The following is a 144,179-nucleotide window of genomic DNA, read 5'->3' as shown; positions in this document are numbered from 1 at the left end:
TCAAAAGAAAATAACTGTTAGTGTTCAGGAGTGCTTGGTTCTACAGCTTTTGTTTATTCACTTGAGAAATAGAACATGCCTATATTCTCTTTTCCCAAATTCCCATCGGTCCCCTCTGCTACATCAGCTCATGCCACACTTTTAAAAATCCCGTTTAAATCTCGTAAGTTGTTTTTCGGAGCGAGGTCGGGAGGCGCAGGCATGGCTGGGCGCCGCTGCCACTGCCTGACGGACGGCTCCCCCTCGTGCCTTTCCCACACAGGCAATCCCTGCCTTGCACCCAGCCGTACGCGCACGCTGTGCGGGCGCTGATACCGTCTTCAAAGCCTCTGACGTACAAGGAGGACATTTAACAGAGGATGCTTAAATCTCAGCTCCTTATGAAAATAACTGCAATCATATTAAGTGTAGTTTTATCAAGGTGATCCGGTCAAGGTGAGGCCTTGCATGGCAGTGTTTTTCTTTTACTGGACACACTAAAGGCTTCCTCATGTGAAAGAACCAAAACAAGTTTCAAAATATTAATGGCCACCGCCTAAGGAAGCAGAATTTTTTCTGCTGGCAGTTCTTGGGTAAGCAGGGTTAGGTGATGTGATGAAGTGAACTCAGTCAGTCCAGCTGGGCAGCCTTCTTCTGAGACAAATGCAAAACATCACCCTTTGCTTATTCCTGCATCTTATTCTGTGTCTAAGCATCTAACCAACGGGAAACTGTTTGCCCTCAAGATTTCAGGGGTCCATGAATGTGAAATAAATGCAGTAAATCAAAGGGAATAGGTGTATGTTCAATCTGGGTATCCCCTTAGTGGAGCTATTTGTGCATAACGCTGCAACAATTGCATGCTGAGATTAGACGCTGTGCTTCTTTCCACAGAAAATCCCTAAAAAAGTGGTCTGTTTTAAACCAGGGACCTATGCAGTTTTCTGAACAGAAAAAGTTGGCCCAGGTCATGTTTGGATTATTCCAAAAATGACCTATCCCAGCAGGACTTCGCTAAGCTTAGCTGGGCACTTTCTATTTAGATCCCACTGTCAAGGTCCAAAAAAAGATCTGCACTTAATAAACCTCCTTTATACTAAGGATTCAGACCCTGGGACTTCACTTTCCTTCTCCTCATGCATGTACCATTTTGACCCACAGGACAATTTTTGTGCAGCTTGAATGTCTTCAACTGCAATAGAGCACACACTTTTCAATACGCTTGACAAAGCCAAAGGCATTTTTTGCATAACCCATTTTCTTCTCAAGTCACAAATCCCACCTGGAAACCCTGTGAATTGGACACATAATAATTAAGAGCCACCCAACAATTTGAATAAAAACCACACCTGAAGCTCTGCAAAACTAAAGCATCTAAAATGAAATGCAAAAAGCCCAGTCTCAGAAAGACCCTCAATCTCTAGATCCAGTTTTATTGCCAAAATCTGCTACAGGCTTCAGAAAACAGTTGTCATAAGGGAAGAAATAAGGATATTGCAGCCTAATTCAATTTTTAAGCATTGTCATTGGTATTATTTCATCAGGTTATGTGGAGGATTTAACTTCTCCCTAGGTCTCTATCAGCACTTAGTCAAGTAATGACAAATCTGATTTGTTACAGGAAAAAGCTGTGTGTACCTTAACGCCGTAAGTATGTCTTAGGACTGAAGAACATCTACTACCAAGCATACAGATCTCTCTATAAAAATTGAATACGTTGCATGTGGCTTTTTCGTTCCCACTGTATATAGCCTGTCCAGCCTGAAATGGGCTCCGTGGGATTTGTGATGAAATCCTGAGTGCTCCAAAGTGAGAGAGACTTCTGTTGGGGGCTTCGGGGAGCCGTATTTCGCCTCGGGAATTTACCTTGTCTTCAGGTACACACGCAAGGCACTTACAATATGCTCGCATGCAATCTACCTATCTAGCTGTCAATAGCAATGTTTTTAAAAGGTTTTGTTGTAATTGGTATTTTATGATACATCTTACACCACTTAGCCACAATTTTTCATTTTACATGCTACTTTGTAGATTTAGCAGAAGCAAACCAGTGCAAGTGATTTGGATATTATGTTATAGCTGCCCTTATTCCAAATGATTTGCCATCGCACACAGGCTCCAGAAGGTATCGATTGCATCCTATGCATCTTAACACAGTGCTGTACCCAAGGGAAATTCAAAGTTTAAGGAATGCAGACTCATCCTCTGCACCAGTCACCAGTCCACAGCCTGTAAACACATGCGGCCCGGCAAAAGAGTCGTGGCTGCTGCCCACCACTTCTCTGAGATCAGTCTGCTAGTTCGTCTTCTACATCTGCTCAAACAATGCAGGACAGAGTCTCAGGGGGATCTCATCCAGCCAAAAAACTCTGTAACCTTGATCACAAAAAGTGCAAGTGCAATTTAAAGAAAAGGCTTCTGCACAGTTCAGGAGAAAATCCAAATTGTGCTAAGGAAAGATCTAAAGACACATGGGACTCCTCATGATGGTGCCAACGCAAGCGTCTTTACCCCCAGAACCTGCACAGGGACTTAAAGGTGAATCTAATGGGAAAGGCAAAACACCTGTTTCCATTGAATTTTCCAAGGGGACCTAACTTTTCCATTTTAACCCCACTTAAGTTGCTCAACTGCTGCAGAGGGAAATTATCTCCTTTGCTATGCTTAGGACACCAGCATCGAAGTGAGAATTTGACTTTCTGGATCGAAACAGAACAGTGTCACCAACCATGCTCAGACCCAGAGTGTTCATCAAGGACTGTAGGTGGAGCATATTTCCTCTTTCCACACTCCGCAGTGGTTCCTGTAGTTATGTTTGTTCTCCCAGGGAGGTGGGGAATTTTCTCAGCAGAAAAGAGAGTTTTTCTCACAGGGGAAAACACCACGCAATTAAGCTCTGGTGGCTTTAAGTTGCCCAGTGACATGAGCCTGCAAACTAATATCTGAAACGGAACTGCTACCAGTCTGCATCCTTCTTTCTCCAGGCTGTTGCCCCTTTCTTCCGCAACGCATTGACACTTCTTCCCGTAAAGATGCAGTCTCAGCTGGTGTAGAGGGCAACCAGATGGACCCCTGGAGACACAGATGACTGCATGACCATCAACAACTCTTCAGGACAAAAACTGACTTTCACTTATTGTATGGTACATAAGGTAGCCCAGAACTTAACCAGGGATTTTAGGCGATACCCGAGTGTAAATGACAACACATGACAATAACGGCCATCAGCATTTTTCCCATGTGCAGAGCCTACATTCCCGTTTCCTTGAACTAGGTGAGGTTTTACGGACATAAGCCTGCAAAGGGCCTTTTGCCATAACTATTCTATGTTTCTTCACTCTCGGTCAGATGGCGGGAGAATTTTTTTTTTGGGTGCCCCTAGTGTAAAATTGCCAAGAATAACTGTTGCCTCTCCTAAAATGGCAGCTGTAGCCCTGTGAAAACAGCCCCGGCGGGTTCCTTTCTGAAGTGACAGCAGGTCTTACCGACATCAAAGGGGATGTGAGGTTTTTAGTGAGGGCTGTTTGTTGATTTTTTCTCCAGTGAAGTGATATTACATGGCATTTCCAACCCTCAATCCTATTAAGTGACAGAACTACCTAATAGCACTCATTAAATAACATAACTTGGTGTCAGAAATTCACTGACAGGCTCATGCAATTGAAGTGGTAGATTTATGCCCTAAAACAATGTGGTTTTGGTGTTATTGTTACTGGTTTTTTAATAAATGTCATTTATTTTAACAGGTGAAAGCGTAAGACCCAGGACAGTTCATTAAAAGGTTATCACTGATCAGCACATAACCGAGTAGAAAAGTGGGTGCCTGAATTTTACATTTAGAGGGAAGAAAGCATTAAAAGCACGTTCATCGCTGCACTTCTGAACCCCTTCATTTCTTGGAGATCGTTTCTTCTGTGACACCAACCTACCCTGCAGTGTTGTCACAAGGCAGTCATATGTTGCAGCAGTATTCAGGAACTTTCCATCTTTCTGTCCAAGGAGATATCCAGAATTATGCATAAATAAAAATATTAATTCCTTTTTTTTTTTTCCTTTTTTTAAGTTATCTGTTGCTTACGGGCCCAAAGCAAGCACAGATAATAAAAACATTAAAGTCTCAAATATTAACTCCGCATTTTAAACCTTTAACCCAATGTATTTATCTTGCGGAGTGAATGACAAAGTTTGTCAGTGTTCACAGAAATAAGTTCATCAATGATTTCTTGCTTCTTTGTTTCTACAGCTCGCATCCTACTGAGACACAAGTGATATACAAGTGATAACTGCAGCTTTCCTGAAGCGGAGAGCTGGCAGTGGTTTACATCAGGATGCAAAGGTGAGGTGTAAGACAGGGAACAGCCAACTGTCTGCCTGAAATTCACCTTAACTCTCAACAGGCAAAGCTCGAATTCAGAAAATACGCTATTACCAACAACATTACAGCCCCCAAAATGATGTTGGGGTCTCTTAACTCACATCTAATTTCTGAATTGTTATATACATGCAAAAAGTACTAGAAACCAGAATTTCTGTAGAACATTTGTAAGAGTAAACTCTATTTCTTCCTTACAAGAGAAGTCTACTTTGCAAGTTGCCAGTAAACTACCACATTCAAAAACAAAGCAGAAAATGCGCACTCTCCATAGTGAGCAATTAAGTTTTACTGGTAAGTGGCTACCCTCATGAGAGATCCCACTGGAATTAATTGAGTGCTCATGTGAGCCACTGCTCACCAAAATGAAAAGTAATTCGCAATCTGGGCTAAAGGTCTGTAACTTGTACACACAAATCCTCCCAAGGTCTGCCCCCCCCCCCCAAATTCATGTTTTTCATTATTTCTCCACTTGCCCTTTCTTACCACCCACACAGAAAAATCTCCCTAGGTTATTCTATCACCTTAGGTTATGAGAGTCGGTCCATCTCTGGGAAGACAGAAGGACACTATGGGGCTGTTTTCAGCCATGAGTAGCATAGATCAAATTTTCATTTTCTTGATGCTGTAATTTTTCATTTTTAGCCACTGGAGAATGGTCAAGCCTATAGGCAATGGTTTAGAAAAATCCTCTCTTGCATTCTTATAGTCTCTTCTATTTTACAGATACAGAAAGAAGCAGTATCATCACCGGCAAATGCAGAGGCAGACCGGATCAGTTCAATGGCAGAGTCCTAAAACGCACTGCTTCCAGAAATTCCCAGCCCTTGGCTGCCTTTCCACTACATTGATGCAAAGATGTAAAAGAGTGCACTGCAAATGAGATCAATTTCTCAGTTTAAAACAACTAATCCAAAGAGAGCGGGGAGTTATTTTTAGCAAAGAGCATATAGTGATCTACTCTACCCGACAGTCTCGCAAGTAATGGCAGCGAACCACCTGACGGTGCAGTTAAACCGGAGAGGCTGAACCAGCAGCCGGTTGCCGCCTCAGCCATGGCCTCATCCTTCCCCCCAGTGCTCTGGCTCCAGTACTTGTCTGACCCTGCAGCGAACTGATTCAACTCACTACATTGGTTGAAAACCAACCAGGAGGGGAGAAGTTAATCAGCTCACGGGGTCATATGAGCACCAGCGCTGATGAGAGGGAGGGGGTAAGCTGCAGCCCGAGGAAGCAGCAAATTGCAGTGTTTCCAAGGATGGAAATGAGTAGCCACGAACTTCTTAAACCACCTTCACCACTGAAACCGCAGAACGGCACCTCGCACAGCTGCTTGCTTCCTTGGGCCAGGTCGAGCCAATCTAGTGAAGTTCACGTTTTCTGTTGTCGGGATAACAAGGTCATATACGGGTATGTTCACATCAGGTTAAAACTGAGTAACGAAATCAAGGAGGAGACCGTGACCTGGAAAAGGACTGTCTACATACATGCCTGCGCGGGAGCAGTAAGAGATGCAAACTGCCACTGATATAACCAAACCCATTTGGAGGTAAGGACAGTAACACAGCTGAGCTGATCTAACAGCTCAATGCTGCCAAAAGGTCTGGCCCACAACCTTCTCTCCCTTCTCTTTTCCAACACCACTCCCCATCACACAGTCCTGCCCCCTCCTTTATCCTGGTTTCAACATTTACCGGACCTTCACTGAGCACACTCGACCTGCTAGCTGCACAGCAAACCCTCGGGGTTTTTTTCCAGGTTAGTTTTCTGCAGGGGTAGTGAGTTGAATCTGCTCAGAGAGGAGTTCCAGTGCCAGAACAGCGCAAGGGAAGCGGCGGGGGTGCGCAGTCAGACACGAGGAGGAAAGTGAGGGGAACCTTCCAATTTCATGGGATCAGAAAATAATTTAGGTGTAATGGGACCTCTGGAGGTCATCAAGTCCAGTGACAGCGAATCACTGTCTTGGCTCTGCTGTATCATTGAACCGAGCAGGCAAACCAGCCTGCAGCCTTCTGGCTCTGTCGTCAAAAACCCAACTCTCACCATTTTCCAATGACATTCTTAATTTTTTTAATGCAACATCAATGTTGTTGCAAAAATGACTTCTTTTTGTACCCTAAAGGAATAAAATAAAATATTCTTCCTGGAAATAACAATTAACAGTTAAATCCCTGGCCATAACACTCCGAGTAAAGGCAGAATGCTCTAAGGAATAACAAAACAATGCAGTGAATATTTGTGCAGCAGGAAGAGTTTGGAGATGTTTGTTTACCATACAGTTTGTTCCGACTTGACAGATTCCTAAAGAACACATATAAAGAGCTCTGATTATTAATAGAGTCAGATGGCATGGAACGGTATTTCTAACCTGTTTATAAATGGTTTAAAGGAAATTACAAATACATAAAAAACAAAACCGAGTTTACAGTAAAAGGGCAGAGAGCTAAATTTGTTCTTCCCGTAAGCAATACGTTATATAAAACTGAGCTGAGTACATCTGCCATCATTTTACCTGGAAAAAAAGTGAGGAGGGGAGGAAAGCTTTTTAGTTTGCCAGTTTTTTGCAAAAGCAAAACAAAAGGAAAAAGCCCATATATTGTATTAACCTATTGTACATATGGATAAGTAGTTTAAGTAACACACACAATGATTTCACAACATGCTTTGAAAAGATTCGTTAATGTCTTTGGAAATATGGGAAAGTCATTTATAACACCACATAAAAAAGTAATAGAGGGCCCAATCCTGTCACCACTAACTTAAACTGGGCAGAGTTGAGCTTTCAGGACCTTCCGACAGCTTTAGAACATTTTTCAACAGCCTAGTTCAGATAGTAGCAAACCCCAGCTTGGCTGGCTCCCACCACATCCCCACTTGCTAAATTACTCCCTTTTCCTCTTCCCTGCCCCCCCCCCCCCTTAATTATAATTTAAAACAAAAATATTTTTTATGTGTTGAGCATTTGTATATTTGGAAACAGTACCTGCCTTTTCTCCGTTCTGACAGCTCTGAGCACTGCTAGCCATTAGCAGCCTGCGAGTCAAGAGATGCAGACCAGCCAGATACCCCAAGTCAGAGCAGCCCACCCTCGACAGCATCCCTGAAACCACCAGAGTTTTGTGAACTTCTGATTTTCTGCATAATATTGCCATGAAAACCAACGTCTCCTACACAATCAGAGAGAAATTCTTGAAATGCAAAGGGAGTTAATTTTCCAGAGCCCTTTATGATCTGAAAGAAACATTTGCCCTTTGTCTACTCAGTAAGAGAAGTGACAAGGATGAACGTATGGCCTGAGAGGCTGTGTTAGGGGTCTGGCCGTTCTCCCCAACAGTAACATCTGAATATGGCACGTTTTGCAACGCAAGCCTGCACCAAAGAAAGAGCCCTTCTCTTTCTCACCCCTTGTCAGCACTGCAGTTCAAAGTGGCTGCTGGAAACCCCAAACCTCTGTATGTGGCACATGAGATTTCCATCATTATCCTGCAAACCTGTTGCACTTCACGAGATGCTGCTCATCAGACCAAAATTCTGATGCAATTTATTTTAAAAGGGAAAAAACAAACAAACAAACAAACCAATAAGAAGTTATTCTTTATCATGCAATCCCCCTGGCCAAGTCTGCATTACAGGGCACATCCATTGCTATCTTCTCCGGCTTCCATCTAGAACAGACCCAGCACGCTCAGATCCAAAAGCACCACATCATGCATTAGGTAGTTAAATGCAGCAAATACAAGGGCAATGCTCTAGAGTTCTCATTTACCCTCTGCTTGTCTTGAGGCATTCATTTGTCCAGGAGAATTTCTTCATTGTCTAAAACCTTTCAGTTTCTGTCAACTGATGCCACTCGTGAACTGAAGCTGAAAACCTGAAGCCATACAAACATAGCAGGACTCTGCCCACAACGTGCACCCCAACTCAGGAGTCCTCTACGCTGCCTCCTTTAAAGCCATCTTTCCCTTCACCACCGATGTATTAAACTCCACAAGTCAGCCGAAATGAACCACAGCCTCTAAAAGATCTAGTGGTTTCTTCTGATAACCTGAACCAGGAGGAAGAGCCAGCCAGAGGCTGGTACACCTAGGTGTACCACAGCATCTCACAGTGTCCGCTCCAGCCCCGACTCCCTCTCCTGTCTCTAGATACCAACGCAGGACCAGGCTTCAGCCCTTCTTGGCGAAGAATCCCAGGACCTCTAGTTAAGCTTCAGTTGAGATAATCTGGACACCTGCCCATTGTAGGACACAGATCAGAGCCTCTCCCACAGGGTGCTGAACCAGCTTTCTGGTTCATTAACTTTTGCTCCTCTACTGCATGGTTTGGTTCAGATTTAAATGCAGTGCCAGCTTCTAAGTTCGGCTCTATTGCAAAAGCCTCCATTGGTGCCTGGCAGTTCTTTACACTTCCAAGACCGCTCACCAAGTTAATCCAGGCTGCTATGTCTCTTCCTTCCAGTCTGACATTACCCACGAACAGTAAAACCTCTCCTATTCAATTCTCTTGCTACTCTTGAAAGGCTGAAACAATGTGGTAACAAAGCTCCACCATAGTACAGTTGGACTTCAGTAGGAAAGTTTATGTCTTGTGCTTTTTATTACCTTGCTGCCATTTCCTAGCCATAAGCTGGAAATGTTAAATTATAAAAAATACAATATTAATCAACCAATTGAGTTGCCAGTTCTAATTTTGGATAGAGAAATGGACAAAGAAATAAGCAAAGAGTTACCAAAAAAGCAGATGGCTGGAGAGCGCTTCTGGCAGTCATGCTGCTCGCACACAGGACCACTTGAGTTTAACAAATTGGACAACAGAGAGAGTACTGAAATGGAAATTGGGGCTCTACTCCATTCAAATTCTTCAACATGTTTGTTTTGGATTTGTACCTCTGCTGCAACTTACAACCCTAGATTAGATATAGCAAGAGTAATATTCTTGACTAGAAGAAAAACAGAGTGACTAAACCATTTGCCAAATCACACAGATTGTCTCCCTGTATACAAATAATACCAACGTATAAATGGTTTCCTAAATAAAACCTAGTACTAAATGTGTCTTTTACTAACACAGCAATGAAGTTCTACCAGCACAAGACACTTCTCTGACTGAAGCTGCAAAACTTCTTCAAGCAAGGCCCTTATCCACATGTAAACATGTGTAAGTTATATCAGCATGAAAAAGAAACCCACAGCAACTTGAGATTTCGCAGCCAGCTCCAGGCAGCACAGAGACCTCCCATTGCAAGTGAGACTACAGCCCAAAGCTGCTTGATCTAAAAGTATACCCTTCACTGCTGATGAGCTAAAGGGCAGTTGTTTCTAACTTTGGCCAGTTTTGAGACCGTAAGGCATAGTGCAATACTTCCAATTCAATCAGGGAGAGCAAATCGCTAAAACAATGTTAGTTATATCAATACAAAGGCATATCGGTAGTAGATCGCACCAAAAAAGGAAGAAAAAAGTCTCGCTCCATCAGTCTTGCTGTAAGAAATCAGTTGCCTAAGTGTTTAACAGTAAAAACATGAAGGCCTTTGTCAGTGAGATGCCAGTTGCAGCTTAAAGTAAATGTATGGCCAAATATGACGTCACCCACCACAACCAAAAATTAAGACGAAAGTTCTGCCGGTCTCAGGGACCAGTCACTCACCAGGGAACCGGTGGTTTTATATGCACGCCTTCCTGAAGAATCCAAAAATAACATTTTTCCATAGAGCAGAAATTCCTGTAGCGTTCACACTTTTCGTTTCAGTAATGTTGCAATCCAAAGTGCCAGCCCTCTGTAATGAGGTAATCCGACAATGTAATTTGTAGTATTTTATTCTGTCAAAATTGATCTTAGTATTTCTATAGCAACTAGATCAAAACAAAAGATGGACCAGACAGAATAAGTCTCTCCCTGCCACCACCCAGATTTTTATATAAATATATATGTATATATATAGGGCATTACACATACATAAAGTTAATGTTCATGATTCATCGTTAAACAACGCTAGAAAAACAGCACTGGAGAAATAGCAGCACAGTAGGGCAACATTTAAAAAAAGAAATGCTAGAAAATGTGTAAACTGACATCAAGAAAATATAAAAAAAAGTAATTGTTCAATTATCAAACACCTGTGAACAGAGTATGTCTTTCCCATTAAATCCATTCAGGAAAAGGTATTATCCATTTCTGGTTGGGATAGATGGACGTGAATACTGGCTTTGTTGACATGAGGTGAAGAATACAATATCTTCCCCCCCGCCCGAGAAAATCACACTTTAACCATTACCGTTAACACGTTAATGCTTAAGAAAGCTTGGCTGCCATTTAGGTACCTAAGCTTAGTTTTGGAAGCGCTGTATGCAAGTCTCGCAAATGTCTGTCAGTTTATTTCAGTGCCCTTGTAGGGGCTGAGCTGAGCTCAGACGCTGCGATCACAAAACACTTAGGAAAACTCTGGATGCGGAACCCAACGCCATTTCCAATCAACTAATATGATTAATAGCAACACCACCCAGCCCCTTCCTTTTGAAACAAAGATTGATCCACTACAACAGTGGGATAAAAAGCTTGGTTTTCCTACAGACCACTTCTCCTTAACATCAGAGTAGCTTCTGAACATTCCTTAGAAGATTTCAGTTAGATCCTGACCAGAGATTGCCAAACACATGCTGCGTGCACACGTACACCTGCAAGCTTCACATACAAGCATGCGAATCTCAAAACAGCCACACGGTTCCTGACGTTGCGTGTCCAAAGAAGGGCAACGAAGTTGGTGAAGGGTCTGGAGCACAAGTCTTAGGAGGAGCAGCTGAGGGAGCTGGGGGTGTTTAGTCTGGAGAAGAGGAGGCTGAGGGGAGCCCTCATCGCTCTCTGCAACTGCCTGAAAGGAGGCTGGAGCGAGGTGGGGGTCGGTCTCTTCTCCCCAGGAACAAGCGATGGGATGAGAGGAAACAGCCTCAAGCTGCGCCAGGGCAGGTTTAGGTTGGATATTAGGAAAAACTTCACCGAAAGGGCTGTCAGGCGCTGGCACAGGCTGCCCAGGGCAGTGGTTGAGTCTCCATCCCTGGAGGTATTTAAAAGCCTGGTAGATGTGGTGCTTAGGGACATGGTTTAGTGGTGGACTTGGCATTGATAGGTTAATGGTTGGACTCGATGATCTTAAGGATCTTTTCCAGCCTTAACGATTCTGATTCTATGATTCTATAACTTGGGGTTTAAGGAGAAGATGAACCTCTCCCAACATGTGACAGGCACCTGCTTCTACAAATCTGTGCAGTGTCGAAGAACAATTTTCTGACTACCACGTGGTGTCATTTACAGCCTCTAGTATAAAAAACACGTGATAAGTTTTAGACAGATCCCTAGAATGGTTGTGAGGGAATTTCCGAGAATGGCATGTCAGCTGAGAAGAGGATGATACACTCACTTTTGTTGTGCTGTATCGCTGCAGGTCCAACCATGGTTTTGCTGCTGGCTGCCGTCTATGGAGGTCACCATGTACCTGCTTCCCAAGGGCACTGTATCAGCCATGGTAAGGGATTGTGGCTGGCAGGCAAGTCGTCTTCTAGGCCAACTGCTACTGTGTGTTAAGAAAAAGAGAGAATGTTAAGTTAGAGAAATACTGGTCATTTAAAGGAAACAAACACTCTCAAAAGCAAGATATTCCTTTGATCCCAAGCTCTCCTGCTAGAAAACAGAACTTCCCCATCAGTTTAAGAAGGGGGGTATGATGGACAAAAAATTCTTGGTGAATACAGGAATAAAATTGTGTGCACGCATAATTTGAAGCCTAGGAATGTTTCCACAGATTAATCACCCTCCTAAAATGAACCACGCTCAAGTCTTTCACCTGAGTAAAGACCCTGACCCTGCAAATCACTCTTCCACTTGATGGCGATTCCCTTGAGTAATGACAGTGAAGAATTCAATACTGGCAGAGGCTGAACTATATATTCATACTGAATTCATAGATGCTTCTGTAATAGCTTCTGTCCATACATATTGGCATTTCAAAGCTTAGAACTGACACAGACTGCGGCATGTCTTCAGATGAATATACTTATAAAAATGTATGCAACAAGCTGTTACGTTTTTTTAACTTCAAAAATCATTGAGCTGCTGCTAGAGCAGGAGATGAAAAATGCTTATTTAGGCAAGAGTGTTTAAGAAGTATAAAAATAAATTAAACTGCAGATTTCTTCCTAATTATCACCAGTTTCTGACTGTCAGAGAAGATGTACCTTTTCCATGTGAAACCCCTCATTACCCCCTCCTTCCAATAAAGGCAATCAACATTGAACTTAAAAGTTCCCGTCTGCATCCAGTTTACAGGCTTTACCATCCTGCCCTTTGAAATGGAGTCTTGTACAAGGAAATTGGAGATAAAAAAGATTTAAAAATAAAAACAGTATTTATGTCTCCCAAATGGGAAGTTTGGAGCAGCGAGAGCAGGAAACGGACTGGTATTTAAGCTGATTACCCAAGGAAAGTCCTCTGCCTTTTCAGCAGTGCCATGGTCCCTCAGTAAAACCATTTAAACTAATTGGAGTTTGGGGCAGGGGGAGTTGGGGGGAAGATGTCAAATTTTATCTGGAGTGTTAGTGATGGCTGGCTGGAGAGGAGCTTTCAGGCCTGTTAATTGGGCCTGTTTGCTCCAACGCCACAAACACTTTGACATGAAATGTTCTAATAACCCGGCGGCGCAGGTGGCCGCCGGTGTCAGCCGGCCCCTGACAGCCCGGCCAGGCCTGTCGCCTCCACTCAGGGCCCGCTCGGCTGAGCAGGCGGCTTTGGGCCCGGCGGTCATTAACCCAAATATTCTCCGTGTGTAGCTTAGCAACCAATTAAGTAGCCGGGATCTTTAACATTTGTACCAGAAATTCACACAAATAAAAGTCTTTTGGGCCACGCTGGCCTTATAGACATGGATCTTATTATGCTTTTTACCTAATTATCAACTTAGCTTTTTTTTCTTTATGCGTCTGAAAAAGGACGGAGGGCGGTTAAAGGCAAGCTCTGCTGAGCACAACCGGAGCACGATTTCCTTGGGCAATACTTCATGGGTGTTTGCATACGTACAAAAATTACATCTTCTCATTCACACTTGCACATAACTGACTAGATAAATAATATTATCATAATGGGAAGAGCCAGAATTAGAAAGGAAATACTGCAACATTTAGATTTAATCTGGTGAGCATTAGATCATGATTCACTTTGACATAAAAGCTCAAGAGCACATTTAGCTGGGGCAAAACACATTACAATGTTTTAAACAAGAAGGAAATAAGTCTAATGTTTCATGGGCTGCATTATTTGCTGTTGAAATCCTAATAATTGCCTACGCTCTACACTTACGTTGTACCTAATGAATTGGTTTTGAATTTCAGAAAGCTTCAGCAACGAATTGGAAGACTTTGTTTGCTTCTGACTCTCCAACAAAGAGGAGTTTTTTAGTAAAATAGAACAGAAAATTGACAACAAAAAACCAGGTCTCAAACACCACACTCCATTTGTCTTCACTGTATTTCACAGCCGTAGTTTTAAAATAAGTATCTTTTTTGATAAAATATTTTTAAAAACAGGTAAATATTCAAACACCGTAAGCAGGACTGGTATCACCATTTTTAAATATCCACAGTTAAATATCCGCAGGCAAATACAGAGCGATGCTTCTCAAAGGCTAGCGCCTGCTCCAGCCTCAGGAAGTTTTGCTTTATCAAATAAAGCACTGAATTAATGCTCCCTATGAAACAGCGGCTGACTCAACACAAGTTGAGCCACTTTACAAATGGCTTAACCCAATCTTCTGCTTTCTTCTCGCCCATATCCACAAGATCCCATTGCTTCCCTCCCATCACCTCCTGCTTTTTGGCGGCCACAGGAAAAAATAAATCCCTGCAGCCTCCTCCCTGCTCATTCTCTGTCACATCAGCTGACGAAGCAGTGGATCATTTCAGGTGGTAGTACAGTCCTGCACTGGCTTAATACGAACCTGAAACGGCAGGCTCCAGATATACTTTTTTCATGGTACATAACCAGGCCCAGCTGCATTTTCCAACCATGCCTCTCCATCAACAGGCCCCAGTGCCCTCTCAACAAGACAGAATATACTCCATTTCACCTCTGCGATTCCTACGAGGAAGTTAGAAAAGTCTTTATAGTTGAGATGTGAGCCACAATGTGTGAAACCGGGTCCGTCAAGCTGGGCTGACTTTCTGCTAATATGTCTGTGCCTTCCTCAGTCCCAGGCATACCAAGAGAGCTCCCACGTCTGGGTTTCCAGCGTAATGTGGGCTTTCACTTATGACTTGTGTTCATCTAAACACATTTCCTTCATGCAGCAACTGGAATGAACGTATCTAGAAAGAAACCAGATCGCATAAAACAAGCTGCTAACCCTTTCTCACATGTGCAAATACGATGCCAGTTCCCAGAAGCTGCTGTGATTGTAGGAATATGGTTCTCTTACAAACCCAACTGACTGTTGCAGGGTTCTGTAAGGATCTGCAATTTCAAGGCAGATAAATGTTATGTAAACTCAAATTTTGCAACTTTATTGTTGTGTATTATTTCATGCCAGGTCACTCTTTACATAGAAGGCAAACATCATTGGATTTATTTCAAAAAAGCAAAATAAAGTTTACAGTTCTGCTTGGCCTGAAGTTTGTTTATAAACACAGGAGCAGACTGGCCTTATTACAATGGGAATGGCAGAAAAAAAGCCTTATCTTCAAGCTGAATATGAGCCAAGAGCGCGCTCTCAGCAAGTAAGGCAAAGCGTATACTGGGCTTCATCTGAAGCGTGGCCCTGGCCTGTTCGGTCTGATGAAGAGGCGGTGATGTAGTAACAGGCTATCTAATGGCAGCCTGCAAGTAAGCAGCCTACACTGAATTCCCTTACTTGAAGGGAAATTATAGTGAGAACAGAGCCAAACTTCTCCTGTGAGACAGATGATGGAACAAGGGGCAACATCAAGAACGGCATCTTGGCAGGTTCGGATCGGAGATTAGGAAAAACCTTTTCAGGAGAAAGGTGGTGCAGCCCTAGAGCAGGTCACCAGAGAGGCAGAGGATCTCAGTTCTTGGAGATGTTTCATGCTAAACACGTACCTTTTAACACATTGGCTTTTTCGGTGATAAAGTATCCTGTTAAGAAATTCTTCACAAGGTAGTGGAGGAACCACGGATGTTTGGCACTTAACCAAGCAGTAAAATTCTCAAAAGCACCTGTCCATATTTTTTGAATACCCAAATGCCTTTAAAAGCCTTATCATAAACTGCCTAACAACTATGGCTCCATGCTCCGCACCCCCAGAATACTGAAAAATACATCCCCAGAAAACCTCTTTTGGGGTTTCATTCACATGCAAACCCTCGCACTTTATTCCGGTGGACTATGCCCTATGAATACAGACTTACGAGTGCAGGATCTGGCCATGTAACTTGCATCACAAGAGCAAACTCCACATATTTGAAAAGATTATCAGTCAACTACAGTTCTTTCCACTGTAGAAACAGTTACTCAGCTAAGATAAACAAAGAAATTCCCATGCACTGAAAAGGAAAACCTATTAACTGATTAAACATGTGAATCAGTTGATAAACTGGTTATCAAAGTTCTGAAAACATTTTTAACAATGACCCTTCCTGCCATTTTTAACAGTGACCCATAAAAGCTAGAATAATTCAGCATTTTACAGGAAACCAGCTGGATAGAAAACAGAACGTATTTCTGATCTAAGAAGTTGCAGCTACGCCATATGAGCTGACAAATTTAGACACTAATTATCAGTAAAGTAGTGATAAACATTTTAAATACCAATTAAAAGCTTTGGACAAAATTTTTCAAAGGTTTCTTACTCTTTTCAGCACACAGAAAAAATTATCAGTCTTATCCCATCTGATGTATGCTTGTAATGCATTCCTTGTTTCAGGCTTTTCAAATAACTATAAAAATACTTATTCAAAAAACCCCCAAACTCCTTAATTTTCAGGACAAGTTGAAGATCTGGAAGCAGAATAGGAATGCAAATACCTGTGTTTTTGTTACAACTGATCATGCAAATCCCATCTCAGAAAAAACTCCACCTCAAAAATATTTGCAGGCACGCAAAAGCAGAATGCAGCATATACTAATAACTAGAGTTCACTTCATGGAGAGTCTGATTTTACTCCTTAGTTCGGTTCAAAAAAAGGTAAGTTGAAAAAACTGTTAGACCAGCCCTTGTGATAGATGAAAAGTTCCTGTTAGACAACTCCAGATCCATAGAAGAGCTCAGAGCAATTTTTTAGTGGAGAGAAAATTCCGGTGCCAGATTAGGGTCCCGGTGAACCAACAACATTACAATTGCTCACATGCAAAGCATGGACAGAACCTGCTGTATTTAAAGAAAGAGCCAGCCATGAACTTCAGGTGGAGATTTACATTTTCCCCAAATTCAGAGAACTATTCAGATCTAAGGCGCTTTTCAGACCATTCTATACAAATGTTTGACATCTATTCCCCTTCCTCATATCCTTTGTATTAGCCATGTAAACCAGCTGTTAACCGAAATATAGCCAAATCCTGAATCCTACTTCTGCATGCCTTCATGGCAAGTAAATTGTCTAGAGCTTTCTTTTTCATTTCATTATCAGAAAATTCAGTCTCGCCAAAAAGCAACATCACGAGTCAGAGAAGACCCAGAATGCAAGATATTTCCACCAGGGTCTTGTACACTGTTCTAATAGTTAGCCAAGATTTTGACATAAAACTTTTCCATCAACTAAGGACTTTTTAAGAAGTCGGAGAAAAAGATTCAAGCTTTCTACCAATTACTGCAGAGCATTAGAAGTAAGTTAAAACGGTCAGTATTTAAACATTTGGCTTTACAATGATCTTAAAACAATCCAGTCTTTGTAAAAAAAAAAAAACAAAAAAAACCAAAAAAACACAACAACCTCTCAGCCTTCTCATAAGCTGAAATAATAAGGCATACAGAATTAAAAGCCAGAGTTAAAAGCCAGTATTCTATTTTCGTTCCAGAAACACAACATTTAGAAGTAATCAAACAAGGCATTTGTTAACAGAGGAGCATAAATAAAAAGAAAATGACCAGAGGTTTTTAATTTTGAAAAGTCTGCTACCATTTCTGGGAACATCATATCTCAAAAGCATGGCTTGCTCATGGTATAGAAAGACTGTATTTATTTGGCTACAACCCTGGTCTCAGTAAGTACTGATGCCTCTGCTTTTGGAAGAGGAAGAAAACAAGACGTTCAGGGAGTTATTTTTAAAATATTTAAATGTATTCCAAGGCTACGATGGATTTGGAATATAGCTGACACCCATGCAGACCCTGGATTTGGAAGGAGACGATGCACTCAGCACCTCTCTGTAAAGAGCTCTTCAGTTCACCAAATCTAAAAAGAGATGAATACACAAAGGATTTGATACTTTCATTTCTGTAATTTGCAAAAGATGTAGAAACTGCCCAGTTCGTATACTTAAGGTCACGTTGCACTTTTTTGGTCTACAGAAACAAAGCCCTAGTAGAACAGTATGTTCTCCCACCATCTTCCTCCCGCCGCCCCCCTCTCCACAGCGTGGAGCTCCCAGCGGGAGCCCCTGCCTTACAGAGGGTTTTAACCGTGTGTGAACAGAAATTCAGAAAAAGTTGCTCTACAGTTCCTGACTCAAACAGTTCCTCCTTCTCTGCCTATGAGCTGGACTCCCTATGTTTTTTGTGTAAAGCAGAAATGCGTTTTTCCCCATTGACGTTACAATAATCTAAAATATTCCTTGAAACTAGATTAAGCATAAAAATTTACAGTCAGTTTTGCAACCTTTCATTTCTCCTGCTTATCCCATGCTGTTGAGCAACCACTCTGAGATCAGCACAGCCATTCTGTAAAACCAAACCCTACATTTTTACAGAAACTGCTTGATTTCAGATGTTTCAGTTACCAGCTGCTCAGCTTGGATACCTTAAAGAATTTTAAAATTTCAGATGGCGAGAAGACAAAACTTTCAAGTCACCTTTTTCCAGACAGCCCAGAACCAAGGTGCCCATAGTGATCTCCAAACATTTCCAGTGTCTGTTAACAGAAACTTGGTTACCTATAAATACATTTACAGCTATAGCTTCTTCATATATCCCAGTTGTATCAGTATTCAATTAAATGGTTTTCCTATTCTACTTAGATATTTTTGCAGTTATACATAACATACGCTCCGTGTTCTTCTTCTAGGGATGAAATCTGAGTAGAGCTGTAAAAGCATAAAAAAGCAATGCCGAGATTCATGATACAGTTCAAGAGCAGAACAGTGCTGCAAGTAATTGATAACATATACATAACATCGATGCTTCGGTGTGGTTATAGCTGCGGCCATAGAACGGGGACGAGTAGTCCTAATATTGCAGCAAGGGCAAATATACCTTACATTTTAAAAGCTTGTGTGCGTACAATGAGCTGTTACATCTAACGTAGATTGCTCCCTCTAGCAGTTGCCCTGTCTTGTGAGTGAAAAAGTCGCTGGGATGGAGAAATGTCGGAGCACGGCCTGTTGATGTGACTCATTCGGTGAGCCCCACTAGGACCTGTGCTGAGTGGCAGCGGCAGGACCCCGCGGTGGGGACACGTGGCATGGGGCTGCCGATCTGCCCGTTAGGCATCACTGTGCACTAACCATACGTGCTAGAGATTGAGGGGTAAAACTGAAGAGGACAAAAAGGGAGGGGAAAAAAGATAAATTCAAGTGAAAAGCTAAGCACTTTAATTTTTTGGGAAAAAAAAAAAAGAGGGAAGCTTTCAAAAAAATGTAGAGATCAAACATCCCCTTTGCAACACATGATCACTTTTTGTAACAGCGGCATCGTTTTCAAAAACAGGTTTCAAGCTTTGCAGATGAAGGCAAAGGTATTAGACAAATAACACGCAGGTCTAGTCCTTGCTATAGCTCAGGCCAGATCAAAGACAGTGGGTCTGGCATGCCAGACTTTCCTGCAGCTCCTCTTTGCTACTGGGAATTCGTGACAACTCCTGTGCACCAGGGAAGGGTGTTTTCTTGCTCACACACACAGCCTGACTCATCATGTGCAGCCTGATGCTGCATCAGGCATCCCTTTGATTGTCCACGAGGCCGCAGACAGTTTGTTCTCGAAATGGCAATTGAAACGTGCGTTGCCGTGGAGCGCTTAGATGCGCGGTCACGTTACCATGTCCTAACAAGTGAGCTGAACAGATGCTTAAGTTGGTGGCTATTCAGAGGACAGAGTAAAATATGGGCATATGCCTAAGTCCCACTGAGTTCAGTCCAGGTCGTGCCTTTCCTAAGTGGGCGGTTTAAGGAAAGGGAAGGCCTTTGGGCAGGGGTCATTCCTTTGCTTCCAGACAGACAGCATCCTCCACAGCAGAGTCCCATCCCTGACGTGGGTTCTCCCTCCCATCACAGGAGTACAAATGTGTCCCATTTATTTCCAGCTCCAGATGGGAGCATGATGGAAGCAGGTTGGACAGTCAGACTGGAAGAGGATGAGAAATTAAAATGAAGTGTTTCATGATGCAAACTGTTACTGCAAATCCTCAGTTAGAACTAGCAAATTACAGAAGTAACAATAAAAGGTGACTGAGCAAACATCAGATTAATGCAGTGCTGGCCAGCTAGGAACTGTGCTTGGCGGAGGGAATGACAGTAAAACTCCTTCAGCTCTCCCTCAGCCCTCCCAAAGGGAGCACTGAAATCTCAGCGATGCCTTTCGCCTTCACCTAGCCGATCGCTAATGTAGATCACGTGCCACCGGCTTGAACAGACTTATGACAATTTACGTCAGCTGAGGATCTGTCAGCTGTACTTAGAGCTCAGCACACGGCTGCTGCCCGCAGTGAATCTGCAGCTCAAAGGCGAACGCGCGTCCTGGCGAGTCTGCGCGAGCCGGGATAAAGCCCCGTAGGTGACCACAAGCCTGGGGGCCAGGCCACGCTGCAGACAGATCCGCCCCGGCTGCCTCAGACCCACAGCCCAGCAGCAGTGCTGGGTGACCAACAGATTTTTCTTATTAATTGGTCATTCTGGATTAGAAAAACATAGTAAGTTTGGATAAAAGTAATTTTTTTTTTTTTTTTAATTCACGGTAAAGTAAAACTTGAAGGAAAAAAAGCAGTCTTCGTTATACTGGTTTTTGTTTGGGTCCTTCTGAAGCATTTCATTTTGTTTTTGAAATTATGTAAAAAATTCAAAACAAATTGCTACCACAAGCTGCAGTTTCATTTTAGAATTTTCACAATGAAATATTTCAACTCTTTGCACTCTTGAGGCAATTTTTCAACGTGAATAATTCAATGAAATTGCCATAGACTGACAAAACAAAGCAACTGTGTCAAATCTGCAGTTTCCCTAGAAGAGCTTAGGAGGAAAAAAAGAGTTAACAATGACCCTGTTCTGTCTCAGAATGCCTTTATTTAAAAATAAACCATGTGTTAAAAAAAAGAAAGAAAAAAAAAGTCCGTCTGTAACATTATAGTTTTCAAAGATTGTGCAGCCAGGAATTACAGATAAGCCCTCTTAAGACCATAAAGAAAAATCTTTTGATAGTGTTCAGCATATTGAACTGGCTTCTCCCAGCATTTGCAGTAATAAAGCTGTCAAGCAACACAGAAAAGGAGAGCTAAGCATTTCAAGACTCAGACACATGAACTTCTATTAACCTACATTAACATGTAATTGTTGCTGTAAGCACACTGTTCTCGGTGTCAAGTGCTTGTAAAGGACACAAGGAAAATCTTTCCATGTGAGACAGGGCAGGGTAATTGCTGCACCGTCCTACGAATTTCTGAAACAGACAGTCTTCCTGGCAAGCACTAAATTGATATGTATGAGTTATTCCTGGAAACTTCCCATATGGTTAGTAAATTTCAGAATGGAAAGATATGTTATTTCACTTTAATAACTTCCATGTTTTACATCACACCAAGTAGTTGCTAGTTTGCCGAAGTCTAAGAGCTGAATGAACAATTTCAATATGATCGTATATGACTGCTTCACGTCGCTGAACAGCCCGCCGTCTCAGAAGGGCAGCAGGGGGTTGGTGACCATTTGCTTCAAAGCTTTGAGACACCCTGGCCAAATCAAAGAGGTAACATGGCAGGAGGAGACTCGGGATACAACTTCAACGTTTTCATCTCCCGTTCATGCAAGCTGGCCGTGTCGGAGACGGACGGGAACACACCTGTAATCCTTCTGGACACCAACCCAAGCGACGGAGCACCACAGCAGGGACAGTTTTTTGGACCTGGCTGCAAAGCCCACACAAATCCCGTTCCACATCACCTGGAATCAGTAGCTCACAAGTCTCTGCGCTGCTCCCTTGGACACTGCAAAGAAGGGCCTTTTAAGATGCAACAGAAGTGAGGTGGAGAGGAGGTACACAAGGCGCTCTGTAAATAAATCAGAAGGGCAAACAGCAGGAAGAAGAGCCATCTAATCTGAAGGAAAACATTTTCACAACAAGCAGTGGATATAAGCCAGCCATTAATAAATTTCTGCTAGAAATTAGAAAAAGGTGCAGAAAGATTCTGGCACAGCCTTCCAACAGGATGGGAGAAACACAAACCACACAAAAATGTTACTGTGTTTTAAAGCAGTTGTTTATAAATTTACAGAGAAGATGAGAGGACGTAGTGACCTGTGACTGCAGGGACTGGACTTTCTCAGTTCTTACCCTGGACTTGGGCTTCGTGTTCCCCCGAATACCCTTCCCTTCCAGCCAGGGCGATGTTCTGGCGTTTGTTTAACACTCATGAGCTACAAGGGTATCACTAAAAAGATGATGTAGGAGGATTCTCAGAGAGCAGGATATGCTTGCATAGAGTTGGATGTGTTTACATGGGACTGATCGTTTGTTCTGTTGTGGATGTTGCTGATGCAGGTGAACAGGTCACCGTGTCTATTAGGCTGCTCATCAAGTCCTCTGCCCATCTTCCAGGCCTTGCCAGCCAGATTTACAAGCAAAGCTGCGCATGTAATGACGCCCTAACTGCAGGTCACAGTGACAGAGGTTAAGAAGTGCTCCGAGCTTAGCAGTTTCCCCTCAGCTGAGCTGGTATGAGACTACGGATGCCCCGGCACGTCGTAACGAGTGACAGGACGAGAGGGAACGGCCTCAAGCTGCGCCAGGGCAGGTTTAGGTTAGACATTAGGAAAAACTTCTTCACCGAAAGGGTGGTCAAGCATTGGAACAGGCTGCCCAGGGAAGCGGTTGAGTCTCCATCCCTGGAGGTATTTAAAGAACGGATAGATGTGGTGCTCGAGGACATGGTATAGATGGACCTGGCAGTGATAGGTTAACGGTTGGACTCGATGATCTTAAGGGTCTTTTCCAACCTTGACGATTCTCTGATTCTATGACACCGGTGGATCAAAGGGATGATGCTCTCCTGCAAAGCATGGCAGCTGTGAGAAGGAAGCTGCGATAACCCTCACCCAGTGCAGGGGCTGCCAGAATAGGGGCAGTTTACAGGGATGACAGACCAGTACTGCCCTAGGTTGTGTTTTCTGGAATTGCTTCTGTAAGTCCTGCCGTGCTTCCTTGAAGAGATTGCTCCTGGACAGGTAGCTCTCCTTAAACTTCCACTGACTGGAAGTAAAGGCCAGTGTATCAACACACATTGCTGAGCAGGTAATGATGAAGTCGACTCTCTAGGTTTCGTAAAAGCACAGCGGAAATTTAAGGTGCATTTATTCCTTTGGGTTTCATTCCACGCATTGTAATCTGCCTCCCTCACCTTTCACCATCTTGCTTTAACAAATATAGCCCGGGGGGATTTCAGAGCCTGTGTCCTCACCTCAGGTTAAAGTGGTTGCTGATGACAGACAGAGCTAAGCACGCGTGTTCAGAATCTGAGCTCTCAGGCAAAGAAGCACGTAGCTAAATTTTGCCAAATTACTTTCAGAAAAGCCCTGATTGAAAGGGATCTTCATTGTAAAATGCTGAAAGACACACGCACGGAGACCCCTGAAACGGCTGAATTGCACAGACAAAAAGCAGGAAACAGCCTGGGTTTTCTGACTCTTATGGAACTGCTCATTTTCAGCTGATGACTTGGTTTAATGTGTTCCAGAGCAAATGCCCTTCACACAGGACCCCCACACAATCTGACCCAAAGGCCAGCCTAATTTCCACTGTAGCTAGATAGGCCGTAGAGTCCTTTAGAGCTGGAGGAAGCTTAGGCCTGCTGAAATTTATGCAAGCAGTGAAAATGTCTCTTTCCACGGAATTGCATCAAATCACTTTTGCTCTCTTGGTTTTTTCTCCTGTTTAAACACAACTGCTGCTCAAAGATTCAGTCATCAGACTTGCAACTGTGGCTGTCTAATGATCTTCCACTTCCTGCGCTGCTTCAGTACCATCCTCATCATGGGAGACTTCTGCTGGAGATGCTCTGGGGATGAGGCTAATGAACAAAGAAATAAAACACATACATATTCCCAATTCAGCTACTTCTGTGGCATCCCAAACAGTGGAGATGCCTAGAGGCTGTATTAGGACTGCTTGTGCACAACCTACTTAAATCCATCTGAGGAAGATTCACCAGAAGATGACACGTAAAGCTACAGGTTTGGTACAGAGGAGCTTTCTTGATCAGCACAAGCTTCCACTTCTCAGAATACAAGAACAGAAAAAGGGAAGGATTAAACACTGTTAATGCATGCCATTCTCCTTCACTTTCCTGGCACTGGCATCCTTTCATGTGGTAGTTTGTTTTCCTACAACACGATTTCAGAAATACATCTCTCCAAACATCTGGAAAACATCCACTTGCTCTGCCCACCATAGCAGGAACCAGAGAAAATTAGATTGTCTGTGTACTCCACCAGGGCCACGTTTGCGGATTACCTCTGCCCTCGTTTAAAGGCTGGCTTCAGAGCTCATTTTGTGGTTACCTGAAAGCCTGCCATTGCCTCAAGAGACCTTTTCACAACACAACTCCTGACGTGTTGAAGGCTTTGGTGCCTCTGTCCCTGACAGCCATGCCTCCTTTTAACCCTCCCCAGTTGCCATAGATCATCCTGGGATGAAAGAACTCATGATATACACTACCATATGTTTAAATCTGGAAACAAAGAACAAGCAGCAGCTCACCTCTGATGACTGAACGCTAATTCTCATGCGGAACAAGGTCTTTTCTTAGCCCTGGGTCAAAGCCCATTTACATACTGGGTAGAAGGGGGAGTAGGGAAGGCCTAGGGCTCTCCTTAAGGCACTGGCAAGTAAGGGGCTGTGGCACCTTCCTGCTCTTTCAGTATCCACAGCACCACCAAACATTTTGTAAGAGATCCACACTCCTACCTCTGTCAAATGCAGATCTAGGTGCCTTTTCCATTCTGATCCAGCATCCCTGTGGACTGACAGCCGCAGGAAGCTCGCTGCCTATGCACACAGGACGTGGACCGTCTTGAGCGATGTACGCCCATCTTCCTTCCCAAGACGTATATCAGCCTGAGTGACCTACTTCTTGAAACCTTCTATGAGAAAGGTCAGGACAGTGTTCCACACAGGGACCGCAGGATTCACCATCCAACAGTTCTCTTTTGTAACGCAAGAGTTATAACAACTGACAGTAACCAAGATTTAGGATACGATGGCATTCGCTAACCATTTCATTGAATTGAATGTGTACGAGCAGCAAAAGGAAACATCAACAAATTCCAGATGCAGAATGTAATTATGTTTGGATGGCAGAATGTTTCATATTGTTTTCTATAGGAAAAAAAAAGTCATCATTAAAGCAGTGGAATTTCAGTAAACTATATTTTGGGTTACAGCCCAGAATAGTTACACTTGGCAGTTCAGAGGCATGGGTAAAATATTCCAAGGTTCATAAATCCTTGACTTTAATTTGTAGATATAGGTTACAGCTTTAGTATCACTGCAAGGGGGTAAATCATGCTCCCACCTAAACAGTTGCCAAAGGGCCCTGTACCAAGCTTTTCAGCTCTATTGGGCAGCTTTTAGGAAAACCATACATCAATGCCTTTCAGGTTCCCATGCCACTCAGATACTATACACTCACAGCAGAAAGCTTCCTTGGCTGGAACAGGCTCTGCAGCACCTATTTTTAACTCACACCCTTAGAAGGTGGTGACCCGTGAAGGAAAAGATACCTGGAGGTGGACCGGACATGAACAAAATGATTCCTCTCTCACATCAGGTTACATCAACTATCCCAATCCTGCAGGCTCAGTATGAGAAGGCAGCTTGAAACTCTTAGGAATTAATTTGTAAAACAAAAAATCCAGCAGCATTCAGTGGCCTATAAAGAATTTCATTTAATTTGCATTCTCTGGAACAAGTTAAAGGGTTCCAGCAGCACATGCCTATGAAAAAACAGCTAATAATGTCTGGGAAGAGTTACTTGTTAGATCTCATTAGATATTAGACACATCATCTGCATGCTTCTTTCAGAGCTTGGGTTCCTTGCTGTGTCAAATTAAGGGTTTAAGAAACTGGTACACAAGACTTATTTGTAAGAAAGATGCTGGTTTGTACAACAAAGACCTTACAATTAACATCTGTCAACATGGGCAATGTATCATGCCTCGACAGGATAATAAAGTTGTAGGATGAAGCATGAGCCTGTCTCAAGAGACTGGACTCTACAGATAGCACCCAATTTCCCCCATTTGGTTAAAATCCTTTGCTACAACAAAGCCTTGACACAGCTAAAAGAAAATTAATTTAGAGGTTATAACTTAAACTAGTGAACAATCAAAAGCTGAGTACCATGGGCCACAGTCTGAAAATTTAAGCATATGCTGAAGAAACACCTGAAGAAATTCAGTGAAGTCAGTGGGACTTCCAAAGTGTTTAAAAGTAGATCCTCAATCTAAGAAATGACAGAGTCAGGACTGGGAGAGCCAGCAAATCACTTGTAACAGTGTGAAGTGTGAGTTTAGGAAAAAATCATTCCTCTTTTTACCAGGCCTCAGTCACTGCTTGGTTGATTTCAGTTCACTTTTGTATCAGCTGCACAATTATTCCATTCATGTTCCCTCTTGGAAGTCTTTCCTGGAATCTATTCCTTGGAAATTATGCAATTTTCCTAGCATCAGACCCTATTCTGAAGTCCTGCGCTCTGCATGTAAACCCTGTTTCCCCCAAAGGCACATCAGAATTTGGTACGTACAACTCTTCCCATTTTCACATGGTGACAAGAAGAGCAATCCTTCACTCTAGGCCAGAGTCTTTGCTTTTCGGTCAGTTATAATAAGGTTACGAGAAAGGCTTTCTTTAAAGAGCAAAAAAACCCAAACAAACTAAACAGGAGTCTACTTAACTTGTGTGTCCTACCACACCTTTATAGTAGACTAGGCAGTATTGGTTTCTTCAAAACATTCAAATTGACACCAGTGTTAACCCAGCTCTCTCAAACAGTTCCAGATTCTGGAGAAAGGGAGTCCCTTATAATCTAGCCAGACCTCCTTTGTTCTTTGAATTCCTGCTTACCCACGCCGGCTCTACAAATGGCAGTCAGAGGTTGAGCCAGACTCCTCCAAGCCACCGGTCCTACCATTGTCCCATAACAGCGCCAGGCATTTGGGTGGTTCACCCTGAGACATTGTTTTCTTGCTGCTTGTTTTTACTGACAGCCTCCTATTAAACTAAAGCAACATGTCCACACAGTAAACATCCAATAACCAAGTCACCATCTAACATTCAGAAATTAGAGAGCAGCTCCACTTCCACTACTGAGCCAAACCCCAAAATGAAGTGCTGGCCCAGATTAAAAATTCTCCCAGAGAGGGAGAAAATTGTGGCCTTGTGTATTATGGTCTCACAGTGCCTCCATCTCGGAGGGTTTGCAGGCTTGTACCGAGCTGTGCCAAACAGACAGTAAATCTTTACTGGAGACAACCGTGCTTCTCTAGAGAAATCTACGCTCTGGAAAACAGGGCTAGATAAAACACAGTTGTACTGCATCACAGCCTATCATGCCAAACGTATCTTCTCCAATAAATGTTCCGAAAGAAGTTGAAAAATAAGTAAAGACATTTCCAATAAATCCAGATTTATATATAATATATATTAGACTGCAGATGTCAGAGGAATGTAAAATGCTTTTCTAATGGAAGAATTCAAGGAAAAAGCCAGAGCTTTAACATGTAAAGAATGCAAATATCTTGCAAAGTCTGCAGAGGCATGGCCTATGAGTAAGTGTACAAATCAAATGATTGGGTGGGCAGAAGGCTGTGTAGAAACCCAAGTGCCATTTGTAGTTTTATGTTACTAACTGACACCCTCAATGACTATGATGTCTCACTGTTTGGGTTCTCATAGACCCAGATCCTCAAACATATTCAAATCTGTGAGGCTTGGGACTCATTATTATGATACATAGTACCTCTGGTCATAAACCAGGCATTGAAAATGCGCTTTACAAAATGACAGGTCTGGCTACAAAGCCCGCGTTTGGAACAGGAAAAGAGATGGATACAAACAGGCAGGAGAACGCAGGGAAATGCTTCCAACCCAGGAGGACAGGCAATATTGGCAACCCAACTTTATTCCCCCAAGCCAACCAAACCCACAATTCAGCAGAAGGCTGAGCCAGGTACCTCAAAGCCATCGGTTCTAAGATTACCCCGTAGCAACCATCCATTGCGTAGGCGGCTCACCTTCAGACGCTGTGAAGATATTCAACCACCGTGAAGAGCCAAGCATAAATTGCACGCAATGCAACGAGGGAGTTTTAAGTGACCGTGCCTGCAAATACAGGCAGTCATTTGCACAAGCGAGGGTCAAAACCAGGACACAAAGCATTGTATTGGAAAAGGTCTACGCATCTCGGTTCACATCCGGCCCGTAACAATTTCTTTTTTATATCTTATTTACATCTTTATCTGAATAGAAACACAGTAAATGAGGTGAAGTTAAAATGGTAAACAAGAATTTCAGCTTTAAGCTTTGATTTAGATGATCTGTTTTCTGATAGTGCCTATGTGAATTGTGCCTTTCAGTTATTTCTGGAATAACAGTAGGCAGAGTTTATAAACAGGTAACCTACAACAATGTTTCTTATTCCCCCCACCCGCATAATAAAGTGAAGGATCACCTAAATTTAAAACAATATATTTAAAACATTAAGAATCATTTCCTGGAGTGTTGCCTAGTTTGTTTTAAACTTTTTTTTAAACAACAACAAAAAAAAGAAGCCCAAACTATGAATGTTTGTTTATTGCTTTTATATTTCAATTGTACTTATTTCTGTGCTTGTACAAGTGGAAGCACATAACTTTTCTTTATTTTTACAACAGCCCTTTCAAAAAAGGAAGTCAGTTGTGCTCCTAATTGTGTATGTTTTTCAACTAAGGACCATAAGATAGGAGAAAGTGGACCACAAAATAACAACAAAGATTAATTTTAAAGGTTTCCCTATATACACTAATAAGTAACTTGCAAGCACGTTTAGATATGCCTACTTACAAGAAGTACATGATGCCCGTTTCAATTTTTTTTTTTAATTTCAGACTTCCCTAAATTCTTAAATTCCCTAATCTAAATGTCTGGAGACTTTAAAGTCTCCCTCCCACAGCTTCCCCAGGGATATTTCCTAATGCACTGAGAATTAAAAGATAAGCGTTCCTTGATGGTGTTCACACTGTTTGCTACATTGTTTTGTTTTCCCCCAATTTTCAAAGAAATATATACGATAATGAAAATGCCACTCTCTCAGCGAGAACACTTGTTCCCATTGACATAGATGGCAAAACAAGCAAGGAAAAAAAACCCCAGTGCTCCACAACTTTGTTCACATTGCAGTCATAAGCATTATGATTTTCAAGGTATTTACAGTTTACTACCTAAAATGGAACCCCAAAAAACTAAAGTGAGTTTCTGCCATGCCTTTACCTAATACAGAAATTATTTAAAAGTTTGAGTTTTTTAGGATTTGAATGTAACAGATGCATAGGTACACCTATGGAATAAGGCTAAAGGTACATCGCACAGCGATGACAGGAGGAGAGCAACAAGGATTGTCTCTCCCTTATGATTCCTTCAGCATATGTTTCTTCCCTGGCACGGAGGACTTTGTGCTAAGCCCCGTGAAGATACTCCTTCCTTTTAAAAGCGTGCCTTCGGTACGCAGCTGTGGTCGGGCCACCTATATCATGAGATTGACCCCCGACCCTGCACTGCCTGCTGTACTACAGGCTTGCTTTCTCCAGGGACAGGCAGGGGAGGGTAGTATTTCACGGCTGCCATTCCAAAGCAAAAGCTAGAAATCCAAGAGTCTTTACTTAATAAATAACATTCCAGCACTATTCACAGCAGTGATGTCTCACTTTACATGGAGAGTTGACAGAGTTTTCTTCTAGCTAAGGGGCTCAAGTGAGTTACGGCGATGAAGGAAGACCCAAGAATGCTGATTAATCGATATTGTAATCTACAAAAAGGAGGACCAAAACTCACATCCATTCCAGCCGTCAGGAAAAGCAAGACGGCGAGGCTGAAGCGGCAACCAGAGATGCAGCAATGCGCGGTATCAGTGACACTCTGCCCAGATCAAGTAACGCTTTGTTCTTTGTAAATCCAGGGACAACTCATGTCAGAAAAATTCCCAGTGTCAGCACTTCCAACTGCACGGAGACAAGGCTGTGAGGACACTGCAGGGCATGTGGCAGATCTGAGGTACCAACCAGAAGCATAGACAGAAATACCTGAGTGCTCCATATTTTTTTTCTTGAACCCGTTTGCAGAAGTACTAGTTAGGCTTCTCATTTTTTTTGGTTCTGCAGTTTAAGGGCTAAACTATCAAAAAAAAAAAAACCCAAAAACCCAACTGCCTGTTAATGATATGGCACTCTGCAAGTCCGTACAGCACATTTTACTTGCAAACCTGCCTATCTCAGTTCCTACAGAAAAAGGGGACCTCTTGTCTGCAGCCAGCAAATCACAGCTCTGGCGGCCGCCGAGGAGCTGCTGGAGCCCTTCAGACACTTGGTAAAAGCCTTACGTGGTTCAGCTGGGGAGGCCGTGAGCTGCCATCGTGGGAGGTTTGAGAATGGCTTGGAGGAACAACTGTCAGGAGTGATGTTGGTGTAGGTGATCACGGGAACGGACCGGGAGATCTTCTGAGAAACTTCCCAACCCCCTCTTCCAATTCAACGAGCAGTTTCACATGAACAGCTATGTTAATTTGATCCTTACGCCTACCTAACTAATTTTACAATAACAAATACATATCTGACATCCTCAGTTTCACTGATTACCAACAGCCTTGCTACTGCATCATCTATAAAACCGGTATCTTTCAGTTTACACTGCCAGTGAAGAAAGAAAGTGGACAAACGTCTAACCCTAACAGAAACGACCTGTCAGCCTCAGACATCCCAGCAGAGCATCTCGCTCACGGTTAGTACAGAGCACTCTCCAGAAACTCAGACGATTATGAGGAGCAGTTTTTACAAATTTCAGACGAACGGCTCGTTCTGGCATGATGACAATGCAATAAACGCACATTTCAAAGCCACTTTCGTCAGGTTCCTCCATTGTTCGCTGGACGGTTGCCAGAAAGAATAAAAACGTTACCCAGGGGTGAGCTCTCTGAAGGCATTAGGTGCTGGAGCCGAACTTCTGTGCTGATGGATCTTACAGAACCTCAGGTATGAGGATACCAGTAATTCCGAATTCAATGTTAGATTTATGCAAAACAAGGTGATACCTTTTTTTTTTTTAATTAGACAAAGCCAAAACCAATCGGGTGCTCCAATACTGTGACTGAAGATTTCTCAAAAGGAAAAAAATAAAAGAAACCAGAACAAAACCCAAACCCCACACTCATGGGGAAGCTAGTAACCACCAGTCATCTGTTAAATGAAACCTGTTCTTTCTTTCAGATTAGCTACTGTCTAGTGGTACATAATTAATATTGATTTGAAAGGCAGTCTGCCCAGGGGATCCAGAACAAGTGACTGTAGTACATGCTGACAAATGAAATATCATAATGGCCAGTTTACAGCACGACTTGAATGAATATCTATCAGTAGGAAGGGATTTTCCCCCTCAGACTTCCAAAAGGCTAAATTCTAATTTGACCAGATTTCAGACACTAGAAAATGGAAATGATATTTGAGGAAACTAGAAAGTACTGTTCTATTTTTTCAAATACTTTAATCAGTTTTTCATGTGAAGCCCAGACTGCGTGTCTCAGCAAAGGAATTCCTCGGTGAAAGTCAATGGACTAAACGATGGCATTAAAACCTGCATTCCTGCGTGGGTTTTTTGTGCATGTTCCCTTAGCCAGAGACCTCCCAGTGCAATTAGGGGAAGGAGGGCTCGAGGTCAGTGCTGTAACCTAGGATTTTAGCAACCTGAATTTCATTTCTCGCCCTGCCACAGACTTCCTATGACACACGGGGCAAGGCTCCACCTTTTTGTGGCTTACTTTCATACCTGTGAAATGGGGATAACAGGATCACCTCGCTGAGACGTGGAAAGGATAGGAAGTGAAGAGCTTAGGAAAATTAGGCCTCTAATAGAAAAGCGATTGACCAAAGGGTTAGAAGACCCTAACCTTCTGCAGACAGTGTTGGCTGACATGCTTGCTTTCACAAATGCAGTGGAGGGACCAAAATTCAAAATACTGAGTGCTTTTAAGTAGCATTTTGCTTCATAAATACAAACAGTCATTTCCTTGGAGGAAAAAACAGAGGGACCCCCCCCAGGTTATCATTTCCCCCTGTCAAACCTCCTCCCTCACATGTCAATTCAGCATTTGGCTCGGCGAGGCTGGTGAGAGGGAGGAGGGAGCCCTTTTGCTGCCTCCTGTCCCTCCTCCCCTCACCCGGCTGGAGGGTTCAGGGAAAGGGTAGGAACATGCTTGGGTTGAGAACATCCTAAAGTGATAATTAAAAGGATAAACCAAAAATGGTTTGCACAAGTAAACAAGCTGCTGTGTAAGAGACCTATTTACACCTTGCATTGAGCTTTCTTTCATCTCTCTAATGACTCGTGCAAGAAGCATTTTCAGAGCTACACAGACTTCTTACCCTGGCAGCTTTGCCACGCTAGAATGTCAGCTCCTGAAATGCAATTACTCTGAGAATGCAAGAGAGACTACTAAAGCAGACAGTAACATGGCATAATTTAGTAGAAGCTGTGTTCATGACCAGGACAGGAGCTGGAAAGATTTCCTACGTTTCCATAAAACATCCCATTTCCCTCTATACAATCCTATCTCAGGAAACAAACAAACCAAAACAAAACAAAATCTATTAATTCTACGTTCCAAGACTAAAGAAGGAAATGACAAATCTTATTAAGAAAAACAGGGTGGCACTTTAAAAAAGAAAAAACCAAGATGTCCCCATTTACTAGAAGCAGATACCTGCGTCCCCTTTGGTGCTGAAGCAAAACTGAAACAATTCTAGAACTACTCCTTTTTCTTCAGCTTACTTTTAAACAAGAATACTGAATTATAGATTTGTCTGAATAAAAAAATTCAGGATTAATCCCAGAATTTATTCACATATTTCAATAAGATTATTTAATCTCCTTAAACTGTTCGTTTTCAAGTCCAAAGCAGTTTAAAGCTTACTACGTAAATACTGGGCTTCCGAGCATCCTGCTGAATTCAACAGAACAGAAAGTCTAAGGCATCATTAAAAATAACACATTGTTTGCATTTTTCATAAAGACATCAAGAGTATTTCATCTCTCTGAAACAGGATCTCCCCCAGGGAATTATGGATGAGCAAAACCAGAACAAGTGGAAGTTAAATAATTTTTTTTTAAATGTCAAGAAGGCAATGGGTTAAGCTCTCAATTTATCTTTGTTTCTCCAAAGATACAACACTATTTCAGAGACATTAAGAGCGAGACCACACCTGTGTTTCTTTAGCGGTGGCCTGCTGAAAATATTTGTCAGGCATTGTGTCAGAATCCAGAGCACATTCTTTCATTTTATGATTAACCTTTAAAGAGATTACGTTGGGAAAACGCTCAAAGTGACATTCATACTAAATTAACTGCGTTCATGCTGGAACGGGTTTACCCTTGAAGTTGGCGGTGTTTTTCAAACAAAGCGTAACTCAGCCGTAGAGTACGTGTCCATAGGAAACAATACGCAACCAAACGCTGAATACAAGCCAGGAATGTTTTGATATTTAGACAGTAGTAAATTAAATACTCCATAGGAAAAAAAAAAAAAAAGGCAGATGAGAGAAACTGACCCTTCTCTTAATAAGATCTGGTCGTAGGGATGAGCAAATCGGCCTCAATTGAATAAAACCTGACCAGAACCTGGACTCGCATTGCAAACAGATCCCTTCTTCCCCTCATCCCACAAATACCCCAAAACATCTATAAAAAGTTCTGCCATCTCTGCCGGGCTTGGCATTGCTCCGAACTGTTCCTCCTGACAGGGTTTGCTCCCTGGATCCATGTCAGCTGGGGCAACTCCAGCGTTGTTTCATTGAGAGTTTATCTCGGAGACTAACGCAAAAGTCAGAGGCTGCCTGAATCTGGGCCCCTGGCCAAATCTCCAAAGACAAAGAACTTTGTCCAGCACAATGCTAATAAATGATTACACCCTCCCTTCACAAAACATTAATTCACTTGACTTGGGGCACAGGATTCCTTTTTCAAGTATACAGTAGGGGTTTAAAGAAAAAACATGCTCATTTGCAAAGCAACTGCAACAAGACCTGATCAAACATATCTTCCCACTAACAGACTCTCTCATCCCACACCAGCGTGATTTGTACCATAAATGAAGTGGTAGGAATGATACAAAAGTAAATGTAATCTGCGTGTTTTGGAAGAAATGTGTCAGTAGCACAACGCCAAGGCTCCGCTGCGTTCCCCGCTGCTCTGCATGCCTATGGCCACTTATGGTGGCAACCGGGAGAAGAACGATCCCTGAACACCCAATTTCTCATATTCTTCTGTTTAAGCACCGGTTGTGGGCTGCTGTCCTGTCTCAGCACTCTGACTTGGACCTTTACCCAATCGACGTTTTTTTTTTCTTAAATCCTTGTTGCAAAATAATGCAGAATGCTTCCAGAATAGCCAAGTGTGCAACTCCACTCCTCTGGAGGGGAGGATGACAAAGCTGCTGAGTGACAGCGCTGTACGCTAGCAGCCATTTGGAGTGGAAAACCTCAAAAGCTCAACCGCCCTCAAAGCCTTGGGAGAACATTTCATGTTGTTGAGCACCATCTGCTGGTACCTTGGCCACTGACACACGTACAGCCACCTCCACCTGCGCTTCAGGGCCTGAGACTCCTCTGTCGGGGAGAAGGACAAGGGCTACCTTCTTCCCAACAACTGCTGATCTGCTTCCTGACGTATCTCTTAGCAGCTCTCAGGTAGCTCATTTTATAAATGAGAACAGCAAACTGATGAAGCCAGAGCCTTTCCTCAGGGGTAACATCCATAATAAGGTAACTCTGGGTGTATCTGTAAGAGCATTTTTAATTCAGATTAGAAGTGTGATGTTGTGAAGTGAATCTACCAGTCATCCCCGCTTGCTGCGCTTTACTTCTCAGTGGGGCAGCCCTGAGCAGCGATCCCACCTCGCCCACCCCTCCGTCCCGCTCCCCTCGCGCTCTGCTCTCCCCTTTGCTCACGGGTTTTCCAGCACCGAGGGAAGCTGCCCGGGATGCCCGCGCCTGGAGCTGCTCTCTTCCACGCTGCCAGAGGAGCAGGAGGAAGCTGCAGAGCACCTCTGGCTTATCCCCTTTACCTTTCCCAAAGAGTACAAGCGTGCCCCAGCCCTGCAGCTTGCAGGAGGGCTTGCAAAGCCTCACCTCCCCCTCCTACCAGTGGGAGCCCTCTGAGCAGCCTGCGGTTTACGCTCACACGTGCCCCCAGATCAGCCCAATAACACAAGTGCTTGTAACACTGCGCAGTTTTGCCTCCGCCATCACAACCTATTTCCTTGCTTCTTCTCAGTCTCCTCTAAGCACCCGGGCAGAGGGAGGGAGAGAAAGCAGGAGTTAACTCTTTGTTCATCTCTGCCCAGATAGTGCTTTTATTCCTTGCTTCAAAGATGCCTGTTGGAGAGTCTGAGGCTGGAGAGGAACGACCCCGCCGTACGCCGAGCGCAGTTAGGAGTTTTAACAGGTAGCACGCAGCTGTACAGGTCCCTGCACTCACGGTTATGGCAACAGCCTTGTTGTGTTTGATATTGCCTTCAGTCTCATCAGAACCTCAGCATTTACTTTATTGAAAAGGAAGAAAAAATCTGGTTCTCAAAGTTACAAAGAAAAACTTAAAAACATGGCTAGGATGCAAGATTTCAATGCCAGAAATCAAAACTGACAAAACCCAAGATTATTTTCCCTTTTAAGTTTTTGTTATTCTTAAAACAGTACTGCAATGTCCGAGAGTCTGACTCGGTTTTTCAGGGCTGGTGGTGTTGATAACGGTGCTTCTGCATTGTTCAACACCAGCTTCACGTTTATTTGAAATGTATTTCATCAGCTAAAAGGCCGTAATTTGAGGATGAACAAACGTTTAGCAGTCCGATCTCACACAGAAAATGGATAATGCCCCTCCCGAGAACAAGGACTTTCCCAAAAAGTCCTGGGAAAGGACTTCAGGTCTCTCAGGACAACCTGCTTACAGGTTGTATGGTTTCATCTCCAGCCCAGTGTGTAATTTCTGTTGCTTCTTGATGAAGGGCATGAAGAGGACAAGAAAAATGATAAAGTGTACTACAATAAATTTTAAATACTATTTTCATACAAGTTGTTTTGTTAAAGGCCATGGGTATTTCTTGTGTGATTCAGAAGGATTCCCTGTCTTAAGTCATTAAGATAAAAGACCGGTGATCACAAATTAACAGTTGTTGACCAGTTACCATATAGAAGGTTTACACTTCTGTAATAAAGACAATGTTCAGGTTAAAAGTGAAAACACTGTGAACTCATATAATGGGGATTTTCTTGAACGCTCTAGCCTCTGCAGACTCCCAGTTCCTCTTAATGGGCTTCCGTTTTCTATACCGCTCTACAGCAGTTTGCCTCTGCCCTGGGAACGCGGCGAGCTGGCAGCTACTGTTAATGCATTCGTCAGGAGTCTGTAAACTCCAGATGGGAGCACAGGATTAATCCGTGTATGTGGCTCCTACAGCATCTGATATTCACGAACATCTGGGAGTTTTGCAGTGTCCCGCAGTGCAGACCCTTTCTACCACCAAACGATAAAACTCCGCTTTCTCAGGTAGAAGAAAAATAGCAGGGGCACGAGGTCTGTCTCAGACTTACTCTTGGGTTTTGGGGAGTTGTGGGGTTTTGTTAATTAGAAAGACTTTATATCGAGTAACTATTTGGAGCTTACCGATGATCTTTCTTTGTTGCGTGACTTCTCAATACATGGACTTTCTGTGGTTGTTTCTGTCAACCTCAAGGATTTCTGCTTTTTCTTTTTTTAATAAATTCCAAAAATCCTTGAAAAACACTAGGACAAAGGCGTGACTCACATTCAGAATTTCCTGTTGAATTTTTTTTTGAATGACCAGGATGTCATTGGATAGCTTGTCCTAAAATAGACAGATTACAGTAATTTTAAGAAGACCAGGGATGTAGAAGGTTTAAAGCAGCAATTCTGCTTTATGAGCCCCTTTTGCCAGCAGTGCTGTGAGCAGAGGCCCCAGGGCAATCACTGGGACTTTCACAGGTACAAGATTCTCAGAAATGAGCTTTAAAGAGCCAGTTCTTGCTGAAGACTGACAAAGCTGTTTGTGTAAACCAAGAATCAACAGAAACACAAACCAAAAGCCATCTCCAAAATCAGAAATCCGCTTTCAGTTTGTCCTCCTGTGAGACCGCGAGATGTCTAGGCAGCCTTACAGGGTGGGAGGTTGATACGAACACCAAGGGCTGATAACCTCTTCTCCTCCCCTGGAACAGGAGTGCTGGGGATGGTGAGAAATGGCCAGTCTTGATCACATCCCCCCCTGCGCCAGGCCAGAGAGATACTGAGAGACACAGCTCTGCCACCCAATGTCCCCTCCCAGTCACTGTTAGCAGCATAAACTGTTTTCTCTTCTGGGCTGCCAGTGGCAGAGAAGATGAAGATAAATGAGAAGGAAGCACACTGGCAAACTATTGAACAGAAAGGCAGCGGTTTGGGATGGCACTTGGAAGCGCCCCAGGAGCATGTGCCCGACGGCGGGTTTCTCTAGAGCCCTAGAGATGGGAAGTGAAGGCAATTATGCTCCTTACAGGCACGTTAACTGGAGAAGTGAATTTTTGGTTTTTCTCGAGCTCTCGCATTTGTCCAAAGCATTTCTCTCTTCAAAAAACATGCTATTTTTTCATTAGACATGGGGGATTTCTGCTGACCAGAAAGACTGAATTTGAATGCCATATGCTCCATAAATCCACTTTGATAATTTTGATGATCTGTTAGTTATTTCATTATGCAACTACAAAGGGTGAGAGGCCATGTTAAACTCCATAAAACTTTTAGAATCCTGTGGAGGAGGGGTGGTGAGCAGAGAAGGAGGGAACGAATCAGCCTTAGAAAAGTCTTGGGGAAAATAATACAAATGACATATTATGAAACCTAGTTTTGGTCAGGCTGACAGGGTTAGCAGGTGGGCAATGCTTTCGCATGCCTTTCAGATACACACAGATATTTTGCAACTGCAGAGGAAAGCATTAGTACAAAATTACGAAAGGTTGAAAGACAAGAGAGCCTGTTCCTTGATCCATTTTGAACTGCTGTTGATCCCAGAGCATGAATCACAGAACCAGCTGAACACAGGATGCTTGCTAGTATAAAGGCAGGAGCAGACTCTCACTTTGCACCGCTATTGATCTGAAAGCAACAACAGAACAGGGCGGGAGGTGGCCAAGCGGGGACTTGGGAGCACAGTCTGTATGACTCACGCCCCAAAAAGAGATCTTTAAAAGTCTCACAGCTGAGAAGCAGCCAGCCAAGAGACTCTTACCATTCAGAAATTTAGTATACAAGGAATAAAAATTTGCTCTGTAGTTACATATGGCACTACATCTGCAAATATTTTACATTTTCAAATGTTTAGAGAATTATAGAAATACTAAGTCCTGCAGCCCCCCTGTACATGTTCTGAACACATTTTATAGAAGAAGCAGAGGCAGAAAAGTAGCTTGCTCCAAAGCCAGACAGTCAGTAGCAGTTTTGAAGAGATCCAGAGCTAAAAAATACTGCAGAAGATTAATAATGCTCATTTCATGGCACATGCAGATTTACTTCAACAGCATTCACTGGGCTTTTTGACCCGGGACAGCAGGTTTCCATTCAAGCCATTATTTGGTTCAATACAGAGAAGTAGAAGTCTCAAATACTCACGTTTTTGCATCTCTGCTTACAGCTTTTACCATGTAATGCACATTTCACAAAATGTGCATGCTTTTAAAGCCTCAGCTTATGGAATGAAACCTCTATTTTTATTCTTATGGTTTGGGGATTTTTTTTTTTTTTTTTTTAATTAAAATTCTACCACATATTTGTGGAAAAGAGATTGGCACCACCACCACCTTTACACCAGCTATGATAAAGCAAATAGAAGAGAAACCTGTAGTTATTTTTAGATACTCATTATTTCTGTGTACATCTCATGACATTAATGAATGTTGACAATGAATGTTATGTTGACAAAACCAGGGACTATGCGGAGGATTGATAATGAAACATCCAAAGCAAAGAGTCCTTTTGAAATCCTGATTTAACTCTTCCTACCTACAAATTCCCAGTCAGTCATTCAGGAAACAGGATCGTCATCCTGCAGTTTAGTTGCCCAATCAAGTACTGCAAATATGAAATGATGAAAGAAATAGGAAGCAAAAAAGTTTAAGAACATCTTATGGGCTCTAATCTGTTCCCAGGAAGTGATTCCTGCATAGTATACATGAGTGAACCAACAAAAATGACATTCTGTTAAAAAATAATCTATAAAGAGGAGAAAAATTCAGTAAATTACTAAGTGCAGGCTCTGGTCAGGAGTTCCTGGCTCCCATTCCCCAGCTCTGTCTTCTAAACCACATTGGTTTCTACCACACAAACTCCAGATGGAAAAGGCGCAGCTTTGGGTCTCCTGGTTAAACAAAAGAGCAGGCAGGGCTGCAGCCTAGGGGCTGTAAACATTCTGGTTTGGGTTTTTGGCATCTGTAGTATACAGCTCTCTCATACGTGTGCTTATGCATGTGCACACACACCCATTAATAAATACGGACTGTTACCCTGAGGGAATAGCCAAAAAACTCTAAAGTGGTGACCTACTATTATTGCAACGATATCACGTTGAAGCTGTAATGAACCCGTCCTCCCTCCTCCCTTTCACTTTCCTCATGCACTCTGAGCACAGATGGCCAAACCCAGGCCTGGTATTAGGAACTTCCACTCTTCTGAGCTGCGTATCAATGTAAACGAATGCTCAGTTTGGTCCGCAGTATTGTGTATGTTTGTAAAAAACACAGGAACTGTACAACGCATCTGCTCCCACTGCTTCCACAACACTATTTCTTTCATCTTCATGTTTGAGTTTTGGCTTCTCTGAGAGGAAGTAATTGGCTGTTAATTATGGGGGCTGAGAACCGGTCACATCACAGAACTGTGTTTGCAAGCGTGATTCATGACAGCATCATTTCTCAGCAGCTGTCAGCAGTAAAGGCTCAGCGCTTACAAGAAACTATTATAATATTATACCAGCAAAGGATGAAGACAAATGCTGTGCACAGCTGAGAAAGCAGCAAACAAAATATTTTTTTAAAACCTTTATTTGATAGAGAATCAACTTGAAACATGCTGTTTCTCAGGAGAGATAAACAACAATCCTGCCAGCATGGCTTCCCAGACTGTGAAGCTGAAATCCAAACTCTTCAGATGTCCTCCCCAGAGCGGGATGAAAAATGAAAGACCTTTTCTCATTAATAGCTGGAAATTTTAAACTTGTTCTTAATACTCCCCAGACTGTCTCTGTTCCCATGTCTTTCTTGTCTTATGCTTAAATTGTTTGCTCCTTGGGGAAGACATTTTGATTTGTTATCTTCATATAGGCCCTAGGAGATCTGGCCAAAATCCACTACTACAGTATTTAAAACCAGGAACACAGTCAACCTGCATCAGATCAGAAGTCCATATAGAACAGCATCCTGTCTCCAGTGACTCCCAGTAGCAAATGCTTTGGGGGAGAAAACGCAAACATCAGAACACGTGTGGACTGAACTTCTGCCTGACTATATTTTCCCTGCAGCCAGCAGCTTAGTAAGAAACAAAGAATAAGAAATAAAAATTGACAGTATGGCACGGGTGCGTAACAGAGAGATCTAAATACCATTTAGTGTCTCAGTCCCTAACGTTTGTGCTGCCACGCTGTCGTGGTTGCATCTTGCAGAGGGAGCTTTGGCAAGCAAGGGAAAGTTTGTCCTGTAAAGCGCTAACTCATCGTTGCAGCTATCATCACCTGAGGTAGCTCAAGCTCTGCTGCCAGACTCTGGCGGAGATAGCTCATGGGTTATACCCATCCCATTTTACAACCTCGTGTAATAACAACCTGAAATCAGTGGCAGTTCAGGTTAAAATCTTGGGCTGTAAACTGGGGCAATTAAGGAGTGCCTCCCACAGCTGTCCCTGCTATTGGGACAGAAGCTAGTGTCCCCGTCAGCCATCCCAGCTAAATCTCCCCAGACACGTCAGACAAACACTTCTATCACTCTAAACAAAGCCTGTTCTTGGAGAAATTTTCTCCCTAGAAACCAAGCATTAGTGCACTGGTCATTGGACGAGAGGAGTGCATGCAAATACTCTTTCATAACCTCAGTTCTAGATTGGGTTTCCATGGCCTGAATAAAAATGAGCAGCTCTACACAAGCTCTAGGCAGCTTTTTTCTCCTCAGTGGCAACCGCTAAATCTCCTACTGTTTGCCAGAGTGACCACCACAAGGAAGAATATGGTATAATGGACATCACCTCTGCCCCAACGTAGTCATCAGCGATTGTGAAAAACAAGGTGACCCAAAGACAACACACACAGAACAACGCAGTCTTTTTATAAGAAATGAAAATACATTTATATGGGCTTCAGACTTTTTGGTGTGGTTTTACATACGCAGTTCCTTTCAGGATAATTGATGCTGGGGAAAAGTCTGGTTTGCAGTAGGCAGGAAAAATTAAGGCATTCAAAGCAGCTCCATGTTGTTTGTGGGCTAAACCAAAATACCAGGACTTGTATGTAAAACACAAATGAGAAGAAAGGAAAAACAATGTTATAAAAATCCCAGCAATAGAGCTTAAAGAGAGTTGATAGATAACAATGTCTCCAGCCTACCCCCTCAAAACAGGGCCTGAGCCTTTTTTCCACTGACTTCCTTAGACTTTGGAGGAGAAACCGAGCAAAATGTTTCTTTGTCAATACTCAGGAAACTTTCAACTCAAGACTACTTATTTCAGGAAAACGGGAGCTTTAGGAACTTGAAGATTATGATATACTGCCCTGGGTAGCCTGATTTTCACATCATAGATAAGAGCAAGACATTTCCTCATTTTCATGAGAACTGTCTCTCCCTGGTATTAGAAACAAAATACTACAGTTTTATTAATGGGGAAGTGACTGCCAGGGAGAATAAAACCTTTGCCCAAGAACCAGAAAGTGAATCTTGATCTCTCGAGGTATAGTTCAGTGCCTTAACCCCAAGACTATTCTTTCACTCACAGTCACGTACCAAAGTCCATTCTCTACCGACTCCACCAACAAGCCTCTCAGTCTTCTGCCCTTTGAACATCCAAATTGAATCTTTACCAGGGTCTTGGTTGTACTGGTTGAATGGTAAGAAGTTACTAACACAACTCTTATTGTAGTGCTTGACCAGTACAGCATGCCGATCTCACAAATCATAACACTGTCTGCCCTGACTGGCAGTAAATTGCCACTTTTCGAATATAAATGATAATATCTTTTAAGGCTACACAGAGGCAGACGTGTGGCGTCACGATACCGTGTAATGGATGTATGGACAACACATATGAACATGTTTAGGTCTCTAGTTCAGATTTTGTCTCTTTCCTTCCTTGGTGAGCATGAGCTGGAAAAACTGGAGGTGCAGGGCTTTCAGCCCCAAAGAATCATGGCTTATGATCTAACACCATTTGACTAAGCTTAATTGTATGGTGACCAGTTCCTGATTCATAAGTTTTTATGGTACTTTTCAGGTCGAGTAACAATCATCTCCAAAACCAGTCCCAGTTCCTCAGCACTGAGAGTCACGTCCTTCCGCCTGGCCAAGACACTCTCAGCAGAGATGCAGAGAGCAAAAGAAAAGCCACCTCAGAAACCCCATGTTTTCAGACCTGTTCAACACTCCCAATCCCAACATAAATTCATGCTGGCCCTGTTGCCAACATTACCAGAAGCTATTTAAAGACAAACAGTAGATAAGTCCTGAATCTGAAAGTCTGGAGGGCACCAGCCTCTATTTCTGCAAATCTTGCATAGAAGACATATAGTTCTGATGACAGGTGTGACCCAGATCAAGTTGAGAATTTAGTCTATAATAAATGTGCCACAGACCATACTGCAGAAGCACCACGAGAGTTAAAGACGGTGTTACCTTACTGATCAAAAGCTGACCTTGTGAAGGGTTTCAAAATCCACGTACTTATTGAGGTTGTCTTCATAATTGCTGGACCTTACAGGCATCCAGAATAGGGTGAGCTACCCAAAATTTAAGTCATCCATATAAGGATTTCCAAGATACACCTGTCCTACGGAAGCCCCCTGATAAAAGCTCATCAGCTCTTTTAACGTTTTCAGGTTGTGCCTATACAATACTAACTGACAATTCTGCCCAGATTGGCATCACCTGTGAGGATTTGATTGCCAGCCTGCTAGCTCATTGGTGAAACTGTGCTTAAAAACATGCTCAGGGGGAATTGAGTGAAGTTGCTCAGCCAAGAAAATACATATTTTGTATTATTTTGCATATAGCTGCTGTCTCTGGGTCATATACTGCTGAAGGCCTTCTCACAAGGTCCCTCCAAAACACTGAGAGAGTCGGTGGGGCTTTGGTTCCAAGACCACAATCAGAGGCATTCAACCTCATATGCCTAGGATCACACAGCCAAAAACCTGCTTGAGAACGGCCGCGTCTTACAGAGTACGCAATACCGCACAAAATCCGACGCCGACCATCGCTGCCAGTACATTTCTTCTTAGCCGGTGTGAAGCGTGGAAACATGCACCAGCCACCACCACTCGCCTAACACGGCAAGAGCGTGCTGCACCGGGGCGGGGGGGACGCAACGGGCAAAAGAGCTTATTCTCTAAGTCGCTCCTTAGATTTTCTCATTGGAAAGCGGCCCTGGTTGGAACACCCCTGGCGCAGCCCTCGCTGGCTTTTGCCACCTCCAGGCAGCAGAGTTAGGGTGTAAAGCACAAATGTCGGCTGTATTAACTCTTCCCTGTTGAATGGGATTTCAGTCAGAAGGGTGCACTTGGTGTCCTAGAAAGGCTCGGAGGCACTGCCTGTCTACCTAATCCCGATTTTTAATGAACTTTTGGGGCAATGAGTAGTAATGTTGAAGATCTAGCTAAAACCCAGACATCTCAGCTGGATAATCTTTAACCAATTCATCACGAAGAAAAACAGTATCTTTTGCAGAACTTGGAGGAAACGTGGACAGTTCCTTTCTGCACAGATTTATTGGAAAGGTTTTAATAAACACAGATGTTGGGAACGGATGGCTACTGTGTAATCATGTGTAGAAAAAGCCAAAGGACAAAATATCCATTAATGAAGACCTGCATACCATGCAATATTCCAAAACAAGTGAGGAAGAAACATGGTCAGTGTTACAAACAGACAAATCACAAGAATCCAGATGCCAAGATTTTTTTTTTCTTTTAAACATTGTTTCTTCTCCCACCCCTCATTTGTACGCTAAAGAAGAGCCCTGAACAGGCCTTGCTCTGAGCAACATACAAGACAGCTCAAGAGTTCGAGAGATCTACGTGGCAGTTGAGTCAGTTTTGTAGAGAATTATATCCAGTTTTAAACAATGACATTTAGATATGAGAAGACTCTCGCTATTTCTGATATCCTTATTTTACACTTACTGGTCTTGCAAGGAGTGCACCCACATTTTAATGTCAACGGGGACACAGATGCTTATAGGAAGAGCTTTTACTAGATTTTAGTCTCTGTTCTGTTTTGGTTTTGAGAGATATAAAAAATACAAAAAGTCTCCATTAAAATATTTCTGAGGCAATGAACCCATTACTGGCCTGTGCAATTCCCAGTAACAACACTGTGATTCTGCTGTGACCAGAAATAATCCCAGATTAGCACAAATGTGTTCACTTTTTCCAAAGAATAGAAGAAAAAAAAATTGGACACTGAAGCAAATAAAATGTCTGAATTCCTGGCTTTTAACAGTTTTCAGTACAAAAAATACAAATTTCAATTTTTCCTGAACTGACTATATAATATGCTGGCAGAATATCAGAATAGCATTTTTACTGAATTTCCCCCTCCCTCTTTTTTTTTTTTTTCTCCTTCATTTGGGATTTCCATTCACTAATCACAGCTAAATAATTCCCAAGGAGAAAAAGTTATTTTTGCAAGTCCAATATCCTTGTTATGCCAGTGAACTTTGCTGAAGAATCCAAAACTCAGGCAACTTAAGAATATATTTATGATATTCAACAAAATAATAAATTCAGCACATGACACAGGAAATAATAATCAGATGATCTCAGCCCCAGAAGTATTTCACTGCTGTGGAAATGCCAGGTTGGAGAGTTCATGTGGAAAAGGAAAAGCCTTGTAACTTCTCCAAACATCAGTCATCACTTCCAGATACCTCTAAATACAGCCATTCATTTCACACTGCAGGATATTGTATTGAAAAGCAAGGCAGGGCCAACACAGCACCTTCTACCACTAAATATGCACTGCACAAACCTTAGCTAAGTGTGTTTTTCCTATTTGGAATAGGGCTCTTTCATTTCCAGAAAAGAGGTTCATACTTCTCGCAGAGCAAAATATTTATAGCCGCATGCAAAAAAACATAAAAGAGCTTGAAAAGGCAAACCCAGAGGTATTCCAAGATAGCTCCATGTCAAATATAGAATGACTCATCTACCTCTTTCAATGAAAATGTTCATCCTAGATAGATCAAAGGCACTAAGTACACCAAGCCCTTTTTGCTAAACCTGGCAAGAAAGTAAAAAGGTTTTCAATCAGCAGTCACTTAGTGGGAGGTCTGTGAACAAATGAAAGCCATAAGACGCTGGCATATGAAAGAGACCATCGCCTACAACGCACAATAGGGACAATGTATAGAATGTAAGCACAGTTTGCAAGGAATAGAAAGCCTAGATGAATATTTTTGTGCAGCTATACGAGATGCCATATGGATCTGATATTAGCAGTTATGCATTATTTTTGCCGTAGACTTTCAAAGACCTTCCGTGCTGCCTGTCATTCACATGCTTTCACAGGCACAGCTTGGAAGGCTGGGGCAAATGCAGCCCGTCTCCTCGTTGCATATTTACTTTTGAGCCTCACGCAGTCTCTGCATGGATTCCTACCAGCTTGCAATCGGTCTGAATATGCCTTGCAGTAAATGAGTCTCTGCAAACTGTTATGTTCTCATTAGGTCATATTTTACCGCTTGGGCTTCCACCTCTTCCACCACCCCCACAAAGGTTGGGCTGTGGGGGAAGGGACACAAGAAACCACAAAACACAGGAAAGTAAAATGTCAAAGTCTAATTTAAAATAACCCTGACCTGCCGGAGCGGCTGCTCGCAGCAGAAGAACACAAGGCTAAAGATTATCTTGCACAGTGGTGTTTTGTGCTGTGCTGTGGCTGCAGCCTCCCCCCGCCCCGCAGCCCCGGGAAGGCGCGGTTCCCCCGGCCGCTCCCGCGCAGCCAGCGTGGCCCCCGGCACCGCCGAGCGACGGCCGCCTCGCCAAGCGGGCTTCGGACTTGGCTCCAAAGGAGGATCGGGGAGACCCCGCCGCTCGCCTCGCTCCTCAGAGCCACCCACGATCCCCTTAAAACTTTTGCATTTCTGGAGAAAAACTTTGCGTTTCTGGAGAGAAACTTTTGGACCTCACAGAAATCATCTTTGCTCTGGCCATGACTGGGTTATAATTCGTCCTGCCCATTTCTACACCTCTGTCGGTCCTTTACGGTACCTCTGTTACCTTAAAGCGACCGGTTGATGGGAGCAGGAGGGGTCAGGTCAGGAGAGCTGGCTGGCAAAGCTCGTCAGTCACTAATTCGATCAGGCTGTGCTGCGGCAGCAGTTTTGCTGTTTGACTGCTGTCATTCAAGCGAGGCTACCTCGGCAGGGCTGGAGACAGCGTAAGTTACCTCGGCAGAGGAGATGTAGCTATCGGACCTCCAGAAAGCAATATGCAGGAGCTCCCCGCAGTTTCCAGAGAAGCTGGAATTGCGTCTGGCACTTCAGAGCAACTGATAAATTAATTAGCCCTACACCAGTAGTTCAGTGCAAAGGCAATAAAGCCACTGTGAAAGATGAACACAACCACCCAGCCTACACGCCCGAGCGTAGATGTTGAACCCCTCCACCAAGCACTGGGTGGGCTTGGGCAAACCCTGCTTCCTCAGGACTAATTTCCTAGAGCGTGAGCTCTTCGAGGCAGGCAGGACGGGAGCGGGCCCTCCTGCCATGATTAAGTAAGAAGGAACATCTCTGGGCAGAGCATATTCCATCCCCAAAGGTTCAGCGCTTCTCTGTAGTAAAGCCAACAACTCGTGTTCCTCTCGCTGAATGCTTTACCTCACTGTTTGAGAGAACGGTATTCTGTAAAGCTTCCCTAACCCCTTCCCAATTTTCTTTGTCCTCCCGCTTTACTAGCTGTTGTTTACCACTTTCAGCAGCAGAGACAGCAGGCCAGGAGACCTATTTACATCCTACAGTGTGGCTAATCCATGGCCAACAAATAGCCAGAGGGACCAGTAATACACGGGCTGGCCAAATCATTCCCGGTGAGGAAAGCGCTGCCAGACCACAACGCGCAGCCTCCAACTCGCTCCACGCTGTGATGCGATGAATACAAGTAACGGGGATGACGCAGACTTGTGTTAACACCAGCCTGACCAAAGCGTGGTTTTGCTCCAACTGCCTCAACGATTACTTTCCGTCCACGCACATCGTCTGGGCCAGGACGCTGAAACCCCACCAGCGCAGCACTGCTAGCTCCTGCCGTTGAACAGAAAGTTTTTAGGAACTTTACACTTCATCGTGACAACGCTACGGTGAGCAAAGCTGAGTTGGAAGTTTCTTGGGTTTGGCGGGTTTTTTGCTAAGTTCTTGTAACCCTTTTTAAATATTAACTGTGCAGAATTGATGACTACTCCAGAAGAGAAAATCCTGACACTAATACACTTCTCAGTCATAAAGAATTCATGCATTTTACCCTGTTTTGAAACTCATTAACCAAGCTTCTGGAAGCAATTTTTCCACGACCCTTACACTTCACCAGTAACAAACAGTTTGAAAATTTCTCTGGGTAACAGTTGCCTGCAAAGCACTTAAAATTTATAAACTTCTCTTACAGTTTCTGACATTTATCATTGCTAAAGTAAATGGAAGCAATGGAATCGACTATGCATCATGAGTAATATAATGCAATATTAAAGGACACCCAGTGGAGTACTTGGGAGGCTAAGGAATCTAAATCATACACTCAGTGCTGGGAAACCGCATAGGAAAATGTGCGGCACCATTTGTTGGTTGACTGTAGCTGTCACTGCTCAGCGTCAGGCGAGAGCTCGGCCGCACCGCCGATGCGCAGGGTTACATAATTGACAGCAGTGTTTTACTGTTTATGTGAATTAGAAGAGAAAGGAACTGTGGAAAGAATTCCTAATGAGTGATCACAAGCGTTTCCACACCGCCCGCCACAGCCTAAGCTAAACAAAAACTTGGAGCAAGCCAGGGAGATGGGCTCAGACAAACGGAGAGGCCAACGCATGCTGCCACTCCTGGGGCTCCCAGGCGGGCAGCCTGGAGCATCCCAGCTCTTTTGGGGGTGTCCATCTAAACTGCTTAATAGAGAAGTGGCACTGATGAGATCTGAAGGAGATTCCCACCTTCACCTCTTCTAACTTCTCGTTATCCTCTGCTGTCCTGGTACAGGTAGAAGATGCACAGGCATTGAGTAGATGCGCCGAGTAGAAGAACGAACTACTTTGAACACACATTTACGACTGCTACAACAGCCGCCATGATCTCTGCGTGTCACTAGGCAGCAATCCTGACATGACTTTGGCAGGTGTGTGGCTTCCACGCGTCTTGAAAAATACGGAGGCCTCCTCCTTTGTGGCTGCAGATTTTGTCCGGTCAGAATCTGCAAGTTGTAGCCAATTGCCAGGGACTTCCAAATACCCAACAGCCTGGTTACAGCAAGTACTCTGCACAAATGACCACGGACATTCACGGATGAACCATGCAGCCTGTGTAGATGCGTGTAGATGTCTGACACAGATCAGTTGTACAGCGCACGCCCCGGCTAGCGACTCTGTGCCGATGGTACGCTCAGGGCAGATTTCCATCTGGGAAGGCCCAGACAAAGGAGAAGCAAATACAGTAGATACGGGAGTTTTGTACATACCTTCCTCCCCACTCATTTACTGCTTCTTACATATATCCCAGGAAAATACATAGATTTTTAAGCAATAATAATCACTTGGGAATTATTTTCTTTTATCCTCCTTTTTTTTTTTAATTTTGTTTTTTTAATCTTGCCTGTCATTCCTTTTCTTTCCCTCTTTTTGTTTCTTCCTTCAGTCCCACTGAAGATACACAGGATCATGATGTAAGAAATAAGTCACTCTTCCCATTCCTCTATTCCTCCTCCAATAATCTGCAAATTCTATTAGCTGAAACGATGTGGGACACTGGGATGGATTGGGGCAGACGGAGAGGCGCAGACAGAAATACTGCCTAGGAGCGTCTGGTAGCCTGGCACTCGCTGCTTGGTGCAGAGCTGCGCTGTTACTGTGGAAGAGTTTTGTCAGAAGGATCAGTACAAGCCCTAATCGTATTACAGAAATTGTAAGATGAAAAGGAAAGTTTAAATTACCTAAGTGTTTATCTACATTTGTATATATTTCGCTGTTAACAAGATGGATGCATACACAATGCCACCCCCAGCCGAATTATGAGTGAATTTATGAAAGACGAAGCAATATGAACTGAAAGTAAAGAACAGCCAGCTGACACCTCCGAGTCCTGTCCGCAGAGTTTCAGCAGGCATTTTGGGGGGCGATGGAAGCACCATCAACTGCACTGCTGAAGCTCAGCGCCCCGTCGTTTGTGCTGATCCAACAGGCTGTGGGACCACACCGTAAACCAGACCTCCGGAAAGGGGCGTGAGGGTGTTCCAGAAAAAATACTTTTGGAGGACTCTCTACACTGCATCATGAGACCTTGGGATCTAGACGTGCTGTAGAAAAGCTATATAAATGATACATGAAGTATCAGTCGAATAAAAGTCTCAAAATACTATTTAATTCATGTTTGTGTCTTTAATATCAAAATATATATTATTTTTCTGGTATGGTGGTCAAACAGTTATATTGCTCTTCTGGGATAATTATATGTTATTATTAGCAAATGAGCAGCTTCTGAAGTCATGAAATTGATTTTCAGAGTGCTCTGTTTTCAAGTTCTTTAATAAGAAGCTTCTAACCATCACAATTACAGAATAAAAGTTTGGAAGGAAATAGGTAAAAACAGTCTAATGGCTCAAAACCACAAGGCAAACAACAAATTTGAAGGCATACTTATCCGCTTTAAGCTTACGGCCTTTAAGACAATCTCATGACTTTGGAGAGCATTTTTGACTTTTGAAAGCTAGCACTTGGATACGTAACGTTGCTCTTCACAGCCATTTCCTTAAAATCTTTGCAGAAAACATCTGCAACTGACACAGAAAGCGAACAAGGAAGCAAGATTCACATACAGCGTGACTGCCTCGTGTTTCCCTGTTTTGATGTTCTTATGGCATAAGCACATTTCTATGTAAAACCAGCAATGCTTCATTAGTTAACCAATAACACGGATCACGCAGTGCAGCCAGTAAGCGTATCTGCCCCAAGAAAACATGGAGATACAACTTGGCTGGCATCATTATTTACACACAAGACTGCATGAAATCTTTGCTTCTAATTACAGCTGTGCCTAGCTGGGGCGGGCGGGTCAGATGTGAAGCTCCTGGGCAGGATGAATGTGCCAGCAGGACATCATCCCTTTCAGGCAATTTTCAGGTCAGTCTCCCACCTATCCAGCCTGATGCTACCAAGAGTAAACTTGAGATGGGTGCATGTTGCACCCTCGCCAATATCCCCAATTCTGTCTGGTGGGAAGGAAAGACCAGAGGATCATTGGTTTCGCATTCCCAGCTCCACCTGGTCATTTCGTCTCCCCCTCCAGATTCAACAAAGCACCATTGCATGGTCCTCCCACCCGCCAGAGGGAGGCAAAAGGAAAAACCTTATGGAGTCCTTGGCCACTGAGGACTGAAATATGGAAGAGGACTTCAAATCTCTTGCTTTCTTCTGAAAGTCAGAGATCTGTAATCAGCTGACATCTTCGTAGGGACTGTGACAACAACTCTTTCACCGAGCCACTCAATACTGCCGCTTCCCCTCTGGTAATGATCATGTCACATGCAACACATTTGGCACACAGAATCACAGGAGAGGGCAAGGGACCATATTGGGACATCTGTCGTGAAAGGGACAACTAACCTTTACAGCTGCTGAGGAACATGTTTTCTGATCGGGCTTGTCTGAACACAGGACTCACGTCGCCAGAACTAGAAGCCATGGAGAGGGGAGGCACTGGTGTATGGTCCTGGAGGCAGCATAGCGAGAGGCAGGAATTAGACGTGCCTCACATCAGCGTAGGGTTTGTTTCCACATACACGTGTATTCGTACTTGCAGACACAAAACCATGCACACCCACCCTGTCCTATATGGCAAGCTCATGGAATGGTAAATTAGACTCTGAGCTTATGAAGATGTTTTGGGAAAGCATTAAAAGGAGGCCATGTTCTAAAAGTGTAATGTAAAAGTCTAGTCTCTATTGCTCTCATTTCCAAAACGCCAAGGCCCTGCAAGACACACGCACTTTAAAAAACAAAACACCATAAAAAGATCAAAGATGCCTCTGGGAATACATTCTCTGCACTCTTCAAAGCCAAATGTCCCCTCACTTGCCCCCTTGTAAACTGATTAATTTCAGCGGGAAGAATCTGCTCACAAAATCAGCAAATTCATGCAGTGAAAATAAGTATTTGTACAAGTTAACTCAGGGACTGCAAGCAAGACCAAGACAAACCTCTGTATTTTTCTCTGCTCAATAGAAACAACAGGATTGATACTAATTCTCATTTTCAAGCTGCAATTGGTATTTAATCTGTTACCAGGCAGTTTTTTCTTGAGTCATTCTGCACATGGATCAGATGCAACCCCCTTTCCCTGAATTAAAGAGTAAACGAGTGCACCATCTGGCCAGCCCCTGGTCTGATTCAGCCCCAGCGCCTGCGGTGGTATTCCAAAATGTGAGGAATGCTCACCCAGTAGACTCGGTTCACATCCTCCCTCCTATTGACTAAAGCTGCTCTGTCCCCTTCTGGGCCGCTTTATATAAGAATTTGGTGGGAAGACTGGGTCTCTGAAATCTTAACCATCTTCAAATGTGCCTGTGTGTGGTCTGAGCAGGCAGCTTATGCAATGAGAAATGGGAAGCCACTAAAATGATTCTGCTTCTAAATATTTTGACCTTTATTGACATTTATAAGTAGCAGGCAGCTTAATTACCAATTAAAGGAAGTTATTAGCTACAAAAGGAGCCTGTTCTTTTTTTCCTTTATGGCTCCTTTCCCAAACCAGTGCTGTTAGATGAGATTTCTGTGGCAGGACAAGGCAAAGGAGCCCAGGAGACCGAGGCTACTTTACAGCTAACCTCTACAGAAATCCTTATAGAAGTCAAAGAACTTTCATGAAGTGGATACTCCAGAGACAGCCCACTCAGAACAGCAGGCTCTCCTTTTCTCTTGGTGTCAAAGCCTTGTATGACAGCACTGTCACTTTTTTCTACATGGAATTGCTTGGTGGGCATTATTGCCGGCTGGTTTTCTTTCAAGCAGACCCATAAACAAGGCCTATCCAAATTGTTTTGTTTTTCATGATATGCATTTAGGGGCTGGCATGAGGAGCTGAGAATATACAAGATTTGGCTACTAACCTTGATACATACTGTTAAAACAACGGGAAGTTCTGCCCCAGAGATGGATGAATTCCTACGGCAAACAAAGCAGCTCCTTTAAAATCACCTAGACTCCAACTCTGCCTACAGAATTGCACGGGCTGGTAGCTCGACACACATTTGTGGTCCCGCTAGAGCGTTAGGATTGTTTGCTGGGTGATGGCACTCACGAGAACATCTTAATTAGAAAATATTTATTAGAATGAGCAATGCTCTCCCATAATTTTAGAGTATCTTTTTTCAATAATAGCAGACTAGAACAGTATCCCAAAACTGCAGTATGAGCAGAGCTCTGATACCTGATATATAGATACATATATATATATATATATATAGGCTTTTTTAACTAAACTAGTGCTAATATGAATTAAAAATAGCCTCACGGAAGAACTACCTGACTCTGTACATCCATATTATTTTCAGTTCTGTAACACATTTTAATGTTGTTTTAAGAGTCTTTATGTATGAAGGGAGAAGGAATGTAGCTAAGACATGGAAACCCAAAGAAGGATACTCAAAACATTATTTCCTCACTGGGTGAATCATCCCAAGGTATAACTTCCCCAGTAGCGAGGAAGGTAGCTGCATGATCCCGACCGCATTTCAGAGTGTATCAAACCCACGACACAGTGGAAGTTCCAGCATTCTCCCAGGCACAGTACTTCAGCTTTTCATCAACTCTCCTCCTGCTTATATCAAAACAAGTCCCATGATACCTTCCGCCAACCTCAGCTTCTGATTTTCTGACAAACTTCTGGACTCTCAAGCAAGATATTTAACACTATTTGTTTCCTCCTCTTGAATTTTTTCCCCAGATCCTCCTGGCTTTTTGTGCTCTGTATTCTTTACCCCTTCTTTACTGAGTTGCTAATTCATTCCAGAGGAAAAAAAATTTACTTGCAACCTGTTTGAAACTAAGAGTTTGATCCTGCGATCACTAAAGTCAAAGGCAACAAGGGCGGTCTGTTCAATGGGAATAGAACAGACCCACAGTTCCTGGACAGTGTGTTTTTAATCAGAGAGCCTTCACATTTAAAAGGAAATCATTTGCATCATATTAGTATTCATTGTCCACCTACACAGGATGGGAAATTTGCTGAACAAAAAGGTTAAGTGTGCTGATGCCAAGAGGGCTTGGCCATTGCAGAGCCGGTCTCAGCAATGAAAGCGTCTCAGCTGTACCTGTTCCAGCAAATTATATCAAAAAACCTCTGCATTCATGGCTCAGGGGAGTCAGACCTGTTTCTTGCGGTACATAAAAGGTCAGCTGAGATCGCTGTGTGTATTATTTCATCCCAGGAACAGCCCAAGTGTACCAAAAACAAAAATAAAGCTCAAGTGAAAGAAGGTAACAGAAGGGAAGCTGCTGCAGCCCATCTGACATGGTTTACTCAAATATGTCACTTTAGATCAACAGAGAAATGTCCTCCTGCAAAGTGTTTATCAAGGGACCCTTGACTGGAAAAATGATACAAGAGTTCTTTGTGCCTGTTGCAAAAAAGCATATGTGGTCTTTACCATGCAAGACAGTTCTTCCCAGCCTGTGGCTCACGGAATCAGCTGGAGTCTGGGGCTACTTCTGACAAATCTGTGAAACACGACTGAGACAGAAAAGCCTATTGTCAGAAGGCTACAGTTTGCTACAGAGATGTAGCCCTCTCCACTGGAAAGCTTTAGGCACCTGCAGCTCAAAAAAAGACTGCAAGTCACTTGTTTAGGTGTTTTATACAAGATGACTTCTTTTCTTCCTGTAACGTTTGATCTGATATTAGGTATTACCTCTGGTGATAAAAGACTCAAACCCCTAATTTTCTTTCCGAGAGGCTTCCCAGAGCTCCTCTGAGTCCTTTCCCACTGTCTTTTACTAGCTTCATTTATATTCACTGAATCATTTTTCTCCTCATCTTTCAGTTTAGAGTAGAACCTGAAAGTGCAAAGCTCGTCTGTTTCCAAACCTTTTTTTCTTTCAATGGATCGCTGATGATGAACAGCACCTTCTTATCCTTGCATGTAAATCCGTTAAGCATGACCAGTAAAACTGGGAGCTTACAGAATAGTAAAGTTTAGAAGGGGCCTCTGGAGATTGCCTAGTTACTGCCCTCCTGTCCTGGAGAACCTGCTAGAGACAGTGTGCTCTCCTGTATGTGTAGGCTGCCTGTGACCGCTGAAAAATGTGCTATAAAAATTAATCTGAGGCATAAAGAAGGGATAGAAGGGGTGGATGCATTTTAAGTGAATTTAGTGTGAGCCCTTATAATTAATTGCTGGATGGCGGATGGCTCAGGAAAGCTGGTGGAACACAACAGGTATGGAGACACCTTTCCCGCTTCTTGGCAGGAGCAGCTTCTGTCAGCTTGGGTCCATATAGAATCATAGAATCATAAAGGTTGGAAAAGACCCTTAAGATCATCGAGTCCAACCGTTAACCTGTGACTGCCAAGTCCACCACTAAACCGTGTCCCTAAGCGTCACATCTCCCCGGCTTTTAAATACCTCCAGGGATGGAGACTCAACCACTTCCCATATGGCTCAGCACATGTCAGGTAGGTAACAAAATGTTCTAAGTACTAGAAAGTAGCTTGCCATTGGGACAGAAATTAATATAGATTGACCTGAACAGGGAAGAAAAAAAAATATATACGGTGCTTGAAAACAAAAAGCTACGAGGCATGTTGGTGTGGGCAGACTCGCTGTCTGCTCAGATTTAAAGTAGCTCTTTCCTGTGCTCTCCGTTGTGTAAGAGCAGTGAACTCCACCCAGCCCCTGCAGTCCTGAGTATAGAAATAACACAGGTTCATCCACCTCTCTGGGAAAAGACTCGAGAAATTCGTTTTCAAGGTGGGAAACACCTTATAGTGAATCATTTCACTGACGTGTTGTGGCTGTTGAGGACCACTGAGCGTCACACCCTAAAAAGCCTGTGCATCTTTTAGGAAAACGTCTCAAGCCTGATCCTTCTTCTCCTTTGGCAGCTATTCTGGCAGCTTCTTCCTAACCCGCTATTACCGGAGGGAGAGAATGGGATCTCGCATCCTGTGTGAATGTCTAGTCATCAAATGTCTGAGGAGAAATTATATTCGAAGATATTTTCCTAAAGATTAATAACAAGGAAAGCTTGTGCAACTGTCAGCCAAAGTAGCTGCTGATGTGCAGGCTCCAGAGACTTGGAAAAGCAAATCAAATCCTAGCTTGCAACAGTGAACAGGTATCAGTACGAATGAAATATTTGCCTGAATTTTGATGACCTTGAACAATTCAATAAATCACATCACTCCACGTACACAGCTTGATAGGAGTCAGACAGCTGCACTGCCCTTGAGAACTGGGCAGTGGGTTCTGGGAGGAAGGAAATAGCTGCCACATGCAGTAAATAAAAAGAAGTTAAAAAAAAAAAATACACACATAGTTCTGCTGGAGAATCATTCCATTCAGCCTGGCTAGAAACACAGGCAGCTACAAACCGATCATTCATCTCCAACATAAACACAGATTTGGTTAGACTAGCAGTAACATAGGTTGAGATTTTTAGTAGATGACATAAATAAATGTATTTTTATATTTCCTGACCACATTAAGCTTGAAATCAGAGTTCTAAAATGTGAGCCACACACTATAAGACTTCTAATAGCCAATAAATTCAGATAGTCACAGTGAAGCAATGTTTTCTCCTTAAAGGTACATTTTGCTGCAGTGTATATAAATACAAGGGGACTTGTTTTTTTATGGATTTGAAATTATATGTAGCTGAACATGATCATTCAAAAAAGGTTAAAGTTCTCTTAGGAGGACAGCAAGATGGAAACCACTTCAGAAGGCGCAATCTCAGATTCCAAATATTATTTCTACATGGAAAGACATTAGTAAGGGCATGGGGGAAGGTTAGGTAAAATTACCTTCTCCCCAGAAGGTACAATCCAGGAGAGGAGAGCTAAAACATCCCAGCTCAAGAACATCAATGTATTCCTCTGTTTCTATCCCACCTCTGCTACACTAAGAAAGCACAAAACAAGTTCTTATCCTGCCCAGTGCATCCACTTCCCATTTGTAAAGTAGGGATTATAGTGCTAGAATTCCTTTAGGTGGTGTTAAAGGCATGAATGATCTTAGAGAATTACCAGTAATACTTAACAGCTAAAATACTTAGATGCTAAAGGTCATTTTTAATCTCTAGCCCTTACAGCACTTTAAAGTGGAGATGGGCATTGTCATCACGATATCCTGCACTGGGAAACTGCATACAACAGATATAATTAATTTTTCAGCTTCTCAGAATGGGTCGGTAGCAACAGCAGGAGTGATTTTCAGGTGGTAGTTGGCCATACAACACTTAAAAGGTATCTAAGATCCATAAAGGCTGATGTCCAGGCTGATGCCCAGCAGTCAGAGAACTTAATGATGAGAGAACTTGCAGGATCACAAGGCTGAATTTCAGCGCAGCATCGCCCACTAAGCAAGCTCCGGCTGAAGGACAACAGTGCACTGCATGGACTTGAAGGCAAGTCCTTCGATTTGGAACAAAGTTGTTTAGTTTTTGGACCTACCACTTTCTGCGGGTCTCTTACAGAGAGACATATTCCCAGTGGGGGAGCAATAAAGAGAGTCAGCGTGTACTGGCTCTACTGCCCGTTATTGACTGAATGTTGTTGGAATAGCCAAGATGAAAATATCTGAGCACTGATGTCACTTCGATACAATTGCTTTGGAGGCTATTCAGTTTTCCTTGGGGCGCCTATTCATTTTAGGAGACTTGCTGATCTTCGTCTGATGGCCGGAGTTTTATGACCAGAAAGAAGTGAAGATGGCAGCTAAGAGCTTCACTTCACAATGAGTAAAATAACGCTTTTAAGGGAGAATTTGTCATTCCTAGCTCAGTTTAAAAACCAGCAGTTGAGACAAAGTAAATGGAATGTACTAGCAGAATAAATTTTAAAACATCAAGTCCTTTCAAGTGGAATTTAGCTGCATGATGACAAACAAAACAAAAATGATAGCAACCTCTCTACCCACCTACGTTAAGGTTGAAAAGTCAAGTACTCGAGAGCTGGAAACACCAGAATTAAGGTTGCCTTGTGTAGCCCTAATTCTTTTCTCCTGGTTGATACAATTAAAAGATATTTTTCCCCATGGCCTCACCCCATTTAGCGGGCAGGATGAACAGAGCTATTCAGTATTTCTTTTTTTACCTTTTTGAGTCAATGTGTGGCCTTGGTTTTATTTATAGTATGCAGTTTAAACTCTTCACTGAAAACAGGATTATTCATATCCTTGTGGGTTTTAATATAACACTTATCACAGAAATATTTGCTTCAAAAACAGAACAAATGTCTCATGACAAAACCCCTGCCAATGAGGTAGGTTGGTAGCACGGGTCCCTTCAGCCCAAATGCTTAATCAGAATCAGAGGTCCCACAAGATTGTTTTGATTAGTATGAGATCATCTGAATGTAATATAGTGTATAATATATTCTTGTTTTTAGCAAACCAATGGTAAAAAAAAAAGACGGCAACATTTCTCTGAGAGCTCCAGAACTTCCACTGCCGAGAGTTCTGTGTTTGAGAAACCATCTGTTTCCTTTCAGGATCATCCACAGCATTTGCAAACCTTGTTTTCTGTGGTTTCAAGCACCGCCTTCTAAGACCACTGGGCAAACGACAAGCAAGGCCTAGTCTGGAGCCAAGCGATGTAGCAGAGTAAGGCTAGAATGAAATTATTCCTAGCTCACTTGATTTTGGAAGATTCCCACTGAAATTTGCAATTTAAAAGAAAAAGAATTACTCCTTACCTCTGTTTGCATGCCCTTATTTAGAAGTGTACGTGCATGTGATTAAGTATATACATCTAAAACCAAAAAAGTAGTCATATCGGATTGCAAAAAAAACCGAAACAACTTTATGGTTATAGGATTTTTGTTGGAACACAACAGTGCTAATGTTCTTTTTCAGCAGTTAATCAACCATCAGCAAAGTTTTAAACAAAACTTTAATTCAGGGACTACATAATCATTCTTCTCACAAACAAGACAATTTTTTACATCCACCCTTTTGATTTGGATCCAAGCTACAAATCAAGTAACTCTTCTTTTGAGACATCGCCTCTGTAGAAAAAATTGTTACCTCAAGTTCTTCCACCAGTATGAAACCCATTTGAGAAATACAATTTTCAAGTTTATGCAAGCCTGCAATCCCACCTGCACAACCTCCCTCAGAAATCAATTTATGAATCCCTATGTCATACTGCCTGTTTTACATTATCATCTTAGAGAAAAATGCTTATGGTAGAAATATTTTTTTTTAAAATTACTTACTGTTCTGACAGCCATCAGGATCTCTTTATGTTCTTCTGGTCCATATTGCTTATCTCAAACTGTTCCTCAATAGTGCTCTCTTCAGAGGAGAGGATCTGACAGCTGAAAGAAAAATGCACAATGCTTAACAGTTTATATCCACAAGACTGGAAATTTGGCATGTCTGGAGGCTTTAGCATTATTATTATTATTACAAATATATTTTGGAATTTGTATTTTTGGCATAACTGGAAGATTCATTGTAAAGAATGTAGCTCTTTTTAAAAATGTGTTAAATCAGCTTCAGTTATTTCAAATTCAAGTACTTCAGCAATGACTGTAACTAACATTCTTTTTTGAATTGATGTAGGAAAAAGGAAGTTAACAAACATGATCTCAAGTATCGCTTAGCAGCATCTTTAAAAATACCACCATTGTTATCCTAGGATGCAGCTACCTGAAACACTGGCGCTGCCACAACCTGCATTGGATCAAAACAGTTTTGTTAGTTAGAATGGCCTTTTTCTTTAATTCAAAGCTATTTTAAAGTTTAAAAAGTTTAAGAAAACCAAACAAATCATCCCTAACTAGAACTACTACTGTCCAGCCTATCTTCTGCTCTGGATTTACAAGAACCTGCTTAATTCACAATGTAAGTTACCCCACTGTAACACCTCCTAGTTCAAGCCAAGACCTCTAATTTATGCAGACAGAAGTTGATGCTACTGTCTAGATTGCAAGTCCATCCTCCCACCCACCATTATCCTTTAGTAATATTAGCACTACAGCTCAATACAAATCCGTTGTAATAGCACCAGGGATCTTCCCTTGCAGACATGGACTTCACTTAATTAACCAAGTGCTGCATAAACGCAGCAGGGAGAAAAAAAGATCCTTTCCTCAAAGATACTGATGCAATTATTTTGTTGTTCTAGCATGAGGGTCACAAGACATTTTGCAGTTAAGTCTCTCAGGAAGGAAGACTGTATTTTCAGTCCTGTTATACAGACGGGAAACTAGAGGAGGAACGAGTTCAGTAGCAAGACACAATGAATGATGCTTTCTCTCTGAAAGTGGACATACTCTGAGTGCTGGACTGAAAGCTCACCGATTTTCCATTTTTGCAGGAATTAGCACAAAAGCTCAGAATCCATAGAAACTCACAAGCCTTATATTGGTATTTAACCCGGTTTAGAAGCACCCACACTTCCTCAGCCTGAGTGAGAGACTACCTGCTATCCAGCTGATGCTCTCAGCTGAGCTCATTGAATTGCTCTCCGTGCAAAAATGCCTGGCAAAGGAATGCATACAAGCTCACTAATACGCTGGGAAACAGAAGTCCATGTTGCTTCATCTCCAAGCCTTAGGAAGCTATGGTGATCTAACAGTTGCCACAGATACTATACAAGGTACAAATTATAATCATCTTACTGCCAACATGTGGTCAAGTTTAAGATGGGAATCTTATAAAGCTTCTAGTTACACCTCCTCGTGCTTTTCTGAGTTTGGATTCAATTTCAGCTCAGGGTTGGGTTTTGTTTTTCTTTAAGCTTTAATAAATGCATTCTCTGATTCATAGCAATGTTTCGATTAATTATTTCCATTATTCCCTTTTTCATTGCCTAAAATTGAAAAAAAGGCTCCTGAAATTTTAACCCTTCACATCACAAAGAGACAAAGGATCTCGGAACCTCATCTAAGCCATGCTGTAATTAGCTAGACTTTCTACTGACTTAGTGAACTTTGGATCAGTCCTCAAAACAATAAGGGGGCTGTGATACAGCAAAGCATTGGGGCAGATATTTCACTTTAAGAATACGTTAAATCTCCATTAGCATCACTTGGTATTCTACTTGAGTAGAAGCTGCTAATGAGTACTAGTAAGGCCTCATCTCTGAAATTCATCCCTGAAAAGGCAAAAGTAAAAGCCATTGCTTTTTTTTGCTGGTTTGTTTGTTTGTTTTAATAAATAAGCTACAAGAAGTACCAGGTCATGCCACCAAACAACTGTCACTATAAGAGCTCACCCCAGCTGTACAAGAATTGAGATTATCCTAGTTCATCTTCACACTTCCCTCATGAAGTTTAAAAGTTGACCTAAGAAATAAAGAGCCTGGCAGTTTAGAAAGCAGTTCTCTCAGGCTGTGCTCATGTGAGTGAAGTCATCCTTTCCCTCGCAGCCCTGACACTCCAGTCCCATTGACAGCTATCCTGAGGCTGCGGAGTACCCTTTGCATTCCTTTGCTGCTCTTCTCCACACGTACTGGCCAGGCAGAAAGAGACAGATCCCTACCGCTGAACTAGTGTTAGTAGTCCGTCCATAAATAACAAATTTCCAACTCACTGGTACCCGGTGCGGCACTTTACACTAGCAGTTTTCAAAGTGGTCTGCAGAGTGGGCGGTGGTCAGCATTGCAGCCATTTCACAGGTGAAGGGACTGAGGAGGCAAGCCCGGGGCCAGCCTGGCACTCCCCTGACTCTCTCCAGGCTCCTCCAGTGCTGTGCAATGCTGCCTCTTGCTGGAGCACAGCTAAATGCTCTGCAAGGCTCCCAACTCCTCTCCAGCCTAAACCTCTAGACCTGAACAGAAGCAAAAACTAGTCTCAGTGTCTTTAGTTATTAAGGTGCGTTATCTGTCCGCTGCCTTACAATTTGTGTCTGCCTGCTGCGTGAGAAAAGGACTAATGTCATACCTTCTAGGGTAGCATTAAAGACAAAATGCCCAAGGGTGTGTTTTAAAACTGGTAGTTAAATTGGACAGCCAGAAGCACTGAAGTTGAATGTTTCATAAGCCAAGTTGAATATCCACAGAAGAACAATTGTATGATTTTAGTAATGAGCTAATTCAACTAATTCAGTAATGAACTAATTCAACCCCTTCCAAAACAATTCATGAACTCTTACTCATTATCAATTTACAGTGCTTGGGGACTTTCATTAATTATCACTATTCCTAGTTGTTATATGTACTTATGTTATGGGTGCCGTGTAAAGATAGACATGTAAAAAAAATATAGCTGTGCCTTTGTGTTCATACTCACAAACAGTGATGGGAAAACCTCCAAAAGCATTCTCGATGTTTTGTAGTTGTCCAGACACTTCATTTTCTCTCATTCCCAAGCTTCAGAAGCTTCCTCTTTGTGATAGCAAACAGATGATGGTAGAGCATGCAATTAGACTAATACAAGTAAATTCCAATCAGTGGTAGCCTGCAGCAGCTTCTCAGTGTTCACATCAAACACAGGCCAACCCTTAGCATGAAGCTGTCAACAGGAAAAGATAAATTAAAATTGATTTTTAGAAGCAAACTTCTGTGACCTTCTTCATTGCACCCAGGAGTATCTGTAACATCTGTCATTTATTATATATCATGGTTGGGATTTTCAACCATCCACTGCGCTTGGCCATTCAAAATCCAACGTGCACCTTTGACTACACCAGTGCAAAGTCTCATGAGTTTTGACCATTTGGGAGAACGGTGTTCCACAAAACGGGGACGTGTCTGCACCTCTCTACATGCACCAAGAAACATTATTAAGAATATACGATTTAGGAGTTTAATTGAAAATGATACCTTTAAAATTTGAGCTTTTAGTACAACTAGAATAGATTCTGCAGATTTACCCTATCCTTGCCAATCTTTACAATCTTTCTTTGCAAAACAGAGATGGCAGATTCTCAAATATTTTAGTTTTTTCCAAAAACTACCCCGGTAAAACCAGTGGTTAGTGATAACGGCTATTCAGTGTGCTCAGTGGGCATAAAATATGATAGCACTAGCTTTCATAATAGTGTAGGAACTGCTAAGTAAACATGGTGTAAGTTTCAGAGTTACCTATCTTGATCTCATCTCAGGGATCACAGTTCAAGCACAAGATCTTCCAGACTTCTGGAGGTTTTCTTAAGATGGAGGCTGTCTTCAGAAGCTGCCCACAGATTTCCCAGGATACAAGAAGATTGGTATCCCCCACAGCGGGAGGCCAGCAGAGGTACCTCTGTCAAACTGGGTACCAAACAGTTGCACGGCAAAATTCTGCTAATGGTGCCAGCCAATGTTTTCAGTACGTTGCATCCCAGGTGCCCCAGAAGGGGTGTCGAGCCTCCTGGTTGTCCAAGGGAAGGCAGGCTTGTCAGCAGACCAGGTCAGCTGATGGCATAAAGAGCTGGGGAAAAAGCATATAACAAGGTCAGGTCCACCACAGTTTACTGCGTAAAGGGCAGAGCTGTGCAAACGTGATGACATCAGTCTGGCTAAAAGCATTTATGTAAGAAATAAAAATGTCTCTAAGCATGGAAAAGTTGGCAATCTTTATTCTAAAGTTACTGGGCAACCATGGTGTATATATACAAGTGCAAAACCAGGCTTTTTAGAGCAGGATGAGTCTTCAGTGTCCTTGATCTCTTGTTATAGGCAACAAAATGCATCTCCCACATTTCCAAACACTCCTTTCTGCCTTTAGAATTCACTGGGTCATAAGAAACAGTTCTGAACATCTCTATTAACAACTATATTCCCCCAACTGCTTCAAGTCAAAGCAACACGATTGCTTGTAAAGCAAGGCATCCTCATTTCAATTACTTCCAATTTTCTATTTTTCTCTGAAAAGCAAGTCTGGGCCATGAGTACAGTTGAACGTTAGACAAAAAGTTTCCAAAAGCAGCTAACATAATGCAACGAAAGTCATTTTGTAACACAGAAAAATACAAGTACAGTTATACAAGTGTTCTTGTTCCAAGAACAATTGTAAGTGGGTTTTGTTTTGATTTTGAAAAATCTCCAATATCTCAGGGTAGTTGCAGTAGACCACACACTGGAAAAATTACGTGTTTTTCTGGTCACTGTATAATAAGAAAGGATTTTTCTCTCCGAGACAGAAAAGGCCTATTCAAGGTTGGAAAGGGAGTGCAACTCGGAAGAATGAAGAATCAGGAAGCTGGGGAGAGAGGTTATAATTGCATGAGGATGATTTGGTCTAGCTGTCTGAACAGCTGCCAAGGAACTAGGAAAGACAGCTTCTATTTTTTCATCAGCCTAGGCAAAACATAAGGACTAAAAGCAAAAATCAAATAAATACCAGTTTTATGGTATCTGCTCTTCGGGGTGACTCCATCTCTGGTTGTCTGTCTTGAGATAAGAGGTTTTGCAACACGAAGCGTAGCATAGATAGAAAATAAAGTGGGAGGATAAGTATCACTTCATTTAAGAGAGTGGGGTTTGTGCCAAAGTTTTTGTGATATGGTCACATAGTATTTGGCAACAAGACAATACATAAATATCTACATCATTTATGGATGAAGATCCACTCGAGGCTGTAGACAAGTGAACAGCAGATAAGCCGTAAACTGAGAGTCAAGCGTGACTTTCCCCGGACTTCACAACCCACCGCAGTAAGCCCGTTGCATAGCCCACTTTCCAGGTTATTTTACTGCAGTCATTGGGCAATTTTGGATGGACTCCACCGAGTACATTTTTTTAACATTCTTTTTACCAATAAAACAAAATAAAAGATTTTATAGCCTTGATGTGTTTCTGGCACATTTTAAAAACTGCTGCTAAAAATGACCAAGCTGTAGCCACATAAATATCTCATGGCTTTTTTGTTTTTTCTGTAAAGTTGGGCTTTTATACAGGAAATCGGGAAACATCACAGAAAAAGATTGTGTTAAGAGAAGAAAACCCATGCAAGCACAACTTACAGAGTGGAACAGTATTATGTTTCTAGTCCATGTTAAATGTAGTTTGAAAGAATCACGTTTTCACGCACACTGAGGGCTTGCTCCTTCTGACCACTGAAGTTAGTGACAATTCACCAAGTGACTTTAGTGATGTACGAGCTCGTCCCTAAAGCAGCAGGCTGGCTTGTACCTATGGCACCGGGCAGAGAGCCAAGAGACCCGAGTTCAGTCCCTAGCTTGATACAAGCTCCCTGTGCGATTTCTGGCCAGTCTCCCTGGGCCTCAGCTTCTCATCCGCACAGAGGGGTGATCTGTCTTTGCTTCCACTGTCACTTCTCTGAATAGTCATAGTCTCTTTCCCGGCACACCAAAGCCTTTCGTTTTGGCGTGTTTGTTAGGTGCAATTGTGATTTAGCAAGGAATGACTAATACACGCCCTTAATCATCATGACAGCTCTAGCATCATACAGCACTGCAGCGGCTCTGGTACACTGCCCTACCCAGTTCTGCAGGAGATTAAGCATGCCAAATCTATAGCAAGTACTTAAAAATGTGCCCTAAGCACCAAACTCATCTGCAGTAGGCTGACCTATGTATACAATACTGCCCTTTTATGTGCATCATAAATCACAAAGCGCATGGGCTAGTTGATTTTCAAGGATCACCTCCTCCATGCTTGAAAATGGTCCATCCTGATGCGCAGAAGTCAAGCAAGCGTACCAAGAGACCTGCAGGGATGAACAAGGAGCTCCTGACGATATTCCCTCTATAGTTTCAATGCGCTTTTTCACTTCTGAGATCAGAGGCAGTATATGAACTACAATGTTGTTACTTAATTTATGCTACCGGGCAACATTTTTAATGTTAACGCTCTTTTGTGGAAATTGACCACGAGAGGGCACCGGCACTGCTCTAAAAAACCAAAAAAAGACAAAACCAAGTTGCTAAATAAACAAATAGGAACATGCTTACAAACTGTATAGCTTCAAAGGCATAGGATAGCAGGTTCCATGACCATGTGTCACCCACCCACCCACAGAAAGCCCAAGTGTCGGGCAGCTACGTGGGTGCGCTGCAGCGGGGAGAAAATCCCCCCCCTACCCAGAGCCAACAGAGCCGGTGCTTTCTCTGCTTCCCCTACAAGGCTCCCTGTGCTTACGGAGCCCCGTTCCTTAGGGTGGGCGGGTGAAAGCTTCCCTGATACAGCTTTTTGCGTCGGCGTTGTCCAGAGCTCCCTCTGCAGCATCTCTGCCCTACCTCAGGCCTCCCGCACCCGAGCAGTAGTTACCTATCTGCGCTGCTGCTCTTGGGAGCTCATCCCCTTCTCTCTCAGCACAGAAAAGGCTTTTCATTCTGGAAAGCCAGGTGAGCAGCAATGTCTGAAACTACATGTTTTCAGCCCAGCAAGCCCTAGCAATGGGTTTGCTCGTTCTGTAGGCTTTTCAATGCATAGTATCTACGAGGGGAGGACTGAACGATGACTCACAGAACTAAAGGAATGAACAGCTATAGCTCAAGCTGAACAGCAGGCCTCCGAGAATGGGAGGGTTGTTTTGTCCACAAATGCATGACCATAAGGAATTCCTCTAGAAACAAGAGAAAAGAAAAAGCATATTATTTTTCAAGACTGCATCCTGAATATCTGATTCAAAATTATGCCATGTAAAAAGAAAACCCTTGGCCTCACAGAATCTCCCAGTGAGATGTCCCTGCCAAATACCATCTAGGACACAGACATTTGCACCAAGACAAAAATGTCTACAAACACCCTATTCAACAGCAACTGCAATTACATATGAATGTATAGATCACTTGCAAAGCTAATTTTGCCTACAAAGGAAAATACCTCATTGCTAAAAGATTCGTATGGTTAAGCTAAACCTTTTCCTGCAGCATTGACTGCAAATACAAAAGGATTGTTCTTTTTTGTTTTGGCTGTAAGTGAACAAAATGCTGTTTTCAACTAGATGTTTCTCCCGAGTTTTTGTGACAGTTGGATTAATTCCGTGCAATTATTCCGTGAAAGTAAATTTATTCCGAATGCCCTGGTAAAGTTCTGGCAGTTCAGAGGAATCGCCCAGCTGGGACACATCCATTGCAAAGAACACCAGGTAAGCCAGAAATGGGGGAAAATTAAAATAACTCAGTCTATAATCAGGGTAGAAGGTAAAAGAGCTGCTAGAGAACAAGAGAGTCAAAAGGATGTTTTACAGTACCAGCCTTACAGTCTAAACTTGATGAACCTTTTTGCACTATTCGAATAGCTGTTTCTTCTACTCTACTTGTAAAAGTATGTGCCAGAAAAACAGAGCAATGAAGGGTTCCAAAAAGCATGTATTCATTTGAAAAGAAAATTAATTGATAGAATATTCCACAATAAACTCTGCATAAAATAAGACTATTTTCTTCAATACAGGGTGTTGTAAAATCCCGTTTGTTTAAAAACGTGTTTCTTGTGCTTGAGCAATTCTTGAAGGACTGAAATTATTTCTAATACAGTTATCAGGCCAAAGAGTGAAAAAAATCTACTGATTTTGATTCAACTGTTGTTCCTAGCTCCACATGAGTTACCCCAAATACAAATCAGATAGTTACAAGTGTCTAAAACCCTAATAAACACCCTAAAATGTTATTGAAGCTATGCACTAACTTTGGAACAGAAACGTCAGCAGCCCTGCAAAAGCGTACAGTTCTGTTCCCATAGCGTTAATGCCTCAGCCACCGAAAGCAACCACACACCTCGCGCAACACATTTTCTGTTCTCCTTGCTTCTTTCCACGTCAGTCGTTGCTAACGAGAATACGAAGGGTAACGCTACATTTAAACTAACTTGTTGACTAGGCTGAAGAGCTAGATTTGACTGTCAATGTGTAAATTAAAATCACATGTATTTGCAACCTTTTATATTCAAAATAAAAATACTTATAGAGAATTTAGACCCTGTGATTTTTTAAATGGTTGTAGTCTGCTCTTTTTTTTTTTTTTTCCCACCTTGCAATCTAAATGTTCTCATTAGACAAGCAGAGGTGAAGATTCTTTTAATCCGAGGCTAAAGACCTTTGATGTTGAAGTAGATACATTTTCCCAAACCAGCTATGCAGATCCCGCGTTAGTTAGGAGATCTGGAATGCTCTTTAATAAGTGCAGAAGAACGAGAGGTCTCTGAGGTCGTTAACACGTTCTGAAACGTGGTTTCTTTGCCTTTTGGTTTTAGCCAAACTTGTTTTTTCATTTTGGCCAGGAACCAATGTGCAAGCAGCACAGGTCCTACCCAGGCTGTTTGGGTATCCCAGCTCACTAGAGGCTTGTCCAGGGGAGTCAATGCAAAGATTCCCACCAGGCTTTGGCGCAAGCCCTAAATTTTTACATGTGGGAGACAGATGCTAGATGATCATGGTAAAAAGCAAGTAAGAAATAAACTGTTGCTTAGTTCTGTTTAGCCAGTCTCTCCCGTTACCGACGTCTCCTCACAGAGGAGGTGAAGGAGCACACAGTGGGCTCGCCCTGGGTCACCCGGTTCTGCAGGTGGGTTTTCCACCCTCATTCTGTCACTTGCCCCAGGGCTGCGCAAGAGCAGCTGATGAGAAGAAATCCTGTGTAAAATGCAGCGCCCTTCTTTCGTCCAGGCAGGCAAGGACGTGGTATTTTCAGACCTTCATTTACCTGCTCTTGGGACCCCAAGGCTGTTAAATGCTCTGTCTCACATCGGCAGTCCCATTGATAGGCTTAGTGTACATGTCCAATCCCGTAATCCCAGTCTGCTTTTCAAAACTCCAGCTGTATTTACTTTTTATACCATGCTCCACTGCAAACTATGATTATTTTTAATAAGATATTTGTTCTACTTTCCCTCACTTTCTAATCCCATCTTCAAGCTCACCAACAGAGGCTCAGGCATGTAAAACAGATCCTTTGGGAACTGTATACATTTGGGGAAAATAGTGCTGTTCTACAAAGCCCTTCTGTAACTTTATTTCGAATGGTTAAAATTGGTCATCGCACCAATAGTTTAACCTGATTTAACAGTTAAAAATATAGTGCATACATAGCAGCATTTTAATTTGATGCTGGAACCAGATAAAAGGGACATATTCAAGATAAAAGCTGCAATGATTAAAACTGCAAGGATTACAAGTATTAATTTTCCTTTTCAACTTCCACAAGGTTGTTTTCCATTACGTATTTAGATGGCAAGATGCTAGCAGCATCATCACTTTCATTTCTTGCTCCGACTCAGGGAGGGGTTTGCAGGGTTTTAGTTACTGACACTGGTGAGACAGTTTGAAATCCAGAACAAAATAGCTACCAACAAAGAGACTTTTAGAACATAGTAAAGATAAGTAACGTTATGGAAAACATGCAGGCGGTGCTTCTAATAGTTATAATTTTGCACTTCATTCTTCTCTCATTTTCATCACCCGGCCAGCAGCTTAACTGCATCTTCCGCTTAGCCCAAGCACTGCTTTCAGCCTTCAATGAAAACCGTACCCATTCAGCAGAAAAAATAAGCTTTTCCCTTTTGATCACCCTAAGCCTACTTTGTAGAGTGGCGATATCTGACAAAGCTTTTCTATTTTATCAGGTGGGAACTTGCAGAGAACACTTTGCAGTGATGAAATCAACAGCAACGAAGACTTACAGTTGGAGAATATGGTATACGCTTCTGCCAGTAATACGGCTGAATACAGCTGAGGATTTCCAGTGGACAAAGAATAATCCAGGCTCTTTCTATTACGGCACTTTTCCAGCTGGTACTTTTGAACTACAGTTGATTGTGGTTTTTATAATGCTCTAGATACGCTTGTCTGTTCGCACAAGAAAGCTACCAAAAGGTTTTCCTTGTCCTTTCAGGGAAATGGCAGAAACAAAAATTCAGGCTCTTGCAGAATGCATACTTACTATCCTCTTCTGCACCTAGCCCTGGAAATACAAGGATTCACATAGCCCTGCACTTCAGAGAGTCACTTAAAAAAGTAAATTCAGAGTAAATGCTAAGAGATTAATATTTCATATCCCGATCTTCCTTTCATGTCTATGACTGAATAAGACGCACAGCATAACATATCACACCTGAGAACTCTTCTCCTTTTTCATCAATTATCTACAACTAATGAAGAATTATAAACTAAAAATATCCTTTCTTCTGCAGCTGACTTAAGAAATGAACATGAGTGAAATAATTGTGTTGGGTTTGTTTCAAGCTGTTTCGTGTTACCTAATTCACTCTTCAGTACCGCTTTGTGAAACCTTGTCCTTTCTTCAACATTTATGTATACACGCTCACACGTGTCATTCAACCAAAATCAAAACTAAAAAAATATAGGCACTGATTTGTTTTCATGCTCAAGTTTTTAACTGGCTTATGAAATGGATTAATCATATCCTTTTGTATAATACTAGGAAAATAATCCAGAATCTTTCTGTATATTTTACGTAACAACAGCTAAAGTTGTAATTGCTAAAAAAACCTATAAAAACTAGCAGACAAAAATGATGTGGGAACATAATTTTTTCTTACAGTAAGATATTTCTGCCACGCTGTCAATGCACTACCTCATCACTGTAAAATAACAGTAACAAGGTTTAATATATGAAAGAGTTAGATCCCTTCTTCAGTCCATCAGAAGAGGCGCCCTTTAGTCTATACGACATCTTCAGCCGGCCCCTTTTTATGCCCCAATAAAGTTTCACATAGAAAACGTCGGCCTGGCGTTCAGCAGGCACGCAATAACGCACATTTCACAGCTAGCTCTGCGGCTGTGACGGTGTATCAATTACTTCCTCAGAGGAAAACTTAGTGCGAAGACCAGTTTTGCAGGAGAATGTTTAAATCATAATTCACTTCTTTTTACCTGTAGGTTTTTTATGGGGCGTTGGCAGTTCTGCGTACCAGACTGAAGGGGCCTGGGACAAGGATGGGAAAGGACCAAGTATCTGGGATGCTTTTACTCACAAGAAAGGGAAAGTCTTTAGAAATGAAACAGGAGATTCGGCATGTGACGGCTACTACAAAGTTAAGGTATCGTGAAAGAGGAACTATCCCTCTAGAAAGATTCCGGAGCCATTTCATGATACTGATTTCTCATTTTGAAATAAGAGCAAACATGAGCAAAACGCTTTGGTTGCTCTACAGCCACATTCAACTTCGGAAGCCAAAGGCTGGTATTTTCAATTAGTTCAGTAAAATCTTCTTTCCTGATAACCTCATAGAACCAATAATACCACAGTATTCCCCAAATACATCTGTTTTTCAGGATTTTTGTGTCCAAAGAAATACTCCAAATTTTGTGGGAAGTCAAAATGCTTAGTTATAACAACAACAAAGAAAGCATTTGAGCTTTGACGAAAATTAACACTGTCTTGTGTTTGAGCCGCTTTAAAGGTTTTCTATGTGTATTCAAGAACAATAAAACTATCAGATGTTTTAAAATTCAGTCTGAATGTTTTCCATTTTTTGAATGGATAACAAATAATCAATGCAGCTCTATTAGCAATATGTTTCCAAGCTTAAAACTATCAAAAACAATTTTAGAATTACTGCCCTGAAGGAAAGACAGACACACAGCAAGAAGGAGCCAAATGGTTGTGATAAGCCACTATTACATAATTGGGATTCCAATTAATTTGACAGAAGTTATATTCCACTGAGGTTTTTCCACATATATGAAATCCAAGGGAGAACCAGAGGTCTCAGCAAGAGCTAAGAGGAAAGAAACTAATTATGCCTTACTATCTGAAAATGGGAAAACGCAGGAGAGATTTCATTTGCTCTCTCTCAAACAAGTAAAAGCTTGAAAGAACAGCTTAATAAAAACCCAGAAAGGTTAGATTGGTTGCACTGGCTCATATATGACCAACTTCTAATTTCATTTAATATTGAAGATGCATGATTCTTAGAAGAACATGTATTTATACTGAATTTATTTTTTGTGCTAACTCCATGTACTGTGTATGACACGGTAAATGAAAGCCTATGTAATCATTGTTTTGCACCTAAGTCAAAATGTTTGAGGTCAAGATGTACAGGCTCATATTATTTTTTAAAACATGCACATTACAAACTCTGACATAAATACAATTGTGTCACAGAATACCTCAACTCATTTTTCCGTCCTCTATATGATGGTGGATCCATTCAGTTTCCATCGTTGTTAACACAACACATTACGAGACTTCTTTGCAGAGTCAAGAAAAAAGAACGGTGAAAAAGGAAGTATACAAGTAGAAAGAGCCATCATCTCAAAGCAAATGCAGAAAATAACTGATGGAATCCTCTTTTGTGCAACTCTTCTATAGATTTTCTGCATTTCGTACTATTTAAGACAGATGCATAACTGAAGAGTTATTCTGCTTGGACTTGAGATATGTCACTTGGGTTTTCTTTTCACAGGATGACATTCAGCTACTGAAGGAGCTGAAAGTTAATCACTATCTGTTCTCTATCTCATGGCCTCGGATTATGCCCACTGGCATCAAAAGTAAGTATAACAATTTCACCATATTCTTACCAGTATTAGTAGGCAAGTAATTTTACTCCTGAGCTGTTTAACACTCCTGTTAAATAGATATCTGTTTCTTTGTCATCAGAACAGAGTTTAACCGTTACACATCCGTTACGGTATGCCCACCACTGTAATGTAAAATTCCTTGGTTAAAAGTTTTAGATTTCTATTCTTCCAGTTATTTGAAAAACAATCCAGGTAATTTCTTGTCTGTGCGTTTCATCAGCAGAGCAATTGAATGAGAAGGGAATACAGTTCTACAATGATACAATTAATAGTCTTCTGGAAAACAATATTATCCCGATTGTGAGCCTCTACCACTGGGATCTTCCACAGGTTAGACAATATTTAAGTTAGTGAAACGTCTAATATAAATGCTTCTGATAGGAAATTTATTTCTAATTTTAAGGACTATAGGTACTTCAGAAAAATGTTTAAAGATGCCTGCATGCTTTTAAGTGTGCTTATAATTAGTTTCTATTCATTTTCATTTCACATATATTTTATAGACATTGACGTTTTGAAAAATCTCCTTCTGAACTCCTGAAACATGAATAAAAGTCTTTGTTAATAGGCAGCTGAATTTTAAATCACATTATTGATTCTTGAAATTCTTATTTATGAAGGTTCTCCAAGAAAAGTATGGTGGCTGGCAAAATATAAGCATGATAAATTATTTTAATGATTATGCAAATCTGTGTTTTGAGAAGTTTGGCGACCGTGTGAAACACTGGATTACTTTTAGTAATCCTTGGGTAAGTTATCAATGCTTTCCTTCCAATCACTCCCATTACACAGTTCTGTTCCCAAAATTCTGTGGAAGTGACACTACAGGACAGTAGGTTAAAAATTGGAGAGGAAGACTGAGCCTTACGCCATTAATCTTCGTGCCCCAAAATCTCAGTGGCCAGGTACTGCACAAGGGCAGAGTTTCAAGACACGAAATTGCAGTGAAGTTTTGAAAAATCATCAGCTGGAGAGAGGCAAGGAAATCAGAAAAGGCAGTTATAACTTGTCCTTCGTGCATTTCATCAGGCAACAGCAAGCTGGCCAGTCAGTCCACTACCGCTCGTCACCAACACGCCACAGCATATTATCAACCAAGCAGCGGGGCAGTAGGTGGGAGCCAAGGGGAGGGGAAGGCAAAGGGGACTGGAGAGAAGAGATTGAGACGCAGACCAAGCAGAAGAGCACAGGATCTAAGTCCATAGGACAGTAGCAAATTCATTAGCTCTGCTGTTCAAAGAATAACTAACTCTATGTATTTGTAGGCGGTTGCTGAAAAGGGTTATGAAACAGGAGAACACGCACCAGGACTGAAGCTCGGTGGATGTGGAGCATACAGAGCAGCGCACCATATAATTAAAGTAAAACTAAAATTCTACTTTAAATTATGTGTAAATTAAGAGTTTTTGGCAGCCTGATTTTTTTGATTCTGCTCTTTAAACAGATAGATAGTTTTGCAATGATGTCACTTCCAATTAGCACATCAAAATTATCACCTGACTTTAAACCACCAACACATATTCAGGCGTAGCATGAAACGACACTGTTTCAAGAACATAAATTTTTCCTTACAATTTAAGCGTCTCTTTTACAGTGTGTTTCAAACTGGTTGAATAAGAAAATATCCAGGTTACTCTAGAAACAAGGAGTAAAATCCTGACCTGTTGAAATGAACTTGAATTTTGCAAGTGACTTCAGTAAGGGTAGCTCTTGAAAAAATAAACTTTCACTTGCCTGAATAACTTAGGCAAAGACATCCAAAGACTGGAGACGCTGGACAGAACACTATACTGAATGCTGCGTATTACAATTCACGGGGATCTCCTGGAATGTAGGGAAGAAATCTTGCATAAATGTTTTTTTGACATCTTATATGAAATGAAAGCTTCCACAATATACATTAAAAATGTATATTTTCAGACACACCTTCGTGCAAAACCTGCTCTTGGTCTTCACTAGCCTTCTGTACTGACTATGGTGTAACAGATTAAAATGTGCATATGCTTTTTTTTTTTCCCCCTAACTTACAGACTCATGCGAAAGTATGGCACTCTTACAATAACACATGGCGTAGTGAGCAGCAAGGTAAGAAGAATTCACTCTGTAATTATGCTTCTATTCATATTAAAGGCTTAACGATTATGCATAAACTGCAGAATTGTCACTTTGGTTTTTTAAGGTATGGTTGGAATTTCCCTCACTAGCGGCTGGGGTGAACCTGTTGATCCGCATAGCCAAACAGACAGAGACGCTGCTGAAAGATACGTACAGTTTCATTTGGGATGGTTTGCAAATCCCATTTTCAGAGGAGACTATCCAGAAATTATGAAGAATTATGTAGGTAAGCCCCAGTAACCAACTGTAACATAAATAAATTCCGTACTTACAGCATATTACAATGGAAGAGCCCCTGACCAAGGTAGAGTTTAGTCAGCTGTGAGGATACAGGTGAGACAAGGCTCAGCAGCAAACGGCCCAGGGGCTAGACACAGCTCCTGAGCAGCTTGGGGGACATACTAGAACTGAAAAGTTGAGCTGCTCTTAAGCCCAACACTTGCACGTCTGAGTGCTCCAAACTGGAAAGGAAGCAACTACCTCCCCTTCCAGTCACAGTCCGCTTTCAGTGGCCTAACCAAGACAGGGAGGTGTTAAATATTTTTCTGGATTTTCCACTTAAGGACAAAGAACCAGCAGTTTTTCATCACTAAAGCTTGCATTTCTACGGGGTTCCACTATCTTTTTTTTCCACAGAATGAAGAAGATAGGCAACGTATCCAGCAGCAAAGCACTTCTGTTCTCATCATGATACGTTTCCAAGTATTCTTTTGACATTTATCATGCTCTTTGGAAAAAAAACAAACAGTTTCATTCACTGTCTTCTCCATGTATTGTACCCTGCTTACTTCTCCAAACCAAAAGGATGAAAGATTATTTCATCCTAAAAAAAGCAATCAAACTAAACTGTCCTCTACACTGAGTTCAAGAAAACCATATTTATTGTTGGTAAAGAAAACCAATTTCTGTGCTCCTCAGCAGTATGTTTCCTCTAATTATTTTGATAGGTAGGAAGAGTGCCCAGCAGGGCCTGGGGACATCAGGATTACCAACTTTCTCAGTGCAAGAGAAAACCTATATTAAAGGCACATCGGATTTCCTGGGAATAGGTCATTTCACTACTCGTTATGTTATACAGAAGAGCTTTCCCTTTCTACAAGTGTCCAGTTACCACACTGACCGTGATTTGGCTGAACTGGTGGACCCAAACTGGCCAGCTCCAGGATCTAAATGGTTATATTCTGTGCCTTGGGGAGTCAGAAGATTACTCAACTTCATTAAGGTGATTACAGAGTAAATCTTTAAAAGGAAGTGAACAAAATGTCTGGTTACTTGCAGAAGCTGCAGGAGCTGCACTTACACTATTTTAGATTTTCAACAGTTTCACCTATATATTTGGGAAGTTTCTTTGCCAAAAAACCCATCTTAATTTCAGTTTAGAAAACTATAGAACTCATTAATTTTAAAACAAAAAACCATAGTTAACTTAAATTCCTAGGTACACATTTTTCTTACGAAAGGTAACTCTAAGTAAGTCTAGGAAATTGCTTTTACTGCATTTTACTCAGAATCTCATGTTCTGTCAAAATAAGATGATTTTGTTTCTATGAACCAGTCTAAACATATCTTTGTTTGCAGACACAGTATGGGAACCCTCTCATTTATGTGACAGAGAATGGAGTTTCTGAAAAGGTACAGTGTACTCAACTGTGTGATGAATGGCGGATAGAGTATCTGAAAGGATATATTAATGAAATACTGAAAGGTAACTTTAAAAACATCTTTTTAGTGCATGAGCTTTAAGCTTTTTCACCTTCTGATTATTTTTTACTCCTGTAATTTACATCATAGAGAAATAAATACTCACAGGTCAAACTGGACAGCAAACTAGACTAATAAATTCTCACAAAAATGACAACCTAGCCAAACGTACTGACGCTAATAAATACAATAACCTATATGAGATTTAACACTGTAATAGATCATCAGTTTCCACTTTTAGAAAGGAGAAATTGCACCTAATTACCATTCTTACAGAGCTTTAGTACCTCTAAGCTAAAGATAACATTTTCAAAGAATCTTAATTGCTTCGTACTTTGCCACTTTTCTGTCCTCCTCCCCCCTCCCCATCTCTTTCTGGTATAAGACACAACACCTACAGAACCGTATTTTAAGGACAACAGATATAGGCAACAAGTTTAACAGAATAATTTGTGTTCTGTTGACAGCTCTAAATGATGGTGTTAATGTCAAGGGTTATACTGCCTGGTCATTGCTGGATAAATTTGAATGGAACAAAGGCTTCTCTGAAAGATTTGGATTTTATCACATTGATTTTAAAAACAAGAACAAACCTCGATACCCAAAGGCATCCGCTGACTATTATCAAAAGATTATCAGTGCAAATGGATTCCCAAATCCAAGAGAGGTGATGTCAATTGTTAATTTTACTCTTCTTTCTTTTTCTTTTTTTCTTCAATACATGGGCAAATATCACATTGGATTTCATGAAACAACTTGCATGAATAAGGTACATGAAATTTGACACTTTGGTTCTGTAAATTAGGGATGTGTTGAATACACAGGCCTCCAGAGACAGAGAATGTGGAAACAACCTCAATTACTGTTTCTAACGCATTTCACAAACTCTAATTGGACTTACGGACGTGAACAAAAATTCTGAATCCTAAGTTACCAGTGCTCTGTCAGATTTCTAGCCAGAAAATTACACATACGTGCTATCTTACTGGAAAATATGGCATATATTATGTGCTTTTAAAAATTTTATTAAACAATTAACTCAAAGAAATATATTGCAATAAAAATCACAAAGATACAAAGGAACTTTCAGAAAATCACGTGTTGAGAGAATAAAATGGTTTCAAGTCAATTGTAGTGGACAAATGTTCAGGGACAAAGAAGCTGCTGTGAGGCAGAATATTACGGTTTAATAGAACTGCTGCATGTCAAACCTTCTCAGGTGCAAAACTGGTATCAGGCGGCCATGGACACTTGCTCTACCACACACCAACTCCTTGCTACAGGTAATTATGTATCTTCTGTTCTGTTTTATAAAAGCATATTATGCCACTTTCAGATTTTAAATTTCTCTGTGAATATTACTATTAGCGCCTCCTAAAAGGAATTTTCTCCTTGAAAGCACAACAGCTTTCAAATACAAGAAGCCTCTAAAGAAAAATGTCTTTATTCACTCCCTCCAACTAAAATCACTGTAGCTAAATGGATCAACTTTGGATGTTAATGGAATACACAAACTATAAGAGTTACTATTTAAAGTTAAGGCGAGGGATGACAGTATTATCCTTAAAAATAATAAAAGTGCTAAATGCTCTTTCAAACATCAAAACAAAACCAGAGAAATCAAGACAACCACGCAGACAGAAAATCTCTTAAGTGTTTGACTTCTACATAAGACGAAACTATTAAAAAACGGGCTAAGTACTAGCCTAAGGTAGCGTTAAGCCACGTTTCTGCTCTTCATACTCCTGGTAACAAAGCTAACAACAGCACAGCTTAGAGCAGCTGCTCACCAATCCATAAATACCGCAGACTTTGCCTGCAGTTTCCAAAGTGCCAGGCTAATCCATCTCACTTAAGACCTTCCCGATGTCATTCAGGACCTTTCATAATTCCTGAACTAGGAGAATAATCTACCGCAGTGGATTTCTGACACTTTTAAGGAAGACGAAATAAGTATTCTAAAGTCTCATGAGAAGGACAAGAGAAATTCCACCTGGTAGAAAATATCAAAGCAGTCCTCCTAAGTTTATCCTACTTAGCCTCAACTGCTGACTGATATGTTCTATGTGAATTAACTGTGTTTACTGAACTCTTTGAGGCTTATCTGTGGAGCAAAATTCTACAAAATAACACCCATTTCATTTTGAAAGAGCTGCAAAACAATCATAAAAAGGCTAAAGTGCTTCCCAAGGATTTCTCTTTGACAATTTTCTTTTCCACACTTCCCTTGGAGGGGATGGGGGGGGTGGGGAGGGACATATATAAAAATCAAAGGAACGGTAGAATACGGCTAATGCACTGAAGCTAATTCATAGCACAGTTTTTGCAACCCTTTGAGCACTGACATATATTCAAAAATTTACCTTAGAAAGAGAAAAAGGGAAGGAAAACTGTCATGGATTTGCTCCAGCTTTTGCAGACTTAGGAAATTTTGGGTTTTTGCTGATTATGCCAATGCCAACTTTTAACAAAATAATTTTAGCCATATGTGTTCAAAAACTCCTTTATCTATGTTAACTCTAAGTTAACAATTAGTATACTCCAGCAGATTAAATTTCTTACATATTACTCATTTCTCAAATTTTAGATTCCCTGATTACTCACATGGAAACGGTGACAGAGATTGTTCTTCCTACAGTTTTCACACTCTGCATACTCATCAGTATTGTCCTACTAATATTCTACCTTCGAAATCATAGATAAAATTGCATACTTACACTCATCTTCATTTTGCATAATAAATAAAATGCAACTGTTTTATTATATTGGTTAAAGTTTACCACAGATACCACTTTTTATACCACTGTAAAGATAAAGAAGTATTACTTTACCTATCCACCTAGCGCTTTTATAGTTTTTTCTATTCAATTCCCCAAAACATAACTTGAATTTTTTTTTATCAAAACCCAAAGTGCATTTTCTTTCTGCATTACTTTCTACTAATTTTAAGTAGCAGATTTTATGTTTCTTATTATTTTGGAACCTACTATACATTTTGTTCAGCAGAAAAATAGTTAGCTAAGATTAAAGTGATTCAAATCTTGCCAGTACAAATTTCAAGGGATTAAAAACCATTTGCAAATTCTGATTTCGGTCTGTTCATCAACAGACTTTTAATTAGCATGTAACTGCTATTTGAAGAGAGACAAACACATAGTTTTAAAATGGAATAGGATTTAAATATTCCAAGAGCACTGCTTAAACATTAACTTATTATTCATGTCTAAAAGGTTAGATAATATATATGCCTTACTATTTAGGTGCGGAGAAGAATTATTTGAAGTGATTAATCAAAGATGACAACTGCTGAGTCAGATTTAAACCAAGGACTCTTATCTCTCTAGTCTTGTTTACAGGGAACTAGGTTTACCTCATACGACTTTATAATACATTACACACAGAAATGTGTATTATAAGTATTCCAAGCACTTCCAGAATGTAATGTTCCACCTCAAATTTACTTCTGCTGCAGGTAGGAACAAGTTAAGTACATGATTGTAAAAAATTTGTTCCAAAATATGGCCATCTGGCTGTATTTGTCCTTCTGTTGTGCTTGAAATGATTCCTCTAAAGCAAAGCAACAAACAAGTTTTCTATTTAGCTTGCACTATGGTTTCAACACCGCACGTGCGTATACTGAATGCAGAGCAGCAGTACATACATCCAAAAACGCACCCTGTTCCTCGCTTCTCTTCAAAGGCTTTAACTATTAAACTGATAGCTAGTAAGATGTAATATTAGAAAAGGGATACGAAATAAGATTTACTGAGGAGAAACTAGAAGTGATAGAAACTTATAGTTTTTAAAAAGCACGAATATTGGGGTTTTCCTTATTCTTATTTATCAATAGTTAATAGTTTCTTTTATGCAAAACACTTCTGTCTCAATGCAAAACGCTTCTGTCTCCAGTTAGTTAATCAGCATATACCACACTATCTAATTGTTTAAAGATCAAAACGTTACATACGCTATCTAACCAACACAAGAACAGTCGCAACTGTCAGGAACTAACCCCAACATATTCAAATGATCATGCCCAGCCAATTATACGGAACATTTTTTTCAGAAAATTATGCCAAAGTATACAAGACAACACTGTTAAAATAATTCACTTTGCACTGAGGGGAAAAAAATGAATTTGAAGAGGAGAGAGAAGTATATCCAAGAATACTCCAAAATATAAATACATGGACAAAGGAAAAATCAAACTGTCAGAAGTTCACAACGCCCTGGATGAACACCTTTCCGAATATATGTGGATGATGAAATGTCGCTTGACACCAGGAAAACACTACAATATTGCTTGTTTTGTTGGGTTAAGATAATTCACACTTTGAACAGCATCTGATTGCATTCTTAATGAATAAAATAAAATTTAAAACCCCAAAATGCAGAACTTTATTGAATGTTTGTAAATATACGAACAAAAATATCTTCTATATATTCAAAATAATTATACTATACATTCATAATTGCACAACATTTATAAACAAATTAGATGTGTACAGATGAATTATGGCTGTGTATGTCACACTTCAAGCATACCAAAGCACATAACTCAGTAAGATGTACTGTTCTTCAAAGCACAGAGTGTTTCTAAATATACCGTTGGGATACAGATAACACTGAACTTTCCTCTTTACTGTACCTTTCAAGTGCCTGCCTGTGCAGTAACATGCCTCTATATGAAATGCACCTGACTGCACTTAGCCATTGTAATAAAATACATTCTTTCGTCACTGCTGCCATTAACTGTGGAATCGGAAAAGAGACCTGCACAGACAAAAAGAAAAGATGTGATTAGACACTATTCTTAGAAACTGTAGAGATTAATTCCTGTAGCAGCTTCAAGAACTGGTTTCAAAACTTCGGTTTTACTGAAAGGAGCACTTCGTGACAAAAATTGAGAATGACAGGAAAGCTTTACCAAAGCATTACCCTGGATCAAACCTCACCCCGCAAAGGCAAATTATTTCTATACCAGACTACATGCTTAATTCTTCCCCATTCTCATGCTTTTTCACTTGTTCTACGTTTGATTGCAGCAAGGCATGTCTTCCCTCCTTAGCACCTGCTTGCTTCTCTGACTAGAGGCCAGCATTCGATAACAGGTAAATTTCTCTTCAAACCCATTCTCAGATACACTGGCGAAGATGTTAGAAATAGGTTATAAGATAATGTGTAGAATATTTAACAATCGTGTCGTATTTGGAACTATTCTGTGATTTTAACTCTAAAAACATAATTTGGCAAAGGTGAGAAGGCAGAAAGTCACCACTTTGTGAAAATCTTCTACATTCTATAAATACTATCTCACCCTTTTATTAAAAGACAAAACGTTGTTTCGCTTTTGCTGAAGACCGAAGAAAGAGTTCAGATCCACTGAACCCAGTATAAAAACTGAATTTGAAATGTGTACTTCCATTATTTCATGCCACCACAAATATTCCTTACCTGTGTTGTTTGATGTCATATGCTCAACTGGAGGATTAGTGCTAACTTGCCATGTTGTTTTAACCTCCTTCTGTCCATGCCCACTACTTATGTCCACCTTCCATATTTCTGGGTGATCACTGATAGAATAATCAAGAAATGTCAAAATTCAGTCAGGTATTCAGTCACATCTGCATTTTAATGCTGCAAAGACTGAAGTTTCTCTTACTTTTGATAGAACTTCTTGACAAGTGCTGGTCTGATTGGAAGTTGAAACACATGCTTCTCATTGAGAGGGTTCTCCTTATAATACTTCATGCAAATTCTACAATAAGAATCAACTAGTTACTAACTTTCTTGGGAGAAATGCTTGTGCAACACTGCATAAACCTTGTGCAAAATTAACTATACTCTCAGATTTTATGATTTCCTTTGTTTTTCTATTTTAGTCACAAAGCAAAATTCAAAAAGAAGATCCAGCTGCTACTTCTGCAGTCTCATAATCATCAACATTAAGGAGGGTTGCTTTTTTTTTTTTTAAGAGAGTTTCTTTACAACTGTCAAAGAAAATCTATTTGTTATTTTCATTTAAAGAGCAAGAAGTAAAAATGAAATAATTACTGTGTCAAGGGGAAGAGGTTCTCGTGTTTAAACTGAAGTAAGACTGTACAGCTGACCATTATTTCCAGCATATGGTGGAGCTTTTGAACACGATGAACTTGCTCTTGTAGATCTACTGATGTGGAAATGAAGTAATCCTGGAACAGCAAACAGCTTCTGCTCTTAAATGGACACTGAATTTCTACAGACACACAACACATCCTCAGTATACTAACATCATTTTCCCGCTTCTTTCAAGAAGCCAAAATTTTAAGAATGGCCCAGCAGAGTCAGAACAAAGTTCCATGCTATCGAAGTATGAAAAAAGGTTCGCTGTCCTGCCTGACAATGACCCATACCAAATACCTATATGAATAAGGAAACAACATAATGACGTTTCTGCAATATTCTGTCCCATCCTCATGATTTGCAATTCAGTTTCGCAGCTTATAGGAACGATATGACCTGCGTCCCACCATCAGCTACCTGCGCTCTACTTTATACTGCTTTCAGAGTAAAAAACCAAACAAAAAAAAGCATCTCACCAAGTAGGTTAATGTTGCAAGTTCCTGGCCTGTAAAATGAACAGGGGGAAAAAAAAGATAAAATTAAAATTTACTATATAATGTCAGATGAAATATAACTAACATTCAGGTAATCAAATGGAATTCTACCAAAGAAAATTGCAAAGTCACTGGGACTGCGATGTTATTTATTGACACGATTACTCATTCAAAACAAGAAAAGCCCTGTAAAGTGGCATGGTGGAGGCATTACCTTATTTACCACCAAGGCTGCACAATGAAGAAACCTACCACATACTTTGAGACGACCACCCTCCTTGGGACATACAGGTTTACAAAGAGTCAAAATAAAAAAGCAAATGAAACAAAGAAGGAAAACAGGATGACAAAGTAAAAAAGAAATCAAGAAATGAAGAGATGAAGGAAAAGAAAATGGGTAATAACAATAACCTCCTCCCTCCCACAAATTCAGAAAAAAATAAAGCTATAATACTGAAAACAAAGCCACAATGTTTTCAAGAAAAAAAAAAAGTACTTTAGAAAAATCTTTCTACGTTTGTTTCCAGTATTTTTAATATATAAGTAATCAAAAATATCTTTCTAAATACTACAGACTGTACAAACACAGTTATTACATATAAATACCCTTGCCTGATTTCCTTTTAACCCATGTAGACCATAAAGGAAAAGACAGAAAGAGCATGAGGGTCTTATTTTTTTCACCGACAGCAAACAGATAAGAAAACAAAACAGTCCACAGTTATATAAATCTGGTATTTATTTTACTTGAAGTTCAACCTAAAGGGTTTTTTCAAATTGAAAGAGAGATACATAGTTAGGCAAGTTATAGTTATTTTGAAACAAATTTGTTTTTTAAATTTTGAAACAATATACAACTGAAAAGTACAGTTACTAAGGAGGCTGGAAACAGCACTTCAGCAGACGGGAGCAGAAGCTAGATCAAGGTTACCAAAACCTTCATTATTTCATACATGGAGTACCTTTTCTCTTGAATTTCTAATCACGTTAACAGATATCAGGCTCACCTATGAAAAAGCTGACATAATCCTTCTTCATCTTATCCAAACCGATCTCCAAGAGCATTTGAATTGGAGTGATGCCACTGAGGGCAACGACCTCTATCTTCCCGTGATAAGACTGTTGAATCAATTTACTTAGCAAACTGCTACTCCCTTGATGAATCTAAAAATTAGAAAAGTTTTCTTGTGATGTAACTGCATACAAAACATCATAAACATTGTTTAGAAGTACAATACCACGGAAACAGAGGCAAACTGTGACATGTGGAAGCAATTTAAAAACAATACAACACAGAAATGAGGAGCAGTTAAGTGACAAGAACTATATTCTACTTCATACAACTCAAAATTATAAAATTTCTTGTGAAATACAAATACATACCCATGGCTGTATCTCACCACGTTCCAAGGATTTTATGATCAGTGTGAAACACTCTATCAACTCCTGATAGGAACTGACACCTTAAGAAAAAAAGATGCAATATTTTGTTTATCAATCCAGGCTCACTCTCTAGCTGTTAAGTCAATAACAACAGGCCAACCCATACTTGCAGGAATGAAACGCCTCATTTAAAGAATGATAGCTGAAATGACAGATTCACTGTTTTTTGTTAAGTTTGTCGTATCATGACTTTAAAAAGGGTTACTCTAACGAAACAACGATCAAAAGAGACCACTGAACCGCATACGACTGTTAGAGAACAGCACATGGCAGAAGCAGGTTGTCATATAACACATTTTGGCTACATTCTCTCTCTATATATTGCAGCGCAACACATTTTATAAATTTAACTGAACAGCACCTATCTAGAATATGACCTATCAGTATCTATTAATCCAACCAACTAAGCAAGAAACAAGCCTCCACGAATTGTGCAGCTGACACTGCCCTAACGCAGGACACGTTGCAGCCATCACAGTACGTTTCAGCTATCTAGTTTCAATTCAAACAATAGCGGTTGCACTAACAGGAATGAAAGGGATTTAGCGGTTACATACTCCACTCCTCAAACAGAAAGGAGTTGTTATAATCTCTGGAACAGCTTAACAAGTTAATTAGTAATCGGAAAAAATCGTAATAAATAAATAATGCATTTTACTGAAGGACTGTGACTGGTGTTACAAGAATGATAAAGTTTGTGTGCAGCTTTGTCAACTTAAAAATTGTCCTTTAGATCTAGAAAGACAAAAATTTTATAGATGTCATTTTCAGTTTTAGAGCAGATGAGTACTACCGATTGTTTAGTACCTTTTACAGTCAAATAAAATGAAATATAATATCTCCTGCTAGACGTTGGTCTACCTTTTTATGTTGTAAGAAAGTATATCATCTTACATACCTAAAAATTAGCTCTTTTAGGAAAAGCCTGTTGATAACAATTTTCTGAAAAGCTGATCAGTCCTTAAAACTCAGCGAATTTTATATTCATTTCACTGAGAAAGCAAGACAGTATAGTAGATACAGAGAACAGAAGAATTAAAGGAAAACACATGGGGTAAAATACCACACCACACTTACTTCTCATTTTGCACCATAACTGTTCAGCAAAATCCAGGTCTCCTCGCTCACTGAAGATTGATTTTATTGAACTGTCCACTGCAGCAGTGTCACATTTGATTTTCTGAAAGAGTTGGTTTGTCTTAAGTAAAACAACTATGCCTAAGATTCAAAGACCTTATGAATTTGAATCTTCTCCAGAGATCAAAATTGCGTGCTTCACTAATTTTTAGCACAGAAACTACTACCGCAGGGTAATTTGGAAGCATATTTTTATTTAAAAGCAAGACTAATTCTTTTCAGAATTATCACGCTGGATAATTGCTAGCTTTGGACCAGGAAGTGAAGCCTGAAAGACTTTTGATCGTAGCCAAGGAAAGCTCAACCAGACTGTCTGCTAAGAACCAGCTGCTTAGCTCAAGACGGTCCTTTTCGCCTCACAACGGCACGATGCACAGCGCATTGGTAAACAGCAAGAATACAGTCCAGCAAGCACTACCTCGGAATATGACCTATGCTATACCGAACTCGGACAATGAAATAGCTGTATGTACACCTAGCAGTGCCCTGGGAGGCCAAACTTAATACATATGTCTATTCTCAGGACAATTTTCCTGTTCTCCTGATCCTGAGTATTTCTGGTTTAGCTAATACAGAAATCATTATATTTTTAGCTCATGAACAAAATGCAACTTCCCTCTCAATAGGAAAAAGAGCCAAACCTTTCCTTGTAAACCAAAAGGGAAAAAAAATCTTAACTGAAGACATTTTTATAATTTGAATTTGTCCATTGCTTTAGAATATCACAAACCTCTAGATAAATAGGACAGCTATCCAACTGATACCATTAAATTGGCCCAAAAATCATTAAATTAGGTAAGAAAAGCAAATTAGTGACAGAACACAATGGCACAAAGGTCAGAGTTCCTGAAAGAAACTAGGACATCATGAGACTGATAGCTTTAGGAGGTGACAGACAAGGTTAAGACAAGGGAGTGTGACTGCAGTTGGTATAATACGGTTCAATTTGCAAGCTTTTGGTAGTTTTCACTAAGGGAAAAGGGAAAGAAGCAAATCAAAATAGCTTCGCACCACTAAGTTATATAAAAAATATGTATATGGACACTGGTAGACCATTTAAAATAAGAGGGAGGTTTTCTGAAGGTAAAAATTACAGTGGACTTTCTATTAGAGGATAGCTCTGGAATTCCTAATTTTGCCTGTAAGGCCTTCTTCCATTATTTTTACACAGCAGAAACAGAAAGAGACCTATCTTTCTTTACATCTTTATGTCTCTGTATTTACACATATACACAAATAATATACAAGACGTAGTCAATAGCAGAAATAACTACAGTTATGAGGGAGAAAAGGTGACAAGGCAATTGGTAGGAAATTGCATATACCTCTGTTTCATTACTGTTTCCAGATATACAATATCCATCCAGTTTCTTCTTTAAATCTAGTAGGGGAGAAAAATAAATTTCACCACTATGAAAAAAAATATCGTCAAACCAATTGTCCAAATCCCTGGGCCATCATAATTAACAAATACGTTGACCGGACGGCTAATAGACAAAATTCATCCATTTAAAAACTGTTTTTGCTGGGTAAGCATATAGTCTGAAAAGAGCATTTCTTAATATTTTTTTATTATAAGCCATATTTTTCCCCATATACTTTTACTACATTCTGTTATCTAAGCATTAGCTTGTTAAGATTCAGAGATGAAGCAGTAAGGGGTAGCAGGTGATCTAATAAGTGTCTCTGGTTTTCTTCCACATGTATTTGTCAGAGAGAGTTTTTGCCTGGTTCTCCAAGTTTTATCTACATACTAAAAAAATTTACAGTTGTATTTGAAAATCTCTTGGTGCATTCCTACATCTGATTCTCTTTGTAGATTTCTTTTCTAATATCTTAAACTTCTGGCAAGACACACATTGTTCACAACAGTTTTCAGAAGGAATCAGTAATTTTGGATGCTTCATTTTAAGATGTCATCAAAATATTGTTTTCCACCACCAAAGGGACACTGAGCAGATTTAGAAGTTCACGTGCACGTCAGTGAACCTGAAAGAGGCATCCAGAACTCTATCAATTGCTTTCTAAACACAATTGTGTCATTTTATAAAGAACCAATGATTACTTTTATACAAGAAATTACGACAAAGAAAAATGACAGAGATGCACTGACTAACCTATTTAACTACTTTGTGCAGGTGGTTATAGCATAGAAATGAACATCTCTAATTCTAACACTGTAGAAATTGTACATGGAATTTCCTTTCACTTCTGTGAAACGTGACATCCCCCTCTCCCCCTGTAACAAGCAGCAATTACCAGTCAGAAATTCCTGGACCAGTTCAACCGCGGAGTCAGACTCTAAGGGCTCAGGCCACTCAGTCACGCCTGTCTTCAAACCTTCGGCCAAAGCCTAAAGGCAGCATCAAAACCAAAACAACACAAATCAGTTCTTGTTTGAGGTTCTGCACGCGTCATACTTAAAATTGCAGTTAACTTCTCCAAGAATCGTACACCTCTCTCTGTACAGCTAACCATGGATTTAGAAAAGTCTTGAATTTCCTGGCTTTCGTGTTTATGATTTGTTCTCTTTGTAGTCAAGATTCCCAAAACTGAACTCAAAGTTTATTCTAAACTAAAAGCTTTAAGTTATCTTTGAACCACCTGATGAAGTTTTAAATAAAGTAAATTATTAACACATAAAATCACCATTCCATGTAAACCTGAAATTGGAATTTCTCACTCATACTTACAAAGAGAAACTGCAGTTCTCTATATAGCTGATATACAGGACTTCTGGGGTCCCCAGACTCCAGTGCAATATTCTGAAAGTTCCAGAAGTTTATGTCAGTTTCAAACTTTAGAAATCGAGTGTCCTAAATTTTTCACTAGTGAAATGCATATTAGCATAATTTATAATTTAGATTATGAACACATTGTGTTGCTTATATAAAGAATAATAAACACAAATGTCAGGAGTCAAACTTATTTTCTCTCCTTTACACTACTCATGCTGTAAGCGGTGAAAAGAGTTTGGGTTTGTTTGCTTTTTCCTTCTTGACTTACCAGTGTGGCAGCTGAAATTAGCGGGGGTGTCTCCAGAATCTTATCTACAGTATTCCACGTAATATCAACATATATATTGCTTTCAGACTCTACAATTGTGTCCTCTATTGCAGCAGCTCTAACGAGTTCATACTGAGCAAATCCTTTTGTCGTCACCTAGAATGAACAGATTTTAACAAAAAAAACAAACAACAAACATTGATTGTTTTGTACCCACGCAAAATATTTTTAAAAGCTTTTCACACACACACAAATAGGTTTAACATCAGACAAATGCTTTACAACATAGGGAGCTCAAACGTTACTTCAAAAGAGACTATCGTACTATAGAATCATACTAAGATGAGACAGAATCTATGAAGCTTCCCAAAACCAGTATCATAAATCCAAAACCAGAGTTTTTAAACTTCGACTGGAGGCATGACAGACCGTAAAAACCTACAAGAGATGAATGATGCTCCATTTTATGTGCCATTTTGAGCTCTTCCAGGTTCGCAAAACAGGTTTTATCAGCTGTAGGACCTAGGAAAGGAAAAAATTAAGAATCAGAAAAAAAACATTTGACACAATTCAAATTTGGCACTTATCATTAATTCTCAGATGCTCCATTTGGTCAAGTACAACTTGCATTGTCCTTTAGAAAGCAGGCATTCTTCTTTCATTTGTCCTATTGATAATAAGGGCTGGCGTGAACATATGGATGTTTGGTAAGAGTCAGTGCTTGCATAAGAAGGTGAATGGCAGCAAGTTCAATTTGCTAAGTTTTTGCAGCTGAGTGAAGGCAGGCCTGCACAAATACTGTTGCATTAAGTATAATAAAAAGTTATTTCCCCCACAGAGCATGGGTTAAAAACATATTTTCTTTCTTCTCTCTCTCCCCCTCACCCCTTATTTTTTAAAATGAGGAATATAAAGCAGTACCAAGCCAACATCACACAAAGGACAAAGATAGCATCACTACATCAATATTCCCACCTTTTTAAGCCTTCCTCATTTAATTTTATGTGCAACCTTATAACCTTACCATCACACGTAACCATATAAAAATTGATTCCCGTGATTTTGTTTCCAGCTTTGAGAGGCTCAGCTCCAAGCCAACAAGTATGTTCAGGATCAGAACCGTCACACCTTATCCAGAGGGGAGGAAGCACAACCAGTTCGCTTATCTTCAAGTGGGTCATGTTTGGATTTTGTGCCATTGTATATAAGGAAATCAACTGCCTAGAGATATGAACAGGAAAAAAAAATAAGATGCCAGCAAGTACAGCTAAATCTATCCCTTACATAAAACTTAACTCCTATCTACCACGCTTCGTTAGCAGACATCAAATCGTTTTACAAAAAGAATGCACTATTACAATCCTCTTTTTACAGGTAGAAGAATGAAGTCACAAAGGAGTGAATAAGATACCATAACTGAGAATATATTTAAGATAATATTTTAATTTAGACTAAATATTCTGTAGTCATAATTGAATTTAACCTCTTAACTACCTTATCCTTTTAATATGCTTAAGCAAACTAGTCACCATGATTTGGTACCATGCCTTGGTATTTTAATAACAGCCAAAGACCCCAATCAGACTTTTTTTTTTTTTAACAGAAGCCTTACAAAAACAAGCATTGAAGTCTTAGTAAGCTTTCTTCACTCACCTACACCCAGACAGTCCCATTAACCTGATGGGACAGCTCACAAGTGCTTTTCAGCACTTTGTTAGGAATACTTTTGGCTAGGGGAAGCCATTTTGCAGGATGAAAAATGGTCTATCTCCTCACTAAACTAACGAGTAATTTAATTTTCGAGGATTGAAAATAAGACAAAGTTGCAAAAGAAAATTACATCAAAAAAGGAGGCAGACCTTTGACACTTACTTTGCTCTTCCGACAGAAAGAGCCACTGGTCCAGAACTCTCCTTTGGTAAAAGCTCAGAGGCATAAATAGCATCATCTGTTTTTGATTCCTCCATTGGGTCACTTTCTTCATTGTGTTGCTTTAAGAGAAATGCACAGGTAAGTAAAAAAATGCAAGGTACGTGAAAATATTTGATCGGAATTCAAGTCTAAAAAAATTTAAAAAAATAACAACTAACTTACTGCTTTCTGTAAAATATATATCATAGTGTTTCCATTCCAAAATCTTTCAATGGGACTTTTGCAACTACCACCAATCAAACAGATCTCTACATCAGTCTGAAAAAAAAACAAAACAGAACAAAGCAACTTTTTAATACCCTATACGTAAGTGCTGCATTTCAGCAATTTTTTATAGCTGAAATTGCAAAATTAACTAATTCCACAAACTGTTTTCCAACCCTATCGCAACCATTCATGCATCTAAGGCTTGGTTACTTCAGAACAGAGTTACTGCATGCCATAGGTGGAATCAAATCAACTGTGAAATTGCAGTAACTTTCAACTAACCAACATAGAAAATTTAATCTCTAACAGGTTGATTCTACGAGAAGCTGAAGTTTGATTCGATGAACAAAACTTCAGATAATGTGAGACGTGAAGGATCATTGTTGTCAAGTAGCAACTTCAGTCACTAGATACCATGAAGATACACATGAAGAATACTCATTTAAAGTAACATTAAATATCAATTGATCACTTCTCTGAATGTCTCATGAGAGCTCTAAACACTGTTTGGAGACATTAAATAACTCAAGCCTGTTCTGAAGAGTGAAGGAATATCAATCTTTACTTAGGCTTTTGCATGCACAGAGAAGTATTGCTTGATTCTTCACATCTGTCAGTTTTTCCACATCGCTGTATCTTTAAATAACCACCTAATTTTATTTTCAAACTATTATCAAAGCTGTATAAATCCCAAGACTAATACAACCAAATAGCATCAGAGATTTTCCCGCCATCCCTGTGTTCCAAAAGCCACTACAAGCAATTGCCGTTTTCATACATACGTGCCATTCGCTATAGAAGTACTTAGCTAAAAACCGTGCCATCAGAAGTTGCAAATTTGAAGATCTGGATTACCTGCGTGAAAAGCCTACCTCAGGGCAGCTGCTGCAGCAGCTCTCCTCTCCCCCCAGCAGCCACCCGCCTGCTGCGCTCCGCACAACCCCCGCAGCCCTCAGGTGTGCTTAATCCTTACAATCATTTCAAACAAATTAACTGTTAACAGGTGCAAAAAATCAGGGGGAAGGCGGGAATGAGCAGGGCGGGGGAGGCTGGTGATGGCCCCGGGAGGGCGGCACTCTGGTACCCGGGTCTCCGCCTCCATCCTGAGGTAGAGGCGGATCTAAAGAGGTATTTCTGAGCTAAACTGTCCTTTTTACGTGATAGCCCCGCACGTATCTCAGCTGCTGATCAATGGCTGCATGTTTTAAACATACAGACTCAGGTTACACGGCTGAATTTTTACATATATATTTACCTCAAAGAGATACGGGTGTTCAGGGATACTTTCCCTTCCTTCTTCATATATTCTGAAAGAAAATGTTAAGGGACATAACGTTAGTTTTCCTCACTAAACAGCACGTTTAACTGCATAAACTACAACGACGCGGGTCTACGGTCAGAGCCCCAGCAGCCTCCCCGCAAAAAGGGGGGGCCCCAGCCGGCACCCGGGCCCCAGCCAGCCCCCCCGGCCGAGCCGCCCCCCTCGGGAGAGCGGCCGGGCCGAGCCGCACCGGAGGAGGCGGCCGTACAGCCCGCCAGCCGCGCCCCGCCGCCGCTCCGCGCCCATCGCCGCCCGCCACAACCGAACCGCGCGCCGCGCCCGCCCCCCCGGCACTACATCCGGGGCGGTGTGCCCAAGGAAGGCAAAAAAATTTGTATTTCCCCCCCCAGGAGTGGGTTTTATTCATATTTATTCTCGCCGCGCGCCTCCCCGTGAAAAAAAGAAGACTCCCTCAAAAATTTTATAATTTCTGTGAGAGGGAATGACCCGCCCCGCCGAATCCCTCCGCCAGAAAAAAGTCCCCCGGTTTGGGAGGCGAGCGAGAGGGATGGAGGCGCCCGCAGGGAGAGGGCTCGGCACCGCGGGTCGCGGCGTGCGCGAAGGAGCTCGGGCCGGGGCTGGGGTCCGGAGCCGGCCGGCCGGTGCGGCAGAAGGCGGCGGGCAGGTTGCGGCAGGACATCGCTCATAGCGAGGGCAGAGTAGCGCGTCCTTCCTTTTCCGGTCGCGGCTGCGGCGCAGACGGGCGGGAGCAGGAGGGGCTCCGCCGCCGCCACCATGGTGAGGCGCGGGCCGCGGGGCCGCGGCGGGCCGGGAGGGGCCGGGGCCGTCGGTGATCCGGGGCGGGCGGTGGGTCGAGGCTGGTGGGAGCCAGGCCCGGCGGGCAGAGCCTGGCCGCGGGCAGCCCGAGGGCCGGAGGCGTGGGGCGGCCGCCCGGCCGCCATCTTGGAGCCGTCAGCGCTCGGCCTGCCGCGTGGAGCCGGTGCGGGGAGGCCGGGCCGGCCGGCGGCGGGCTGCGGAGCGGCCGAGAGCTTGCCCTCGTCGCTGGAAGTCGCCCCTTCCTCACGCCCTGTGGGCGATGGAGCCCGCATGGCCTTCTGGCAGGGCTTTTTTATTTTTCTTACGTATTTCTCCAGAGCAAAGCCATACGAAAGCTTTTGAACTCACGTTGACTTAAAAGAACGTTTCTATAACACCCTTTTTTAGTTCTTTTTTTTTTTAACCTTATTTTTTGTTGCTCTGAAACAGGCTTTAAGAGGCCTTGATGTGAAACCAGGTTGCAAATGAACAACTTTTGTTGCTAATACAATTCAGATCGTGATTTGGTTCCTTCACCCTGATGAAGTTGCTCCGTGCTTGTGCTGGAGTCTCTGCGCTAACTCCAGGAGTCAGTGCCTTGCTAGGAACCAGCGTTAAAAACACAATGCTTTCATTGCTATTAGTTGGTTAGTTTTGAGTTTAGTAGTATTTTTAATACTTCTGAAGGAAATTGTGGATGGGAAAGGGGATGAAGATCCTTTGCCTGTATTACTGTCGTGAGCTCTTAATTTAGCAACAAATAGAGTGTAATGCTAGCAGATTCTTTTTTAAAGAGTGCTGCTCAGACCAGTAAGCTATCATTTGACGTCTTTCCAGTTTTTTGAAAGGAAGCTGGTGCTGCTAGCAGTTGAATTTTTCACCTCACAGATTTTGAGGCACCAGGGATTGCTCAGAGGGCCCAGAGCTTACAAAAATTTCACTCGGATACTAAGTGTGCTTGCTTGTAGCCATGGTGAGTCTCCAGCTTGTATTAGAGCAGTTGGTTACAGTATTTCGACTAATTCAGTATCATCTAAATAACAAGCCTTTGGTAAACTGAATAAACACAGATGGGTTTTATATATTTTTTTTTTTAATAATAGGTGGGAAGTAGTTTAGAAGGTGTTACTAAAGAGCCCAGAGATTCAATTCTAGATTAATTTTACCCAAATGACTTGGAAGTCTATTGAATTTCAAACCTCAGGTATAATTTTCTGGATGTGGGTAGTGCTGTGGAGCACTGTTTTAAGTGAAAATTATTGCTATGATGATGTAATTTGCGTCTGATCCAGTGTTCAGTGACAGTTGCCTGCTGTCAGCGTGCTGGCACTGTTGAACTGAAGACCCCTTCATTCTGAGCAATATTTGATAGATTTGAATACTAGCAATTTACTTTACTTGTGCTTACGAGTTTTTTCTTTTTCAGGCTTGCGCTCGACCGTTAATATCCGTCTACTCTGAGAAGGGGGAAGCATCAGGCAAAAATGTCACCTTGCCTGCTGTCTTCAAGGCTCCCATTCGCCCCGACGTTGTGAACTTCGTTCACACCAATTTGCGGAAGAACAACAGGCAGCCCTACGCTGTCAGTGAACTTGCAGGTATGGCTTGTCCACAAAACGGACAGAACTACTTGTGTTAGCCTTTGACTGTAATACAGGTGGGCTAAAACTGAAACAAATTTAGAATGTAAATAAGAGAAGAGCTGTTCAGTGGGATTCTGTATAGAAGGCAAAGTCTTGGAGTACTCTGGGCTCCTATCTGAACGGTGTATTACTGAAAGTCTTGTGGTGCCTGGGTCCTCGAGTGGAATCTGCGTTCTTTGCAAGAAGAACACAGAATGTCTGACAGTGTATCAGGCAGAAAACGGTGATGAAAAACGGCGCTTTGTGATCCCTGCTCCGTGTTGACCACAGGAGACTTTACCTGAGGCATTTGCCAAGAAGAAACCTCTGCGAATGGGCATTTGTTAGAGTTGCTTCAGAAGCCAGTAGGAGCAAACAGCTACTGCTTCCCAAGAAATTTGTGCCGGGAACGTGCAGTTTCAAGTTTGTTTCTGATGATATTTCACGTAGACATTTTAACCCCCTAGGAACAGCAGTGCCCATTCAGACCTCCAAATGGAGGATCAAGCTTAGAAGTCAGTGTGTTCATGTACTTGATTCTGACCTAAGCAGATCTTTAGTGTGTAAGAGTTCATTACCTGACCAGGATTTGTTCTGCTGAAATGATGAGATTCCACTTCATTGGTCCGTGTTTCTGAAACACATGATAACAGTGGAAGTTCTGATTGGTGGTCCTGAATTCTGCCTGTCGGTGACTTTATGAAAATTGCAGCGTTGTCACTGTCTGAATTAAAATCTTTCTGTTCCAGGTCATCAGACCAGTGCCGAGTCTTGGGGTACTGGGAGAGCCGTTGCTCGTATTCCTCGAGTACGAGGCGGTGGAACTCACCGCTCCGGCCAGGGTGCCTTTGGAAACGTATCCTTTCATAGCTGCCGCTTGCATCAGCTGTAAAGCTGAACTCGCCAAGCAGAAAAATTATTTTTAAGTATCTAAATGTGAAATGGAATCTTGTGCTTCGTGAGGTAATGGCTACCCGCAGTGATCTGGACCGCCAAGTCTGAGAAATTTGTAACGTGATTAGAACCTCCTCTATGCAAATTCAGACTTGCTTTAACGAAGAGAAGCTTTCATTGATTGCTTTTTTCACCACTGCAAAAGTGGTGGATATCTTGAATCTCGCGATGCGTACCGTCTTGCCATGATGTCGTAATTTGCGTCTTACTCTGTGCTCAGTGACAGTTGCCTGCTGTCAGCGTACTGGTACAGATGGTTGACGAACAATTAACACTGAGCAAGGATTAAAGAGTCGCACCAGAAAAAGGAGCTTCAAAAAGGTTGTTCTTAACTGTCGGTGCATAGATGTGTCGTGGAGGCCGCATGTTTGCCCCAACCAAGACTTGGCGGCGCTGGCACCGCAGAGTGAATATAACTCAAAAGCGTTACGCCATCTGTTCCGCTCTGGCAGCGTCCGCTCTTCCCGCGCTGGTCATGTCTAAAGGTGGGAATTCTGCCTCTGGAAACGTTTGCCTGCAGTTTTACGTTGCCTGAGTGGTACCAGTTACTATGTGATTACTCAAAATGTTTATTGTGGATAACTAAATTCTCTTTTAAATAGTTTAAGAGGCAGTCCGTTCTTCAGCGGGGGGTGTTTTCGCTACGTGCGACTCGGTTGTGCGGTGTTGGAATTTCAGTGATGCTGAGGCGCTTTTGTGTGCGCGGCTGACAGGAATCTTGTCCCTCCGTTTTATGGAAATTGAAATTGAATTTTGAATCGCGTGGCCGTTCAGTTTGATTTCGGTTCATGGAAGCCCAAGATTTGCTTAATAGTCACTCAGGTACCGAAAGTGCAGTCTGAGGCAGACCCACAAGACTCCACTGAAACTTCACTACTGCAGTTACTATGCCTGAATATGAGATCGTGAATTTAATTTCCACTATTTATCATTTTGCATTGTTTCTGAATACACGAGGCAATAACCTTGAGAAACGCATAGAGCCAAGATCAGCAGGTAACTTCGTGTCTTGTAAAATCCTCGCTAGGCCACCGCATTGAGGAGATCCCCGAACTCCCGCTGGTTGTGGAGGACAAAGTCGAGAGTTACAAGAAAACCAAGGAAGCTGTTCTCCTTCTGAAGAAGCTTAAAGCTTGGAATGACATCAAAAAGGTGAGTAGCTAAGGCATGTTGCTAAGAGCGAAACCCAGGCGATTCGACTGCCGTTGTTACAGTAGGAATTCCAAATAGTTCTGTTTTGATTTAATGCCACTAGAAATCCCTTGGTAACAAAACTACAAGAAACTGTAAAAAGAAAGAAACAAACCCAAAACCCAACAAAACCAAAAAACCCAGAGTTTAAGCAAAGTAGTTTCTTACTACGCTGCTTTACTCTGTGCGTAGCTGTCTTCATTTTGATGTCGCTTAACATTTTTTTTGCTCTTAAGAATGATGAACTTCTCACTGGTCCGTGTTTCAGATAAGCAGTGATGATTGTGAAGTTCTGACTAAAGCAGTTTTTTCCCATCTTACCAACGGGATTTGGACTATTTTGAATATTCACAAGTTCCATTTTCATATAGGTTTATGCCTCCCAGCGTATGCGGGCCGGAAAGGGTAAAATGAGGAATCGCCGTCGCATCCAGCGCAGGGGACCCTGCATCATCTACAACGAGGACAATGGTATCATCAGAGCTTTCCGGAATATCCCAGGTAATTTTGACTTGGGGAACGCTTGCTCTTTTGTTGAGAGACTGCCTGGAATGATGAGATTCCACTTCATCGGTCCGTGTTTCTGAAACACATGATTTTGTGGAAGTTCTGACTTGCTGCAGTAGCTGATAGGCTCTTCCTAAGAATCCGTTTTGGTTGTGGTGAGGATGTTTATGACAAATTTGATGGCTGTCACCAACCATAAACTGCATTTGGAGCCGTTACAAATGAGGCTGTCAGGTTTGTCGCTGGAAAAAGGCTGATAATTGTTTTTTAAAGTGTAGTAGATTTTCATCCATAGGGGTGTGTCACTGTCGTGGAAAAGCTACTGAGCCCACATCCATTTCTATGTTCTTTCTCATCTGTTTCTGGCTTAGGCTTGCATTCCTTGACGTGAATTACGAACGAAAGGGGCTGGTTTGTCTGTTTTCCTACAGGAATTACTCTGCTGGATGTGAACAAGCTGAACCTGCTGAGACTTGCTCCCGGCGGCCACGTCGGGCGTTTCTGCATTTGGACGGAGAGCGCCTTCCGCAAGCTGGATGATTTGTACGGCACCTGGCGCAAAGCTGCTACGCTGAAGAGCGACTATAAGTAAGCACAGCCGAAGTCGGACACAACCGAACGGGGTAAAACAGGCGGGGGAGCACAGCCCGCCAGCGTGTCAGGTTCTTCCGCGTGGAGGCGGAAGATGAAGACGCTTTCTTTTTCCTCAATGCCTGTTTTCGTTGAACCAGACGTGGTTTTTATCACCGAGCTTACACTATGAACGTTTGTTTCGCAGCCTGCCGATGCATAAGATGACCAACACAGACATCGGAAGAATCATGAGAAGCCAGGAAATCCAGAAGGCGCTGCGTGCTCCGAAGTAATGCTTTTTATCGAACAAAGGCCAAGTGCCGTCGCTTTAGAAACGGCCGAGTGGGAGGCGCTGCAGCGAGATCAGAAATCTCCCTGCGTTGGGGTGTCAGGGCTGGGATTCCTTCGGTTTCTGGGTATAAACGCGGGGAATTCCGGTTCCCCACGTTTCGGGGGGAATTTAGAAGAACTTTAGTTGGGAAACGAGACGGTGACAGGTGTCGGTTCTTTTCAGGAAGAAGATTCGCCGTAGAGTCCTGAAGAAGAACCCGCTGAAGAATCTGAGGATCATGATCAAGTTGAACCCGTACGCCAAAACCATGCGACGCAACACCATTCTGCGCCACGCGCAAAACGTGAGCGAGCAGGGAAGCTGGTCATCGACGACGTTGGGTTTAGTATGTCGGAGGATGTGCTGATGCTCTTTTTGTCTTTTTTTAGCATAAACTTAAGGAGGAGAAGAAGGCGAAGGCCAAGGCCAAGCTCGCGGCCAAGGTCCCGGCTGAGCCCAGGGCAGAGACCGCGGCCAAGACTGCCAAGACCCCGGCGAAGGCCAAGGCCGAAGCGTAAACCCCGGGCAGTGCTTCATCCGCTTGAGCTCAGAAACCTGTACCGTGGATTTCCAGCTAATAAATTCCATTGGAACAGAAATTCTGTCGTTTTTCTGACGTGGGGGGGGTGCTTGGTTGATCGGGTTTTAAAATGGAAACGCTTTAAAGAAGAGGCGGAGGTAGGGACGGTCTCTGCCGTCTTAATCCGCCTTTAACGCCTCCCGGAGCTGGGCCTTTTCCCGAGGTAAGACGGCCCCGCGTGGGGCCATGACGACAAGCGGCCACGCGGTGGCAGCCGCCGCCCGCAAACGTGCAAATGGCGGCGGCGTGACGTCAGGCGGCGGCCTGGCCGCGCCGCCTCGGCCCGCCCGCCCTCCAGGGGGCGCTGTGGCCGCCCGCTTCCCGCCCGCGGGGTCACGTGGGGCGGGGCGGCGCGCGGAGGATGCTGAGCCGCCTGCAGGAGCTGCGCAAGGAGGAGGAGACGCTGCTGCGGGTGAAGGCGGCGCTGCACGAGCAGCTCACGCGCCTCAAGGTCGGGGGGGAGCGGGCGGCTGCGGAGCGCGGCCGGGGGCAGCGGCAGGGCCGGGGCAGCGGCAGGGCCGGGCCCGCCCGCCCGTGCCTTCCCGCCGGGGGAGCAGCGGGCCGCCGCTCTGAGGGGGCGGCTGCTCTGCGGCGGCCTCCGCCGGTTCCAGGCCCTGCTCTGCCGACGCGAAGCCGAACGCGGCCCGGCCTCGGTGCCCGGCACACGCGGCCGCCTGCGGCTGGGCGCTGAGGCGGTGAAACGTGACTGAAAAGCTTCGCTGTTACTGCTGTTGATGACTCAAAAATAATTCAGTTAAATATTTAATACTTTAAATAGACTCCGAGAAACAGTTGCTGCAGAGGCCTCTGTGTTCCCTCGTTTGCAGGTGGAGGAGCTGGCCCTGCAGTCCCTGATCAGGTCCAGAGAGGAGAACGTTACGGTCTCGGCGGCGGCTGCAGAGGAGCCTCACGAAGTAAGGGAACCCGCGCTCCACCGTGACGGGGTGCGGAGAGCAGAGCCGCAGCGATTTGAGTGGCTGTGGGTGTTTCTGTGGGTGCTTTTCGTCTGGGCTTCTTAATGTTGACCTTGTTTATGCCGCTCCTTGACTGCAAGGCCCAGGAGTTGCTCTCGATGATCCTTGTGGGTCCCTTCTGTGATTCTACGAGATGTAAAATCTGGTTTATTGGTGGTTTCAAGGGTTTCGCCTTTTCCCACCCCTGAAAGCAGCACCTTTTTCCCAGGGAGGTTGGGAAATACCTGCTTTATACTGGCGTAGCTTCGGTTTGCCATTTATTAAGCATCGTGTCTAATGCTCTTAGCTGTGACGCGCTGCTGTAGCCAGCTGATGGTAGGGGTGGAGGTGCAGGTGTCCTCTCATCTTTTTACTCAGCCTGAACTTGTTAAAATTCTTCTGTGGAGAACTGGTGCTGGTCACTGTGACGGGCTCGTGCAGCCAACAGATCTAGTACCAGATTTCTAAAAGACGCTGTGACTGCACAGCTTTAGTAGTGATGTGGGAAGTATTTGGTATCGCTGCTGGTCTTGATAATTAGCAAGGTATAAACTCTTTTATTGTGGCAGGCTCTTGGGCAGATGGACAACGAGGCTGCTATCAATCAAACTGAATTACACCTAAGTCTTCAAGATCATGAAGAGGAGGAGGAGGAAGAAGAGGAGGAATCTGATTCGTGAGGAAAAAAAAATCAGAGATGGTTTTTAATACAGACTCAGGAATCTCTTCTTCATTCACATAAAATGCACCAACTGATTTTCATTTTGTCTTGTATATGAACTATATGATATGCAAGACTTGGAGTCTAGGGAGGTTACACTTCAACACGTGAATGTCACAAGCTTGGCACATCTTGACTTAGATGTTAAAAGAATGAAAATTTGCTGCGCAAATATGTAGCATCATCTGTTACACATATTTAAAACCTAATGATGTAGTTTACTACATCTTTACATGTGGATGGGAGAAGTCATTAATCAAGTCAGACCAATTTAACACATGCATTAAAAGCAATAAGTCGTCTGTTCTTATTTCCTGATGCTGACAAATAAAACCAGGCCATGGAGGCTGGTTGCTGAACCAATGATTATATTATAACCTCATTTGCTAAAACTGGGAATTTTAAGATCGGCAGTGAGAAAAGACGTGCCCAGGCTTGTCTCCAGGCTTTCAGCTGCTATGTCCTCAGTTACACGGAAAACTGGACGTACGCTCCCTGTAAATGAGGTAGAGGCGTAGGTGTTCTTGCATTGGGAGAAGCAGGCGCTGCGCTGCCGACCTAATTCTGAGCGCGGTAACGAGGTGGCCTCTCTTTGTACCTACTGGTGCTCTTCTTAAGTACTGTCAGTCTGACTGCAACAGTGAAGTATTTGCTACTTCTTGCTCTTTCCGAGTAGCAGCCAATTAGCCTTTTATTTGTCCGCAAATCGTACAGTAAGAATTGGTCTGTGTTACCTGTAATAAGGAACTAATATTTTTAAATTAGTGTTATTCTCTTTTTCCCTCTCAGTAACTTCATAAATCAATGCAAGTAAGTCTACCTTCTGCTTTCAAGTGAGCTTTGAGGAGGAGTACGAGGAGTTTAAGTTAGTTATAAAAGGGAAAGTGATGTGTAGTCTCCTCCACAATTTCTTTACCAGTACAGTAACAGGCTAGTGCTGCTCTTACCACTAGACAATATGTTCTTTTTCCTTGTGGCGTGCAGACACCATGTGGTCCAGCTGGTTATTTTATCAATTCTTGAAGACGTGTTTTAAAGCACAGAAACCCAGACTCTGTTAAACTGATAAAAAACAGACAATAAAAGTAATATGTTAACTCAGCCACTTTGTCAACGGTCTTGCTAGGAAAATACTCCGTTATATCCAGGGTTGCTCGTTGCACAGCTGGTACCTAAAGGTGCTGGTGCTGCCTCTGGCATCGCTCAGAGAAAACAGCATAAATAGTCTTCTGAAGTTTGCTTTTAAGAGCAGCAAAGGAACTTGGAAAAGTGTCCTGGGTGTGCTCAGAACACACGATGCAACCTCCAGTCAGTTCCTGCCACTGCTGGAGGAGAGATTGTTTATTTGGCTCGTATTTGGTTTGTAGCGATAGAAACTGATTGTTGGAATGTAAACGTAGCTTCAGCCTGTACTTGAAGACCAATAGGTTTTTGAGAATCCTGGATGTCTTCATGGAGGAGCGCAGAAGATTTAACAAAGCTTTCCCAAGACTCACAGGTGGAAAAAAAAAAAACCAAACCAAAAGTCTGAGCTGAAAACGCTCCGGCTTGAAGTGTCAAGTAATTCTTTGGAAGTATGTGTGTGAAGAGCTGGTTTGCGAGGAGCTCAGGCGCCAGCCTCTTCTTTCTTTGCACGTTTGGGGTGCTTCACTTGGCTCCTTGTCTCTGTCTTACAGCAGGAGCACTTGCCGCCTTTGCTTTCTCCACATTCTGGAGCAGTTGCTCCTGGGTTTCATCTCCAAAGGGTAATTTTGACTGTTGAAAAACGTTACTTGTTCCCAGCATGTTTCAGAGTAGTTTTTGTGGATATACTTTATATCCTTTCTTCCTGCTACCTTTTCTGAATGAGTCCCTTGCTTGCTTTTGGATTAAAATAGACCAGTTTTATTGCACGTTGCAATAAAGTACTTTACCTCACATGTCCTACTACCTAACTGTGCTTGCATTGTTCAAATTATTGCTGTCTGTGGAGCAAACCCATAAACTGGCATTTAAATCTCCAAGAACTTGCCGTTCACATACTGCGTATTGCTTTTACCAAAAAGTAGTGTTGGTTTTCCGTGTGTGTGTATAATTCAGATACAAAGCTCAAGACAGATTTTAAATTAAACACTACCCAGCCTTGTCACTACTACCAGCCATCACATTCAAGTGAAGACAAGCTGAAGGCAGCCGTGGAGGTGTCAGTGAGTCATTTCCTGCTGCTGATGGGCCGAGGGCTGTTCTGGGCCTCTCTTTGATACTCGATACTGTTGGCCAAGTGGAAGTTCATGGCTAGAATGATTTGGATTCCTTTCAGGAAGAAGCTTCGGCCATTTCCCTGTCCAAAACATCCTTTCAAGGAGATAAACTTTTTATAGTGCTGCTCAGCATGGCTGTTCAAGAGAGCAAGACTTCGTGCTGAGGACACGCAGCTGTACCCACCTCTCCCCGTTCTGTTGTACACCAACAGTAGCTGACAGAAGCTGAACTTTTCAAGAAAAATAAGCTGAAGAAATCGGGGTACTACAATCACTCCTGGTTAGTGACAGGCGCAGGCAGGCAGGCCTTCCCTCTGCTGGGTGGATCAAAATCCAGTGTTTTGTGGCAAAACGCTGGTTTGCCCTAGGAAAAGGCCAGTCACACCCCCCCGAGTGGGGTACAGCACCGAACGGAGCATCGAGCGCTGTACCAGTCGTGTCAGCGCTGCACAGGCACCACCTCCGCCGTCAGACTTCCCTCAGCCATTCCAGAGAAACCTGGTGAACAGGATATTGCCCCACTGCAGTGGCAACTGTCTCGAGCCCCGTTTCACTCATTGTCATTTTACATACGCAAGCTCGTGCCTCTTGGAAGTAAGGATTTGTATAGTTGTAGAAAAATATCTAGAAAAAGGGTGTGTAACTCAGCAATGACTTCAGATTAGGGCTTTGGTTAAGTTTTTGAGTTAAAAAAAAAGCTTCAAGAAGTTACTTGGTAATATATTTATTAAGAGAATCCATTGCTAAACATCTGAGAGAATAAAACAATAGAGGATCTTCATACACTTTAGACACTAACACAGTTGTCATGAATTTTTAGGTTAAAAGAAAGCAAATTGCCTGATCCTTGTCTTGATTCTGTAGGACACTTCCAAGAACTGAACTTTTAAAAATCAATTAGAAAGACATACATCACTAAGTCCAAGTATGATGATATGCTTTAAAAATAAATATAGAAATATGAACAAGTCTACAAGTAGAATATTGCCCTGTACATTCCAAGAAATGCAGAGCTCTTGCCTTCTTTACCTGGAAAGAGAGATCTCTAAACAGCAAAATTGGAACCGTTAGGCCTAACTTTCAGATACAGTTTGGCAGCAGCAAAAGCATGCTCAACAGATACAGTTTTGGAGCATCCCTAACCCTTTTCGCATGGGAGAGTAGGTAAGCGTGATTGAAGTACCAACAGTTTACAAAGAATCCTGATAAAGTTCAAACAAGCTGGGGGTAAACACCCCCACTGATATTTTCATCAAGAAAACATATCCATAATCACTTAAAGTCAGCAAGCACTGTAACTTAAACATCTTAACGTTTTGGTCAGTAAACGAACGTAATCCAATACAATACCAATTAGTTTATGACAAAATTTAAAACCATTTGGCACATGCTATAAAGACATTCTTCCTTAAGAGGTGAAATACATGTTTGAACAGGTACAAGCTGAGGAAATAGGACCAAAATAGCAGTGTTGTTAACAGATGTACAGGACGGGATTTGCTCTTCCATATTCAGACTCCAGCAGCATGCGTGGGTGTGCTCGGTTGGTTAAGGCCTATGGTTGAACAAAGCCACCCCGCAAAATCCACCTCCTCCGCTTCAGATCTCTTAATGAAAGCATGAATCTGAGCAGAGAAGAAGAAGAATAGTATTCAGGCACTCAAACCATTAAATAATAATTTTGAATAACATGAAATACAATAAATCCAGTTTACTCTCAGTATTCAAGCTAGCTATAAAATTTGGCAACCCACATGAAGTGACCAGAGGAGCTTTTCTGCAGGATTACCGAAATAGCCAGCATATGAAACGTACACATTGCCAAGTATTCCAGAGGAATACTGCCTACGCCGTGCCTACTGCAGAATACTTACACCACAGTATGCGATAAGGATGTGACTCAGCCACTTGAGATAATACTCTGGAAAATATCTGCCTGGGCATAGAAAGGTGTTTTGTAATAGAAAGAGTCTGATTGGATTTTGCACCCTTATTGTACAACAGGATCAGGGCAGGGAAAACTTGATTTTCTGCAGTAGAACTTCAGTCCTACCATTACACTTAAGGCCATGAAAAGATCCACTGAAACTGATAAGGCATTTTTTTCCTGCATGAAATAAGATTTTCTTCCGTCTAGTAGTTCAACATATTTTGCAAGGCAAAGCTGATGGAAAAAAAAGGCAAGTTTTGTGTTTCACAGAAGATGATAAAAGTGTATTTAACTAGTCCGTGAGGTATGTAGAATTTTGTTCTTTCTTGCTCTTAAAAGTAATAACCTACATACTTTATTATTGACTAATAAACCCAAGGGAGAGAGAGAATTCTTTTGCTAATTAATTTAATAGCATTAGGTCATATAGTCGTCGTAATTATCAAATGACAGACTCCAAACCCCACCAGTTTTGGGCTCCTTGACAGTCCCTGTTTTAAGACTGTGTGAAAGCCTGAGGCCCCTCGATCTCTGGATCAGAAAAGCAGCCTCCCCTCAAACTGTTTGAGCTGCTTGTGTCCGGGGCCGCAAATTACGCACTAGGCCATACGCTCTGATCCCGATCTCGGGTCAGCTGAGGAACCCAGCCTGCAGGGAAGCGTTCAAGTTAAGGACTTTCACTTACCATCAGCTGCTTCAAATCTGCTCTCTCAGCAGGATTTTTAATTAAACTAGGAAAACAGAAAGTGTTACACAAGTTACACACTATTATCTTTTAAAATAAAGATCAAGTGATATCACGTTGGTATAGTGCTTTGGTCCCAAGAAGATACCACCCTAGATTAAAGCCTTGGGTAACGTAGTGCCTCTCAAACACAGATCTGGGTCTGTAAGCAATTCCCTTCTGTAGGTTTCGCAGGGATAGTTTCAGGTATGAAATCCTGAGTTGTCTGATACTGTTCAGTGGGGGCAGGAGGGAGTGTCTGTAGCCAAGCTGGAGAGATCAAATTCTCATTTAAACAAACACTCAACAATATGAGCCACTTCATCCCTCAAGTTTCTTTTACCAAAGTCTTTTCAAGCTCAGTATCAAGTACAGCTATTGTGTTACTGTTCTTCCTTTTGGAAACAGTAAACAAATATATGTAGCTTTTAGTAAATAAACTAACTTTTCCAACTGTAATGAACTGCCTCCCTTAGCACTGAATATACTGGTTCAGTGCAGGTGTCACTGAAGTGCAAGTGGAAAAGTAAAGAGATGGGAGAGTGGAGAATGACTGATGTGATAAAGATGTTAGTTCAGTGAAGCACTCGGAAACAAAAAAGCATCTGGAGCCTGCGAGACTTCTGCATCAGGTGGAACTGTCCCTGCAGAAGGCTGGAAGGTTACCCTTAAAAGAAGGATCCTCCTTTAGAAGTGTGTTGTATGATCAGAGTCCATAAGTACTATGGCGTCTTCAGTGCTGAGGAAGTGCTAAGTAAGAAATGCTAAGTTGCACACGGAAGCAGAGATTGTATCTTAAAGAAGGGAACATTGCTCGGCTTTGGGGTTCTCTTTGGATGCATGTGCTGTCAAGCTGGGGCCTGTAAAATGAGCTTTAGGCACATTAACAGGTGGAGAAAAAGGATTATGCTAATTGAAATTACTCCGCATTTGCCATGACCTACAAGGAGGGACTCTAATTGCCAAGTTATTGACACAGTAAGACAGCGGGGCTGATCCCAAAGGTGTCCCTTTGCAACTTAGCCATAGAGAAAATACTCACCATTTGTTAACAAAATCTTGAAATTCAGAACCAAACACACCATTGGGCAGTTTTGGAGGTGGCTAAAATAAATAAATCAATCAATCAGCAGTCATTCAGCATAACTAATACATGATGACGCACAACCTACCCAGAGATCTACCAATTCTATGTCCTGTATCTGGGCAAAGCTGTAAAGCCCTAGCACTACCCAGGCCTTCCTTCAAAGCTGAGCTCTGAAACAAATGTCAGGCAGACTTTGGCTTCCATGCATATGAATAAAGGATGTGCTGTCATATGATTTATAAAAGTAAAGGTGCTGAGCTTATTACTGACTAATTTTGGTTATTACTCTCACAGCTGCTGGATTTTATTTGTTACTGAAACATCTCAGACCAGAGAGTTTCTATGGTGTGGGGTGTTTTTTGTTGTGCCTTTTTTTTTCCTAGACACACACCTGAATGGGGTTAACACGGCCTTCAGCTGTCATTAACGAAGGCTCAGAGCAGCTGCCAGTCATTAGCACTGTGTTATTCTCCTCACTACTAATCTCCAGTTTGGGGAAGGGAAGATGCCCTGCACATCATTAGTCCCATAATCCCTTTGATCTAAATAGTCTCTCCCAGGGAATGAGTTTGTTCAGGTTCTGAATTCTTTTTGAATTCAGAATAAGAAAGAAGAGGCACTAAATAAATCCGTATATTATTGTCTTGTTCTCTGTGACATTTGCTATAGGATCAGAGTGAAGTTTTCATTCTTACATCATGGGTCCTGCAAGCATGTAGACTTGGGTTACTTGTATGTACAGAGTTGAGACATGGCCTGCTTTCGGTTACTCGCTGATGTGCAGACTTTGTTGGATGCAGCAGCTCATGCTGAAGATTGCTTGTGCTACAGCAGAGGTGGCAGAAGATAATCTTGCCAAATTCCCAACTGCTGCAGCTTTTCAGCTTAAACTGACCTCCTCAGGGATGCTACAAGAGCAGGACTGTAGTAGCTTAAGTAATCCAATGCCAACTCGATTCCAAGAGTTAGTGCTGTCACATTCATGTGTTATATAATACGCAAAATAGGTTTGCAACGCAAGAGGAGAATTGTGCGTGCAGACGAGGAACAGAAGCAGTCTGTCAGTACGTGTACAGTACCATAAGCAATGCTAGTCTCTGCAGGGACTCGGGCACCAACTCTGCTTTTTAAATAGGTGTTTCAGACACTTTCATAATTCATTCACCTGGAACAATTACGTTATCCAGCTGTTACAATGACAGCTAACATGAGCATGCTTTTTTTTGTTTGTAAGGACACAACAGTGGAGTCACTTGAGTTTCAGTAGCACTTGTGAAATACTGGAAACAGACTATCAATTCTAAAATACCAATCTCTATTAACTAGCCTTGTAGCTTAGTTATTTGAAAGATACAGTATTATAAATGAGGTTATTCATAAGACTAAAACAAATTAAACAAACAGTTTTGTATATGCTTGGTCATGTTTGCTATTAACTGTCCCAACAGGTTGCATGATCCAGGCTAGAAAACCCCTACACCCACTTAAATGATGCGGAGAAATGAACTAAAATTTTCCTGGGAATAATTTAAAAATCGAGCCAACACACATAACAAGGATGTGTCTCATACTGCAGCAATAAAAGACCAGAAGACCTGGCTTATCCTAACACTAACCCCACACCCCCTCACATTCTGGAATGCTTTAAAAATTTACAATTGTACTAGTACGTGTGCAAATAGTTGATTACCTCATTGACGATGTAATCAAGAAGTTCAAAGATTGCCATTGGGGGTCTGCTGTCTGGTCCATAGGCTAAGAAGAAATTGTAGAAGTGGAAAAATACAGTGTTACTCTCCTCCCGTGGCAGAGGTGTTTTAAGAAGCCAACAGTCATACACTCCGTTCTTACATGGCATCCAGCAGATTTATAGGAAAAAAAATGAAACAGCAACAGGGTAATACTTTCATGCAAGTAGACACTGTTTTCAGGTCTGATCCAAACCATTAACTTCACTGGGAATCGTCCTACTGTACTTTGATCAGCATTGCATCCTAGAGAGATGAACCCTCTTGACAGAATGGGATCTTAACGGTGCTCACAAACAGCTCAGTTATCAACAAAAGGACCTCTGGCCCTTGATTCCCAAACTCTGAAACCTCCTCATAGTGAGACTGAGCCAGGTGCCCAACACAATCCTCATTTTTTGAAAGTTTAAAGCCACACTATGCAGACCAGTACGAGGTAAGGAAGACCTTTAAAGTGACAGAGAAGGGTATTAGAAAATAATTTGACAGATGGTTATAACTTACAGCTCACTGGTCGACCAGGTGTTCTTTGCCTGGGCGAGGTCTCGGTGACTGGAGAATCTCCCTCTACTGGGCAGCCAAACATTAATTCAAGCTCCTTAGAGTCAGGGGGAGGAATCGGGTATCTGCCAATAGCCATTTCTACCAGTGACAACCCCATACTCCATATATCCGATTGCACTGAATAGTGAGTTCCCTGTAATCTTTCCGGCTACAAAAAAAAAAAAAAAAAAAAAGAAGGGAAAAAAAGAAGGGAAAAAATTTGCATTCTGCAATAGCCTGGATAAAATGAAGGCTGAAACCCCAACTCATTAGTGTGGTATGTTCCAGTGAGTAACTTACTGATCTTTTTCTTTAAATATCTCATCTAGGGTTCCAGAAGTTTCAAAAACATTGCATACCACCACTGCAAAAAAAACTTTCAGACTCTTTAAAAATGATGCTATTATGTTGCTGGTTTACAACTTTAACCTAATATCTAAATGTTGCAACTATTAATAATGATCGGATAATTGAAGAACAAGAAAGCAAAACTAGTACGGGCAACTAAAGATTCACCTCGTTTCCCTGAGAAGCTGTTCTTGGTTTTCTGCTTTGGGAAGGAGAGGGAAGGTGGCTTTATTGATTCTATATGGGTTCAAAAGTGACTTGGTGCTCTAGGAATTATCTTGTGGTTTGGGACACTTCGCAGCTGATACCACCCTGATAGCTCCCTATAGCAGAAATGCATTTATACTAGGACTATTATATACATGCATACTGCAGTTTTAGATCCATATTCAAATAGTTTCTAAATAAACTGTTGAGCTCTACAATCCACTAAAATGATAATAAAGCGTAACATACAAATTGAATGATGAAGTATTATGCAGGGCACAGACCTTTCCTGGAGATATAATGATCGAAAAATACATATAAGATAGGAAGACAGATGTGTTCTGCCAGCTGAACCACTTGCACATTATGGCCTGACAAACAAAAATGCAATAGGCTTAAATATTTCCTCAGGAAAAAACAAGCTAGAAAGGGACAAACACAAGTTCTGGATAGATTATACACACACGTTCATGTAAGTATTACAGAAACGTATGCAGGTTAAGACAACAGACTCAGCTAAAATATATTTTGTGTTGTCTTCAGGAGACTCGAGCACTGGCAAGATATTTAGGTATGGGATTTTTTGGTCAGCTGAATGATGATTAAAACCGTATCTGGATATCCCAATCGCACTGCTCCAAAGATCCTCGGTTCTGATTACTGTACCCATCTTCTGTTTCTGCCTAAAGAACTAAAACATAAGATTAGTCCCGAACTAACTCCTTTTGCTTAGTTTTTGCACTTGCTTTATCGGTACTATGTTAAATGCTAAAGATGGTTTCTGCAATTTTTAATAGATTGATCTACATCCTTGGATCCATTTTTACTAAGACTTCCCAAAGAAAGCGTTCACTTTGCTTTTCTGTTTTCTTTTTAAAAATCAAGCTCATATTTTATAAAAACGGTGTGGATTCTTGCCTGATTATATGCATATTTTGGAAAAAAATATTTAACCTTATTCTCATAGAATATAAGAATGCGGCATTACTGTAAAGTCTCTTCCCTTGCGTAACGGGTGATAGTTTTGTTAAATTAGTTTTGTAACATTTACTGAGACTATATTTGACCTTTCTCCAGTGTCCCACCTCAGCTAGTTCCAAAGCCATCTGGATAAACCACACAATTGCTGGACAATGGATAAAGATGCCCAAAACCAAAGATACACAGTAGATTTTCATAAAAAAGTAAGTATAAAGGAAGAAGCGAGTGGATGAGAAAAAGCAGGAAACACACACAGTAGTAGTTATACAAAAAATAATTAAAATCTAGAAAATACGTTCAAGTTAAGCACTGTTGATTGTACACACCTTCATTTGGTAGAACAGGATGTTGTTTGGCATGTAACAATTCTCTAGCTGTTATTTGAAAAAGTATGCTAAGGAAGATACTGCAAGAAAAGCTACTTCAGAGACTATCAAAAAGAATAATAAAAAAAAAATCATCATCATGGCTTGGTCTGGGACATACCGTGACAGAGAGCAAAGCTAAATCTCAATCTGGTAGAAACAATAAATTTGGAAAACTGAAGGTAGACAGCACTTTGCTCTCATTCCTTCTACTAAAAGAAAAAGGGAAAGCCAGTACTATGTCAAGGGCCCAGAAGAGATGGAGCTGGGAATTTTTTTTTGCTAATTAACAACGGCCCCTAGATGTATGTGGGTACATAAGCCATGGTTTTATTTCAAGTATGTTACCAATACTAAGTGACAAAAAAAGAGAATACTGTCTTTGATATTGAAATGCAGGTCCCATGCTGAGCAGAAGCAGCATTATTATGCTTTTTTTCCTTTAAATTTAAGCCCACGCAGTTTCAAACCTACAGCAGAATCTCTGAACACCCTGATTGTACGAGTTGATTGTTTGTATGCTGAACAAGGTGAGTGCATTAGAATAAAGAGATCTGTTATTTCCATTAACTGTGACTTTCACATAATGCAGAGTTTCTCTGAAGAGGAAGTGTCAAGGTATTTGTCATACACAGGAACAAAGAACACCCTGTAAGTAGTCTCAGATTGCTGCCGTGGCCTTGTCCACGCTAGCCACTCCTATGCTTTCTCTTGTTGCTGCAGCCGTGTTGGGTTCCCGGGAGCAGTCACAACAGGATCGCTAGCGAGGCAGCAGCTTGCCTACTTAAGTGACTGCAGCAAAATGCTGGAGTGGAAAGAGAACCGTGCTTAATAAGGAAAGCAAACTATAAATACTGGGCTTTTTTGGAGACACATGTATACAAAACCCAAATGCATTAGCTGATTGGATTCTGCAATGTAGATGCAATTGCATCTCTTTTGTAGTGTTACAAAATATTCCAAGTTGCTTGGCTTTTCTTGCAACAGTGCTTTCCCCCCCGTCCACAATCTGATATGATACTGGAATATTCCTGGAATGCAGGAAGCACTGAACTATGAACAGCAGTAGTAACGGCAATAGTTGGTTTCTTGTTTGATTACTGGCATTGTGATAACTCTACCATAATGTACAGTAAACTCAAAACTATAAAATCTGTACTTACAGACATGTAGGAGCGTGTGCCAACAAACGAGTTTGCCATAGAATCTATCAGTTGTCCACTGACACCAAAATCACAAAGCTTGATTTCACCTCTAGAGTTTACCAAAATGTTAGATGGTTTAACATCTGGAAAAAAATGAATGGATGATTTATATTTATAATAGATAAAATGGGAAATTTGACAATGAAAGTAACATGAAAGGTGAGAATTACCGTGTGTCTCCCTTTGTTTCCCTTCTAACTATGACACAATTCTATCCCTTCTCTGGGAATACTCAAGAGATTCGGTTCCCTACCCAGGCCCTTTCACAGGCTCTCTATTTAAATAGAGATAAACGAAAAGAAATTTTTTAAATTACAAGTGAAAAAAGGCTGTTAGTTTTAAGTTTCGATTTCACCGTTTCTTGGCTTTCAAATATTAAGTCTGGGCATCTACATCCTCCTTGCAATGACTAACATTTGAGATAAGTTTGAAAGTGTCTGTCAGCATAACTCCTTTAATGATGTTCTTTTGCCTAGAAATAATCAATAAAGAGGCCCTACATATTTATTTTACAAAGGTCAGTGAACTACAGCAGCCACACCATCATCCATAACTTTGTCTTCGTATGCACCTAAGCAAAAATCATCCTATAGCAAAACATTTCTTGCAGTGTGTTCTTGCTGTTCTGGGTTTTGTCTGGTTTTTTTCTTTGGTTTTTTTTTTTTTGAGGGAGAGGGTGGCCTTGTTGTTTTTGTTTGGTTGTTGTTGTTTATTTTTTGTAAAAGCTCTGAAAAAATAATTATCCTATTATTGAAATGCTGCATTTAAAATACTTTGAGATTGCTTATCTGCCATAGAATCCCTCCATGATTTTGATTTCATCACTTTTTTCTAAATGGAAATTTAATAAGGGTCACTGGTAGCTAAGCAACTAATAACAGCTATTTGTGAATGCAAAGGCACAGAGAACAATTGCTTAGTATTTCTTTTATAGCTGTAAGAAGTTTGGTTGGTGGTTGTTTTTTTTTTTTTTTTTTTTTTTTACTGTATCTTGCTGCTTAGCTGGTCATTACCAATGCATTATCGAGATAAGTAATCAACAGCTCACATTTGCAAAGTAATGCTAGAGAGAAAAGGGTACTCTAAATTGGTTTTGAAGAAAGTGATCAGCTCAGCCTATCAGAATTTCACTTTAGACTCTGCTATTCCAGAGCAGATCCAGAAGTCTACAGTCTGTAGCATATTTTCATTTGCTTTTCACTTTTAAAACACAAACATATTCCAGGTAGCGTTCATTTCAGTGACTGAGGAACTGACCTTAGTTTGTGATGTCCACAGGATGTCACTGGAAAGATGATACTAACGTGACTCCTCATCACTGGAAAAAAGATCTCCATGCAAAAGGTTATGCCTCACTGACCAAGATCCATGGAGATCGGAAATGAAGACAAAACTATATCTTAGCTGTTTCTCCCCCCAGCCCCCTTTTAAAGAACAAAACAACGCTTGAATGATGTTATCTACTTTTGGAACTTGTGGCTACATATTCTGGGTCCTGACACCACCTTTCTAGGTAACTGAAACCGTCCAGGCACACTGGAAACAGTGTTTTGTGATGATTCATGTATACACAAGTTCTTCTAGGCTCAGCTACAGGAGAGCGAGCCTACAGCTCGTCCACTTTATTTGGAGGGAGCATCAGCCCATAGGAAATCCACAGAGTGATCTAACACAAACTACTCCCTGCCCATAACACAGAGGCAGTCATGCCTGTGTACATCTTCCTTCTACCACAAAGAAGAAGATCCCAGCTGCTTTTGCCAGGTACAGCCTTCCTCCTTATGGAAGGGGAAGAATAGGGGCATGTATTTTGTGTGTGCTGCTTTTAATTCCCCATCCCTAGGAAAGTAACTGGCTTATAAACATTGCTCTCGCCAATAGATTTTCCTCCTGCAAGCACGGCAGAGGTACTGGACAGTTTGTGGAGCATTTACCAGGCAGGAAACAATGTTATGCACTGGTTAACTTGATGCAGGGCTTCAGTAAGAGAGATTTTAGAGGTCTTCTGGGCAGACAGCTGCACCTTCTGCAAGTTCTGCCTCCTTCGTGCAAGTATCGACTACTTGTAGAGACCTCACCACAAGTACACTTCACAATGAAAAGGAAGAATCCAGTCTAGGAGCTTGACCTATCCGTTTAAAATTCCAGCAGGAAAAAAAACAGAAAAACCAAGCAGATGTCGGTGCAGTAAAGCGGGCAGCAGAGATTAGAGATTCCCAGCTACACAGGAATCTGCACCTAAAGTTCTGTTCAAAAGCAAGGTGGGAAAACCAATGTTTGCAAAATACACTGGAAGCACTGCAGAGCCTGAACAAATTATAGATACGGCCTTTAGATTTGTACTGCTTATCTCTACACATCTACGAGTTCAGTTGAGAACAAAGACATAAATCCTCGCTTATCTCTACAGCTCACAAATACTTCATGTTCATAATTAAATGGCAAAAAATAACATTAGCATTCCACTGTCAGTGAACCAAACGACATTCTCTTTATAGGCATCTTACATGCTCTAGAATCCACCTGGTCTTTTGAAGACTTCACTTTTACCTTCGGTGTTTCTCTAGCTGTAATCCCACACTGTACCTTTCTTACAGTAGCACAGCAAACCGTGACTCCTCACTGGAGTTTTATATAAAGCTTCTCTTTCCCTGAGCGTTTTCCTTCTCCTCGCAAGGCGCTAGTGCGATCAGAGTGTGATGTTTGGAAGGCTGCTGTCTTTCCACCCCTCTAAATGCAGCACACTATGCTATTTTAACTCCAGAGTGTCTGAGCACTTAAGCAGTTTCTCTGGAAACCAGAGATCTGTATTGCCAAATGGAATGGGAATGCCAAGGCATCCTTCAAAAGGTATACCGTAACTTGCAAGAAACGGACAAATCTAGAATGGAAGACCAAGCGTGCTACGTAAAGTGAAGTATTTCAGTTTTAAAGAAAGTGAAAGGACATTTCATACATCACCCTGAACAACCCAGAAACAGAGCTGTGCAATTCTAGAGAAGTCAGTCCGGAGGGATGGATACATGACACTGAAAAGGGAGCTAGTTAATACAAAAGAAGTTTCCAGGATTTACAAGATGTCTTGTAATCTCTGAGATGCATGCCTCCTCTGCCTGAGCCCTGCTCTCCCCCACAGGCACAAACCTAGCTCCTTCTGAAAGAAAGGTGGCCCTGGACATTATCATAACACCATCAGGCAAGAATTTCTTTTGCACAGAAGTTACTGAGTAGCCAGACACTTGAGAACATAGTTGTCTTGCAGCACACTATTGGTATCTTCCAATCGATTTCAAATTCCCAAGGCAGGATGAGAATACTGCAGGGACTGACAGCCTAGAACAGAGCACTGACAGCATCCCTGCTGCGTGGTACCTCCTACCCTGGAGCTGCTGGCGGCAACTGGAGCTCAGATTCTTACAAAGCACTTTCTCTGCAAGAGGAGACTTTCCAGGGAGAATTACACTCCAGACTGTGCTCAAAAACAATTAATATTATGTTACCATTATATAAATAATATAATAAATCTTGTATTGATAGGATTTTTATTCATCCAGAGACGAAACACAGCAAAAAAAAAAGCTTCTATGCCTTAACCTGCAGCAATATACTTTGTAATTAGGACATTTCTTTCCTTGTCATTTAGCACCTTCTGGTATTAACCACAAAGGTAAATAGGACAGTAGAAGCAGCATTTTCTATAACATTTCCTGTTACAAATATCTTTTATTTAACAGAATAGGAGATATTATGAAAATATCTACCATGGCCACGCTCCGTGCCCCTTCCTTTTCTGTGCCTGCTTTGTATCCCACCAGTTAGTCTTTCAGAAGTTTTGCAATTTCTATCACGTCTTTTCAGAGAGGACCAAAACAGAGCATGGCGGCCCAGGTGAGCTAACAGTCTATGAAAAGACTGTACTTTCCATTCCTTCCTTAATAAGTCCTAACGACTTCTTCCTTGAGGTCTCTGTAATGACAAGTGAATACTTTTCCTCAGACGTCACAGTTAGTCCAGGATACATCTGTGCATGGAAGCAGTTTAAGCTGAACCTCGGGTTGAGCAGCTACCGTATTGAATTTGGTGTTTTGCATTCCTTTATGACTGTCATTACTTCTTGATCAATCCAAGCAAATGTGCCACTGACAAGTTCCTGATTTTTTTATTCTTTTCTTTCAGATCAGCATTATTATTTGTCCAACAGCGGCCTTTTGCATTCAGAATGCTGCGTGTTAGCTTCTGCCGATCATTACAGAAAAATTGTTAACATCTTACAGAATCCTTACCCCGGAGGACGCTCCTGTGGATTTTCGCCCTATGGTGATATTGTAAGTCCTTTGTTTTACTGGCCCACAATAGTGCCAAAATCTCATTTGCAATAACCATCCTCAGCTGCCATCAACTACAGCAATATACAGACCTTCACCACTCTCTACCCAAAGAGAAGACTCAATCTCTTATCTTAAAAATAGTACTTCGATGAGGTTGCATAGCCCAAGAACAACAGGTCTTCGTAAACTGCTGTGTATGCACTTAGTCTATTGAACAGTTCATTAGAACAGTAAAAGCTAGACAAATAACGCATTACCTGAAGCTCCTGACAACTTGATTTAAACCGATTTTTCTTCCCCAGATTCATATACAGTGCAACAAAACCAGTGACACGAACACTTGATTTATAAAATCTACATTAATGGGTGAGACTAGTCAAGAAATCAAAAAACAAGCTGGATGCCTACGAGTTTCAAAGGAGGGATCCCATACACAGATTCCTCCCCCTTCCTCCCCAGTCTTATTTTGTAGCATTATATTGCATTTAAAAAAAATCCCCAACCAAAAAAACTGAGAATGGTGTGTTTATTTGCTGGGTAGGCAATACAACTGTTGTGACATGAAACAGCTCCTTTTTTTTTTTTAACTAAAAAGATATAAACTCACATTTTGCATCTTACTATTAGAAGATCGTTTATAGTATCATACTTCTGCTTTTCCTGGCAATCTCAATGGCCAGGTAACATATTACAAACTTGTTGATATTGCCATGTCACACACACAGTAATGGAATAAATTCCTCCCTGAAAATGCGTTATCACAAGCCTTGCTCTCTTTAGATTTAAGAACAAATTTTTTTGGCCTTATCTTTCTATGTACTCACGTTTAGTGAGGACATCTATTCATTTTTAAGTCTCCCACTCTCGCCACAACACAAACCCAAAAAACCTTATTAAACCAAGCCCACCAATTGCACCCATTTTTTCCCAGGGACAGGATGAGTGAGAACAAACAGTACGTGTCAGATGTTGGTCACGCTATGTCGGTGCAGTGCTAGATAATCCCTGAGCGCAAACTACAGAGGCTAGAGAAAGCAAACCACAAAAGTCTCCAATCATTATAGCTGTGTCACCAAAATAATGCTGACCCAGTTATACCAGGAGAAATGTGCTTTTACTAATACTATTTATTTCAGCTGGGATTCAAGAAAGAGGCAGTCTGGAAAAGTGTAACTTTGCCAAGAAAAGCTTCACCTGCACTACAAGGGTTTTCCCAGTAGAACATACTGCCATTCTTACACTACAGACCTGGCTTCATCTTGGCTTCACTAGGTAGCATCCTTAACCCAGGGCCACATGACTCCAGGAGTTCTTAACACATAAGAAATTAAAAAAGCCTAAGAAAGAAGGTAAAGTTATATTTTAAGAGGCTTTTTCTTTGCCTTTTTTTTTTTTAATTACAAAAAGGCCAAGCATCTAATATGTCAAATAGCAGGGAAGTCAGTACATTTAGAATGGTACTCTCACATTTTGAAGCCATGTTTAACATTCAGACATGCATTACCTAAGCATGTTCTGACAACACTAAACTCTACTGACGCCATTTCAGTCTACATACTTTTCATGTATTACATTTTTTCCACTTGCCAGTCCCTCCTTAAGAACAGAGTACCACACAACACTGCAGCCAGTATGCAGCTGAGCATCAGTCAACCTCCAGAAGAGAACTTCACGCTGCAGGACAGCACCTTGCTCATAAATGTGACGTGCAGGAAGCTGAACCAGGGCCCTCCTCAACTACGATGCTAAGCTGTAACAGCTCAGTCTAGTGTGGCAGCTTATACGTCAGGTCCAACTCCCATATGGATGTCTACAAGTAAAGGGCAACCTGTAAAACAGACAGGCTGGTGGACAGCATCAAAGATAGGAGCCAGCAAGTGGCTCCATATGCCAAGAGATGGAAACATTGTTCTCGCTGTTTTTCCTTTTACCTGCTAGCACTAGCTATGATCAACTCCCAAAATATCATTTTGGCTCCCACTTTATCAGACATCACGCATTTCAATGGGAGTTTCTGCAAAAAGTGTATAAGGTCATGTATTCCTGATGTTGCCTGAGCACACAGCATGAAAACTGAGCTGAAAAAATAAAAATCACAATTTGTACATGGAATTTCACACTGCAGGGCACATTCAATCCAGCAACATGGGAAGCAACGTAGAAGAGGAACTTTTGTTGGTCCATGCACTTAAAGCGTAATCTCTGATGTAGGCAATACTGTGAGGTTAAGCTGCACTTAAACAAGATCAGAAGGGCTTTATTTTGGATTTATCAGATTTATAGATTGTAAAACTGAAAAAAAAATTTAAAAAATTGCTGTCTCAGCAGCCAGCTGAGCAAGAACAACCTAAAAAAACCTCCAAGCAACCAATGTCGTAACAAACAAGTGCTGTGGCTGAATTGAAAACTGCAAGATATAATAGTCGCTCTTCCAGCGTGCCCTAAAGTAAGATGATCTCTTTCCCAGGAGTCTCCCTTATGCTCTGTTCAGAAACAAATGACTTTGCAGCTACCATGAGAAATCTTTACAGAGTCTCCCTCCAGTCTCCTTTCTCCAGAACGGAGCTATATTTGAGCATTTAAAAAAAAAAAAAAAACAACACACACAAAAAAACCCCACCACACACAAAACAAAACAAACCCCAAAAAACCCTACACCAACAGAAATGTGTAATAAACACAGTCTACTTCATTTGAAAGGTGATTCTACAACAGATTGTATAAACTAGGATTGCTAATTACTCTTTTTGGTCCAGCCAACAAATGTAAACTCAGACACGTATTAGCGTCTGATGAAGATATTTTTACAATCTGAAGATGGATCTCGTACGGTACAAAACTCACCGAACAGTTGGCATGGTTTATACATATTGCATAATCACTGCAATGAATAGTGCCATTCAAACAAAATCATGAAGTGCTCCATCTCCAGTCTCCAATTTACACTCACGTCAGGAATAATGGAATTTCTTACTTTACCATATCAAATGTCATTTTTGTTTAACAGAACATGCAACAGGTTAATGAAAGAGCTGGATTTTAAAAAGGGCAACTATAAGCTGAAAATAAGGCAGGGCATTTATTTTTCAACAAAGTAACTAAAGACCCCAGGAGTGTAGAAGCAATGCTCTCATTTTACATAGCTTCACCATGTTTTTAAAATTGTTGAAGTATAAGTAAGATGCGATTCTGCATGATAGATGTCTATAAATAGCATGTGAATGAAAGACAGCTGGTAGAAATAGTGACTTTCTTTTAAAAGTTTTAATGGCAATAATGAATGTTGAACTGCCAAATTAATTTTAGGTCAGAGGTTTTCACTGTGAATCTCTCCAAAGATTTTGTTGTCACACTTAATAGATCTGTTGTTATCAAACAACTAGCAGTTGCAATGAAGTAACAGATACAGTGGGACAATACTTTTTAATACAGTTTTCTTCATAAAGAGTTAATTATGCCATTACAAAACCCCATTCATAGGTATCTTAACTGCCTTCTGCTTCTCACTCTCTCGTAACCGAGTACAAGAACGGAAACTACACAAAGAGCTTACCTCCATACATGTTGCCTCATTTCAAGTGCTGACATTTCTAAGAAAGAGACTGCCCACACCCATACTAGACAGGGGATCTCTTCACCGCGGCCGCACTAGGCAATAGTTAACTTGGCTCAAGTGCCACTGCTGCAGGTAAAAATGCTTCAGAGCTTCTTCAGTGCATAGTACTGTCCAAGCCTGCAGCCTCTGCTTCTGTACCTGTCTGTGTTTACCTGGAAGTTTATCACATACGATTTTGTGCCGAAAAAGTGTTCTTCTCTTCCCAGAAAATGCAGGAAGACTTATTTGGTATTTAAGGGAAACAGAGGTGGAATCACTTAGGTCCTTCAACGTATTCCTATCTTTACTGCAAAGGGAGTACTTCTGATCTCAAGTTAGATTCCCAGCTCTAGCACATACTCCCAACCAGCCAAGTCACTCCTGCAGCAAGCAGCTTCAAACACAGACAGAAATTCTGTGTGCACATATAATACAAGCATACCAGGTTTTAGCATGGATTATAAATGCAGATAAACTGCAGTAAGATAGCAGAAGTTGAAGATACACAATAGTCATAGTAAGGCATTTGGATAAAAAAAAAAATGGTTTGCCTTACACTACCTGGAGAAAAACCCTCTGAACCAAAGTCATATTGAAGCATAAAGAACCAAATCATCAAAAGAGCAAGTATTTCAACCTGAATAAAAATCGTATTCAAGAAAAGTTACAATGTAAAATTTTATCTCACCTCTGTGCATTATTTTATGCTTTTCTCTCAGATATGTGAGTCCTTTTATTACCTAAAGACAAACAAAAAAATTTTCGATTTATGAAACAGAACAGATAATTGCATGCTTTGTCTGTACAAGAATTCCAACTGAATGCAACATAACTATAACAGAAATCCTAAAATGTAATCACTGCAAATACATATTTTGTTTTAATTTGTACCTCCAGCTCAGACTAGGAAAACAGAGTCAACCAACCCCTTACTGGAAGTTTTGCATACACAGCTTGTTGCACAATAGATATGAAAAGGTAACGTTCAAAATTTTTAATGAAACGTTAATTCTGTTCTTATCCAGAAGCATCAGCTGATACAAAAGCAGAAAATCAAAGCAAACACAACAGAATGTATTACTCATTCCAGTGCCCTGAGCTACCAAATGACATGTACAAAGACTGCTTTTTAAATGAAAGCAATGCACTTAAAAAATCCGGTAATACTTCTCTCTCACATCCCTCAGTCCTGAAGTGGCAGCTTCCTGGATCTGGCATTACCACACCGAGACGCAAACGTACCCGCTTCCAGTCTTTGAGAGCGACGAACGCACTTACCGCAATGCTAACTTTGCCCAGTATCTGCTCTGGAATCCTTCCAGCCTTTTTCAGTACTTGATCCAAGGAGCCGCCATCCTAATAACAAATGTTTGAATAGTCAAGATTTAATCAAATGACTCTAAAACATTTTAAACTGAAGTCTGAAGCCTAAATTTTGTGAGAAAAGTGTTGCTTTTCATGTTTGATTTAACATTGTTATGGTGCATATCTGGAAAAAAGAAATCATTCCTAAATAGGAATTAGTCAGTTTTATGTTTATTTTAAACAAACATTTGGCCAGTAACAACATCCACTCAAGTAAACACGTCACACAATGATCTGCCTTAACAAGAGCCAAACCATGGCAACACTAGTATGGAAGCACTGTCCACAAACAGCTGTTGACCAAGCATTAGGAATTTTACATATTTCTGTAACTTTCAGACCAACCAATAACATGCATTTTTTTCTTGACACAGCCATCCTCTGATACTCTCTCCCTCTCCAAAGGCAGAGTGAGGAGGATTGAAGAAGCATAGAAGATTTTACAATCCTGATTACAAGGATGAAACTTCATCACACTGGAAAAGAGAGAGTTCTCTTCCTGAACATAATGCATGCTAGTGACACCCCACGATGATAGTTAAACGCAGATCCTTGTTCCCCTCATCCCCCAGATAAAATCCTACACAGAGAAAGTTGGCCTCTCTTAGTTCTGCATGTTTGGGGTGACTCCGTCAGCTTCCAAGGATGGAGGGTTGGTTTGGCAGAGCTCTCAAAGAACCAAAATAGGAAGAAATGTTTTTAAAGTTTCATGGTAAGTAACAGTCTTGCTAATCGTATTAGGTTAAATAAATTGAATGCATGCACACACACCCCCAGCAAAGTCAAATATATTCCACTGTTGCTAAGGGCTTCTGAGAAGGAAAACTGTAAAAAAAAAAAAAAAGCTATTTGTTTTTAGCAACTGATTCAACAATAGGTTTGTGCCTAAGGTCTAGATTCTCTAGAATAGAGAATATACAATTGAAAAACAAATTAGAAAGTTATTTCTCAAATTAAAAAACAATATCCTGTTGTCCGGATCAGCATTTGATATTTTCCAGTACTCAAGACAACTTGAGAAAGTAATTGCCTTCAGCCTTAACCTATCCCTTGGAAGTTTTCATCACCGTCTATACACGGAAAGAGAAAAGCGAGAATGCGAAGTTTTATTATTTGAGGACTAAAACGTAAAACCTCTTATGCGAAGAAAAGTATATAAATACTTATTTGATCATGTATTTTTGTAGAAAATACACCCACATACACCACACTTGATTAAAAATACACCAACGGAATAAAAGGTCTATATAAATCTCTTGTATAACCAGTCTGCATTTCTGGACAGCTGTCTCTGCTGAGACACCAGTGTATTAACAAAGTTTTCATATTGAAAAAAATTTTTTTTTCCTCTTCCTGAGAACTAGCTGCAATCCTGGAAGAGGCTGAATACAACTCAATTGCCTCGTGTTGGCTGCAACCTTCTGTGTCTTTCATGAGCAGACTCCAATCCTTTTGCCTGTTAAATACCTGCTGCTAAGCAAAGTTATGCATTGATTTTGAATTTATGTACCTAAAAATACCAAACACTCAAATCTTCAAGTTCTATGCCTTTTCCACCTCCAACTTTTTGTTCATATTCATACTTATGTTTTGTAACTCACTGTTAAAAATAAGAATTTTGACTGGCAGTAATTGAAAGAAAGATATGCACAAAAAAGACAATGGCGATTCTCATCTAATCTTTTATCCAAAAGGAGACCAAAACCTTCCACCTAATGATCTGCATTAAACCAACAGCTTAATGGCTTAATTAAGACTACAGTTTAAATAATCCACTTTCTATTTCATATCTTATTGATCAATTGTTCTATGTGTAAAATCTTGTATCCAGTCTGACTTAGACCAGATTTGGCACTGAAACACCAGATTTCATACTGCCTTCACTTAAATTGAAGAGATGTCTGCTGTCAAATATATCATTCCCTGCTTAGGAACTTGCAAACCCTGATCACTCCTGTTAATTTTCTCATTGACAGACAAATTGAGATTCTTTAGGCCTTTTATTTCTACATGTAATTATATACCACCACCATCTCTTTTTTGGCATGCGTTAACACACGTGCTCTTTTAGCAACTGCAGATGTGCACGTTTGTGACATTTAATAATGTACTCTGAAACAATGCCCAGACAGTAGTTTTTAATATCTATTTTTCTATTTTTCATTATTGTTTTCAATTTTGAGAAACTAACTTCTTTATACTTCCCAACAGTCGTTTGTATTTTGGGGTATGCACACCTTCTATTCGGCTAGCACATGCTTAAAAACTGGATCATGATCACTCGTTCCTAGGCAACCATCGATTTCTTCTAAAAATTTCCGTAAGAGAAGACCAGAGAAGCATTAGAACAATCACATGTACTTTCCAGAAAAAATAAGGTTTCTCTCCAAAGAAACATTTTTTTTTCAGGGAAAAAAATAGAAAAGGTCTTCAGTTTTATTGTATTTGATATTGTTAAAAACATCCTCTACTAAGCAAGTGAGGCAAAAAATTTGACTGACCTTTAATTACAGAAAATTTACTTTTAGTGTTTGGCTCCATATGGTTAGAGAAAAGCAAACAGATGTCGAGAAGAATGTGTACTTTTCTATTAAAATGAAACACCGTTAAAAATATTTTTGGCATTAAAAAAAGTTGTGTAAGATCCTTCTGGGCTTGTTCACTTCCTGTGCACTATTCTTTATGTTTGCATTTTCTGTAGAATTTGAAAAAAGGAGACAAAATATGGATTCATCTAAATAACAATAAACTAAATTCTCATCATCATAGCTACTAAGGACTACACAGCTGTGGTATCAGAGGGATCTGGTCCATTCTGCATAAAACCAAAACTAAACCCAAATCAGAACAAGTGTCTAAGTAGCAGAACTGGGTAACTATTTTTGAATAAAACAAAGCAAAAAGGACCACGGATAAAGGAGAAGCAATTGGAAGCCTACATTTGTACAGCTTAGACTTCTACAGAAGAGCAGATACTGGAGAAGGGGATTAAACAGATCATATCAATCCCAGCCTCAGATCTGCAGAGTAAATCCAAAACATAGTATTTGATTGTTGATTCATGCAGGAAAGTCTACTTTGTTAACTTCGGTCCTGTGGACACTCAGGTTCTATTAATGGTCTGTTAATAAATTCAAGCTAAGACAGATTTATATGTACTTACCATATGTTCCATGCAAATACTGATTTCTCCATCACTGTAAAAAGCTCCATAAAAGCCCACTATGTATGGAGAGTTGCACTCGTGTAGAACTTGCAGCTCACGAATGATCTGGTTTCGAATAGCCGGCTTGATCTCTAGATGAATTAACTGTAAAATAATCCACTCTTATTATTTCCTCAGTGGCAAAGTGCCATTCAGAAGGAACAGGTTGTTCAGAGAGGTTTTCAATACTTAGATAGATAAGGCCCTGAGCAGCCTGCTCTGATCTTGTAGCTGACTGCTTTGCGCAGGAGTTTGGACTACGTGACCTCCCAAGGCTCCTTCCACCCAGAATTATTCTATGACTTAACTGTAAAATAATCCGTCCTTATTTTCTTAGTGGCAAAGGGAAAAGAAAACCCTACAATACAGCATGAGAAAATTGTAACATCAGCAGCCATGAAAAGGTGGGATTTCCATCTCTTCTTTTCACGAAATACTTCTCTATCAGAAACTTTTTGTTCCAGCACATTTTCTTCACTTATCTGTTTTTTATGGATAGTTCAGAAACTTAAGCTCTTTATGTTGAAGAAAAGCCATGAACAAATGTCTAAAGGAAATGTGTCAAAGACATACTGACTCAGAAGCAGCTGCTGAAAAATATCTGCACAGGTGTTTGTAAAGCATTAGTGGAAGGAATGAGCTGAACCTCAAATTAAAAACTCTCCAAACTGAAACTAAATCTGAAGGGGAGATTACATAAAATCCTTTGTTCTGCTAGACTGTTTCTCTCATACAATACAAGAAGTGTATTTCTTTTGTGAAAGAGAACATTAAGAGACATTATGGAAATCAAATTTTAGTCAATATAAGAAAGAAAAACTGTAGTTCAGCAAACATCTCTGTTGCATCAAATATCAATAAACTGGGGCAAAATTTCCTGTTAAACCCACAGTATGTGGAAAAAATCAATTAAATTGATTTAGTTCAAGAAAACCTCAGCGATTTGTACATTTTGTAATTCTCACGCCTCGGAAACGGGCATTTTTCTTTGCATCTCTCCAAACTGTCAGTGTACTGAACATGGTTTATTCTTAAAGCCAGTACATGCACATTTTCCTTTAGTTTTGCTGAAGATGACCGTGTACTCTTCTTAAAAAGAGAAATACCTGAAGTCTTTCAACTTGTCCATTTAAAAAAAAAAAATGGAAGTTTTCAGTCTAGTGTTACAACAGGATCTGGGATTTGAGCGTGACCTGTGTTTTATCCTTCTCAAAGGCTAGGTTCTGTTTCCCACGAACCGCAGCAGCCTGCCGCCTCACCCGCTGCAGCACAACAGCATATTCCCTGACACGCTGCCTCGTCACAAGTGCCACCTGTGCAAGGAACTTCGCTCCTGGAAGGACGAGGCATGAGGTACCCAAACAGAAATAATCAGGCAGTACCAGAGACACATTTCCCTTACTGGATTTGGTTCCCAGGGATACTGAGAGAAAGTGAAGGCTCCTCACATAAACAAAATGAGAATTAACACATCAAGCTATTTCTGCTAAAAAAAAAAAAATCTCAGTTCTCTTACAAACCAGGTCACAACTGCTATTGGTTGTAAAGCATAAACCTGAATCATTGAAAAATACTCTTGCCAGAAGGACAAGTACCTTTTTGCACAGAAGCCACCTGCACCCCATGATGAAACTATAAAACAGGAGACTTCACTGTACTCCAATGTATTCCTTCATTCTCAGTTTTTGAGTTCTCATTTTTTCCAGTATCATCCAGAGGCCCTTTTCTGGTCTGCAGCTGTGAAGGACCATCTTAGGACAGGTGCTATCTTTTCCATTCCTCTAAACTTATGGCCCAGAATACAGGATATTGTCACTTTCCCTAATTTATACCTTTCAGTAACTTCTTCTAGGCCTCCTACTCCTTAGTGAGTCTACCACATTTTCTTTAGAAGATACATACCCAGCTGAAAAGATCATATTTGTCAAAATGGGAAAAAAAGAAAAAAGAAAAAAGGAGGAATTAATGCCTATCCTTTCATTACTAACACATGGGACGCTATTTCTGAAAAACTGGCAAGTTTAGGATAAGCAAGTGCAACCTTTCCTATTTTCTGAAACACATCAACTTCTCTGGAAGTTGGCATTAGTCTTTTTTTGTACGTGAACACCACTTATTCTCTAAATAAAGTCACTGGATCTCATCAGATACAACCTCCTTAATAAAAGTCATCCCTAAGTTCCTATTTTTGGGGCACTCACCTTTCTTGCCATTATGAGACCAGAAGGCTTGTGAGATACTTTGAAGACCACACCGCCATTTCCTGCTCCCAGCTCGCTGATCTTCTCAAAGTCATCATCCTTCAGCTCTCCAACTTTTTGTTTCTGGGTAAGGAAAGCTTCAAGGCGCTTTCGCTGCTGTTCATCCAACTCTAGTTCTTCCAGCTTCTTCTGAAGTGCTTCCAAATTTGTTCTGTACAACAGAGAAAGAATAGATGATTATTAAGCTGTCTGAGCTTACCCAGCAGTGTTGCAAGAGGAAGAGCAATACAGTGTTGAGGTCAGATTAAATCCACTACATTTTTGCACCTATATACATTATCTAGAAGGACTCGACTTGTACAGTCATCCCCATGAAACACACATATTATTGGAACTCCGATTTAAGTAAACAGTATTTTATTCCAGATAAAACAATGACATAAACACAAACAGATGATACTCACTTTCCCTGTCTTTGAGGTTCTGTCCAAATTCATGCACTTGAAGTTTCACTACCTACAGGAGTGGCTTAATGACTCGGCAGTTATGATCAGAGATCTCATGAATCACACCACATCACTCCACACTATTTTTAGTTTCGCATTTTCAAGGGTTGTGTTATAATCTCCTACAGAGTTTGTCTCAATGTTTTATCTACTGTTTTTCACATAACTATATAACTAATAATCCATTCAGAAGCTTCTTATTTAGATACCAGTAAAAAGTTATCACACACAGCCAAACAAACTTGCATTAAAAACATGGCCACTGGAGACAAAGATTTTTTTTTTTTTTAGTTTAACTGAGGAAAGGAACAGCCCAAAGGTTTTAAGCTTACTTTTTCTTTTGTTTAAGGGCACATCTACTAGAAACCTAGGTTTAACATCATTAAGCAATACAAAATAGAAATACTTTAAACACAATCTACTTCTTCAGAGCCTGAACCTCTTCCCATTAAAAAAAAACCAAAATAATTTCACCAATAATCAAGAAAACTATTTCTATTCATCACTTCATAAAATGTCTACTTTTAAAACGTGCTGTACAAAGAGACATTCTCCAAATGTCCAATAAGGTGCTGCTCAGGTAAGAAGACAGAAGGTTGATTCTCCAAGAAGCAATGGCAAATAACCCCCAGACTCAATGGAAACACAGAATTAGAGGATGAAACCCTCATTCATTAGAGAGCCTGCATTTCCAAGCAGGATAACAATCTTGGTTTGACTGTATCTAAGGTTTAATCGAGGCAAATAAAAATAATATAAATATTCACAGCTCTTCCTTACTACACAATCACTCTGAAAGTTTAAGCAATGACGCACTCCTACTTCATTTATCAGTTTAAATATGTTAGACAGGGTGCAATTGCTAAGCTAACTTCGGAAGTGATAATGCTTAGAAGAGCTAAATAGAGGAAATAGAATGAGACCTTTGATGGAAAGGTGAGTTCTGTTCAGTCTGTTATTTTGACATTTTACCAGTTCAAGCATAAAATTACCATGCAACACTTGTAAGCAAGTTTCACAAAACACTCACCCCGAGCAAATGTAATTTGGCAATGCTGCTCAAACCCAAAACAGTCTTAGACAGTAAATTTCGATGTACTTATTCTACTGTAGGTATACTACCATAAGCGTGTCTGTCTTAATATAAAAATAATTTCATTCTGGTGCAGATACTTCATTTTCAGGCTACCCACAAAGAGAAACATACTCTTATTTCTGTCCTCGTACCTTGCTTTCTACCAGTATAATCATACTGGAATATAATCATGCAACAAATATCCTAGAGTATCCACGATGAGAAATTTCCCCATGTAGATCAGCATGACTTATAGGAATATTCAAGTTAATCTGAATTACAGACTCTGTTTTAAAGATGAACTGTTAAGAGACACATTTTTGAAATCTAACTTCTAAAATGCAAAACAGAAAGCAAATTAATCACTGGATTATTTTTTCCCCCCTCAAGTGTGCCCAGTAAAGCAAACAAATCCCAGCCTGAAGTCAAAGTAATGTGTGCCTTTTCTAGAACACAGCTGAACTAGCTCTTCTTATACTATGATCGCAAGATAAAAATTGGAGCAAAGTTAAACACCCCTGACTTTCCTACAATAAGCTCCGGAACAATGAATGCTGGACGCAAACTCTGTATTTTACTCTAGAAGGTTACTGTTGTGAGAAGACTTATGTTTTTCAAAGAACATACACTGACAGACCCTGCCAGCACGGCGCTCTGGAACATTCCCCGCATCGGACCGCCCGCGGCCAGCGAGGCGGTGAAGTGCTCTGGTCGGTGACTTGCGAGGCAGGGAACACGCTGCTTGCTTGCTCAGGTGGTTCGCTCTTGCAGCAGGCTTGAACAACAGCAAGCTTTCTACACGCACTTGACAGATAGATAAAATCAGTATTTTTTTTATTGAGCAGTATGTTAAACATTGGGATTTTTAGAAAGTACAGATTATTTTATATTCTATAAAACCCTAAACAGCTAGTAGAAATGGAGAACAGAGATCCCCGGTATTTTTGCGGCCACTTACCAAGATAGTATCCTTCAAGTGTTTCTTTATACTAGAAGCAGAGCAACTTCATAGTCCACATTCAGTCATTAAAAATAAGCTTTTTTCATAGTGCCTTTTACCTGCTTTTACCCTCTGCTTGTATCAAAATCACGACTGCCCAGAAAATATGGCCTACAGAACATATGAAATCAAGGAGGCAGTCTTACTGGATGCAACTTTTGCAGAGACAGACCTACTATTCTGCGTCACTGCTTTAAAGAAGTCGGGATCACATAGACAAGAGCTCAGCAGCCACTACCTGGATCTCTCTTTCAAAAGAAGCCAAGACAATTTAGAGCATAAAACAGAATTTGAAGGAACATCCAAATAACTGAACAGCAACAGTTTTGTTGAATTAAGTTAAAAGTCTCTGAAATACAAATATATCAAGCTCCCAAACACAGTATTTCAATATTAAATGCCCTTTTGATATACGGGGCCAGATTTTCAGAGGAGCTCAGCAAGCAACAGCTTTAGCTCTCTCCGAGGTCTGCATATGGACTTAACACCAAAATGGAACCAAATGCTCCCGCAAAAAATCTGACGTTAACAGGAAATTTCAGTTTCCTTTGAAAAATCTGGCCCAGTAAGCCACAGCAACAAGCGATCTTTATCTTTATTTACAAGTTTTGAGAAGGAACTTGCTGTCATTTTAGGGATTACTGAAGAAGGTAGGGATGCTCATTCGGAAAAATAAAGAAACTAGAGACACAGAAACAGGATGCAGTGAGGCTTTTCTTGCTCTGCTTTGAAGAGAACAACTATTCAGTTTTTCTCTCAAGCAGAAGGCGTTTTCTGGGTTTGGAGACAACACAGAGAAGCTTGAGCACATGACTTGGAGCAGACAAAATGCTAGCGTGATGAAGCAAAACACTCGGTCATGCTGATGGCTTTAGTAAAAAAATTTGCTAGGAGAGCATTTAGCACATCTGTATTAGTCTGATGTACATCTGTATAAAGCTGAGGGATTGGGGGGGGGGGGGGCATTGGTTTTTGTTTGTTTGCTCTTTACATTGCTCATTTCAATCTCAACAAACTTAGCATTCGCTTCAAATACAGGCATTTCCTTGCTTGAAAGTGTAAGTTTTGTTGGGGTCCTTGCTCAAACACTCGTCAGAAGATTCCAAAGACTCTCACAGGTGGAAAAGTATTGGTCCCATGAATCTCAGCACATCAGGTTTCTCCATCTAGAATGTAGCCACCAGCAAAATCATCAGAATGTTCTAAGCTCTAAAGGTAAAACCTTCATTACTTGCAGTGACGTGCAAGACAATGACAGCAATGAACTTGTCAGATCTCACTTGAATTTTTCAGGACCAATTCTCCAACTATAAAGTAAATTAATCTGAAGACTTTTTGTGAAAGGTATTAACCCAATAAATGCATTGTCAGAATTACTATTCAGAATGTAACTATAAGTAACATCTTCAGTTAGTTTTATGATAACTGAATGACAGACATCAGGACAGAATTGATTTTTTTTTTCATTCTGGTCCTTTGCTTGAAGCACTAAATATTAATCAATTTCAAATGTAAATAGATAAATCAAAAAAAGAATATTTGTGTCATCAAAATTGGTGGTGGTAATCTACTTCAGTATTTCTAGGAGGCAGGACTCGGGTAGTTTCAGTTTTGAACTCGAACTACTGTAAGAATACCGTCCCCTGACTGGTAACTATGACTTATCTGGACCATCACCATATAAAAGCATCACAGCCAAGTTGCAGTGCAAAGCGGATAAACAGGTGGATAAATAAATCATTGCATATGAAGTTTTACAAGTGAAACTAAACTAACACATACAAAATACAGAAGAGGGAATACTTAAGTCAGTTCATCACTAGGGACACCATGAAAATGTTAAGGAAGCTTCGGTAGCTATAAGTAGCAGCATGCTAGTGTGCTAACGTCTGCCTCCAGAAGGAGCACCAGTAGTTACTTAATCTTATATAAAACTTTTCTTCAGAGACAAAGATTCCTATTAAAATTCATCACCATTACCTGCTGCAGTCTTGGAGTTGTTTTTTCACTGTCAAAGCGCTACGCCTTTGCCAGAGTTCCATCAAAGCAGGAAATCATCAAATCACCTCAGCGCTTCACTGTTCCAAGCACTACTCTACAGCAATAGGTTATCATTTAATTTATTGCTATCAGTTTTAAAGCCAAGCACATAGTAAACATACTGCGCTAGGGAAAGAATCCAGCTTTCGTAATGTGATCATCTGAATGAAGCCGCAGAGAGGTCAGTGCTGTTTTCTCCATTTGTTAAAGAAACAGTGTAATTTCACAGAACACTATCGCTATATTCTTACTCAGCGAGCAGAAACGGATAAACATGCCATATAGCTAGCAGATGATACCACTGCAGAAAGTGTAGTATCTTAACCGCTGGACTTCAGATATGATTATGACAAGATCTCTCTTCCAAAATGCAAAGTTAAAAAAAATTATATATATATACACACATACACTCAGGGTTCCCCCCTCCAAGTGCAGCACCAGGTACCAGGTGCTCTAGAGGGGGAATTACCTCCACCCGCACTTGATCACGTAGGATCCTTCCTATGAGGCCAACATTACTTCTTGCTTTTTGTACTCAAGGAAATACGCTGACAGTGCAGTGTCCTCGGAGTCATGTGGCACTTCTGTAACCTCAACGGTTTAAAATGAGGGCAGAACAGAACTGAATCAGAGTGCAGTCTCCTCCCAAACACACGCAGCTGCACCCCACCTCCCCACAAAACAATGACCCTCTGATGGGCGGAGAAACTTCACCTCTCTTACTGTCAATTCACATGTTGCAAAACCCCCATTTCAGGGGCCAGAAGACAACTGCAATCTGACATCCTGGGGCGGCCCACATCCACCCCTTCTGCAGCCAGTTTGTGGAACATCACAGAGCGAGCAAGATTTTCTGAGGAGAATCACAGCATGGGATACTGGGAGCTTTTTCAGACTCAACGCCACGGTCTTATCCACAAACTCCTGAATGGACAAGATACGTCACAAATACCATCACTTCGCCAGGCTACCAGGTCACTTTTCAAGCCTATCATACTGTTCCCTTAAGGTTTGGTTGCAGGTTTTTTCAGACTAACTTTTTTTTAAACCTCAAAACCCCCATGATTTATAACCCCTGTAAACATGCATATCACATACCGGTGGGCACTGTAGGTACCTATTAGCGAGTTAGGGGATACTAAGCAAACCTGTATTTTCTACACGCCGGTTGGGCAGGGAGGAATAACAGACCCTGCAGAGTGCTCTCACCCTATACACAAAGATGGGCAGAGGGCAAGAAGATCCTTCTCAGTTCACACTTTTGGGGGCAGCCACCCCAGCACTGAAGAAAGCACTCCTGGAAGAGATGCGTTAACATTTTAGAGCATACTTGCTCTCTTTGAACCAGTAACGAGAAGAGAAATGCTGCCTTTAGTCTGCTAGTACATTATATCATAACAAAAACAGAAAATAAATCCTTATTCTTAATTCATACTAATAATACTCCAAATTCTTGAGAATTTTTATTAATCCATATTAGTGACAAGTTAATCGTATACTCAACCCTAAAGCCTACATTAAAGCTGCACTCAACCCTGAGGTCTACTTTAGAGAGAGAAGAAAACAATGTGACAGAGGGAAAAAAAAAAGCCTGACACAGTCTTTAACAGTAATTTGTCCAATAGTTGTTCAAAGTTATTACTATCAGTTTTGCAAGCTGAACAATTAGTATGAGTGAAAGCATAAAGAAGTACATTCACTTTCAGATCTACTGTCACACGAGGATACAGGCTTGGGGGTTGTTTTCCAGAACAGTGACAGTAATGCTTTCCCCAAGCCTACACAACTGTCAATTTAGAGAAGAAAGTAGGCAGTTCACTACATAATTTCCATGAACAACCTCAATCAGGGAGCTGAAATAAAGTATTAGGAACATGAAGACATTCTGCAGCTTTGAAAAGACGGACTACTATTTTGCATGACTGTGCCAAACCCGGGCAATAAGACAAATTTTTATTTAACTTTTCCTTTAACAAAGAACAGTTCACAGAATAACATGGAAGATAAAAGTAATTACAGCAGTCTCATAGCTTACTGCACAGGTGTCTCCATGTCTGGGCTAACTCCAGTGCAGCCTCATAAAACCTGCAGTTAAAACAACAACTCCAAAAGATCCCAACTCACTGTAAGTGCAAAGGAGCCTTGTTTTGGAAAAAAACACTATTTTTCAATTCCTGCTTATTTCCAATTCTTGTAACATGTTAGAGGTCCTTCATAAATTACCCTTACTTTTAGGTGGGATACATGATTGCCCAATACACCTGCTCATTTCTAGCACGAATTTTAACATCTGAAAATACCGTTCTACTTTCACGATGCAACAGACATGGCAGGGCATTTTTTGAGGTTTAATACTGCCAGAAAAAAAAAATATCCAGTAAGAATAAGAGGCAGACAATTTCATTAAAATCTATGTCTTAGTAAAAGGTATGTAAAACAAAACTATTAGGAAAGTATTGTTCTGTCCAAAAAAGTATCCTGCTAGACTAATTCAACGTAAGAATTCTCATATTTCTAAAGCTGAAAGGCATGTATTTTAAAGAAGAAAATACTTTGGGTCTCCTGTTGAGCCTCCACCAATGGGACACCTCAACTTCAAAAACTCCTTATAGGCTGAGCTGTTGAGTAGGAATCTTTGCTTTAAGCTTGCTCCCTCTTTTGCTTTAGCCTAACCACTACCCCATTAAACATGTCAGACTATTTTTTCTTAAATAAGCCAAAGCATGCCAAATAACATGTTTGAATTGAAGACAGAGTTCACCAAGAGAGTAAAGCCGCAGATGCGAGCAGTGGCGCAAAGGGACAGATCTCAGATTCATGCCCTGGGTGCCTCTTCCTACCAGATGTTTTTGCAGCTGTTCCCAGCCACCACTTGGAGTCACAGCCCCTTACCCTGGGTGGCAGCAGCTGCCAGCAAGGCTCAGGCGCCCCTTTCGCATATTTAGCTCTGTGGCTAAACAATGCAACCGGTGGTTTGTTGTTTCCCCCCCCCCAGTTAAAAGGCTTCCTCAGGACTTACTGTAGTGTTGAATTCAAAGTTTACAACAAATAAACTCTGCCATCTCAAATTAAGAAATTCAAGAGTTGAACCTCCAGAACCAAAAATCCAAGTTCTCTATCTCCCTTTCATAAATATCTGTACACCTACCACTGATTTTTCCTAGCCAGCACCACACATAACCAGAACAAAAGAGCCACAGGGCAATTAACGCTGCCTTATAGACAGAAAAAGGAACTTATGTATCAAGTATTTAAAACACGACACAGAGGATAAATAGAAGTTTTAAAATTCTGATCATCAGCTGACACATGTACTTACACAAGTCCTGCCTGTCCATTGCTTTATGGCTCTGAACTCTGGCTTAAATTTAATGATAAAAGCAAGGGATCAGTATGTGCAACAGTAATAGTAACAGTACCTTCACGACGCCCTTATGTGGTAGATATGCAGCCTTTGAGAGACACGATAATAATAAAAAGATGAAGTTACAGTACTGGTTTACAAGGCCCATAAAAAAGCCAGGATTAGAACTGAGACGCCTTCTGTGCAAGAGCTGAGAAGGGAGCACAGAAGCACAAACTTCACCAAAAGGTGCAGTTAACACATCAGGGACTGCGAAGGAAAATTGCCAGAACGTGCAGATGAAAACATAACCCCCCCGCCACCATAACTGTGATTCAGAGAAGGGCATGGATGGAAGGTTTAGGTCTCTGCTTATATTTCAAATTGACGGACTGCACAGCACAGAACATTAAGAAATTAGTATTTTTTACTTAATATGTGTATAGACTGTACCAATACACACAGAAATATTCACATATAAATACACACACGTATCTATATCCGGACAGAATATTCCCCCCCCCCCCCCCCCCAAATGCATTCTGCGATTGTTATATTTGCTGCATTAAGTCTGCTGACTCATCTTCCCATCACATTGAAAAAAGTTCTAGAAAAGCAGAGAAAAACGCTGAGTTGTAAAAAAACACTGAAAGAAAGAAAAGTTGCCAGGAAGTTTCAATGTTTTGTGGGGGTTTTTTTTTTGTGCGTTTTGGTTTTTTTTGGTTTGTTTTTTTTTTTTGTTAAAAAAAACATTGTAGATTTTTAAGAAGAAGAAGAATCTACCATTAAGTAGATTGTTAAGAAGATACTTGTTCATCCAAAGAATCACACACTGCTGGAATATCTCTGTCCCAGGTCTCAAACTGTAAAGTAAAATAATCTGCTTCCATTCTTATTCCTTTTGCTTGTGTCACCCAGTCAGGGCATCACTGAATACTTCCTTCTGCTGGATGCCTGCGAGGCAATTGAATCCAGGTGAAGGACCACATCCTCAGCTGTCAGTAGGGAGATGTTCTGCTGGAATCCACTCTCCTCTTGTTCAGACAAGGCTCGGGATGACAACGGCTTCTCAACAGATGTTTGCAAAGAGATATTGAGGAGCGGATTAGTCTTTCCCAGTTGTTCAGTTCCTGTGGGCACTAACTGGCAGAAAGACTTGCACATTCGTTCCAAAGTATAATCAAGACTTTGTCTAAGTAATATTGAACATAAATCAGAAGTCATCTGATTGATTGCTAATTTCTAGCAACGCATTAGTAACTCTTCAGAAAAAAAATTTCCATTGCTTCCTTCAAAAAAAAAAAAATTAAAATATCTTTGGAAGAAAGAACCCACTCCCAAAAAATTTAGCAAGCTAGAAACTGATCTTGCCAGCTAACATTGCTTCCTCACAGAGACATGTTTGCGTTTTGGCAGCGGGATCTGTACACTTTATAAAGCCCAGTCAATCCCCAGGGCAATGATGGGAGAACAAATGCAGCTGTAAAAAGGGTAACACAGGCTAGAAGGTGGGGGGGGCAGGGCAAGCTTTTTTACTGGAAAATTTAGAACTTAATAATTTAAAGGGAACATCTAGGTTTACCATACATAAGAGAAAATCCCTTCCCCAGTTCATTTCAGAATGTTTCTCCTGTATACATGGAAATATTTAGCCCATATCCACTCAAATAACTGGCTGATGTATTTCCTCTCTCATGTAAATTCCCCACAATTTTTGTGTTGGGTTTTTTTAAGCCAGTGCTAAAGCAAAGACCCTTTGCCCAGATTAACAACAGTAGCGCTGTTGTTATGCCTAACAATTCAACTACATATTGGGTTTACCTAGTCCCTTTCAATCTTTTTTTTTTTTTTAAAAAAGCCTTCTTTGGCTACTAGATAACACTGGCAGGTCTCAGAGGTAATCTGTTCCTCTTGAGACACAGACCTGAGACTCTTCAATTAAAAGATGTGCTACTCAGAAATTGTTGTAATTACTGAATTTCAGCATATCTCAATAGTATCTCTCAGGCTCTGAGTACACTGTCACTTAATCCTGCGAAAGCCTGGGCTCCTGCCAAAGGAGGTGACTCTGGCTCATTCTGCCCCTAGCCATTCATTCCTAAGTAACCAATACAGGTAACAGATCCACTTAAAAATTAACTAAAAAATACTGCAAATTTTCAGCCAAATTATTTCCCTGATTAAATTCACCATGTGGCTACATCAATGCTGCTGCGAGCACAAGAGGACAGTCCTCTGAAAACTAATCTGGGCTGCTTTGGTGGGTAAATTCTCAGTCACATCAGCATGCACACCTGACTCACTGTAAGAGCTGATACAAGGAAAGCATCAGGGAAACACAGGCACAGCAAGGAGAGGAGAGGAATTCTTCAGAAGGAGCAGGATCTTGTACATGCTTACTTGTGAAATCACACCTACAGAATTGGTGCTGTAGGGACAGAAAAGGAAAAGCGGCTGGATCCGTATTTACAGCCTGCATTTTCCTTACCTTTTGCCTCACTGGAACGCAACATTTATTTCTACACCTAGTTTTTGCTTAACTCTCCTAAACTGATTTATGCTTTTTGAACAAAGACAACATCATAATAAGTAAAGGATGACTCCATTACCGTCATTACGCTTAAATATAAGTACATAACAAGACTTGGTATTTACTGTTACCTCAGTATTAAGCGTCTTAAAGTCTTTCCTACATCCGTAAGTGTAAACTAAAAGCTGCCTATCAAGTGAGAACAGCACAGGTCAATTTGCCACCTGTGTTAATTTCTGTACTAATTGTGTACACTTACTTAGTAAATTTTTTCAGCACACGCATCCAGAAATAATATAAAAAAGTTAGTAAGGTGATGCAGGCTCTTACTTTCCACTATTTTATTATAACACATCATGTGTTCTATTAGCTTCTTAAGTGTCATTAAAATGCTATTTCTAATTCAACGAAGGACTATGCACAGGCTCATGCACATTTAAAGAGAATGCTATGAGTGAGTACGTTTTAATCTAAATTTGGAAGATTTGTGAATAACAAAAGGCTCACTGTTTTCTTGGAATTATCCAGCATTTATTATTGCCTGCCCAAAATGCATTCTCTCATACCACGTGCATTTGTAAGCTTGGTTAATTCTTTGTTAGTAGGAGATGAAAAAAAAAAAGTTTCTGAAGTTTTTTTCTTAAAAATATTTACAAGTTTGCAGTAATTCCATATACATACGCAACGCAACTGCAATGCAGCCAGATCAGTCATAAAATTCCAGGACCTAATCTTCCAGAACACTACACACATGCGCAAAGCTCCTCTGAAGTCAAAGGAATTCCATAGAGGGGCTGTCCTTCCTCAGAGACTTCTTGGGTTTAAAAACAAAGAAAAGAATTCCCCCAAAACAAAGGCAGAAGTGACCCAGCAAGCATTAAAATCAACAACTCTGAAAATCTTCCTTTCATTTCATCTAAACTCATATCTAGGAAAACTGACAAAAAAATTATTCCATGGAGGACAAATCCTCTTGGAACAAGGTCTACTGGGAAACAGCTCACCGGTTCTGCTGCCCCCCTCATGCCGCTCCATGTTACAATGCAAACTTAAAGACCAAAAAAGCTCAAAACAAAACAAAAAAACCCCCACACTATAGATGATGGGAGACAATCTGCCTTTCTACTCCTACAAAGCCCAAAGTGAAGCTCCCTTGAGAAAGATATCGAAAAACATGAAAATTGCAAGATGCATAGCAAGTAAGCAACTATTTATTTTGCAAATTGCAATACAAATTGAAGTTCAAACCAGTTTTGCATAATTCCCAAATTCTTCTTTGACTATCAAATACAGGCAGTTGTACTTGGAGGTCATGTCAGCTTTTCAGGGGCTTCCTTAAATGCATGACCTTAAATGCAATTTAACCAGAATAAACAGCAAAAAGCAACAAGAAAAAGCTGACTCATTAATACTGCGGTTCTTAACCTACGACTGGATTTTGCCAGTCATTCACTTCTACAAAATTACTCTTTGGTTTGAACAGTTCCGAGGCACAGACGTACTATAGTTAAGACTTAAAAAAGAAAACCCAGAACTGCTCATCGTGGGTGTAAGCACCACTGATAACAGCAGCACCATATCTGATGACCTGTTTTCACTCAGTTGTCTTTGGACTTTCTTTCAGGCCACGTCCCTTAAAGAAACACAGTTCCTAAGGTGGTAAAGACCTATAGACAGTATCTTCTTAAATTCCTCTCAAAAGACCTAGTTCTCTACAGAGATGCAAATTCCACATTCTACTTTTTTCTTTACATTTTTATCTAATTAAACACAAAATAGAAGCGCCCCTTCATACCATCCTTAGTCCTCCTCACCAAGAATATAATCTTACTCTGCTCATTCTTCCTCATATTATACCTCGCCATGTCACATCTGAGATTTGCTTGGTCTGGTCCTGTCTTCCCAGAGCAGAGATCATAGCTTAGGCTTCATTTGGGAGATACCAGTTCCTAAAACACATACGCAGTTGGCATATTTTGGAATTCTTTAAACAGATTAAAAAAAGAGAGGTTTCAATCCCAAGCACCTTTTCCATATGAATGCTTATACAACACAAAAAGTCAGTGGCGCTCAAAAAAAATTGCTTTCATTTTTGTATTCAAAGGCCCAGGCACTTCTGGAAGGTTCAAGTTATAATACCAGAGAGAGGGAAGTTGTCTTTATTTACTCAGACAAGGTAAAAAGTTAAGGCTTTAGTGCAGTTCGTTTGTAGATATCCAAATGTAACTGATGTACTGGGAAAGTAATCATAAAGTGACTCTTCTGTAATTAGAAGTTTTAAGCAGTGACAAACATTAATACGCATTCTTAACCGCAGCCGTAATCTCTTCCATGACAGACAAATGAACTAAATAATGCTCATTTGGTGGCTCAGTGGATTGTTGTGCTCTACGACAAAATATGTTGTATTGACTATTTATTTCACTTTTTCAAGTAAGCACTTCTAAAATAGGCTGTGAATATAGTCTACATTATATGCCAGGACATTCTATCTCATTAAACATAATTTAGGATCTCAAGGCACAGGTTTAATCAATCTTTTTCTATATGTGTACTTGCGGACATGGGCATTTTAACTAATACATTTTAACACACTTTCCTGAGGTGAGTGGAACACTTCAAAACTCATTATGTAGGCTAACTTACAGACAATAGGTTTTGAAGAATACAAAAGAGAAAAGTACCGATTTTTAAAAAAATTTATATTACAAGGCTGTAACTATAGAACTCTTGCATTTTGCGCCATCTCAGCCAAAAGCACTTTAAGTAACTTAACCACGTTTAGATATTGGTCTTGCATTTTAAAAAATGATCAAGCATCTATTTGGATCTCCTTAAACATCAATTTTAAGAAGCAAAAGCAGTTACAAATCAGTAATAATCTGATATGCCCATAATAGCATCAGCTGTTTAGGTACTCAGTGATGAGCGATTATAAGACTTAATGTTTCAAAGAAACCAGCAGAGACCAGAGTTGGGGAACAATAAGGTGCCCCTATTCCGTTCTGCCGTGTGAGAGAACAGTTAGGTGGCTGTTTAATGTTATGTTTTCACCCCAGGAAAAAAAAACAAACCCAAACAAAAAACCAAACACCTAGGACATACCTCAATATAAAATCCTATTTGAGACAAGACAGTGGAACTTGTGTTTCAGCATGGTCTGTACATACCACCATACATGCCTTGCCTGGCATTTAGTGGACTACCTACAGCAAGCTAAAAACTAGTTGCACTTTGTCTTCACTGGCATTTTATATCAATTTAACTTTCCTGTTATAAATATGACCCTTCCCTCTGCTTACTTTTTTTGTGAAGATGCAATTAAAGAATGACATGAAGTAACTTTCTTTTCACATGAACAAAAAACTTACTGTAATACAGAAATAGGCATTATCTTGAAACCTACCCTCCTGCTTCTTTGCGGAGCTTCTACTTCATGTTCTGGGTCTAGCTTGGATTTAGAGAAACTTAGAAATTGAGTAACACCTGTCAGATATTCAAAGGGACAGGGAGTCAAAAGTGTGAAAGGACCAGAAAGTGGAGATTTTGTTCTTGTTTCTTTTGGCTATTAAGACTGTAAACTATCCCAGTGCATTCAGTCAAAAGAGAATTATTCCTTTTATTAATTTTCTTTCAGGCTTTTCCCTGTTTTCTCTGCGAAGATCTCTGTACAGGTATAACTGTGCAGCTGCAAAAGTACCAGAATGAAATTAAACCTGCAGCTGGCCAACGTCATCTTGGTTTCGTTCTGATGATCTGAAGCAACAGGAGCTCAAGAGCAGCAGCACAGGTTCAACTCTCTCTGTGCAACTGCTTCTCAGCAGGAAGCGTCAAAAACAGAAGTGAAGCTCACAGCATAGGAAAATCTTTTATTAAGTTGTCTCTATTGTCCAGCAGGGTAGCTAGGGATTTGGAAGGCCCCAGAGAGAACCGCAACATCCTGCACAAATAATTAAAGTAACAGCTACAAATAGCAAAAATTGCTGTCAGGGAGAAACATAGTGAAATTCTCATGAAAATATTCAGTATACATATATTTAAATTGTAAGTACCCTAATTCTCCTTTATAGTACCTTGCCAGGGTACCAAAAAAGAAAGCAAAACCAAAACACCAAAGTCAATGCAAGTGAGAATCAGGTCTCATGCACATACTTCTTAAAGCCCTACATTTCACGCCATAAGCTTTTTCTTACACTAGTCACTGAGCTCCCATCACCAAATAAGGATGAAGACAGAAGACAAGACAGGAATGGAAAGCAGGACATCCTGAATCATCCCGTCCCTTCTTCTTTCATTTCCTCCCTTTCCCCTTCCTTTCTGTGAGGAAGTTAAAGTATCATATGTACTCATTCCTGAAAGTATTAAGCTTCAATATTTTAAAATTAGCGAAAGATTCTGGGGGTCAAATACCCGTCAGAATATGTTACAGAACCTTCCACCTCTGACAGCTAGAAAGTTTCCGAATTCCAGCATACAACTACTGACTGCCAATCTATATCCGTTTGATTTTGTGCCAACATTGCCTTCGGGCTTAAATAACTTCCGTTCTTCTGGATGCTTAGGTCCTTCACGTGCTTACAGACAGCAATCATACCACCTCGCTCTGAATCTTCATCTTACTTGGCTAAGTAATTTGAGCTCTTTTCATTCTTTCTCTTGAGAGGGAAGCATCCAAGATCATTTGCAAAGTGACAGGTTTGTGTATGGTGGAAGCAAATAAGTAACTGGAGACTCACACAGACAAAATTCCATTATACCAGGAACAGAGCTTTAGAAAGTGTTAATATGGTAGTCCACAGATGCACAGCATACTTGAAACGCTTGACATTGTATACAGGCTGACAGACACCTCTACTGTTGATTTCAAGCAGTAACCAAAGGGGGGAAGAAAAAAAAAAGCACAGAGCAGGAGAGGAAAGAAAAAGAAACAATCCTACAGATGGAGAAAGAAAAACAAAACAGTTTTCAATTTAATTCCAAACACATTTCCAAATTCTGATGCAACTATTCTTTGCTATTTGAAATCTTTCACAATGAGGATTTAATATTAGCAGGATGAGGGGATATTTCGACGACTAATTAATTCTGCCTGTTTATAGGACAACAGGTTGCTGGATTTACTTTCACTGAGCTACTTCTTTTAAAAATACTTGATGCATCTCTAAGCCTAGCAAAAGCTGGGTATAAGATCTTTCACATGACAAAGAGCAGAAGTCTAGGAGACACACATATCGAACAAATCAAGATACTAAACAGAAAATGAAGCACGATAATTCATCAGTGTAAACAAGACTCAAGACTCCCATGAGTCTCCAAAGGTTCCCAACAAGTAAATGAGTATCAGACATGTAAAAGCAATATAAAATTAATGACATTTCTTTGGTGAAGAAATACAATGTTTAATATATTGCATGTTTGGTGATTAACTTCAGGTACTAAAATCAGCAAGTGATAGGTATATCAGAATTATTCTGTAAAACAAGACTAAGACAATAGGGATCCCTGAAGACTAAATCAACATATCCCCAACTACCTTGAAGAAAATCAACTGGAAAGTGCTATACAGGCAAATATAAAAACAGTATTTTCCCCCATCAATCCAGAATAAAAACTGCATAATATTCAGATCATAATACTTAGATACAATTAGTAACTCCTGCCAAATAACAGTTTTTAAACAGCTCATCTCTCAGTTAATCATCAAAAGAGTTTGTTAGAAATGTCACAGCTGGAGGTGTTAGATGCTGATTTTTTTTTTTTTTTTTTTTTTTTTTTTTGAGATGTTTGGGTGGTTAAATGAGATCTGAGCCTGTCTGAAAATGTGGCAGCAACGATACATGCAGAACACTTTAAAGCCTGAGACTTGTACGTCTCACTGCAATTCTGTCTCGCATACCCTCTGCCAGGGTGGTACATATCCAAGAGAAGACTGAACTGACCATACAGGGGCAGGAATCTGTTCTTCCAAGATGCATCTTTATTTCAAAGCTCAGTTAGGAGCTAGTCCGTCACCTTCATCTACAACTTAAATGGTAAACACAGACCTGTTAACCTCAAAGAAGCTCCTTTTATAACACTTCATTACTTCAGGGTGCTGGCACTGTATCTGCGTAACTGAAGCCACAGCACTCACCCAGATCCATGAGCTCAACAGAGGCTTCAGAGGCAACACGTAACAATCCAATTGTCAGTCTTTTTTTTTCTCCCAAGTGTACCTGTGATTAGCTTAGACCTATCTTCCACACATTTATACAGCGTAGTGTTTGTATTACACACAGGAAAGCTCAGAAGCATTTTCTCCAAACGCACTCACTGACATGCCTAGCACTACACGCTAATTACTAAAAAACAGATTTACTAAAGCTAGCGTTAGATTGGTTTAAAGCCAAGGAGGAAAAACAGAACACCTTTTCTACAAATCTGGGATTTTCAATATAATTTCTCACAGACACGCATTTATGAAATAGGCTCTTGGAAATGTCTAATTTGGCACTTACTAGATAATTATATAATCTAAGAAATCAGCAGATACCATTACGGACTACGAGAAGAGAGTTATACAAGTTTTCCTCTATTTTTCCCCAGCTTATTTACCTTTCAAATCTGACAGAAGTGTATTTATTGCCGAAGACACCGTCCACTTATTCCGTTGGGGAGACTCTTAGCAGCTACCACGAAGGGGGCGTACGCCCCCCCGCAAGCAATAATTTTGATCTTTCTGGAAACCGGGCCGTGCCGGTTTAAAACAAGACGGCTTAAGGAGAAATGAACCCAGCAGCGCCGGTGCCACTTCACCGCCTCGGCTCCGCGGGGGCCGGCCCGCGGCAGAGCGCTCCGGGCGGCGGGGAGGCTGCGGCAGGGGCGGCCGCGCCCGTCACCTCAGGGACGCGGGACGGCGGCCGCCGCAGGGCGCGGGCAGCCCCGCCGGAGTCCCGGCCACCCCCAACCGGCTTCACTCACTCGGCAGAGCTGGTCCCGTTGACGGCGGAGCCATCCGGAGCGGGGTTGAGCTGAATCGGCCCGGGCTTCTTCTTCGGCATTTTCGCCCCCAGACGGCGCAGAGGGTAACGGACGGAGCCCCGGCCCCACTTCGGCCAGGTTCGAGGGACTTCCCGCGGCGGAGCAAAGTCGGGGGCTCCCCTCGCCGCCGGTGCCCCCGCGGGCAGCCTCCTCAGCAGGCCGGTGCCGCCGCCAGACCCCGGCCGCGCCGCCGCCCCTCCCTCCCGCCCGGCGCCGGCCTCCCCCGGCGGAGCAGCGCCGAGCTCCCTCCCGTCAGCTCCCGACGGGGAAAACTGCCCGGGCTCAAAATGTGCCCTTCTGCGGGACCGCGCCTGCGCGCACCGCCCCGGCCCGCCCAGCGCGCAGGCGCGGCGGCCGGGCGCATGCGCCCCGCGGGGAGCGAAGCCCTGCCGCGGCCCTGCCCTCACCGCGCTCTGCCCGCAGCTGCCGGGCGGGGGCGGCGCGGGGGCGGCGCTCCCCGCCCCTACCGGCAGCGCGCGCGGCCGCCGGCTTTGCCCTCAAGTTTTGTGCGCGGGGTTTGCGTCCGGTTGGGTTTCTTTGGGTTTTGGGAATTCTCTTAGCGATCCATGAAGAATCGCTGCTCCCGACAAGCGACACCGTTTCCTCGGCAGAGAAACCCCCGTCGTTCAAACGATGTCGTAGGCAGCGGTTTATGGATCTCCCTCGCCCGCCATGTGGAAGCTCCCGTACCGGTAACTACAACGCGAGCCTCAGTCGGGGCGCTCACGGCGGCTACATTTTTCCCCAAAGTAAACGCCTGAATTAAAAACGGAAACTGAGGGTTACAGTTACAAAACTCCGAATTATAAGTAGTAAAATGAGTATGAAAATGAAATGCCCGCGCTGCCAGCGTTAAAACC

The 144,179-nt window shown here is 41.3% G+C and overlaps 5 protein-coding genes across 5 annotated transcripts; 3 read left to right on the top strand and 2 right to left on the bottom strand.

Moving 5' to 3' along the window:
• Positions 1-29,722: 29,722 nt before the first annotated feature.
• On the top strand, positions 29,723-78,606 carry LCTL (lactase like; the record flags this gene model as incomplete). Its single annotated transcript, XM_082322061.1, has 14 exons — positions 29,723-29,887; positions 69,162-69,330; positions 70,438-70,598; positions 71,970-72,057; positions 72,308-72,417; positions 72,708-72,836; positions 73,353-73,448; positions 74,118-74,172; positions 74,267-74,428; positions 75,150-75,424; positions 75,781-75,907; positions 76,371-76,570; positions 77,123-77,186; positions 78,491-78,606. 14 exons carry the CDS (start codon positions 29,723-29,725, stop codon positions 78,604-78,606), a joined length of 1,917 nt encoding a protein of 638 aa, XP_082178187.1.
• Positions 78,607-80,349: 1,743 nt separating this feature from the next.
• On the bottom strand, positions 80,350-92,194 carry ZWILCH (zwilch kinetochore protein). The gene is made up of 18 exons (XM_082322533.1): positions 92,086-92,194; positions 91,480-91,531; positions 90,180-90,275; positions 89,958-90,076; positions 89,110-89,306; positions 88,528-88,607; positions 88,086-88,241; positions 87,773-87,844; positions 87,339-87,432; positions 86,405-86,460; positions 85,020-85,122; positions 83,883-83,962; positions 83,507-83,663; positions 82,482-82,510; positions 81,958-82,094; positions 81,566-81,661; positions 81,358-81,476; positions 80,350-80,676 (listed from the first exon to the last, which is right to left on the bottom strand). Exons 1-18 carry the CDS (start codon positions 92,190-92,192, stop codon positions 80,585-80,587), a joined length of 1,842 nt encoding a protein of 613 aa, XP_082178659.1. The 5' UTR covers positions 92,193-92,194; the 3' UTR covers positions 80,350-80,584.
• Positions 92,185-98,068, top strand: RPL4 (ribosomal protein L4). The gene is made up of 10 exons (XM_082322532.1): positions 92,185-92,283; positions 93,728-93,899; positions 94,673-94,779; positions 95,224-95,362; positions 95,905-96,029; positions 96,440-96,569; positions 97,007-97,163; positions 97,354-97,437; positions 97,663-97,783; positions 97,869-98,068. Exons 1-10 carry the CDS (start codon positions 92,281-92,283, stop codon positions 97,995-97,997), a joined length of 1,167 nt encoding a protein of 388 aa, XP_082178658.1. The 5' UTR covers positions 92,185-92,280; the 3' UTR covers positions 97,998-98,068.
• A 352-nt stretch (positions 98,069-98,420) lies between these two features.
• Positions 98,421-99,726, top strand: SNAPC5 (small nuclear RNA activating complex polypeptide 5; the record flags this gene model as incomplete). Its single annotated transcript, XM_082321734.1, has 3 exons — positions 98,421-98,510; positions 98,887-98,973; positions 99,582-99,726. 3 exons carry the CDS (start codon positions 98,421-98,423, stop codon positions 99,690-99,692), a joined length of 288 nt encoding a protein of 95 aa, XP_082177860.1. The 3' UTR covers positions 99,693-99,726.
• A 2,995-nt stretch (positions 99,727-102,721) lies between these two features.
• MAP2K1 (mitogen-activated protein kinase kinase 1) lies at positions 102,722-143,519 on the bottom strand. Its single transcript, XM_082322117.1, has 11 exons — positions 143,260-143,519; positions 125,806-126,016; positions 123,563-123,709; positions 120,313-120,390; positions 119,723-119,774; positions 111,070-111,194; positions 107,967-108,174; positions 107,405-107,469; positions 105,670-105,731; positions 104,589-104,634; positions 102,722-103,598 (listed from the first exon to the last, which is right to left on the bottom strand). Exons 1-11 carry the CDS (start codon positions 143,337-143,339, stop codon positions 103,485-103,487), a joined length of 1,188 nt encoding a protein of 395 aa, XP_082178243.1. The 5' UTR covers positions 143,340-143,519; the 3' UTR covers positions 102,722-103,484.
• Positions 143,520-144,179: the final 660 nt, after the last annotated feature.

Source organism: Platalea leucorodia (genome assembly GCF_965183815.1).
Source record: "Platalea leucorodia genome assembly, chromosome: 9".
Taxonomy (NCBI): Eukaryota; Metazoa; Chordata; class Aves; order Pelecaniformes; family Threskiornithidae; genus Platalea; species Platalea leucorodia.
Note: the sequence above shows the minus strand (reverse complement) of the source record. Positions and strands in the feature narration are given on the sequence as shown.

Bases quoted from the DNA above. Each gene is read 5' to 3' on its own strand.
- MAP2K1 (XM_082322117.1), bottom strand. From the start codon at position 143,339: ATGCCGAAGAAGAAGCCCGGGCCGATTCAGCTCAACCCCGCTCCGGAT. The intron at 126,017-143,259 runs GTGAGTGAAGCC...TCTGTTGTACAG, and splicing joins AACGGGACCAGCTCTGCCGA to AACAAATTTGGAAGCACTTC. The intron at 119,775-120,312 runs GTAAGTGCGTTC...GTTTGTCTTTAG, and splicing joins TGGGCAAAGTTAGCATTGCG to GTAATAAAAGGACTCACATA.
- RPL4 (XM_082322532.1), top strand. The intron at 95,363-95,904 runs GTGGGAATTCTG...AATCCTCGCTAG, and splicing joins CGCGCTGGTCATGTCTAAAG to GCCACCGCATTGAGGAGATC. The intron at 97,784-97,868 runs GTGAGCGAGCAG...GTCTTTTTTTAG, and splicing joins TTCTGCGCCACGCGCAAAAC to CATAAACTTAAGGAGGAGAA.
- ZWILCH (XM_082322533.1), bottom strand. From the start codon at position 92,192: ATGAGCGATGTCCTGCCGCAACCTGCCCGCCGCCTTCTGCCGCACCGG. The intron at 87,845-88,085 runs GTAAGTCAAGAA...TGGAACTTTCAG, and splicing joins TAATTTCAGCTGCCACACTG to AATATTGCACTGGAGTCTGG. The intron at 85,123-86,404 runs GTATATGCAATT...CAACTCTTTCAG, and splicing joins GAAACAGTAATGAAACAGAG to AAAATCAAATGTGACACTGC.